General features: G+C 41.6%; 1 protein-coding gene across 1 annotated transcript; it reads right to left on the reverse strand.

Moving 5' to 3' along the window:
* Nucleotides 1-1,226: 1,226 nt before the first annotated feature.
* PLCXD3 (phosphatidylinositol specific phospholipase C X domain containing 3) lies at nt 1,227-87,466 on the reverse strand. Its single transcript, XM_084503984.1, has 3 exons — nt 87,284-87,466; nt 32,698-33,406; nt 1,227-1,481 (listed from the first exon to the last, which is right to left on the reverse strand). Exons 1-3 carry the CDS (start codon nt 87,384-87,386, stop codon nt 1,325-1,327), a joined length of 969 nt encoding a protein of 322 aa, XP_084360110.1. The 5' UTR covers nt 87,387-87,466; the 3' UTR covers nt 1,227-1,324.
* Nucleotides 87,467-134,705: the final 47,239 nt, after the last annotated feature.

Consider the following 134,705-nt stretch of genomic DNA (forward strand, 5'->3'; position numbering starts at 1 on the left):
TGATGGATCTAGGACATACGATTGATGGTATCCAATTTGGTGTCATACACTTGCAATGTTTTTATTTTATAATTCACTGAATTTTCCATATAATTGAGTTTTATATGCTTCATTAAAAGTAGGGTGAGAGAGGTTCTGCTACTAGAACAGTGCCATTCAGTAGACTTTCAATTTTGTGTTATGCTGTATTATTTCCTGCAAACAATGTAGGGACTATAGCATAATGTTTTTAGCCAGATACTGAACTACTACACTCTTTAGTACAGCAGTTTTTCACTGATTAAACTGGCACTGGTTTTGTTTTTTGTAATCAGCAGAGGAGCGTTGTGTTTACAGCTGCCCTAAAGAGAAGCTCAGACTGCACCTACATTTTTAAAGAGTAGATTTAAACCTACAGAAAGCCTATTTTGGCTACGGGACAAAACCCTGCCCACCTTATAGTACACACAGTTTACTGATCCCATGCTCATTCCACAATAAACACAGGAAATCTCCCTATTAAATTCAGTGGATGTTGGATCAGACTTCTACATGAGATTAGTCCTGGGAAGGAGTGGTGCTCCAAGCTGGCCTAACTTTGCTTCTGCTAAAGCCATGGAAAATACACACTGGCAGCGTACAGAGTTAGTACAGAGTTAGGCCAGCACTATGTAACTGCTGACTTTACCTAGGGCAAAAACACCGGAAAACCCCATTTCAAGAATGAAAAGCAAGCAAGATTTAGTCTGTGCTTTGTGCAAGCTACATAATGCATCATGTTTACTGTCCACTAACTATGAGTGCGTTGGAGACATGACTTTGTATTTACTTCACAAAGGCATTTAAATCTGTAGCTCACTGATAAATAGAATCCATTAAATCACCTAACAGATGAAGTGTAGCGGCTTAAAATTTTAGGGACAGATATACTGTCCTTAGTCCTCTGGTGTATTGTTCACACCTTCGGGAATCCTGCTGTGGGCAGACAAAGGGAAACACACATCCCACTGCACTGAAAGCACATTTCTTGGCACTGTTCATAACCACAGAAGACACATGAATCACATTTGGTACCTCATGGAAAACATGTAAATGGCCTTCTTTTATCAAACACTGTAAACATGGTTAGCTTTGCTCTTCACATGAAACACAAATGTAAAAAATGATCATAATTGATTAAAACACTTCCCTTATGCCCACCCACTAAAGCCCTAAACACCTCAGAGGGTGTTATAGGAAGATCAACGTTTTACAAGATAATTCTTTTAAAATGCAATCTTTTTTTTTTTTTTTTCTTTTTCTTTTTCATTTTAAATAATGCAACAACAAACATATTAGAACACTATCAGGTAGTGTCATCTTCACCTTCATCCAGGGCATAGTTGAGCTTTATGACTGTGCTGATAAAGTCACCGAGTTCTACAAAATCTGCAGTGATAATATTCACACCACTTTCTCCTGGTTTCTGAGTTCGGACCCACTGCATCATTGCGGGAAGAGCCCTAAGGAGAAAACAGGAACAATAATTACTCATAAAGCAGTGAGAGAAATATAGGATTTACTAGCAGTGACTCCCGTTGATCTTACTTTGTTTCTAAGCGAAGCACATGAGAAAGGACAAGTGTTACTGCTCAGGCTTTTTGGGAACCCTACTTTTTATTCTCTGTGGAAATATTATGTTGATTTTATTCAACTTCTCAGTAGAAAAGAATAAATGCAAGGTTATACAGGCTCACAGTGATTACTGATCTTGCCTAGGGGTACAGGAATGGACCGGACACCTTTTCAGTATCATATGGCCATATGACTCCACGGGAATTGTTTATGGAAAAAGAAGCAACAGAGGACTCAAGACACATGCAAAGTACATTTGACATGTTCAAGGAAATACTGAAAATATTATATTTGGGGACACAAAACAACCATGGTTTTTATAGTATAAGTACAGCATATCCTCAATACTCTTTCTTTCCTAGTACTAGTATCCCTGTCATAATTATATTTTGTCATATACAAGTGATTAATAACTGAAATAAGAAGCACTACAGTCATATTCAGTCTTTTTAAAAATAGCATATCTTTATTATGTGAGACCCCTAGTGCTGGGACACTGGGGTATAAAAGATGTCTCCCTAACCGGGTTGGTGAATATAAAGAAATCTTTCTGATATCATGAAAATATAAACTGGTGATCACTAGAAATGTATATGGGAAAACAAAGGACTCCCTAAGTCAATAAACAAGATCCAACGTTCAGAAGACAGAAGTTAACAAGTTCAAACAAAATATGGTACAGATTTTTCAAAACAAAAGTGTAATTGACCATTGGAACTATTAACAGACACGGATTTTACTTGTCGCTGGCCAGAATCAGTCTTAAAAAAAAATAAAAAAAAGGAAAGGTTACAATTACCTATGATTTTGCAGGTGAATGCACAACATAAAGGTTTAACTTCTGCAAAACATCTGTTCGTATGCTTAAATACATTGTAAGACATATGTCTAGGACCAGTAAAGCATTTTATTTCACACACTGATTCATTACAACTGAAGCACAGGCATATATATGCACCAGCCCATAAAACTGAGCTTAAGCAATCTACTGTAAAAAAAAAAATAATAAAAAAAAATTGGTATCTTTAGATTTATGCAATCCTGGAAAGTTGCACTCACTGGACAGTAACAGATGCAGGTGTGGTGTTATGTATTTTGCAGTGCCTGGGCTATTTGAAAACTCAGGACATCAGAAACTTAGGATCTCAGTAAAATGGCTGGGACCACAAAACCAATCAAGTCTTCCTCCTTGGAGATCTTCAAAACAACCTGCTCTAGATGGCCTTGAGCTGGGGGACTGGACCACACAACCTCTAGAGGCACCTTACAACTTCAATCATTCTGTGATTCTGTGAAACAGCTACCCAGAGCAGCTGAAAATCCACCTCATCTTCACAACATTGCTGAACACTGAGGGAAGACATGAGGCTGTACATCTAAGACGGCAGCATGTTGCCTTTGTCTTTGATATGTGCCTGCTGTAGCTCAAAGAATTGCAGGTTTAAAGGTGAACTGAGAGAGTACAGGCAGGCACAGATTTTTTTTTACTTCTGCATATGCTGATACCTTTGACATATTAGTCTTCCTTGAGGCATAAGTACCTTCTTTTGGTGTCCTTTATTTGTTCTGAATCTGCTTCTGATATGTAATTCGGCCTTGAGACCATTGCGCTTCCTGTCTACACACTCAGTCACATACCCTGAAATACTTTTTAATTTTTCCTACTGTGTTGTTATTAATTCAGTCTTTAATAGACAGTCATGTTCCTTTAAATAGTGTTTTATTTTAAACTCAGTTTGCCCTGCCATTTCATCTCCAAATAGGATTGGTTGTAAAAATGGGTTGTTTACATTTTACTGATATTTCAAATAAAACTCAGTTGCACGACCCTTTGTCCATACATGATTTGTTAGATAAAGTCACAGAAATCTTTTGTTCAAGAGACTGACAAGTGTTCAAAGGTAAGTCAAAAAGTGAATCAGATTATCCAATAAAAACCTTATTTGCATAGTAAAGCCAAAGAACACATCGTGGAAAAACATATACCTGAACAAAAGATTTTACTGACCTTAAGGATTTGGTCTATGCAACTCTGCTTGTGACAGAAATTCACAGAAAAACACATACATTTTCCCATCTTCCTCCCACAGTGCCATCTTGAAAATGGATCTAGATCACTGACTGTAAGAAACCACGCGTTGCTCAGCTGCAGTACAAATACATGCTCACAGTAATTATTAGAATAAGCTTGCTTTAACATTCCTCAGGGTGTCTTTGTGATAGCAGCACAAACCTTGTTCACCCTTCCTTGTAATTTCCAGTCTCTGCATGCCTCAAACTAGTAATTGTTCTCATTAAGGGTTTTAGTAAGAGGAACACAAACCATGCTGCGTGGCAGCCACCTACATGATTGCGCTCACAGAAACCCAGTGTGTACCATGGTCTTAATGGAAATTCTTGCAATCTTGATAAAAATGATTTTGTGCATAAGGATATGCAAGCCTCTCAGCCTGCAGACCAACCTTGACAGCACCACTCTGTGTTAAGCAGAACCTGGCTCTCTTATGATTCTTATGGAAGCTGTTGCTGTCCGCATTTCAGAGTCTCACTGGGGATCTGTCAACAAAGGTTCTGATCCTGACCCTGTAAGGGCTGGGAACAGTCCAGCCACATCAGCATGGGCTGCAATTGTAGATACTCAAGGTTAGCTATCTCTGCTTCTCGGCAAAAATAATTCCACTAACTGCAGTGGTCTTGGCACACTCTAATTACATCCACACCTGCACTGCACTAGTGCAAATAGTTCTTATAATAATCAAACAGGTTAATGCTGGTAGCAGTGCCAGTGATGTCAATGTTGAAACTACAGGGAGGACAGGCCCCAACTCTCCTTACAGTACAGGGCAATTCTTATTCTCTTCACCCTCCCATACCTCAGCTGCCTTTGCTGCAAAGGATGCAGTGGGAGCTTCAGAAGTTAATCATAGAATCACAGAATAACCCAAGTTGGAAGGGACCTGGAAGGATCACTGATTCCCACTCCTGGCTCTACATAGTACCACCAAAAAATCAGACTATATGTCTGAGAGCGTTGTCCAAATGCTTCTTGACCTCCAGCAACTCGGTGCTGTGACCACTGCCCTGCGGTGCCCGACGACCCTCTGGGTGCAGAACCTTCCCCTCACGCCCAGCCTGACCCTCCTCTGTTGACCTGAAACCAGATGGATGGTGATCAACCAGATGGATGACCTTGAGATAAAAAGAAACGAAGTTTGTTAAGCAAGACCTTCTCCTCATAACAACTCCATGCTGTTCCCTCAGGTCCTGTCGCTGTCCCCAGAGAGCAGAGCTCAGCGCCTGCCCCTCCGCTCCCCTCATGAGGGAGCTGCAGGCCGCCATGAGGCCTCCCCTCAGCCTGCTCTGCTCTGGGCTGAGCAAACGAAGGGGCCTCAGCCTCTCCTCATACGTCTTGTCCTTCAGACCCTTCATCTTCTCCATAGCCCTCCTTTGGACACCTTCTAATAGCTTTATGCCCTTCTTATATTGTGGTGCTCCAAACTGCACACAGTGAGGCTGGAGGTGAGGCCACACCAGCACAGCACAGAAGGACAATCCCTTCCCTTGACTGGCTAGCAATGCTGTGTTTGATCACCCCAGGGTATGGTTGGCCCTCCTGGCTGCCAGGGCACAATACTGGCTCACATTCAACTTGCTATCAACCAAGACAGATCCCTTTTCATGGGGATGCTCTCTAGCATCCCATCCCTCACTCTGTACACATAGCCAGGGTTGCCACATTCCAGGTGCAGAATAAGGTACTTGCTCTTGTTAAACTGCACATTGTTGGTGATCGCCCAGTCCTCTCATTTGTTATGATCTCTCTGAAAGGCCTCTGCACCCTCAAGGGAGTCAACAGCTCCTCCCAGTTTAGTACCATATGCAAACTCACTCAGTATACTTTCAAGTCCTGCATCCAAGTCAGTCATGAAAAGATTGAAGAGAACTGGACCCAAAATGGAGCCCTGTGGAACCCTACTGGTGACTGTCCACTGGTACAATGTAACCCCATTTACCAGAACCCTGTGAGTCCAACCCATCAGCCAATTGTTCGCCCACTGCATTATCTATTTGTCTAGCTGTATGCTGGGCATTTTATCCAGAGGGACTCTGTGAGAAACAGTATTGAAAACTGCTGAAATGCAAAAAGATTACATCAACTGGCTTCTCTTGGTCGCAGAATCACAGAATCATTAAGGAAATCGTTAAGGTAGGAAAGACTTTCAAGATCATCTGGTCCAACTGTCCCCTTACCACCAATATCACCTGCTAAACCATGTCACCAGGCACCACGTCCAACCTTTCCTTAAATACCCCCAAGAACGCTACCTCCCTGGGCAACCCATTCCAATGCCTAACTGCTCTTTCTGAGAAGAAATGTCTCCTCATTTCCAATCTGAATCTCTCCTGGTGCAATTTGAGGCCATTCCCTCTAGTCCCACTAGTTACCTGTGAGAAGAGGCCAAGCCCCAGCTCCCAACACATTTCCTTCAGGTACCTGTAGAGAGCAATAAGGTCTCCCGTGAGCCTCCTCTTCTCCAGACTAAACAATCACAGTTTTCTTAGTTGCTCCTCACAGGACTTGTATTCCAGGCCCTTCACCAGCTTCGTAGCCCTTCTCTGGACACATTCCAGGGCCTCAATGTCCCTCAATGACCAGTCACCAGCTGGATTTCACTCCATTTACCACCACTCTCTGGGCCTGGAGGTCCAGCCAATTTTTAACCCAGCAAAGAGTGTACCTGTCTAAGCCACGGGCTGTCAGCTTCTCAGGGAGAATACTGCGAGAGGCCATGTCAAAGGCCTTGCAGAAGTCTAGGTAGACTACATCAACAGCCTTTCCCTCATCCACCGGGTGAGTCCCCCAGTCACAGAAGGAGATGATGTTGGCCAGGCAGGACTTGCCTTTCATGAACCCTTGCTGATGGGGCCTCATCCCCTGGCTGTCCTACCTATGCTGTGTGACTGCATTCAAGATGACCTGTTCCATCACCTTCCCTGGTGCTGAAGTCAGGCTGACTTCCCTGCAGTTCCCTGAATCCTCCTTACAGCCCTTCTTATAAATGGGTGTCACATTAGATGTAGAGCTTAGTGATATGGTTTAGTGGAGGACTTGTTAGTGTTAGGTCAGAGGTTGGACTCAATGATCTTGAGGTCTCTTCCAACCTAGAAATTCTGTGATTCTGTGATTAAAAAGTCTTCAGTCATCTGGGACCTCTCCAGTTGACCATGATAGCTGATAGATGATCAAAAGTGGCTCAGCAATCACATCCAACAGCTCCCTCATCATCCTTGGGTGAATCCCATCTGGCCCCATGGATTTGTGACAGTCCAGATGGAGCAGCAGGTCTCTAACTGTTTCCACCTGAAACCAGATGGATGGTGATCAACCAGATGGATGACCTTGACATAAAATAAATGAAGTTTGTTAAGCAAGACCTTCCCCTCATAAACCCATGTGTTGTGGGACCTCAGCCCTGTGAATAAATGCTCCAAAGCGCACACAGGATGGAAAGTCATACATTAGCATGTTACAAACTAAGAGCTGGGTAGCAGGAAAACCTGAATATGCAGAATGCTGTCAGCCCTTTAAAACATATGTAAGACTTTTCTGTCCCACAGCTGTGAAACTCAGCCCTCAATGGCAGAGTAAGAAGTTTCAGAAGGAAGAGTATCTAACTTCTAGGGTTGCAAAAGCCACTGTAGAAGTCTGAACCATGGACACAAAAGGGTGCTGCTTGCCTTAGCCTCAAACCACACAGAAGGAAGGCACAGTGGTCTGCAAAGCCTTAGAGAGGAGCATCCACCTTTTGTTGCAGTAACTCATGCAATGCTTTCACAGCACCGCAGATCCACCAACCTCTGTGTGGGCTGGCCAGACAGGGCGCTCCTGCAGGCCCACACAGCGCTGCCCCACCAACCAGCACCTGGGGTTGACTCCTTCGTCCTGTCCCCTGGCACTGGGGCAGGGCTGGTGGTACCAGCAGTGTGGAAAAGCAAACCATAGGATGGGGAATTGAGCCACCATGGGAAGGCTGCTCCGAGGAAGGGACTGGCACTTTACCCAGCTCTGACTGTGCACAGCAATCTCCAATCTTTGAAAAAAAAAAAAAATCTTCTGTCCTAAGGAAGTATGTAGGATACATCATTTATTTGCACTCAGAGCCTGCTGCCCTCACATTGCTGAAGCAGAAGAACAGGGCACTGAAGTGACATGGACAGCCATGACATGTAAAAGCCTCTCCACACGGCCAGTGTGACCCACCCCACTGCCATGCTCCGCAGCAGTCTCCTGCGGCCACCCAGATAAGCTGGTTGGTGCATGTGGAAGGGGGACTGTGGAGGAGATGGGTGTAATAGGGACATACACACACTGGGCAATGCCATGTCCTACAGAGACATTTGTGGCTGCATTTCTTCTGAGTCCAAAGCTTTTCTCTCTAGATTGACCTTCACTGGGTCTGTCAGACACATCAATCATTTGGGCATGCCTTCGGTATCGAGATGACTTACATCAGTGCCGTGGAAACATGCCCTACATCACTGTCTCAGGCTTTTTTTGTTGTTGTTGTTTGAGAAGCCATGTACTTTCTCATATACTGTTGCTAGAGTGATTTTTATTTACAACTCAGTAAAATCTAGTCTCAGCTTTGACAGTTACTTTATTACCTCTATTTTCCCTGTTCTGCTTGCTTGCTCTTATAAACAGAAATGCGTGCAGGTGTTTTTTGTGGTTTTGTTTTGTTTTTAAGTTTTGCACTTCTTTGAGGAACCATTTTCTGATGTGCTAGAGAACTTACCTAAGAAACTCTGCCCTAAACTACAAGACATGCTTGGCCCTTTTCAAAGCTATTTAACGTTCAGGACGACTTCTTTATTTTCCTCGATCTGTCAAATATCTCAGGTGGACTCCAATGGAATTAAACTTTGTTTGGAAAATAATAATATATTCAAGTAGCTTCAGTTCAAGCAGCAAAGCTGAGAGGTGCATTATACGCTTTCAGAAAGAAGATATGACCTAACTAATTGCATTAAAATTCTCTTTTGAAAAAATTTGCTGTTAGGCTATTTTAGCTCATAAAGAGATTATTTTTTTTTAATGTCTGAGTCATCACAGCCTGACAACATGACAGAACATTAACAGCAGCAGTGCTCCACAACAGGACCTCCCATAGTGAAACAGCCACTCCTCTCTGGAGAGCTTTCAAGGGAGGAGGAGGAGGAAGAGAAGTAACTCTGCAAGCACAAAACAGAAGGGGTGTTCACTGTTTAATGAGAATTTGAGCACTAAATGGCAGACAACAGGTTTTCTTTTAGAGTGTAAAGAGACACTACAACCTAATCCAGAAAGGGAAATGGGTCTCATTTCCAGAGCGCAGAGCTGTCTAGCATTAAATGCCCACTACCAGCAACACCAAAGAGAACTGAAGCAGGTCCACTTGCTTAGGGCAAAAGTTAAATACTCAGGGCACTTCCTCCCACTCCAGTGAACCACAAAGCCTTTTGCAAATAGGTGTTACTATTCGAGAAAAACAGCTCTCCTCTGCAGGAGCATGTGCTCATATGAGCCAGAATTAGAATGCTTACACTTTAACTTTTCCCACCCTTTCATCCAATTTTACTCATATTTGAAGAACACCGATTAATTCTGGAGCCGTAAGTCAGCACATGCTGACTTTTGCTTTTCAAGGATGCTGAGAATTCATCGCTCCAGTGGGAACAGTGGATGTCTCGTGTGTCTCTGAATCATAAAAATCATGACTGGAAAGAACCTTGAAAAGTCATTCAAGTTCATACAGCCCATCCTGAGGCAGGATCAGCTACACGAAGATCAACTATACAAACTACACCTGGCAAATGTTCAGTTTAATCAGTTCTTAGAAGCCTCCAGTGATTTCGCATATTCTACAACCTTCCTCTGAATTCAGAGCATTTCTACATAAATATCCATACACATTCTCACTAGCTTTAATGGGATGAGCCAAAAATAGATGCAACCAAAAATACTGGCACTATGGTGTGCTATTCAGAAATGTTCATCACGTCCACATACTGTTCCCACCGATGAGAAACTGTTCATCACTAAAGTTTCCCTGCAAAACACAAACCATTCCACAGTGCATCATTCAACTGTGATTTTCATTTATTTATTTATTTATTTGGTGGTAGAACTATTTTAAAAGGTTTATGTTTCTTTTTTATGCCAGCCATTTGTTTCTGTCCCCAGATCACAACTTACCATTCTCTCAGTTGTGTTAATAAACCTCCAGTGACAACAGGAAAGACAGCACATGGAAGTGTTCTGGATTAAGAGAAATAAATCAACCGTGTTCAGTCTTACCTTGTCCCAAATGGCCCCAGTCCACTGAAGAGAATTGATTTATATCAGGAGCTCATAAATGTTGAATTGGCACAACCAAGGAACAAATGAACTAGCCACGTACAAGCATGGACCAGCTGGGACAGAACTCCTTAAATCTGCTTCTTTAGTTCTCATGTCCTCTGGGCAGCAGCAGTGTGGTCATAAAATTGTCACTACCAAGGCTAGATTGACTAGAACTAAAAAATTTGGGCAACACTGGGTGAAATAAGTGAATTTTGTTATTCATAGGCTCAGAGAAACACAGGTGGGAACTCCTTTTCCAGGATCGTGAATGGACATGTTACACTGCCCACGAGCTGTCAGGTTGCAGGTACAACCTATGTTAACATCCAACAGCTCTGAATTTATTCTTCTGAAATGTTTATCTATAATTCAGTCATCTCCAATTGCTTTATACAGTTTAGAAGCACATCTAATCAGATGACACAGACTACCGTGCTGGGGCCAGATGAATATTTTAGTGTAATTGATCATAGCACTGTACTCTGCAGAGTCACAAGGGACCAGATGTCTATGCTCTTCTATTGAGCTGTTGTTGCTTTTCTGGATTTCATTTTAAAGGGGAGTCAGAAACGAGCTCAAAAGTGCCCTTTTCTGCCCTCCCTTCAAAAAAATTTCAGCTGTATTTATTGTACCTACACCTCTATGCTTGTATAAAAATGTAATGGGATATTTAATAGCAGCAAGTGATGGTTCTGGAGGTGATTAGTATTCAACATCCTATTTTCCTCATTATGTTTTTAGCCATTGCACCTTGAGCATTAACTAATACCATTAGGAACATATCAGCCAGTAAAGGCTTCAGCGGACCCCATATTCTCAGAGATCTCACTAATGAGGCAATGATAGAACTATGGCCACTCTCCTGGCCTACATGGTGGGGAACTGAAGTGGGAAAAAAGCAGAGCTAAAAGCTTTAACTTCTACCACACAAACTGAGGCATTTAGCTTTTATGACATGAGGCCTTGTAACACATGTACTTCTGGTACATGATAGTCCATGGATTAACTGGAAAAGTACTGTCTGTCCTGAGGATGCCTGATGCCTGGCTTTTCCAGTGATGGAGCAGATCAAGTCAGACAAGCTCTGTAACTGTTCTAATCTGTCGTCTCTTTGGAGATCACACGGGAGAGGAACATCTCCCACTTTCATTAACAGTGGTGTTAAGTCCTAAGCTGTGAAAACAGAGGGGAATAGAATTGCCATCATTTCCTAATCAACCTTTCAGCTGAGAGATCTGAGACCTGTTCAGATGCCATTCGCGCATTCAGATGCGCTTTTGTGGGTCAAAGAGAGAGAAGCCTGAACACCCATTTATCAAGTTCACCTGCTTTAGGCAGTTGTTTCATTCCAAATGGAAATCTGGCTGTTCAAGAAATGCTAAGAAAAACACAGCAATGACAGTAAGAGCAGACTATAGAAATTAAAACTGACCTTAGCCCATTGCCCATGAAACACAGAAGTTCTGTTTTACACAAGACAATGTTCTGCCACCCATCAAGGGATTAGCTACATATTTGCTTTTTGTTTTTTTCCTCTCATCTTCTAGTTCTTTAAAAAAGTTATAATTTATTTATAAACTCATTATACTTGTTTCACCGCATTAAAACCATTAAAACTGTGTGTTACAGTTGACCACAGAACGGGGACAGCTTGGTCACCTGTGTCACCTGTGTGTAATGATCTGTCAAGTGTTCTTTCTGCTTTGTGTCCCCAGATCTTTCACTGACATTTGTTGTCAGTCCCTGTGCTCCCTATCATGTCATGATCTGAGTTGTCAAGCACTTCCTGAGCCAAGCTAGTATTGTGTTTTTTTTTTTCTTTTTTCTTTTTTTTTTTTTCCTTCTAATTACATGAGTTACATGATTCCCATTGCAAGGAGTTAAACACATTACTATTGTCACACAGAATTATCTCCTTTTCACATTGCATAAACATTTCTATTTTACCGTTCTGCAGCACCCACCTACAGAGCTGATAGAACTGAACAGAAACAGTGCCAGCTGATTCTGAGTGCCACAAACACATAACCTTAGTGGTGCTGCATCATCAATGCCCCTTTCACTCTTTCTAAGCTGCAAGAAATACAGCTGATAAAATACTGATAAGCCTCATTTGTACAAATCCAAACAAGGAACTATGCCATTACAGAAACTTCCGTGAATAAATACCCCACAAAAAAAGCAGACCAGCATTGTCACCAATGGCAAATCACTATTCATCAAATGTGTTTATTCACCACTAAGCTGCTTTTTTGATACTTGTTTTTTTTCAGTCCAGGTCTCTTGCCCAGACTTAAAGCTAACAAAGCTCTACATAGTGGAAGAAGTCCTGTTACATGAAGTAAAGGCAAATGACTAGACCCAGGAGGCTCTGAGGTGTCTTCCAAAAAATGCTCATAAGTACATCTTCATCAGTGATGGTGGCTGGGGAATAATTTCTTACTACCTGGAACTTGTGGGTGAATATGTTAATTAAGATAAAGCCATCAGTACTGTTACAACTACAGTACATGACTATGTCTACTACAAATTCTGCCACTTACAAAGGCTACAACTTCCCTGCCTTTATCACACTTAACAATTAATCTCCTACCTTCTGAAGAAAGAAGGCTTGAGTTATTTTATGCTGTATTTATGCCATGTTTTGAACACCACCAAGGAAGAAGCCCCAGGCAGGCAGCAGGCTCGCCCTTCCTGCCTTCAGGCAACTCCAGCTACCCACAGTCTCCCGAAAATGTGTCCTGAACATGTTACCCACACTGCCCACGGCAGCCCCCAGCTCCCAGGCATCCACAGCAGCTTTCAGGTATGGTGCAGATCAGTCTCACTGCACTGATCTGACAAGTGCCTGAGGGGGTATAGCTGCAGGCTGCTACCATCTCCCTGCTTGTAAGGTGCTTTGTGTACACTACATATCCTTTTCTTCTTCTCCAAAGCATAGCACATATGTGTTCTGCCTTCTGCCAGCAGACAGCGAGGCATCAAGATGCTCTGCAAGTCCTGTGGTGGAACACTCAGCTGAAAGCTGAGAACAAGAATAAAATGGCCAGGGTCAACCAGACAGCTAGACAAAATCAAACACTGACATTAGAGCTACTGAAATTATAATGGACTAACTGGAATCTGAATCATGCTATGCTCGGAGACCCAGTGGTGGTATACAACGTGACTACCCAAGTGGAACTGCGAGCAAGAAGCCAGAACAGAGCAGAACATTGTGAGAAAGGATCCCGTACCATGGTCATGGGCTGACACAGACCTCGAGAGGTCAGTGCCACAAGGCACTTTTGTCACTGCAAAACTTCTCTCTCTTTAAAGCCTGCAAATTAGAAAATAATAATAATAATAAAGAAAAGAAAAAAAAAAAAAGAATCTCACTAAAAGTGAGTATATGTTTCAAAACTGCAATCTTAAAAAATCGTGTCTTCTGGGTGCCCAGCAACGGTCTGACAGAGTACAAAAACCCCCACCTTCTCCCCTTGCTAACAGCTCCCTTCCGGAATCAGAGCGATGCATTTTGCACTAAGCTCAAAAGTTTTCACAACAATTTTCCAACCTGTCATCAGGGGCTAACTACCATATTTTCTTATGGGTCTCATGACAGATGGCATTTTTCTTACAGCCCCATCTCCTGGAAATCACAGTACGTAACAATCCTTTTTTTCTAAATGAAAAAAATAAATGCTCTGATGTTATGGAAACAAGCCAGGAAAGAGGAAGCCTAAGTGAAAACAAATAATAAGATAACTGAAAAGACTTCAACTAGTTATTTTTAATACCTTGTTCATTTCTATTCAAAATTTCTTTTTTTTTTTTTTTTTAATTTGGCTGTTCTTATTAATAATTTGATATCCTAAATATTATAATCAAAATAGAAAAAAAAATAGATGTCATTTTGGCTTCAAAGGGATTTCTTATGCTTTAACATAAAGGACAGCTTCACAGAACAGTATAAAAGCGTCTGTAGTTAGTGCAGCTGCACTCAATATTCATATTCAAATAAACAAGCAATTACAAGCAAGAGAAACAAATGGTTTAATTCATCTTGAAATGAGGGAAGAAAGCATGTGTACATGCAAGAACAAATATGTAAAAAGCATTAGCTTCACTGACAGATGAAAGGACAAATTTTTCTAGCTTTGGCCATCTTCCTACCACACCGAGTGATGCCTCTACCACTTGTATGCCAAGGAGCTTAATGAAGGCACCTCACCACCATGGAAGGGCTCCATGTGCAGCAACCTGAGACATAATTGGGTTCTGCACTGTGTAAGGGAAAGGAACCCACAATTTGTGTCATCCGTATCTCCTCTCCTTGATTTTTGCTCCTCAACTTGACATCAATTGCCATCAGACTGTTTTCATTTCATGTCAGCTTATGCCTCCCACATCTTGCCCACACAACCAACCCTTTAACCAGTTTTTGGCAGTGATATAAAATAGGGCCAGCTATCTTGTGTATCAGTATCAGCTGCACTTCAAGCTCAAATTGTGGGGCACTACTAAACTCCATGATATGCAGTAAGGAACACAGGTTGCATAACTCAAATATTTAATGGCTCCAAGTGCTCTTGCACAACTCCCACAACATGCCCAGGAAGATTAAGAATTAAGAGAATTAAGGGACTGACTTCCTCTAAAGTGCAAAAAAGTGCAGGAGCTGCTTTTGGAGGTCCTAGCAACACATGTAGGAGCAGAGAGTACATAGAAAACAACTTATTGTGCAGTGATTTACAGCAAGGATAGGGGGTGATTACTGGTTTTAGTCTGCAACGAAGTTGTAGCCAGCACTGGACTACTCATGATCAAGGTTTCCTCCATCAGCCTTGACCAGGGGGTTCATTTTCTCTGAGAGTTGCCACCACGCGCTGCCTGGAACCTTTCAAAGAGCTCTCCTGCTGAGGGAATTGGTAGGGGACTCCAGGTATGGAGCTGCCCAGTTACTCCCCAACTCGTGATTTCACTTGCTTTTGATGGCTTAGCCCCTCCCTCGTTACAAAACTCAATTTCTTAAACAAGTAAAATTTGAAGGATGCAAGAAATAAAAGAGAAAGAACATGACAACAAATTAAAAAAAATTAAAATGTTGTGCACAGAAGAAACACCCTGAAATTAGACGTGGAGAACAATGAAAGACTACCAAAGCAGAAAAGAAAAGGGGATTTTTACTAATGTTTAGCCCTGCCCAGCAGCCTGCATGCAAAACACGTGAATTAGCAAAGTGATTTTGAACAAAAACTGCTTTTGAGTAACTAGAAAAATGAACAAAAAAGTATGCATCACCATCAGGGAAAACAGAGCAGCTAGATGGAAGGCAGGGTGTATTTAATAAACTTCTGGCTGCCAGCACCATCACTTTGCTGTATGACCTGTAACAGAACTTTGCACATTATTCATTGAACAGTTTCCACTGAAACAGATACAATAAATCCAACTTAATTAAATAGATAATATATAGATTTTTCAGTCTAATAAAGTAGCCCGTAAAACTAATGTTTTTTTACCCAACTCCCTGCAAATGCTTCAAAATTAAACTAAATCTCACCTATATTTGAACCTTTACTGTTGAATACAAAATAAAGCAATTTCCATTTCCTTTCAGATCAAACTGCTCTAAGTGATTCTAGTTTTTTTGTTTCATCAAGTAGATTTACAAGGAGTCTGCAGAAACAGAGCTGACAACCAGAGTACACAAAACTGCACACAGCTGTTTGCCATAGTACCTTGTTTGGTGTATTCCATAATACATTATTCAGAGATAGATACAATGTAGAATAATTCATACTGAATTCACTGTTGAAAAATGCTAAGAGAAAAACCACATTCAAATCCTTCCGACTCTGTTGTGTCCCCAGAGAAAGCCCCAGTGAAGAGCTTGTGGCATTCCCAGGAAGCTAATACCCGATTCTTCAGAGAAGGTGGAAATAAGCTTCATTTGTGAAACATCACTGAGTAGATCACAACGAAGCAATCCACCCAACAATGCTGAAATGGAAAACTGTGACATAAATCAATGCCTTTGAAAAAAGGCCTTTGAAAAACAGGCATTTTTCATCACTATTGCTGTCTGGACAACAAGAAGAACCAGAGAGTATAATATGAGCATCAGGCTTGCATATTCAAGTAATGGAAATTCAGAATAATTACAGCTCTGATTTGAATGATGTTGTGAAGAAAAAAATCAGGATGCAAGATGGTGGGGGACAAAATTATATAGGAGCATACACAATTTTTCAGTTAATTAAAAAAATTAAATGTCTAGCTAATGTTCAGCATATCCAATTAAACCTTGTTTTCTTGCTTTCTGCTCTTTTAAAATTTAAATCATTTTAAATGAGGTGTCTTTAAAGTTATTTTGAATTTGTCAAAGCACTTCAATATTTCTAAAACATTAAGCTGGAAAATATCAAGATGAAATGTTTTCCTACATATTTTCATCAAATACAATTACTTTTCAAGTGTGACCAAATTTCAAAAATCGCATCAGTGCTTCTTACAAATCTGTTTTTCTAGCAAGTTTCTGTTTGGCATCAACATTTCTCCCTAATGTACACATCCCTTCATCAGAGGTACCACCTTGTCTAATTCCTGCTGCCATTTCTTTTGACCTACAACCATCCTCTTATGTAGACCGGAGCTCCTCCACCTTTTCCTCCACCAAGCCTGTATGTCCAAAACTAGTTTCATCATTTTGTTTTGCAAGGTCCACATCAAACAGATACACATTTTCAAACCCATAGTACATTGCTATCATTGTTCCCAAGGTTTTCATCTAAACCATGCTTAAAAACTTCACATAATCAACAAACAAAATGAAGAACTGACATTCAGTACCAAGCTCTTGGTTAGGTCTTGGTTACGGGTTCAAGATGCCATGATCACTCTGGTATGGTCATGTCATTGTGCTGACGTCTGGGAAGCACCTGATTTGGGTTAGCAACTGTAACTCATCTTTTTTGGAGAGTGGTGAATGGTACACAGCGGCCTCGGGCCCAGCAGTGGTCACTGCACAGCAGTAACACAAAACGTCAGAGCAAAGGTCAGCCCAGCAGCCAGACCACAGGTTGTGCAGGTCTAGGATCTTCAAACATCAACTCTCTTTGCAACAGCTGTTTAATCTCACAAGAGCAGGAGACTGAGATGCTTAGTATCCTTTATACATTTTCTGGCTTCTTGCTCTGGCTTCTGGCCTCACATAGCAAAACCAACTTTGTTAATCATCATGATCCCAGAAGCAATATTCTCTAAATAGTATTCTGGGCATTCCTGTGAAGCATTTAGCAGGAGCAGATTTCCCTGTGCAAATCCTTGTTCCTTCTGGTTGTTTTTCAAGCAACCCAGTACTAACAAGCCCCAGACACTCACAGAATAAGCCCTGTGCTACACCAATTATAATTATGCCACACACAGTGTCCAGGACACAGGGCAGAATAGCCACTTCTCTTTCACGACAAGAAATTCTTGCTCTGGACGCAGCTGGGGGAGACATGCTCATGAGGCTCTTCCTGCCAGTATGCTCCCAATTCAGCAAGACTTGTCCCCCTACCACAGGCAGGTCTGGCTCTGACTTCCCAATAACCAGTGGGGCTGTGAATGAATACCGGAAGTATCTTGTTCATCCACTGAAACAGGTTGGGAGGAATCTGCTAACTAATTATCTCTCTCCTTTCAAGGGCTGATAAAGCTCATCTTATAAGCCGCCAGCTTTCTTACCTCCCATTTTTCCAAGAGGGTTGTAAAACTTCACTGCTCTGGTGGCAGGGAGCCCTTCTCTCACTTCCAGCCTAAATTTATTTAGTCAGTTTATCGCTGTTGCTCTTGTGAGAACACTGGCCTTTAGCCTAAACTGTTCTTTTCCCTCTTTGGTATTTATTCCCCTGTGATATTTATAGACAATAATCACATAGCCTCTCTGGCTTCATTGTGCTAGGATAAACAAGACAAGTGCTCTCCATGTCTTCAGCAATGAATTTCCTGATTAACCCAGTAGTCCCTCTCCGCACTTGTTCCAGGCTTAACCACCTCCCCAGAACAGGGATGCTTGGAATTGCACAGGGTATCCAAAAAGATATCCAACAGCACCTTGGGCAGCATCATCGCAGCCCTTCTGTGCACGCTGAAAATGCACTGGTGCGTACCAAGATGGTACCACTCTTTTTCCCAGATGCTTTCTACTGAGGGTGTCGCTTTAGTCAGCCACAGGTGATACTCCCCTAGCCACCGTGCCTGGCTTCCCCAGCTGATGAGATCCCACCTCACCAGAGCATGTTCCCATTGCCATCACCCTGCATTTTGTACCACTGAATTCCAGCTTGTTTCTAAATTCTGCAGGTCTTAAGGTGATCTAGTTCTTCCTGTATGTTACTCCTCAGGCTGCCTCTAGTATGATACTGGCCTCTTTCTTTGTGTTAACAGCAAACTGCAATAGCACTCTCCTTTGGGTGAACCAAGGGTCCTTCATGGAAACGTTAAAGACTACCATTCTCTTTAAGGAATGCTACCATTACTTCCTCTTCAGTCTGGTACTTCCAATCAGTTTAAATTCCATTTCTGATGCCTAAATTCTATTTTGGTTGATAATATCCTATATCAATCAAATAACCCTTACCAGCTACATCACTGAAATCCAGTAATCTACTTTTTCTGTAAAATTTCCATAACATTAGTTAAAAAAAATAATCAATATAGTTTGACACAATCCACCTATGGCAAAACCTCATCAAGATCTGCCCTACTTTCCTTTAATCTCTGTAACTTCAATTATCACTTCTTTCCAGTTAAGGTCGACTGTCTCACCTTCTCCTGAAAGCCTGTTGGAGCTCAGACCATCCCCCTATCATTGTAACGTAAGCAAATTTTACATTTGCTGCTCTCCACTCTAAGCCATTGTTTTCATAGATCTGTTTTAATATGGGCTATGCTTATGCATTTAGCAATTATGCCATTCCAGTTATGCCACTCTCCTCTTTGCTTGATTGTATCCAGTTCGTACAGCTTTTAAAAAATATCTACCTCAACACTATCTGGGGTCACAAAGAAGACTGCAGGAGGAACCCTGACAGTTCAGACAGTGGGATCTCAGGCTGCAGTTTGGCTTTGACATGTATCTTATCTTCCCAGGTTTCTGGCCTTACAGAGTAGGAATTTATCCAGCTGCACAGAGGTCTATCCCTAAGAGTCTGTGTACACCTAGAAACAGATCGTTCAGCACAGAAATCTTGCTAATACATTCAGGTCTTATTTTTCATATCATTTTTGTATTACATATTTTATATTAGATATGAAAATATGCAATATTGAAAAAATATGAAAAAATATTTTCATATTATATTTTTTATCTACAGGATAAAAATCTAACTTCCAAGCTCCACACTGAATAAATGAAGCAGAACTTAATATAAAGATAACCACTGTTAGTACAGTTATTTTAGCCAACTCAAGAGGGTCCATTTTTAATGCAGTGGTGCTACAGTTCATATACTGCACTGTGCTGCGGAATCCACTGGAAGGAATGAAATCCACTTACGTCAGTCTGGCAGGTATTTTTGCTGACCTTTGAGCCATGCTTTTTGCCATTTGTTATTGTCAGATTTTATAATAAAATGCTAACAGTCATCTTTTCTTATAATTCAACCTTATAGACAACGGTCTTGAAATGGCTCAGTGATGAAGCAATCACTGGCAACATAACATGATTGGCACCAAAATTCAGTTCTCTCAGAAAGTGAAGACATCGTCACTAGACTCTTCCACACTGCATATTACTGACTCTAGATTACATCTACCATCGTGCTGTCTACCTCAGTTTCAAATTATTTTAAATTTTAAAGTGCCAGCTGGGCCATCTCACTCAACTTTCTTATAGAAAAAATAAAAACAGGTTCTGACTTATTTTTCCTGGAAATAAATAAATAAATAAATAAATAAATAAAGGTCCTGGAAATATGACACAGAACATTACTCAGATGACAGACTCCCCCTGAAGAACTCTGTCCTTCTACTGTGTCTATTTCCATGCACACTGGGTGAATTATTGTTGTTAATAATACTGCTATTTTGCTTGGCCAGTTGTACCCACCATATACGTAATGGGTAAGACTGTAATTTCCAATAGCCGTGAGCAAAATTAAAATGGAGATTAGGAATGAGAAAAAAAATATGTTATTGTCTGTAGACTGTCACTTGATCAACAACGATAATCCAGGGAATGGTAAAGGCTAGGCACTTCAGTGCTAGACATCCTGTGTGATATTTCATAGATCGGGCTTGAAACCAAGAACTTCTACTCTGTGACAAAATCCAGCATTTCAAAATGTGATTCTATTTCAAATTAGAAAGCAAAGTGTTGGCCTTTCCCATCACATAAAGTTCAAAATCTATTTCTGAATACAAAAGTGAAAGCTGTGGATACAGCAACAGCATTAAATATTGCAATTAGCACTGTAACATAAACCTAAAGACAAGATGGAATTAATAGAAGTACAAAGTTGAAATGTTTTGACATAAACTGTTTTGCTAAAGTAGACTTCTCCCTGGAGAAAAACACTGAAAGATGCAGTCTTGAAAAAAAAGCGTAGACTAAGATATCTGCAGTTTTCAACAAAATGCTGCACCAATGGGAACAAATGGTTTTGTAATCGCTGGGTCAAAACAATTTAACATAAGCATGTACTTGCTGCCACGACTAACAAATCTAACAACTGTAGACCAAAACTTTAAAAAAGGAAATAAAATATTAACTAATATAGCACTGAAGTGATCTCAGCTTAGCTTTAAAAACTAAGTTTTGTGGGCTTTTTTTTCAAGTGCAAATGATGATTTGGAGAGTTCTTACTGGTTCTGATCTGCACTATAAATAGTCAGACATTGTGAGAAGTCTCATGCTTCCAGTAATACTGGTAACTTCTGAATTGATCTCATATTTTATTTAACAAATACTCCACACTGATGAACTAGGGTTGCTATACCACAAATGAAACAAGCCACATCACAGACCACCAGGGAAAAAGTAAACTAAAAAATGCATTATATAGCTTGTAAAAAGTGTAGCAAGGGATTTCAGAGGAGGCATCAACAATAAACTAAAATCCTTCTGGGGTGAAGCCAGGATAGATTTCAGCTGAGATATGCCACAGCAAAGAGGGCATTCCCTCATCCTTCGGGACATGAGTCATGCTGGATCACTCTGCTCCATCAGCAGAAGACCACACAGATCCATCACGTCAGTCACACAACCAGTGTGAGAGCCGCTGCGGAGGCTTGTGTGCCTCTTGTGAAATACACATCAAGCTGCACATGTACCAAAAAGCAGTCCCCTTCCTCCTACATACTTCCCAGGCCAGATGCTGCTGGTTGGCCTCAGGCCCTGCACCCCTCCAGCCAGCACTGACTCAGCTCTGGACAGCACAGCCTCTGTCCATGTGTCCCCATGGGCTGGCACCTTGTTGTGCATCAGTGGACATGTTATTTAAGGCACAACAAGAGCTCACAAGCATGGGCCTGGAAAAAAACACACACAACTCACTTAAAAAAAAAAAAAAAAAGCAAACAAAAAATGCAAACAAATGACAACAACAAAAACAGATAAATGAATAAAGCAATGATTTCCCTGCCAGCTGCTGTGAGTCTGCATCTCAGAAGAGGCGTACCCTGAGAAGAGCTGCTCAGTGCAGGAGCAGACAGCTGGGATGGTCAACCCTGGCTGTAAGACCGGTGGTGGCTGCAAGCAGGAGACAAGCCCAGAGGTTACTGAGAGGGAGTTACTGTAAGTGAGCCTGTGGTCAGTCCATACAGTGCATTTCCAGAGTTACCACCAAATAAAGGAAAGTCCTGCCTGAGATAGAAAATATTTTTCTAAGAAGCAACCTACCTGCAAATCTCATGAGAAATAGCTTACAAGAAAAACACCCAGATGCTCATCATATGATTTCCTATTTCCACAAATGCTCCTCAGACTGTAGCTCTCAAAGAAGAAAGCTTTCCACCAAGAAAGAAGAAGCTAACCAGTTGCATTTTCATCTTCTCTGTTTTATTGCAGCCAGACATGAATAGCATGACAAACTGTGTGAGGGAGAGAGGGAGCCAGCAGTAAGCACCACAAGGTGAAAGAGATCATTATCAACCAAATGCTTTCTGATCTGAGATTAACAGCAGGCTCAAAAGAACTTACTGAGCACAGCATTAAACAAGGGCGAGAGAGTGGCTCTCAGGGCACTTCATTTCTGATGCCTTTGCGATGACCTTGCCCATCCCTGCCAGGTGAGTCCTGTCCTGTCACTACCACAGAAGGATGTTCAGCAGAAGGGCTGAACAAAGCACAGACACTTGCCATGCCATGCAGTCATACTCTTCAAAGAAGCAGCACTGCACTGGCATAACACACATTTAGCTTAATGACCCGCAGGGGCACCCTATGGCTGCCTGAAACACCTCTGGGAGGACATGGAATCAGTTCTGAGCGGTGGCAGATGCCAGCCCCTAGGCACAGGGGCTAATGTGCCAAAGGACAACGTGTCCCCGAAAAGCTGATGGTGACCACAGGCCATGCTCACCCCATGCTCTCTGGGAAGGGCAGTGGGGAGTCAGGTTGCCATGTTCTCAGTTCCTTCCAAGAAGCTCGGGCAAGTAGCAACATAGGGCCAAGTCATAATGAATTAACTCTTGAAAAAAAGTCCTGCTAGTGCTCAAACCTTGGCAAACAAGGCACCAAATGCACTGACTAAAATGATCATTCCCCAGGTACTCGAACGATGAAGTACACTACTACCTGCATGACTTTTTTTTGTATTACAGCATTGTCTAGGAGCTCTAATTTCAACTGCTTTCACTGTAAAGGGGGAGAGAAGTCAGTTTCTGACTTCAGAGTTTGTAAATCCAAGTAGGGAGGAAATAAAGGTCCATGGCTGTCCCCCATCACTGGCCAGCAGCAAAATCAAGGAGCTATATCACCCAAGATCTGGATCAGTTCTTGATTTCCTACACAAAAGTGCTTGTTGGTACAACTGAGAGCATGATGGCACTACTTGAAAGATAAAGCTAAGCAAGTTTTAATATCCCACTATGAAAAGAATGATGGAAAATACTCCTTTGTGCTACAACTCAGAAAACAAAAAATGTCAGTGCAAAAGTGCCAGCATGTCACCATGGCTCTGACTTGAACCAGTCAGTCTTCTTCATGCCTTAATACTATTTTATGATCTAACACCTTCCGGATGACAGTTGCTTAGTTACAAAAATTCTCAGATCAACAGCTACAACATCCAAATCTTGCCAAAGGTCAGATCCCACTGCATGATCATTCAGTGTCTTAAAGACATGTCTTTTATTATTTTCCTTAGCATCTGAGATAAATTCTGAGACATTTTACTATAATAGCTTGTGCTCTGTTGAAGCAACAGTACGGCCTGGGACAGTATGTGTAACCTTGTCACTGTAACTATAGACATACTCTTATAATCTCCTATTACATGAACTTTGTATCTTAGCCACAAAAATAAAATGAAACTTTTGCCTAGAGTTGCAGAGAAATTGTTGTTTTGCCTAAGTTTTAGAGAAAAGGTTTGATAAACAGAGGATGAACATTTTCAAGCTTAGCCTCTGCAAGTTCTGGATCTTGGTATATCACCAAGACCTTCTGTCTGTCTGGCTTTCCTATTTGCCAAGTCCTTTTCCACTCCCCCTGTTCCAGCCACTTCATTTGTACCAATGTACTACCACATTGCCACAATCTCTTATTGCCTTCCCTGTATGTTTTGTGCCAACACATATGGCTATATATGTGGCACATGTGGCTATATAGCTAAAACACACATAGCCACATCTCTGTCTATATCCTGCATGTCTAATTACTCATTCAGTCTGTGAAGGCTGTCTGTTTGCAAGCATGGGTCAGCATTTAATAAAATTAATTTCAGGCTTGGAGTAACATCAAGAAAACTTAGACCAGTCTGGCAGTATACTTCACAGATGGGAGGCTCATCTTCCTCATTTACGGCTGTTTTCTGGTGAGACAAACACTTCATTCTTCCTCTACTAACCTCAAGGACAGTTCAGACATTTTAATAGTAAGTGCCAGTATCTTCTGTCGCTAGTGTTACTGCCAGAGATCAGTGTCTCTGCTCTCTTGACAGTACATGCTTTCAGACCATTTAGCTCCCATCCCTGCCTTCTTCCCTATCACAACAGACCATAAAAGTAGGACAGATAATGGATCCCAGGGGTTTCCACAGCTGAAGGTTCCTTAGCCTACCACCCAAGTCTGGAAACAGAAGCTGGAGATAGGCAAGTGACTTCTATAGTGAGTGTGTGGATGCATTCTCTCTAGATTACCCTTGAAAACACTCCTCTATGGCCTTGGAGCTTGCTGAGAATTGCCTTAATGCATCTTGAATGGTGCAATAGGATTTTAAGAGCTGATGGAAAGTTTTTGACAACTTGCCTTCCACATCCTACCACTCCAGAAACATATAGCAGATACAAGGGACTGCTCAAACTTCCAAAAATACCATGAATGCATCCAGAACTGCCCAGTGCTCTGCTTAAGAAGTGACCACAATCCCCCTATTGTTCTACTTACTTATACAATCTTGAAGGCAGTGCTTTGAAGTATGCAAGTGCTAATACAACACAAAGACATGAATGTTTTTATACCTACTGAGCTTTTATTCACTCTAGTTCATATTAAGAGTCTTTGTATTACAGAATTTCATTATCAGCTTGAAAGCCTCCTTTTGAGTAACCCTGGAAAGGTTTGTTTGTGTAAATCACTGTGTTCATTTTGTACCCTACAAACAAAGAGAAGGACCAACCTGTCAAGGAACTGTTCCCTTCACAATGAGGTACAAAGCAGACAAGCAGGGACAGACCCTGTACCAGCAAACACATTTTCCCCCAGGGTCAGTACTTGTTAGCATCTATTAGTTGTAGAATTTCCATAGTTATCTGAGTAATGTCAGAAAGATCAAAGAAAACCCAACTGACTTAATGAGCCATTTGCAATTTCACTAGAGCTGCCGTGCAGATTGAAGCATGAAGTCTTTGAGACAAGTAGATACTAGTGACAGCACACAGCAGCAGTGCTGGGAGAATGAGCATTTACTTTACATGCTGAAAAACACTTGCTGTTTTCTGTATACACGGGGTCAGACTGTACTTGGAGAGTGTGATGATAGCATCACATAAAATATCTTTATGAGCAGCCACCCAGCACACACCAGGACTGCAAACAGGTGTTCTGATGCCTAACAAGTTACAAGCAAGCCAAATCAAGGCAAAGACTCTGGGGAAAAACAAAAACACCCTCCAAGCCCCCAAAGCCCAGCCACCAATTATGTGGGTGGTCAAGCTGGTGACCACCATGTCACCTTCCTTTCTGGAATAAATCCCAGAGGCTACTCTGCACTCAGATCTACATTAGTATGTAATAAGGTTATTAAAAATCCCATGCTCTTGTATTTTGTGGTATTTTAATACTGTCCCAGGTTCGTGACCAGACAAACCCATCAGACAAAACCACCCAGCACCTCCCAAGGGATCATTATACTAAAATCCTTGCGTACACAGATGCTCCAGTGATGAAATGCCACTAAAACATCTGTCAGTAAAACCAGACAAATACACACAGATGATTATGGATTTTACTGTGGAGGACCATTGATGTGGCAGCAAGATGCTTCCGCTGACAGCAAGGTCTCATCATGCTGGTCTGTGTGCAAACCTAGAGACTGCTTTTTCTGAGGAAGGGCTAGAAAAGTAATTTGATGAATAGAAACACTAAGGATTTGGCTGCACTGCACAGAAAACTGATAAAGTCCATAGTAATGATAGTTTGTGCCTTCTGGAAAGTGAAGCAAAAAAAAAAAAAAAAAAAAAAAAGAGGAAGAGTTGCCTCCAAAGTCAAAAATAATGGCATAATGATGGCCTAGCATGCTAGCACTACAGACCTTAGTGAGGGACTGGGTCTGCTCTTGCCTCCTGGCAGTTTAAGAGCTCACACAGCCTCTGTGCCATGGGTTGCTGAGAACTAAAGCCAAACAGCTCATTTGAAATTGCTGCTGTCAGGCAGCCCATAACATCGACAGACATCAAGACTACAAGGAGGAAGTGCACTCACGCAATTAGCAAAATACAGTTGCCATTTCCAATATTTGTTTTTCTACATAATTTAAAAACATCAACAGTCAGTACCAAGTGTGGATCCAAAACAACAAACTCTCACTCTCCCAGCAACACAGAAACCCTCAAAAATTAAGCTGGATGAGATATGGCTTGGAGGAGGAATGCACTCTCTGTAGCTTCCCCCAAATCCTGCTTCTTGCAATTTCAGGGATTACTTTTCTTTTAATATCTACCTATTTGCTAGCTAAATCTGACCCTGCTTAGTTTATGACTGCACCCAGAGATGGCTTTTCTCCAGACAGCTTCTGTGCCCTACTTACCACTCCTGTTATTAATGCTGCCTACACTTTGCCCCTACTTCTTTGCCAAACATTCCCATTTGTAGGATATATATATATATATACATACATATATATATATATTTCACTTTGGTTGCTAAGGGGGAAGCTTTAGCATGGTGGGCAAGGATTTAGTCACATTTGAGCTGTAGGGAACATTATCCTTACAGATTAATTTGGAAATCAAGGGGGACAATAGGCTGTGTTTATCTTCCTTTCCTCAAAAGCTTTAAAAGTACCTCAAGATTCTTCCGTTCTCTAAACGAGATCTGTTATTCTTCAGTATCACTCAACCAGAGACAACAAAGAAAATATAATACTCGTCTCCAGTGTCATTTACCAGTCAGAGATAAAATTAGTAATTTCACTACAAATCAGAAAACAAACTACATTAATATAAGGAACAGCTCTACACGCATCAAAAGGTTGTTTCACAACTGTCTTTCAGATGTACTAAAGGCAGCTGCCTCACTGTGAAGTTAATTCAATAAGCAAAGGGAATGTAATTCATTTGGTACATACTGTTTGCTAATCAAAGAGTACTTCTTGGCACGTAAACTGTGCATGACAGAATGTTAAGCCTGAAAACATATTGTTAGTCCTCCAAGTTTTCATCAAATCCAAGAACGTAACGTACGTGCATGCAAGTGAGTCTCCTCATTCAAGTAACAAAGATAAAAGCTGTGTAATGAAGCTCTGTAATGGTGATCTGTGGTCCTGGGGAGAGCTCACAAGAAACAGCTTTTCCTCCTGTATTGGTGCAGGATAGAAAGCTTGATGACTCTTTCATTTGTCTTTCTTTCAAATTATTATCCCACCGAGTATCAAGTGTTATGACAACAGCCACACCTATGAGCAAAGGTAGTCAGTAAAAAAACAGAATCACAAAAAGGTTTGGATTAAGGGAGTTTAACAACCATCTAATTCTAACACCCCTGCCACGGGCAGGGACACCTCCTACTAGATGAGGTTGCTCAATGTCTTAAGCACTTCCAGGGATGGAGCATCCACAGATTCTCTGGGAAACCTGAGCCTCAACACCCTCATAGGAAATAACTTCCTCCTTCCAAATATCTAATCTAAATCTACCCTTTTTAAGTTTAAAGCCATTCCCCCTTGTCCTATCACTACACTTCCTGACAAAGAGTCCCTCCCCAGCTTTCCTGTAGGCCCCTTTAGGTATTGGCAGGCCACTGTGAGGTGTCCCTGGAGCCTTCTGTTCTCCAGGCTGAACAACCCCAGCTCCCTCGGCCTGTCTTTGTAGGAGAGGTGCTCCAGTCCTCTGGTCAATCTTGTGGCCCTCCTCTGGACTCGTTCTAATTCATCCATGTCCTTCTTATGTTGGGGGCACCAGAGCAGGGTGCAGGACTCCAGGTGGGGCTTCACAAGATCAGAGCAGAGGGGCACAATCCCCTCCCTCGCCCTGCTGAGCACAGTGCTTTCGATGCAGCCCAGGACACTGTTGGCCTTCTGGGCTGCCAGTGCACATTGCTGGCTCATGTCAAGCTTCTCATCAACTAACATCCCCAGGTCCTTTTCCTCGTGGCTGCCCTCAATTAATTCTCTGCCCAGTCTGTATTGGTGCTTGAGATTGCCCTGGCCCAGATGCAGGACCTCAAACACTGTGCAGCAGGGAACAGGGTCAGGAACGTTCTGGAAAGGCATGAGCAACACCACCTCAGGAGACTGCAACACTGCAGTTAGAGCAGGTGGGCCTACACCACAAGTAGCCACACCGAAGAGCTGCCAACCTGACCGGTTTGTTGGCTACAGAGGAATATTCCACCATGTTCCTTCATGCGACATGAGCTGCAAAGCAACAGAAAGGAGCATGGTTCGCTGCACGGTGTCTGCGTGCAGTTTTCCTCGGCTGACAGATGCTGCAGCTGACAGAAACCACATCCTCCCTCTCAAACCATTGTTCTTGCAATCTTAAATAATCTCATCAGTAACAAACAATTTCAGAGATGAAAATCTGATATGTCTTATTGTATCCACAAGGATCTGAACTTTGTTCTGTTCTCAGAATTAAGTAGATAAGTTAGTGACAGTGACCACTGTTAAGATGAGGGGGAAAAATAGGCAAACAAAGGTTTTATTTGAAAATGCTGAAAAGGAACATTTTTAAAATATAGCATTTCATTTAGGTAAAAAAAGATATATTTATATATATATATATATAAAAATATATATATATGCATATGTATATATATATATGAAAAATTCAGCCTTATTCCATATTTACATCGCAAATTCAATGCTCCAAAATTCAATGTGGGAAAAAACCTCTCCAGGTACAGTTACAAAACTGTGTCCAAAAGCAACACGCTGCAAAGCTCTTTGTCAGCATTTATTAAAAAGCAGAAAGTAGCATAAAAATCTATACATGTTTGCAGTGACTGCCAGATAGCACATGGGCGATCTACCTGGCCACAATAATGGGATCTGACATGTGTACTCATTCTGAAAAGGACAGAATAATGTTTCCACAAATAATCATTAGATGGTTCAAAGCAGCAAACACAGTGCAGCTGGAACATACACCCTGACTCCTTTAGTATGGATTACATACTTTTAAGTTACTGATATATTAATGCAGATTGGAGAGAATTCTGTAAATTCCACTAATTGCATTCCACCTTTAATTGCTCATGTATTTATTTTTAACAGGATCATCATCACATTAAGGAGCAGTTTTGAGTATACTTGATGTTTACTTTCAAAGAAGTTAACTCAATACACAAGCTCTGTTTCTGTGTAGTTTAACACATATTTCAAGCCTGTGCCTTCATGCATCGTATGCTTTTTTTTTTTTTAATAACTACTAGGATTTCAATTTCCATACCAGCTCTGGAAATGATTTTCAAACTCTGTTTCTTTTGTGATGGTTAAAAGAGCTATGCAAAGAAGAAAAAAAGTATCCATGAAGTAGATACGATTACACACTTACGGCTCAAGTGAAAATCTCAGTTGCAATTTGGAAAAAACAACACTGCCAGGTATTTCTGCCCAATTACTTACTAACATTTCAAATGGTTTAGTTGTAATCTCAAAATGCGCTGTGGACAAGAGCATACCAAGAGTTCAAACACAAATCATTCAGAGCTTAGACAAACATATCCAGAAACCATTTGAACCTTTTATTTTTACAAACAGCTTCAAGGAAACACTTTATGAGCCAGAGGAGAAAGAAAGGTTTTTAGCTGGCTATTCTATTAATGTATCAAGTTTTAAGATGAACCTGGTCGTTTCTCAGTTGTGCTACTTCATGTTCTAAAGAACACTCGGAAAGATGTTTATCAGAGAAAAGAAATTCCTGAACAATGTGGTGAGTGTTTAACAGTAAAACCCACTGGCAAAGTGGGATTTCAGTTGTAAGAAGTGCTCTTCAGATTCACCAGTTAGAGAAACACACAACCCAAAGGAGTCTATAAAAGCATTCATGAAGGATATACAAACACCTGCAAATACAGTCACACAAGCATTTGTGAATCATATTCAACTGCCTATAAAACCATTTGTGTCACCACTTTGTCTTTTCAGGTAACATGTGTCCCTGTTTTCCTAGTTAACAGTCACTTGGGAAAGCTGCCATGAAAACAGTTCAATCCTTCTCAAAAGTGAGGCATGTTTTCTTCTCAGGGTGTCTTCATAGTGTCATAGACACTGCGCCACTCATCACAGAAAAGAGGACCGTGCTCCCAGTAGACGTTCCTGGTACAGGCACATCCAGCCAGATAGCAGAACATTAGCAGGCCATTCATCCCCATTATATATTTTTCCTTTCTGTATCTTTTTTTTTTTTTTTTTTTTTTTTCTTTTGTTAAGGGAAAAAAAGAAGCTCTTGTGCTTTGGCATTAAATTTCAGGTTTCCTAGCAAGTTGTCAAGAACATAGTCGCACATATATGCCTTTAAGCTGAAAATTGGCTGTGATTTATCAAAGTCAGAACAGTATAAATAATGCAAGTCTTGCACAGACGTTTTGCAATGTAACAACCAATGGCCTGCCAACACAGCGTTCCAAATACACAACCTCTACAGTGGTCTCCAGAGTTTCTTTCCTCAAAAAATTCTGTATGATAATCAAAGGGCTGTTAGAAGGCAAATGCACCCTAATGGTGTCTTGACAGCTGATATAGCATATGATCATATGCAGAAAGAAGTTATGCATCCTTAAGGTGTATAAGGATAGTAAAGGATGCAAAATTCTGCACTGTCAAGACTTTGCTGACAAGCCAAAATGAAAGAAAAATGATTTACTCAGTACCTGAGGCCTGGTGCATAAAACAGACTTAAATAAACTCAGTGCAGCCTAAACTTAAATATTGTATTCAGTTCTGAGCTCCACAATATAAAAATGGCGTTAAGATACTTGAAGGCATGCCCTCCAGAGGAGGGAAACAAAGCTAGTAACAGGGCCCTCACTATCCATGAAGAACTGGTTGGTGACCTGCTACGGCACTTAGATGTGCACAAGTCGATGGGGCCAGATGGGATACACCCAAGGGTACTGAGAGAACTGGCAGAGGAGCTGGCCAAGCCACTATCCATCATTTATCAGCAGTCCTGGCTATCTGGGGAGGTCCCAGTTGACTGGCGGCTAGCAAATGTGACGCCCATCTACAAGAAGGGCCGGAGGACTGACCCAGGAAACTACAGGCCTGTCAGTTTGACCTCAGTACCAGGGAAGCTCATGGAGCAGATCCTCCTGAGAGTCATCACGCAGCACTTGCAGGGCAAGCAGGCGATCAGGCCCAGTCAGCATGGGTTTATGAAAGGCAGGTCATGCTTGACAAACCTCATCTCCTTCTATGACAAAGTGACGCGCTGGGTGGATTCGGCTGAATATGAGCCAGCAGTGTGCTCAGGTGGCCAAGAAGGCCAACGGCATCCTGGCTTGTATCAGGAATAGTGTGACCAGCAGGGCTAGGGAGGTGATCGTCCCCCTGTACTCAGCTCTGGTGAGGCCGCACCTCGAGTACTGTGTTCAGTTTTGGGCCCCTCGCTACAAGAAGGACATCGAGGTGCTTGAGCGGGTGCAGAGAAGGGCGACAAAGCTGGTGAGGGGCCTGGAGAACAAGTCCTACGAGGAGCGGCTGAGGGAGCTGGGCTTGTTCAGCCTGGAGAAGAGGAGGCTCAGGGGCGACCTTATCGCTCTCTATAGGTACCTCAAGGGAGGCTGTAGCGAGGTGGGGGTTGGTCTGTTCTCCCACGTGCCTGGTGACAGGACGAGGGGGAATGGGCTTAAGTTGAGCCAGGGGAGTTTTAGGTTAGATGTTAGGAAGAACTTCTTTACTGAAAGGGTTGTGAGGCATTGGAACAGGCTGCCCAGGGAAGTGGTGGAGTCACCATCCCTGGAAGTCTTCAAAAGACGTTTAGATGTAGAGCTTAGGGAAATGGTTTAGTGGGGACTGCTAGCGTTAGGTCAGAGGTTGGACTCGATGATCTTGAGGTCTCTTCCAACCTAGAAATTCTGTGATTCTGTGATTCTGTGAGGGCTGGAAGGCATGTCCTGTGAGGAGAGGCTGAGGACACTTGGGTTGTCCAGTCTGGAGAACAGGAAGCTCAGAGGTGGCCTCATTGCTCTCTGCAGCTCCCTAAGGAGGAGAAGCACAGAGGGAGGTGCCGGTCTCTGCTGCCTGGGAACTGATCACAGGACAGAGGGAAATAGCACAAAGCAGCACCAGGGGAGGTTCAGACTGGACATGAGGAGAAAGTTCTTTACTGTGAAGGTGGTCAAACATTGGAAAAGGCTTCCCAGGGAAGTGGTCATTACCCTCAAGTTCTTCTCAGTGTTCAAGAGGCATTTGGATAATGTCCTCAATAAAATGCTTTAACTTTTGGTTAGCCCTGAAGTGGTCAGGCAGAGGGACTAGATGGTATTTGTAGTTCCCTGGCAACTGAACTATTCTGTTCAGACAAATTTGTCCACATCCAGTGAGAAAATCTGAGTGAAGATGATCAGTGCCTATGGTGAGAAACCACATTCAAGAAAACAAAACATCTGCATTCAGGTAAAAAATAAACGTCAAGCCAATCCATAATATTTCATGATGATTTAGTGCCAGATTTTCTTTTGAGATACAAAAGCTTCTCCTTAAACACATTTCACTAAATACATTAGGATTATGCCCAAGTTCTGACTCTTAGTCACAGCAGCATTGTAAAAACAGATCTGCTGGAGTTTCTTGAAAGGAAATTAGAAAATGCAGCATTTCTGACACACATTCAGCACCGTCAGCCCACGTCACCCACCAGGAACTTACCTTTCTGTGATTGTTTCTCTGAGACCACTAGCAACCCCTTTCACCACTGTACTAGCCTTTGGTGTCAGCACTACTTGAGAAATAAAAAAGGAGCCCTTCTTTCTTCTTTCAGTGATTGATGCCTGCAGGAACTGAATCAGTTTTTCCGGATCTGTTGTGTTTGCCCATGGAGCTGGCATCATCTGGCCTGGCCAAAGAAATGGTACCTCGAGAGCCACTGGGCTGTGATAAAAAACCAGCACTTGGTGTTCCTTTTCCCACAGGTACTGGAGGCTTACTTCATGGGCAAATATAGCAGGACACATTTTGTTTCCATACGTGTCCTTGAGCATTTGGACAAGCTTTTCATGATGATATTTCTGCATCCCATAGAAATGATTGAAGTCCAAGAAGACCACTTCTTTTGGGTGGTCAGCAAGAAATGCATTGATCTCTTCCAGGCCCTCCTTGACTTTGGCACTGAATAAGCCATGAGCAAAGTAGAGTTCGTTGTCTGGGTCTCTTGGCTTGGTGGAAATCCTAAGATCAAAATACCGTATGCCTGCCCCCAGCTGGCTGGTGAAGTTCATGGTCTGTGTAGCCAACCACTTCCTCATCAGCTTTTTAGCCACAGTCCCAAAAACAGACACAAAATTCTGGACCGTTTCTGGCTGTTCAGGCCCAACCGGAGAGGCTTCATCAATGTAGAAGCTAAAGGAGTCATGAGACCCTAAAAACACAACAAAGGAAAACAATCAATATTGGATTTACATGTTAGAAGGCATTAGTGATTCTTTCTTAATGAATGTAATTTTGTGATCTGTACCAGCACTTGACAACAAACTCCTCCCCTGTCCTTTTTCTCAATACACTACCTTTGTCTGGCAGCATTTACCCACCAGAGCTTCACAGAACATGAGTGAAAGGCAGCACCTGCTTCACAGCTTATCTGGGCTCTCCCTCACTCTTATAGCTCTTACTTACGCCTTTTATCCCACTTAACTCGGAGGGCTCTGAACGTCAAAACAAACCTGATGTAATTCCAGCAAAGTCAGACACGTAACAAATCCCTAGAGCCAACAAGAAGATGAGAATCTGGCCCTCCACACTGAATCATGCACTGTCTAGTTTACAGAACTAAAGAAAAAAAAATGCACTTTTATTTGAGTTGAAAAATGCCAAGGACACCTAACCTTTCTGACCTTTATTTCAAGTCTCATCTGGTCATCTGTAAGGTTACTAAATGCTGTTTTCCTTCGTAAATATACCTCTAAAATTCTTTGATTTCCCTTGTTATATAAATAAAACAGAGCTAAGGAAGGTATTGTGTTTCTCTGCTAAAACAGGGGAACTTCACTGTGTACCCTGGACAAAAACAGAACAACTATTTAACATACCTATGTAAAGGGGTTGCCATTTTCTACAGCATAAGGTAGTTGCACACAAAAATACCTAAGACAATTTGTTCTGCAAAATTCTCTTTGTGTCAAGGTATGTCCATTAAAAAAAACTATGCACTTATTTTAACATGCCTTTAGATCTTTACATGAATGAAGCTGATAATGCTGATGTTTTGGACACCTGCAAAAATGACAGTTCTCCATAAGGGACTCTGCCTTGCTTTATGGAGGGATAAGCTCACCCTACAAGATGGTATCATCCTTGTCTACTACCAGCTTTCTGCAATCTATACAGACTGTCTGACCAGCCTCTCTGTCCCAGTGGTGGGGAAAGCTGCTGCTCAGAGTCACTGCAGCACGGAGAGGAGGTCTGCTCCTCCACCTGCGCCACACCACTTGCAGAACTCCTCCAGGGTCAGCAGGACTTGCATCTCTAAAATGGACTGCAGAGCTAAGCACTCAGAGACCCAACTCCAAGCATCAAAATGAGTTCAGAGAACAAGTCATGTCTTCTGCTATTGATGCTTTTTTAGGTGCTTTTCAAAATCACTTTCCAAGGCACTCATGCTGTGGCAAATAAGTATCACATTAGAGAAATCCTGCTAGTCAGTCATTTCTGATGGCAATGCTATTTTAACTGAGCTGGAGCAAACCCTATAAACTGAAGTGACAGCTGTAAAATTTTCTTCTTTAACAATAAATGGAGTCATGACAAATCATCTTAAACTCTGGCTTGAATTTGGCTTTGTTTAATCTGAGAAACGTCTTAAAATTTTGTACACCCCTGCTTTCCACAGTTGTCTCTTTGAACTGCATTTTACTAATATTAGATAAGTTTTTCATTTTGATGAAGATTTCTACTGCTATGTGTTGAAGCAATACCATATTCTTCACATCATCTGATTAGATCACGGACTATCTCGTTACACACTGATATCCCAGGGGGCCAGATCTGCATACAGAATTTTAACGGTAAAACAAATGATTAGAGCAGTGACTTATGTTTCAACAGTGTTACAGTGAAAAATCAATGAGATACATTAAACATTCTGCTCAATGTAACCTGCACTAATCTAGAAATCAAAGTAAATCCAGTCCTGTTTAAAACAAAGCGTAGTTATTGATATTATCAAGGATGGATTTTGCAAACTCTTACTTTGTCCACTGAAGTCCCTTTGATTTCAGTAGGATTTATGTCAGAATAGGTATATATGTATAAACAAGAATAACTGATTGCAGCAGTGGGCCCCAAATGGTACTAAGATTAATTGAACCATTTGCCCTTTATTGTCAGTTCTATAGTCCCTGGGAAGCTGCAGTTGCAGAAGAGGCAGCTAAGCTTGACCACCACAGCCAATATGCAATGTATACTGTGCCAAGTGCTACTTAAATATACTGAAGTCAAGAGAGGCAGCACAGTTCTCAAGGCAGAAAACTAAGGTGAAAAACTTGACAGCTGGCAGCTACCAGCTATCGCTAACGCAGAACATGGGGTGGGAGGGCAGAGGGGAACATCATAGACAGAAGCTACTGACCATTACAAGCAGGATAGACTACATTTTTTTCTTCTTAATTAAGGGCCTCATGCACATGTATGAATCTAAAATCTGGGTAAAATTTCACATTGGGTGGATGGTACAGAGAAGAGGACACAGGACACTGAGAAAGTCCATGTCTTGTAACTAGAACAGGAAGGACCCACTAAATTTCACAAAGAAAAAAATAAAGCTTAATTAAACTTGGTTTACAACAAAAGGAACTGACGTGAGCTCTTCCAAAGTATGTAAAGGTTCCTCCTGACTGAAAGAAAAACAGCAAATGTTTTTCTCTTTCCACATGTTTAAGTAGTTTGATCAGGTCATTTAAATATTTATTCTCATCATGCACTCATCTGTATTCCTTCTGCCTTCATCCTGCACTCCTGTCTTAACCAGCTTGCTCACCTAACTCTAGGAAATTCAAAATCCTTACACCTGGCAGAGCAAATTAGTGTATGACCTTTTGTATTCACATGTCCCAAATCACTGTGTTCCTGGTAACGAGAGGATCCTGTATGGATATACACTTGTTTTTAGCAAGCATCTTTCTTTCCAATCTTGCTTTGATACACAGGGACACTCTTGTACTATTTTGCCACTGGGAAGAGGACTTGTTGGTTCTCTGTATAGCCAGATCTCTGCTCCTATAAAGAAAGGATGCAGGGTTGTCCTATTTTTGGCTGGGATTAAGTCAATTGTCCTCATAGAGGCTGGTATGTTGTATGATGTTGTGCTTTGTGATGAAAACAGTGGTGACAACATGCCAATGTTTCAGCTGCTGTTAAGCAGTGCTCACACAGCCCAGGACGTTTCAGCCCCTTGTGCTGCTCTGCCAGCGAGGGGTTGGGGGTGCACCAGGAGCTGGGAGGGGACAGGGCCAGGACAGCTGGCCTGGGCTGCCCAAAGGGATGTCCCACACCGTGTGGTGCTGTGCTCAGCAATAAAAGCTGGGGTAACGAAGGAGGAAGGGGGGACATTTGGAGTGATGGCATTTGTCTGCCCCAGAAACCATCACAGGTCATGAGCCCTGCTGTCCTGCAGGGGATGAACACCTCCTGCTGATGGGAAGCAGTGAGAGGGTTCCTTGGTTTGCTCTGCCTGAACACACGGCCTTTGCTTTACCTGGTGACCTGGCCTTGTCTCAAATTACTGTCTGAGTAATTGCAACTGGCCAGTTTAGTTTTGCTGGATGACGGTGCATGTATTTTAAGTGTCTCTTGATAATTGTTTCTAAGGTTGAGAGATGAGAAATGAAGTCTTTATATCTCTGGGAAGTGTGGAGATAAGCAGACACAGAATAACTGAGGCTGGACGGGAGCTCCAGAAGTCATCTGTTCCAACCCCTGCTCATTTGCTTCATAAGTTTTCTTGTCCTGCATTATGAGGTCTCCTGCCCTGTTCAGTAGCGGACCAGCATTTGCCTTGCTTTCTTTTCCTGCTGGAGCTTTCTTTAACAGCAGGAGCTCCCTGTTGCCTTTCACACCCCTTACAGATTTTTTGAATTTAGACGTCAGCTAAACACTTCTCAGACATTCAAGGGTAAAATATGCAGTATCACTTGGACTGCAAGAGAACAGCTGCTTGTACTCTTACTATGGAGAATGGTCTCCTGTTTTCTTTAGTGAATTCCCTTAATAGGACAATTGGGAATATAAAACCCACAGTTGCTCAGCTATGGACATATTTATGGCTCCCCTGGAGGGCTAACCCCCCATTTAAAAAATAATTGGGCTCAGTACTGAAAAAATCCCTCAGGGAGAATGTGTTTCAGTTCAGAATTGTTTCTTTAATCCCACCAGAGATTTACAGAGAGGCACAGCAAAGCTACTATTTTCAGTGGCTGAGCCTTAAGACATCATTCATAAAGAGGGCAGGCACAGCTGAACTTCGCTCTTCCCTCCCCTTGCCTCACTGGGAGCTCTGGCCATCCCTCTTAACAACCGCCTGGCAAATGGCACATAAAATAGAGGTACTGATTCACACAGCGCTGCCCGACACGCCCCTGACAGCAGCAATCACGTTCTGAAGATGCACAAGCCACAGCAAAACCCCAAACAGGAGCACACTTTGCCCTCCTCACCTTCTCCCACAGATTTCAAACTCCTGCCTCTGCAGTGGGAGTTACCCAGTGATTGCCAGAAGTACAGCCTTTTACTGTTGCTTTGGGTGTCATTAGAAGCTTTACCTGCTGTTGTTTCCTATATTTAGGAGATGACATCCCTTGGTGACTATTGCTGAAGCATCACATGCCGATGCAGTCTAACCTTTTGGAAAACATCCTTGCCAAGAGGGCTCTACAGAGACTGACACCAGATCACAACGTTTCTCGGATGCTGCAGAGGACAGCAAGGACAGATTCCCTGACATCTGGTACCAAAGGCAACCGAAGCACATGTGCTCCCCATTTCATTTGGTCTGTTATCGCCATCTTGTTTGTCCTAAAAAAAAACAGTCATACAAGGACAAAAAGCTCTTTGAATCTTTACTTAACAACATTGTTATCAAGGAATAGCAAAGTCTTCATGCATGAACACTAGGCTTGCTGCAGCTTAATATTGTGTTTCAGCTTCTTTTTAAGACAGCTGAGCACTCACTGCCCTCCTAGCCAAAGCCACAGCACATCTCAGGAAATCAAAACGTGCTGCCAAGGGCAATGGAACTCAGGCTTCATAAAACCTTTAGTATTTAAACTGCTTGGGTGACACAAACTTAGTTTGGTAAAAAGACTGCCCAAGACAGCAACACAAAAGCAACTGGGGAGAAAAAGAACACACCATATATTGTGCAGTGGCCCAACCTCCCCAGAGGTAGCTGTGTGGCTTATCAGCTCTTCTTCTGATGTTCATCAACAGTTGTGAGCCCATAACTCCATCTGAAGGTCTTGGGGCTTATAGTACTCATGTAATGCAAAAATCCAGGTAACAGACGAGTCATGGTCAGAGCATGAGTACACATACAGCTTACTCTGGTTAAATAAGCCCAGGTGCTGAACTGTTACACTGGATACATTAGGATACCATGCAATGCATGCAGTCAGCCCTCTGCTACCCATGGTACCTCAGCCCAACCTCAAAAACCCTGTCAAAACTGCATGAGAAATAACTGGGCTCTCCAAGCACCATGCTGCTGTTCCAAGAAAACTAGATGCACAGACAGCCCTGTGCAAGTCGATTTGGATTTGGAAAACAGCTCAGAAGTGCCGTCCCATAGTGGGACCAGGAAGCTTCCCCCAGACCTTTGTCTTCTTCTGTACCTGCATCAAGAAGCCTGCAGAGGTGGAACTGGCCACCTCTCAGGTCTCACCCACTCAAGCCCACGGTCATGACCATACCAGCCACGAGCAGGATCACACCTAGCTTTTGGCTTTCTGAAGGTTCAGGAAAACTTAAGGGAAAGTCAAAGCAGTCAGCTCTCTTCCCAGAGTCCCAGTAAGCCAAAGAGCCTCATATTCTTTTACCTTGGAATTAGCACTGAAATCCCTTCTTAAGTCAGACTTTTCTCTAAAAGAGAACAGTATCTTTTAATAGGTAACAATATATTGTGTTTAGTCAAGTGAATTGCCTGATCTGAAAATAAGAAAAAAATATTCTACAAGCCCACATTTTGCAGGTTGTGAGCTAGCCCATACATAAATCAAACTGAATAGCCCCATCCCAAGTGGTGAAAACAGAAGAGCTGTTTTATTTTTTGTACATAAAGCCTTAAAGTTTCTATTGAGTGAGACAAACTAAAATGAAGATATTTTAAAATAAAGCCACTAAACTTGAAATGTCTATGAGAAAACATGAATACAAATCAATCCACTTCTTAAAAATCAAATCTTCCCCCAGGTCACACAGCACAAACAACCTGATACACAGACAGTCAAATCTCTCAAAGCCAACAGTTGCAACCTGTGAAGTAAGCATTTTAATTCTTCCAAAGTATAACTACAGGGATGAATTAACCTTGGTTTTCACTGGGAGATTACAGATAAAGTCCAAGTCCAGAGCCCAATTCTAGGAACACTCAGCTGTCTGAATGCTTTTAATTACGAGTGCAAATGTCTGCAGGAAAGAGCCCCATTTTCCTCTAGCTTCTTTCAGAATAATAGAATTCCAAATTGCTTTGGAGTTTCAAGTCACACCAGCTAAATTGAAGTCCTTGAATATCTGGGAGCAAGAAGAGGAATGCAGTGACAAAGGAGAAAATGTATTCTGGTCGTGCTTGAGAATGTAAGCAAAAAGGTGACAGGAGTGACAGAGAATGAAGCTGTTAAAGCAACACTTGTTAGATTACTATTTACTTCGCAAGATTTTAGATGCTCTTGCAAATACAGCACAATCACAATTTCCCCATCTGAAATCTACTCCACAGTCTGCCCACATCCTCTGTGCCAGTTTTATCAGCCCCAGCAACTCTTCTCTTCCTTCTCTTGAAGCTAATATCCCCTTCTGCCTTGAAGACCTCATGGATAATGTGGGAAAAGGAAAGGAAGAGTTTGCTCCCATCCTTCCTGGAAGTGGTAGCCTTCCCCTCACCCATCATCCTCCTGCTGGAGAGAAAGGTAGATTTTCCCTCTTAAACCAGAGAAGGCCTGGACCCCCACCCGAACTGCACAAAACCCTAATGAAAACAAACAAACAGAAACCACAAACAACAAACAAACAAAAACCAAACTTGAAAAGCCACGTTTTGCCAACCTTTGGGTTTAATACTACTTAATACTACTGCCATGGGTGGGCCCTGCATAGCTCAACGAACGCATCTCAGATGGAGGGAGCACTTTAATCCACATTGAGCAGCACAGCACACCTACAACAGACAGCAGCTACCGTACCAATAGCCACGGCCTAGGGCTCCACGTGGAAAAGTATAAAACATTTATAGCCCAGCACAAAGCAAATGAGCAAATGTTTTTGGTGTCCCTGCCTGTGGCATGGGGGTTGGAACTAGATGATCTTTGAGGTCCCTTCCAACTCAAGCCTTTCTATGATTCAATTACTTTATACATAATACAGAATAGAGTTTTATCCTTCAGAGAATCACAACATAGTTGAGATTGGAAGAGACCTTTGGAGCTCATCTGGTCCAACTGCCCTTCTCCTGTGTCTAAAGAGAAGGAAGTGAAACACAGAAGGATATTTTGACAGACAGCTACAAATCATTGAAGACTGCTTAAAAAGACTTGTCTGCATCAGCTTCTTCGCTAGGGAGAATAATGAACTATTAGTCCCTCAGTCCAGAGACAGCATCCCATGTCTATTGACCAACTTTCAGATCAGGAATGGCTCCCTGCTTCTGTTCTCCCTATGCACAAATCAAATTTTCATGCACAAGAAATGATTTTAGCAACTATTTACTCTTGTTCCTCTAGCGTCTCTTCATCAAGCATGAAATACTCCTGAGCTCATGCTTTGTTGTGTGCTTTTGAACATGGCTACAATTGCCTCCGAGGGGAGCCTTTGTTGACACTGCCTGCAATCTCCAAGTCCTGCTCTTTACCCTCTCCGAGAGACATTACCATTTGAATGCTTTTTTACGTGACAGCTTGTGGTCTGTGGCAGTGCCTGCGCTGGGTAAGTGTTTCTGATTGCTCGACTAAGCCAAGGTGTTCCTCTTAGGAAAGAGGCAGTACTGAGTGAGGATCCAACTTCTAAGATCAAAGAGCACAGAAGGTGGAGAAGGATCTTCTTTGCTTTAAAGCCGAAGATAACTGGAAATTATCACTTTGGCTAAAAACCTGGTTAGGTTAATGATTACTCAATTCATGCTAGTACGTCTGGTGTACATAAAATGTACCCACATTCAGTCCCCTACAGCTCCCTCTTGTAAAAACAGGGATCAACTCCCGTTTTCCTTAGAACACATCAGTTAATATCACATCACAAATTCTCAATGCGCTGTTAAAAAGTGAGAAAATAAGAAAAAGCAACCTGTAATTACATTTCTAGCTCTCCAAACAGTATGAGCACGTGTCACAACTATGGATACCACAAGGAAAGCTCTGCTAAGGAAACTATTCTTTAACGGAAAATCAGCACATGCTGCCCTTCTGAGAGCATGTTTCCCCTCTTGCTCTATAACTTCCTCACTGTCCTGTAATTATTTGTGTGGGAGGAGGTGTTTAAATGTTTTCTGAGACACTGAAGTGTAAATAGCCTCCCACCTCTTCCCAGTCGAACCACCTCCAGCCGGATTTCAGTGTGGACTTCAAGCAGACAGCACACAGAGAAGACAGAATGATGGAGCAGTGCTCAAATGCCAGGGGCTTTCTGAGAGCACCAGATTACTGTACTCAGAAAGTCCACCATTAAGGGAATTATTAGTTTCATCGCAGATCAGTTCTGAACAAGCTAGTGTTCCCTCAGACAAATGTAACATTAACATCAGAGGAAGCCTGAAAAGGGACTGCAGGATCAGGCCATAGCGCAGAGCAGAGTAGGCTTGCTCTCAGGTTTAATCAGCTCAGCGGACACCTCGCACCACGGCACAGCGGCAGCATGGCAAGCTGCCTGTGGCAGCTCTGCTCACAGCCTCTTTCCATCTCTCTTGCCCCGAGAGCCGTCCCCAGCTGCTCTGCAAAACACAAGGTAGGTTACCAGAGTTCCTGCAGACACCTGAATTCAAACAGCACAGGGAACATTTTTGTACTATATATGTAGAAATGTAAATGATCATACCAAGGATTGAAAGAATCAGTCGGTGTTCCTTTCCCACTCTTTTTCTAAATGTGATCTTATAAACCTCTTAGCTGAACACAGAAGAAAAGGTGGAGGAGGAAGGCAGTGATATTGCCTTCATGTATGCCAAATGCAGAAACACTGTTTCATCATTGTGCACTGCACCAAAAATTTTAAAAGGTGTAGGAATTACTTTAAACTTTTAAAATCAGCCCTACAGTAAGAAACTAGAAAAGCCATTCTTATTTATTCAAATGAAATTGTAAGGATGACTTCAAGATGTTTAGCAGGCAGACACAGAGCATAATTTTTAATAGAAGAAGGCTTGTTTCACCTATCAAGCTAACACCTAGCAGGATTCATGGAACAAGAGCTTCAGCTCAAACTTAAAAAAAGCTCATAAAGCAACTCCTCTTTCTGGCACAGCAAGAGTAGCTACTGATTTTTTTTTTTTCTTTTTAAGGAATCTTTACATCAAGTCTGACCATGCACCTAAAACATATAGTCTATGATGGTAAGTTACTATTTCAACACCAGAGCAGACACAGCTGTATGGCTTGAAAGCTGTGGGTCAAGCACTGTGATAGGTAGACTGCTGTGGCTTTATTCATGAATTTAACTGCATATATGAAGATTGAATAGTATATTTTGTATCAAATTAATGACTATCACATACATCCTTGAATATTACGGACAGCTATAACCTGAAGACAGCTTAGGTATCTACATGTAATTACCTGGAAATAAAATCCCTGGGGGGCAAAGCCCTAGCTACACAAATGAGATCCACAAATGAGGATTCTTTCAAGTTTTTGCTTCTTTGGGAACAGAACAGACTAATCTACAGTGATACCTTTTCTTTCTGCTCTGCAAGCTCACTGCTGGTTGTACAGATCCGTCTGAGATCTCTATCACAACTGACATTTTAGTTAGACACTAGTCTTAGAATTACCCTATTAGCTATTTTCCTCTTAACTCAAGGAATAGCATATGAATGTGAGCATTTCAGAGTACAAAAGGTGTATCTCATTCTAAGCATAAAATTAATGTGCCAGGAATAGTTCAGGGCGTATTTTATTCCAGCACCAGCTCAGTCTGGCTGAGTGTGTCATCAGCATCCAAGTCATATCTCCTGGGGCAATCAGCAACACTTGCATTGCAAGCCAGTAGCTTTGGGACTGGCAAGAAGCTGTGATGACCCCAGGCAGCTCTGCTGAGAATGTGAAATGGCATCTCCTCACAGTGAATGCCTTCCGATCGTAATTCTTGTTCATAACCCTAATGCTACCACTGACAGGACAGCCTTCAAGGGCAGCATGCAGCTGAGGAGGCTTATAAAAATGAGAACAGGCTGCTGTTGATCTGTTCATATCTCTCCCTCTCCATGCACACAGGAGCATAAAGCGCTACTTATTATGTATAGCCACAAGTAATGCAATGTTCACACCCGAAAATAGGATCAAATCAGACCACCTCTGCTTCTTGTGCTTTTATTTATTTGATTTCTTTCCATGAAAAACAGCCTTTAATACTCTTGGTAAGAAGACAAATATCCCTTGAAATAATTGCTTCTGATTACACAGACTTTTGCCAGTTACTGTATCTTTTCAGCACTAGAGAGCATTTTGGATTCTTGATTTTGCATTTCCCTCATTTCTTGCCTCTCCCCTCTTCTTTGATGTAATTTTCTCCCTCCCCTCTGGCATATACAGTATAGCCCTTTCCTAACTCATGGCTGCATTGACAGCATGTATTAGCCTCACTGTTGTTGCTATTTCATTGTGATCTTTTTTTTATTATTATTATTTTTATTTTTTCCTTTTTAAACAAGTGTAATATTTTCTATTAAATCTGAATAACACTGGTGAACAACTGTAGCAATCCTGTAACTGACAAAAATTACTTGCATGGCATGCGTGGCTTCTGCATTACCCATTATTTTAGGGCCAAGAAAATGAAAACTGGGAGGTGTGGCTGGATAAAATGAGATTGCATTGCAAAGTTTGTGAAAGAATGATGCCTTAAACAAGTTTTCCGTGACTTCAAAGATCTCTGCAATAAATACAATGCGGTCTGAGATGCATCTCCAAAAGAACTTTAAAGGCAAGATCTTTCCGTGGTATCTAGAAGCACCAAACTCTGCTGCAAGGACACCTGTGAAGCAAAGTATAGGATTCCTCCTACACTTTAATGAGAGCACGGCCAGCTAGTGCATCAGCACTCCAGGATGGGCTGTCCTAGGGGTGGTACTGGTAGAGTTTTCTATTACCATGCAAGAAATCCAAGGTAGGTTCATTTTCATTTTCTCAGTCACTGAGCTTGAAAAGCTGGGACAAATCTGAGCAGTTAATCTGATTCTTGCGAGAGAAAGATGGAAAAGCGAGTGGGAGAAATATTATTCCCTATTCTGAGTCAGTTCACAAAAGCTTTCACACAAAAACCCTCTCTAAAGATCACTTTTAGCAAGCTGTCCATATAATATTAGCTGACCAACCATGTCATGACTCAGACATAATGAAAAGTTGCAAAGAACTGCAAAGGAATGGGAGGAAGAGGGAAGCACGTAAGTTGTTATATATTGACTGTTCCCCCTGCCCTGCCCACTTCCTTATCCTTTGTTTGCCTCATACCTTCACATTAGAGGTTCTTCTATTTTTGTGTATTGCCTGGTACATTTGACAAACTGCTGCAAACAAAGCTCCCACAGCCTTGGTGCTGTACATGAAATACCTCCTGAGGATGGGTGCTCTAAAAGAAAGTCTCTCTTACACAAGGTCTCCTCAACTATAAGCAAAGCCACTGTAATGTTTGGCTTCATGTTTAGTAGAAGGGAAATAACTAAATACTTCCCTTGGGCCTGAAATGTGAATGAAAAACACTGTATCTTTTCCAAAGCATTTTTTTTTTTCCCTGCAAAGCTCCAGAAAAACGGTCCTAAGCGTTTGGAGCCAGAGCTTTATTAAGGCACCTGTTAAACATGTACAAGTGGGGTCCTTCTCAGATGTGTGTGTCTCCTGCCATCACTTTCCTTTGATGGAACTAAACAGGGCACAAGAGAATGGGCAGCTGAAGAAGTGTCACCAGGAGGAAGCACGCTGGCTCGCTTTGCTGGCTGCAAACACCGTCACACCACCAAGTTACCACACCATGGTGTCACCAGCCTTCTTAAACCCCATGTCGGAGGTCTGCAAATGCAGGACAGCTCTGCTTTAGTATCTACAGCTTGTTTTACCAAATTGCTCTCTGTGAAAATTCTGCAGAGTTAAAAAAAAAAAAAAGCTTTCTATGAAGTTCCTCTTTCCACATAACCAGTCTCTGACTTTTACATCCAACTGCAGAGCAAGGAAAGTAACCTCACCCAAAGACTTTGCATTTGAAAGTTCAAAACTTTCACAAGACATCCATTCTAAGACGTCATGAACCATCAGATACCGATAAACTCTGATCTTGCATGTCCTCTTAGCATCCAGTGCTACTCTCACATTTTACCATTTTCTTGTACTGTTCAGTTTCTCCTGGAAGATCTCCACAGCCACATGTACTTACTATAAACCATCTTTCCTAGGAGATAACGAAGAAAAATGTGTCTGGCTGCACAGTGTGTGAAGAAAAGCAATCATGACACCTGTAAAACACTGAACAAATAAAAGAGAAAACCCATTTGCAATCAGATGACACCCAGCCTTGAATACAGTGGGCAAAGAGGCTTTATAGAGGAAAAGAGTGGAAAGATGCACATCGTTGGAAAAGGAGAATCCATTAAAAAAATAAATAAATGTATTTGGTCAGTACTTGTACTGGGTCTAGCTGGGATGGAGCTCACCAGAGCAGCCCACAGAGTGCTGTGCTCTGCACCTGTAGCTAGAACAGCCCTAATAACACTCAGCAATAAGAGCTAAGAAAGGGGAAGAAGGGGAGGGGGGATCTCGTTGTGAAGACATCTGTCCTCCCAAACAACTGCTACATGTATGGAGGCCCTGCTCAACGGGACATGGCCAAACATCACTTGCTGATGGCAAGTAGAGAATTTACTTTTCCTTCTCTGTGCTTCCACATAGCCTTTGCTTGTTTTTTCCCCTCTTCCTTTTCCCTTCAGTTAAATTATCCTTACCTCAACCCTTATATTTTTTTCCATTCTTCTCCCCCCTCTTTTTTTGAGGAGTGAGGGAGTGGTTGTGGTGGGGTTTGGCTGCCATCACAGTACTGAAGGGAATAGCAAGCAAAAGTGATCTGCTTTTTAACTCCTTGACCATCAGATATGAACATGAGATATGACAGGAGACCTTTCTGGAGCCAAACAGAGAGGTTTAAAAACAAATCCTATCTGAGCCAGGTGCAAATACATCCATGTTCCAGTACTTCAGATTGGTTAAGGTAAGAGCATGGCTAAGGCAAGCACTGTCCAATTAGCCGTGCTGTGACAGGGCAGTGTCCTCTTCCAGAAGCTATACCTCTCGACAAATGTATGGGATAATCTGCCACCCCTTCTTCACCACAGGGTCACAGCCTGGCATTTGAACAAAGTTAAGCCCCAAAACATGAGGTTTCAAAATTTTTCATTTTTTTAACTGTAAGTCTGAAAAAATATCCCTATCCATGCCACTAATTTCATTTTTGTCCTTTCAGACCAGGAGATATCGTAAAAGAACAAATGAGAAAATGCAGCAAAACACCAGAGACCTAAAGTCAGGTCTCAATCTCAACAAATATGCCAGAAACAGGACTCAATTTGATGCTATTTCAGCTTGTAGATCAAATAAAAAAAAATCACATTGTATTACAGGTAAGCATCACCCAGAGCTACTGCTGAAGCAGTCTTAGCTAGGACTATAAAATGAGTCTATCAGCTACATCATCCGGTGCATATCCACTCTGGTCCAGGGACATAAAGAGACTAATAATTTCATTTTGCAAACAGAATGGCAAAAAGTAAAGACACACAGAATACAGAGGAATCAAACTGTCAATGCCTGCCTTTTACTCATCTCTTTTACCATCACTGAGCAGGCAATTTAAAGCCCTGCACAATCAATCAACCTGGAGTGCTGCCAAACACGCCATGCCCAGCAATCCAATTTCAGATCTTCTTGCATTATTTGTTGCAAACTGTATCCCTACTTGATTCAATACAGCAATCAAACAAGCCACTATACAACACAGTGGACAATAATAAATGAATGAAGCAAGTTACAAAATAACTGTTCCATTTCCTAAATTTCCAGTCCGTACCAGATTCCCAGTTGGTATTTATCAGTATAACTCTAATGACCCATTATGCCAATTTAGACTGCTGCAAATCTGGCTGTTAGCGTTCACCATTTAGCATCAAGAAGTCAATGAAAAAGCACGGGCAGCATTATTGATTAACCGAATGAACAGTCAGCTGATCTGCACTTTGTCCAGGCGCTGATTACATCTAATTTACACTGGATATGTTCATGTCTTTAAAAACAGTAATTAGTTTAGCTGTTTTATACTAACACTACATAAATAAAACATTTCATATTAATTTCCTAACATGTAATTGGAGTCTGTCCTCATCCTCCTAACTCATCTCAGCTGTTTTCATCCTCCTGGTTCAAAAGTTAACATTGATACTATAGAATTAGTAAGTGTATGTCAAGGTGCTTTCAAAGCATCAGAACTCTCAGTTCTGATGCTCTCAGTCTTGAATGTACCCAAAAGAATCAAATTTTCTCAGAACATTGCTTTGACAACAGTCCACTCCAGTGACTGCATTTTGGCCTTAACATGACATTCCTCAGCTTAGAAGTCAAAGCATTCTTTGTTATCTGCAATAATCCCAAAGCTGTTGATACTAGTAAAGGTGATGGTGCTGGTAAAGCTGACACTTACAATACAGTGATGATTCCAGCACAAATTCTTTCATGCTTCCTTTGAATTCTTATATAACTTCTGTGTCACACTTCTCTCCTGTAGCAACTGGTATGTGGTTGGGCCAAGATGGCCCTTGTTACTCAAGCATGAGCATCACATGGCAAACTGCCTTCACATCCTCCTTCCCTTCGCTCCCTACCTTTATGCCATCCTGAATATTTATTTCTGGGTGTTTGCAAGGACTTGCTCCGGATGGTCCATTTCTAACCCATTTATTGAAAAGACAAGAGTGGCTTGTGTGAAAAGAGACCTTTTCCTTTTTGCTCTAAACCATTACATTATTACTTAATAAATCGGCACTGGCAGACAGCACCTCAGTTCTGCAGTCCCGCTCCACAACCAAACATAATAGCATCTGTTCCACACTGCTATTATTGCCATTTTTCAAGGAGATTGTCAAAGCAGAGTCTATATCTGACTGCTTTTGTTGTTGTTGTTGTTATTTTTAATATCTGCCTTTCTCCCAGTTATAGACATATGTATTAATTCAGGAATTTAATGAATTTTGAGTAACAGATAAAATCCTTGTTACTTCTTTCAGGAGTAGCTGTACTGCGTAAACAAAATGGACAACAATATCCAGCAAGCCACTTGCAAGTATCTAAAAATGGATCAAGTTGGACAGAGACCTGGATCTTCATACTTAACCTTATTTAAAGAGTTTTTGTAAGAACCTTGGCCACTCTGTTAAGGAGTGAAGCTGGGTAGCTGAAGCTGAAGCTGGGGAGCATGTGGGGACAGAGCTCCTGTGATCCCCTGTCCCTCCAACATGCAGCTGTGACCCAGAGAGCTTCATAACTGCCTGGGAGACACATTCAGTGCTTTGGTGGAAGTGTCTTCATCACTCAGCTTTCCTTTCTGTAAAACAGAGGATATTAGTACTTTCTCCTCCATTACAATTCTCCTAATAAACATACTGCATAAAAACGAGGTGTCACTGAATTTTCAGTTGAGGCAGTGCCTAGATCAAGTTGGCATTCAGTCAGTGGCTGAACAATACCAACAATGCTCATCACCATCCATGGGGATATTCCTCTCATTCACGAGAAGGGCCAGCTTGACACACTGCCTCCCTGCACCCTGCAAACCCACTGGCAGCCAGGGAGCAGGACAGTGCCACCACCAGCTCTGTAGGCTGGGCACGGCCACCACAGCACTGTCCTCCTCTTCAACCTGGTATCTTGTCACCACCAAGCTGACAGGTCCCACCTACCACAAAAGAAGACTTTCATCAGTGGTTGGGTCTAGTAGACTGTGCTGTGATCATAACTGCAATACACTCACCCTTGTGTACAGTGAAAATGTTTAGTATTATAAGAAGAAAGTATTAAAATAATTACACAGCAAATTATTTCTCACCTATGACAAACACCTAGTCCATAATCTCCTATTGCTAACAACTGCTCTGACATATAAACAAAGAATAAATGTCTTAACAGAGTGTGTGTTTTGAAATCTAAACATATTCATTAAAAATTAAAAACTGCAGGAAGTTCCTAATTCTGTTCATCTTCTGGCAATCAGCCATTTTGTACATCATGTCACTGACATACTTTTAATTAGCTCTAATTCACACATTATAATCACTGTCTAGAAAATTTGTGACGTACTTGTTATGAAGCAGATCTGCATCTTTATCAACACACAGTTGTTTTAATGTTACAGAATCACTAATGCAACAGAAAAGAGCTCTTCCTATACCAAGAATTCAGATCCATGACATCCCTGTCTTTCCATTAAGAACTCTCTTACCCTCTGGTTTTTGAAAGGCACTTCCACCCTGGTAGTTACAAGTATTAAAACCCCTTTTCACTGAACACAACACAGAAATGGGGAAGAAATCGTTCTTTTGCTACAGTGACTAGTATTTTTTTTAAATATATTTCAACTAATCCACTTCAGTTCTTTTGAAAACCCATATACTTGTACCTTTCTGTTCCCCAAACCCTTTGAAACTCTGGCTCTGGCTATTGCTGGGACTTGGTGACATCTAGGCTTTTTTGAGCAAGATGCACACTTTAAAAGCTTGGCAGTGCTTCATTGTTATTGAAGAGGAAGTTTGAAATTGAAATTTAAGATCTCCACCCTTTATAATAGTGAGGTAGCAGTTGGTGTTGCTAATGTTCAGATCTCATTACTGTACAGTTCTTCAGCATCCACAGTTCATTTCAGCAGCATATTTCCTAGCACTATTCCAGGCAGGTTTAACACAGCCCAGTTACCAGTGCAAGGTTTTTATGAATTTGCTGGGTCTACTGAGTGAAACATAATTTCCCTTAAGAAGAAAAAACAACAAACAAAAGCAACAACAAAAAAAGGAGATGCAGGTGAATGAAAGCCAAAGGAATAATCAGGACAAAGCCTTGAGAAGAAAAGCTTTTGAATTTACAAGCTATTTAGTCTGAGAAGAGATTGGAAATACAACAGCTATTTTATTTGCTGCAATGCACTTCAAGCATAGGTGTCTCTCACTCCAAGTTCCTAGCCATCCAAAAAAAACAACAACCAAAAACAAAGAAAAAGAGTTGTACCCAATCCCCAGGCAAAAGATGTATTCTACCTTTTACCTTATTCCACTAACACATCTCTCTCGGTGAAGAGATAAAAACCCACATTAATCCACATGAAACACTGCTTTCTTGTTCCACGAGTGAGTCTCCTCTGAAGAAGTCCAGAAACAAGACAGTTCAATTATTTGCATGCAGAAACCAGATTTCATGGCACTGGTTGACTTTCAGCAGTCAAGCAGACACAAAGAGGCACACATGGGCATTGCGCTCTGGACAGCAAATGGATGACAGCTCAAGGATGACAAGGCAAGCATGAAGGCAGGTGCCAGGCACATTTTTGTATATGACTGCACAAAAACGTCCATGAAAAGGAAGAGGAGACAGAGCAATCAACCTGCTCTGAAATCCATTCCTAGCCTGCTGCATGCTCCATTAGTGATTGTGCTAGGGTAAGTCTGCTGTACATCACCCAAGAAGCTTTCTTGTCTGGTGCAGCAAGCAGTTTTAACTGCGGCAGAATCCATCCCTCAGTGTAGGAGGAAAATGAGTAGTGAGCAGAGCAGTCCCCACCCTCATGCCACCAGTGAAAAGTTTTGCCAGTATGTGACCTTTTGTTTGCTATCAAATCATCTCCCTAGCAGTCAAATCATATGTTTGTCTATTCATCAGCTCCTCTGAACATTCAAACCACCTGTTCACAGACACAAAGGCTGTTTGGATCCTTCCTGCCCTCTATTGTGGCAGTACAATAACGAAGCCAGAGAGCTCCCAGCTGGGTGCCAGCCGTGGAGAAACACTGCACAGCCAGAGGGGAAAGAGATGTCGGCAGAGCACACTTACACAGGGAGAAAATTAGAGTCTGGAAACTAAGCAAAAAGTCATCCCTTTTCTTGTGAGTGTCATAAAAGAAAGATGCTCAGAATAATTACTACAATAGCGTTGTTAAAATGTTAATTTGTACAGTACTCTGGGGAGTATGCAGTGCTGATTGACACTTTGGCTGGAAAAGGAACCTTACTTAGCAATCTCTATTTGCTGAATTAAAGCACTAATAGAGGCAGTTTGATAAAAATGATGTCACCCTATTTGAAACCAAGCCAAAGGATAGAAACATACTTGAAGGAGTGAAGTTGTAAAGTGGTATTTAGGCAGAGAAGATTCCCAGGATCTTGGTGGATTCAAATCCTCCTTACCAAAAAATAAGTGTTAGAAATCTCTACTTGATTCTAGAAGTACAATTGTCCCCAGCTGAACATATGGTGCTTGTAGGAACAGCAATGTTTTGGATATTTAATCACATGGATGAACATCCACTTTCTGTTCTATGTTTATTACCTCAGCCTCCCAACTCAACTGTAGCCACTTAAAATTAATCCTCTAATCTAAGCTGGTCATCTAAATTCCTGCAGAGACAGAGGAAGAGAGGGAGACCTGTGGTGGCTGCTCATCCTTGTCCAGATTCAGGTGTCTAATATATTTCAGAGTGATTCTCCTGTGGAGGTGGTCCTTTTCTCTCCTCTTTTGATGAAACAAACAGCTCAATTCAAGCAGCTAAAGTTAGGTGAATCCCAGCATACATACCTCAGGTATTAATGAATGCATCTAAGGGAAGAGAAATATTATCTCTCTATTATTAATGGGCAAGGCATGGTCTTGAGAGGGTGGAAATCATATTTTAAAAGAATTTAAAGACCTACTATGTGGAACTGAAGCTTAAAGTCTAAAACTGTGACTCTGAAAACCCTTTTGTATGCCTTGCTCATGTGCCACAGTCTCCTTACCATGGTATTTCCCAAGCCACAACAGTTGCCCACAACCAAGTCAGTCTCAAAGCTGAAAAGCTGAGTGCCCAAAAAGCATATAAACCCTGTTTGGGCCCAGAAACGTAAGGTGTCATTGCTCTAAATCACATCCAAGACAACATAAGACAGACCTGAAGGGGATGAGTACAGACACCAGGCCACATAGTCCAGAGAAAGGACTGTGGTTACAGCCTGAGGTGTGCTTGCTGGGGGTGGTGGTGGTGTGACAGCTGTTGGGAGCATAAGAAGTCTGGAAATCCAGGCCCACGATATTTCAAATTGAGCACCAGAAACGTTTCTGTTTGTTTTTAAACATACTCTCCCATATTCAGCCATACCTCCATTTCTTTTCTGTCTCATTGAGATACAATTGTAGCAGCAACAGCTGTACTGGGATAGCTGCAAAAAGTCCTCATCATGCTTGGGCATGGCTGCCTTGCTCTAGGTACCTGTTACAGACACTTTTTCAGAGACTTCACAGACAGCCTGCATCTCTGCAAGGATCTAACCCTCTAAGAATAAAAAGAAATGCATGAATTAGAAAATAACAATCCAAAGAGGAGAGCTGAAAGAATCACTAAGGTAATTATGAACAGCATATAAAAAGGTCACAGCTCATCAATTGTTTTCCAAGTGCTTGATAATTTTGCATCATGGTGGAGCTTACTTTTAGGAAATGATGGGAGTTAGACTCCCATTCTGAAACAGTATTTCCGACCCCATCCCAGAAATACAGAGAAGTCTAAAAGAAAAGGTGATGGTGCTTGTGGGAAATGCTGACTGTCATTCAAGAGAAGGGACCACCGCTACTGAAAATGGCAACAATCAGCCCTCCACTGCAGCCAGGACTCAGGTCAGGTGAGGTGAGCTGGGACTCTGAAGCCAACGATGAGCACTCTGTGTTTGATACCACAGGCAAGGGGGTCTGGACAAGACAAGAGAAAGGAGAGCCTGCAAGATCACTCCTGCAGAAACATCTGTGGGAAATTGAACTGCTCTGTCTGTGCATGAAAGCAGTAAGGTATGAAGCTTTATGCGGCCCAAAGAGAACCAAAATAGATGCTTACCAGAGCACTCACCAGAAGCTACGGGACAGGAATCCTGCAGTGAGAAACAGCATACCATCCCGTAATACTCTGTGTCTCACACAAAGTGTGTCACACAAAGTGGAGACAAACTAAAAAACTGCACGAGCAACCTTAATTCAAGTATTTGCTGATTTTGAAGGTTTGATTCTCCTGACCACTTTCTGGTCTTTCCTACCTGCACTGTACACCATCATTTGAACAGAAAAGTAATGTTTTTGACAATTCTCTTCCTTCCCACAGTATCAAAACCACCAGATTTTTTTAAAGCATTGTTCCTCCATATCCTCCATACCTCTGCTGCCGTCATGCAGGACAAAGTCATAATTACAACAACAGCAAAACTCTTGTTATTCTCCCCCAGCCTACTGCATAAGGACGGTGCCCAGACAACCAACTGCTGGAGTGCCAAGGAAAAGCAGCCTCTGGGGTAGTCCCAGCCCAGCCCAACCCTGGCCAGACTCCGCTGAATATGCAGGCAGTGCCAGTTTCATGCTTCACAGGTTGAGCTACTCAGGCTGTGTTTATTCTTAGGCGGCACTAGCATTAGATTAGTGTCAGGATGTATTTTTGTACTTAAATTGAAGTCCATTGCTTCCATTCCAGGCTTGGAGAAAGGCTTCTATACCTGAAACTTTATGTAATCTTTTTTATTATAGCCACTGGTCCTCAAAAGATATAACTGTTGCTACATGTCTAGGTCTTGATATTTGTAGGCTATCACAGCCATAAGGAAACTACTGAAATATAGGGAGACGCTGAATTTGTCATCTGAATGGAGATTGCTTAAGATGAAGAAAAATGAGGCCACATTATCATGTAGTTCTCAAATTTACACAGAAACACACTGTCCTTAGAAGAAAACTACCCTCACTCCTTTAAGTATTCCTCATTTTTAGTTACCATGCTATACTGTGCAACTAGGTAGAGAACTGCAAAGGCACTGAGAAACCATCTCGTGCACTCAGCTATTCAACTCACCAGGAAACAACCAAAACAAGAAATGCATTCCAACAGACTAAAAGAAAACACCCCAGAAACAAACAAACAACAACAAAAAAAAAACAACAAGCACCATAGAGCAAACCCTAAAATGCTGCCAAAATAATTTGGTAACAGACAAAACAAGAAAAATATGAAATCTCATTAACATGATGAAAACACCCACTGCCAGCTACAAATTGACCTGGGAACCCTGTGAAAACATCAAGAAAAATAACAGTGACATCAGGTTGGACAACCTTGGACACAAATTTGTAGCAAAATCCTTAATAGGACTTTATTTCTTGCACGGCAGGAGGCTAATAAAAACCCAGACCTCTTAAACTTTTTAATAATTTTCTGAACCTTAAATCTCTTCATTAAGCTAATCCCATTAACTTCTGATCAACAGGTAACAAACTCGGCTGCCAGCTCCTAATGGTACAGGAAACTGCATTTGGCAATCCACGGCTGTAATTTAACTTTTCGTCAGCCAAGTACATAACTATTAATCTCAGACTGTTCCAATATCTAAAGCTCTGTCATTAAGAGCATAAAGACACCCCAGAAGCTGTGTTAACCATCTTGCCATAGAAGTGGCACTTGCAAAAAGGCAAAGCCAGACTCCTGATTTCTCCTTTTGATGTGCTATACGTACCTGGGGAAAACACACACATAACAGGCAGCTTATCGTCCAAGAGAGAGGTAGGATGCTTATACACAAAAAGGATTAGGCACAGGCAAATGTGCCTGTATTTTGCCTACATGCTTCTTTCCACCTGCATGGTGCTTGAAACCAAGATTATTTTTTTTTTAATTTTGTTGAATAAATAAAAGAAAGGTTGGCTCAATCTGGTGCTTTCTGCAGGCTACATCGCCTGACTATTGTCAAACGCAGTTTAATGTTTTCAAGTATAGTGCCTGCACATCTTTTGTTTTTTTGAAGTCTGTCAGCAAAGGGCTGGACACAAACAGGGCTCCCTGTTCCCAACCCCAGTTATGCTCAGTGGCACGTTCCCTCTTACACATGTGCTCCCTACCCCTTCCGCCTCTCCTAAATGTCTGTTAACAGCAAAGAAACAAGAAAACAGGAGGCTATAACCAATGCCAGGCACATGTCAGCTGAAGGCTATTATAACATTTTTCCCACAAATCTATCGGTTATTTCCTAATAATGGCTTATTTGTGCATTTTTATTTGAACGGACAATAGCTCGTGTCACAAATGGTGCACAAAACTGACAGAGAACAACAAGGTTTCTTAGCATGCCTGTACTCCCACTGCACATGGTGGGACGTCCAACAGGCTTTGTTTTTGCAGAAAACATACTGCTAGAGTACAATGGCTGAAGTGAAAGGTCAATCTGACCTTCACTTTGACAGGTTTTAAACATTAAAGGTTAACACACACAAAAGACCTTAGCTCCGTCTTCAAGACTCCTTTTCAAACACTCTTTTGTGTACAGAAACAATGTTTCTGCATGGGTACAAGTGAGACTTAAAATGATATTTTAGCTGGCTTCAGATAAATCAATGCAGGCCTCTCTGAGGATGGTCACATTGATTTCAGCAGCTTAGACAGCAAGTCTGATGGAAGCCAACTTTAAAGAGGAACATAGTGTCTGTGTGCTGTGCTCCTGGAGCAGGCTAGAAACCAACCGTGGCATGGAAGAGCAGAGGGAGTCCGTGACAGTCCATCCCATCCCATCCCATCCCATCCCATCCCATCCCATCCCATCCCAACTCATCCCATCCCAGCAGGGGCTCCAGCCAGGACAGCAGCACCACAAGGGGACTCACAACAGCCACCTTAGGGAATGGGTGGCCTCAGCTCCCACAGGCTGGCACGAATGGTCTCCCTGGGGGTGCACCAAGGCCTTGTTTTTCTTGAGGAAGGGTCATCTTTTTGTTACGGATGCCATGATTGTTTATGAGGAGGAACTGCCACTGTTAAAAGACTGAGTTGTACTCAAGGACTAGATGGGTCTCGGGACGGGTACTGTTTATCAACAACTGTTGTTGATATCTTTATCAACAACATACGCAGTGGGATTGAGTGAACCCTCAGCAAGTTTGCAATAACACCAAGCTGAGTGGTGCAGTCGATACATCAGAAGGAAGGGAAAGCACCCAGAGGGACCTGGACAAGCTGGAGAATTGGGCCCACGTGAACCTAATGAGGTTCAACAAGTCCAAGTGCAAGGTGGTGCACCTGGGTCAGGGCAATCCCAGACATGAGCACAGACTGGCAGAAGAACGCACTGAGAGCAGCCCTGCAGAGAAGGACCTGGGGGCTCTGGTGGAGAAAAAGCTCGACACGAGCCAGCAGTGTGTGCCTGCAGCCCAGAAGGCCAACTGCGTCCTGGGCTGCACCAACAGAGGGGTGGGCAGCAGGTGGAGGGAGGGGATTGTGCCCCTCTGCTCTGCCCTGGTGAGGCCCCACGTGGAGTGCTGCGTCCTGGGCTGGGGCCCCCAGCACAAGAAGGATGTGGGGCTATTGGAGAGGGTCCAGAGGAAGGCCACGAAAATGACCAGAAGGCTGGAGCACCTCTCCTACGAGGACAAGCTGAGAGAGCTGGGGATTTTCAGACTGGAGAAGAGAAGGCTCTGGGGAGACCTCATTGTGGCATTTCAATACTTAAAGGGGGTTAATAAAAAAGATGAACAACTTTTTGCTTAGGCAAATAGTGATAGGAGAAGGGGGAATGGTTTTATCTAAAAGAGGGGAGATTTAGATGAGATGTTAAAAGGAAATTCTTCACTTACAAGGGTGGTGAGGCAATGGAAAAGTTGCCTAGAGAAGTTGCAGACACCCCATTGCCCTGGCTTTGGATAGAATAGAGAGTTATTTTTTTTCCTAGTATCTGGCATGGTGCTGTGGTTTGTATTTATGATGAGAACAATGCTGATAGCACACCAACGCGTTAGCTGTTGAGCAGTGCTCACAAAGAGCCCAGGATGTTTCAGCCCCTCATGCTGCCCTGCCAGTGATGAGGGGCTGGGGGTGTACCAAGAGCTGGAGGGGACAGGGCCAGGACAGCTGGCCTGGGCTGCCCAAAGGGATGTCCTACACCATGTGGTGCTGTGCTCAGCAATTATATGAGGTGGCTGGCAGGGAGGAGTGGGGGGGACTGCTGCCTGGGGACAGGTTGGGCATGGGGTGGTGTGCATCGCTTGCTTTGTACATATCATTATTATTACGATCATCATTATTATTTTTTTTTTTTCCTTTTCTGTCCTGTTAAACCATCTTTATCTAAACCCATGAGCTTTTACCATTTTCTACAATTCTCTTCCCCATCTCACTGGTGAGCAAATGGCTGTGTGGTGCTGAGCTGTCCGAGGGGTTAAAGCACAGCACCCATCCCTGGAGGTGTTCAAGGCCAGGCTGGATGGGGCTTTGGGCAACCTGTTCTGGTTGGAGGTGTGCCTGCCCATGGGCAGGGGCATGGGAACTGGGTGATCTTTCAGGTCCCTTCCAACCCAAACCACTCTGTGACTCTGTGGACATCAACTGGATTTCAAGACCTGAGTGGAACCACACAATTTACTGTTTAAAGGCAGACTGTGCAGCTCTGTCACACTGACACTTCTGTATCTGCATCTCATGCTGCAGAGTTCCTGCATTTCTCCTGCTGACTGTCCTCCCCAGAAATACATGCATCTAAAGGAAAGGAGACGATCTGTTTTCAGACACTGGTGGAAATTTAATTCCACAAGTACAAAGAAATTGTGAATAGAACATTTTTATCTAGGTAACACTTGTGAGCCAGAATACAGACAAGGACATATTGCAAACTGCAGGCTCCATAAATAAATAACTTAAATAAACAAATAAATAAATATCCTGTGCTAAAATAAAAGAAGCACTACTTAATTACTTCACTGATTTCTTTCCCGGCAAAAGCATCTAAGTAAATAAAATACTCCTGTGTAGAGATTTCTTATAGGTCTAGCTTTGGCCAGGTTGACAAATAAAACTACCATACGCCTCAAAACCTGGGAGGTAAATGGTTATCTCATTAAAGTGCAGCACATTAACTTGCAGCCATCAGCTCTGCTGCATGCTGTGCTGTGAATAAATTAAATGTGAATTCAGAAGAATTCTGGCTGGCTGTGTCTGACAAGCTTTATTACTGTGCATACACCAGCAATCACTTACCCAGTTTTGCAGGAAAAAAAAAAAAAAAAAAAACACATTAAGAAGGCAAAAAGCAAAAGGGTCCAAGTTTGTCTTTGGCAGTGGAGCAGCTAAACTCCCGATGCCAGAGATAGCCTCACATGAATGTTTCAATAGCAAATACACAAACAGCACTGAACTTTTGGCTAACCACCAACTAAATAGGTATTTCAATGACCTACCATTAGGAGTTTCTCCTTGGGGCTGTACCTACTGCATGGCTATTGTTTATGCAAACACAGCCCACTCAAAAGGAAACAATATGACCACCAACTACTTCGGGTTTTGGCTCAGTCATGCACATATCACAGTAGCAGTCACTGAATAATGCACATTCCTGGGGCAGAAGTATATTTCCTCATCTTCTTCAGTTCTCTGCTACTATTGCTCAGAGTGAGATTAGCTCCTTTATTCTAGTAGCATACAGAGGCTATCAGGTGTTCATATTTAATCTGTTTCAAATGAAGCAACATTTGGCTAAGACACAGAGGGATTAAAATTTCTTTTCCACTATACTTTAATAAATTCCATCCCATTAATGAAGAATCAGGACTTGTGACCACTGTTCTATATTTCTGAATATGGACATACAACAGGAATATATGAACTTCAATTAGGTGAAACAGACAATCAAAATATGAATGAGGACAGAAGCAAGATAAACATCACCCTAGCTGGCTCAGGCCTTCCCAGCCATAAGCACAAATGCAGGCATTCAAGACTGATGCCAAAGTGGGTCGGTGATCAATACAAGGAAGCAACTCATAAATATGCATCAACAAGATTTAGGTCTATGCATGTGGAATATTATTATTCAGATGGCCTCAATATTAATTTATTCATATTTGATCTGCTCCATGAGCTCTTGAAGACCTCGTGGCAAGATGAGCTCAACGCAAGAGGCATCACATGATGATAGTCAAAGAATTGTAAAAGCAGAATTTGGTCCACTGGCATCACCACAAATAGAAGCAGGCAAACCCATTTTCTTCTATTAAACCTAACATCTTGGCCCCTGGTACAGTACTATTCTGTAGCTCTGTGTCTATTTAAATGGGCAGCCATATCAGGTCGTATAACGTAGGAAAGTCTCTGGGAGAAAAACACATTGAGTTCTAATTAGTTCAGATTGATGGGGAATTAAAAATTAACCTTTTATTCATCAATATTTCAAAGCACTATCAGGTTGCATTCAGTAGCGAACGTCCTTAGCATGCATCCAGGAGTGTCCTACAGAGCAATCACAGTGGATCTGTGGAGGATGACACACGTTTATAGCTGAAGGTAGAAGGACAGAGTTTACCTCAAGCCTTTTTCTCACACTGTTCCAAAACCAGCGCACATTTCACTGCCACAAGTTTAATTCTACATCTTGTATTCCATACTTTGGAAAGTTTTCTTACTTCTATTGAACCCTGACAAACAAGGTCCCCGTGACCATTTTGTTCTGCCTAGAGATTTAAAACCTTTATTTCAAAAGCGGCATCACAGTGAACTTTAAGACTTCTCCTTCGGTCCAGCTGACAGTATGTGCATTTACAGAGATAACACTGATTTCTGCTTGCTCTTGCAAGGGAAAAACACAATCAACTTACCATTTTTGGACTTATAACTTAGTTCACATTTTTCATAATATTGCCTCTGGACTGGTGACTGCTCTCTCCACAGCTATCACTGTTTCTGAAGCCTTTCAAAGTCATCAGAACAACGTTATAACTGGATACTAACTGTGGCATTGAGTAATGTGGTTAATCTGACCACATCAGCTTCAAATTCCAATCTCATTGCAGCAGCTCTCTGAATTGCTTTTAACTTTTACTCCAGACTCTCACCATGACTCTTCTTCTTGAGAAGGGAGATGAAAAATCTGTCTGTCCAGAGAAAGTCATTACTGATCCTTGGCAATGATGACTCCTGGCAAAAAATGACTGTCTTGCTAATGGTTCTTAACTGCTGTATCAAACACAAATATTGAGCAGCCAGAGAGTGCAGGGGGAAAAGGAGGGCAGAGAGAAAATATCAAAAATCACAACTCAAAGAGAAAATGAAAAAACAAAACAAAACAAAAACAAACAAGCAGGATGAGACAATGCAGTAAAACAGATCATCTATAGCAGAAGAGACCAGACAAGAACAGAAGAAAAGGCTGTGGTAGATGACAGAAATAGAAACAGTCATAATAACCTTGCCTGCAGTGCAGGAGATTTTCAGCAGAGCCAAAGAAATGTAGAGGAGGTTTAGGAATTTGTTGTTTTGCTTCAAGATTACCCATGGCTTAGTCTATAGGCAAAACATGTGTGTTCCAGGGATGCTGCTTTGCGAAGTTGCTCTTAATAGTAAGCCTCAAAGGAGGAGACTCCATGCTGCTGTCCACACACAGACAGAGCTGTGGAAAGGCATAAGTTAGATAGGCTCTGGGGTAGACAGATGGCACTTGACCTATGTCCCTAAGTCCTTGAATTTCAGAACCTAAGAGGATGTATCAGCACAGAGTTATCTGCAGGAAACGTACTCTCAGGACAGGGTTATTGAGCTCCATAGTGATCTTACAAAGACGCAAGATCCAAGTATGGGTCTGCTGCAATTGCCCTGCAACAAAAGGGTGAACGGCAGTATTCACACCAAGAGGAGCTCTGGCATTAAACCACCCTGCACCAAAACACAAATCACACTTGCAGTTTGCTTTCTTCCAGCATTTTCTTCCAGACAAATCAGCTAGATCATATACAAATGTGAGAGAAAAAAATAAACTGAGATAAAGGAAATAATTATAATTTATATCATAAATACCTGTGAGATGCCCAGACATTACAGTAGCACGTCTGTGCAAAGCTCTGGTAATTGAACTTAACTTTTCCTGGGTACCTTCATTTACAAGCAGTGAAGGTATGAACTTCATAGCAGATAAAACAACTTGTTTTGGCACATACACTTTTTTTCTTCATCAAACAGCACAGCAATCATTACTATGAAGCAACTTACATGGGTTCTTCTCTGAGAGTTTCCAGACAGGTTCTTGTCTGAGCAAGATGGGTGTTGCTGCTCAGCTGCTTCTGCATCACCCATGTGCTCAACGGTGCAACACATGGAAAACGGGAACAGAGAATCAGGGAAGGTTGCAATATTTTCTCTGAAAACAGGATCGTTAGTAGCAAATGCTCAAGAGCTGAGCGAAATTGTAAGAAAAGACTTTCCTAAGAGTTCTCCTAGCTCATTCATCTCTTCTATCATTCAATTCATCCCATACTTTGTAAAGCTGGCAAAATAAATTCTAATTTCATCTCTTATAAAACATTTAACAGGCAGCTGTCCCCTGAATGACCAAAGAGAACAACATATGTGCACACATAAAAACAGGCGTACCCATGTATCTAGTTGGAGTCAATGCAGTGATTAATGTATGTCCAAATACAAAGTATCCATTAACCAACTGATTTTTCTAGCATCACCTGAAATGTAGTTCTTTAACCTTTGAAAGGGGAACATAGTTTCCTGGAAAGGAAAAGTTTTGCTGTGACTTCAGATCCATCTGAATTTGGCTCAAGACAGCTTTTCAGTTCTGGACACCTCGGCTCTCAATCACCCATCAGAACAGCCAGGGCACACCAAGTGTGATCCTTGACCCTGTTCTTTTTTTCTGAAGAATTTAGGAGCTTACCATGCAACATCATCATGCATCACCTGTGCAGATCTTAAAGATGCTAAGCTGTGCGCAGTCTCTGCCCAGGACATCATACAACCTAAAACAGGGACAAAAGATGGGCAAGCAAAAGAGCTTAAAGGAGGAAAAGGACAACGTTGCATAGCACTACTGGTGGAAACCATGATCAGGGAGAAAATTCACTTTTCCAGTCCTTTTCCATGCTCGTGTTGGTTTTGCATAGTTATTCCCGGTGCATAAAGAGAAGCACAGCTACTCCAGGGCCACCCGCACGTCCTCTACCTGTAGGGCTGTTCTAACGAGCCTCTGGATCTCAGAAGCAGCACTGTGCTGCCTTCCAGTACACCTTTCATCATGCAACTGCACAAATCCAACAAGCCTCCAAAATAATGTGTCTCTGAACTCCTCACTGCAGCATGTGAGGTCTGTGCCCAAGCACGGTGCAGAGGAAGCCCAGGCTCTCTTTAATCTTCCCATCCTTTGAGCATTCACAGCAGGGAGAGGAAAACGTTGGACCTACCTGCCCTGGGAGGCCATTTCTAACAATGGGTTTCAAAGAACAAATTTCCAGAATTTAAGAAAGGAACATGGGTTGCTAAAGTGCCTCTGGAGGAAAGGAGAGCCAGCAGCCTTGAAGTCCTGATAGAGTCATACTACTGCTCTCACTCAGGTTCAAGGCCATAGGTTTGTTACAAAGCCCTGTGTTCAGCTGGTTACAATATCTGATCAGGAGAATTCAGTCTTTTGTTTTTTTTTAATAACTACCTCTCAAATCCCTTGCACAGCTGGTGTCCCACACAGAGCTACGGATACTAAATATTGCCAGCTCCAATGTACAAATCAAGTAGCAATGATCTTTTGAGTAGAAAAGTCGTACTGCATTTTTACATCTTTACCCTGATGAACTAGACACAGACGGTAACTACCTGAGAAGACCACCACAGATGAAATCCTGTCTAAGCAGGTGGATGAAAAAAACACTGATGCATGAATTATGTATATATGAAAAAGTGTGCAGGACTTTTTGAATGGCAGTCTAAAGAGCTACCCTGCAACTCGTAGAACAACCTTTATAAGGCCATGATGGATCCTCACAAGCAGCTGTTGTTACATACTAATCCCATTCCTCTCCAGCAATTCAAGAATTTGTGGTAAAATCTGGATGCCCAGACAGAGGCACACAAGCATCCTAGCCTGGAGTAGGGAAGGGAATCATGAACTTGGACACACTATGATGTTGCTTTTAAAATGCCTTGAGAAAACAAAATGCTTGCTGCCCTCGGGGGAGCTGATGGGTTTGCTAGAGGTTTGAATGGGTCAGCCTAGGGCAAGATGTACGTGCACCTCATCACTGGACTAAGTCCAGCTTCTTGAGAGCAACATTTGGTGAATTCCAGGTGCACCTGAAAATCCTTATTTAAGCTTTTACCAATTCCCATGAAAGTGAACTCATACACCGTATTTCAGCAAGAGCCAGGAAAAAAAAATAAATCCCAGTTTGGCAGGTATGCACTTGTCACTGTTATGTACTGAAAAAAATATTGCCTTCTATAAATCACCACCTGACATTAAGCACCTGGAAGCCTGAAAACAGGTATCATCTGTTTCCTGGGAGTCTGGTGCTCATGTCATAAACAAGGAATTAAAAATGTTTTTATCTATACTACCTTCACTTTTTGCTGATCACCTGCCAAAAAGGTCCACTGCCTTTGTGTGGCACATCTAACAACCTTCTGCAGCCCAGCTGCTTATGTTTCCAGTCCTTACACTTAACAGACCTAGAAGTTTAACTTACTCTCCCTATTATGTAGCTTAGTCCACATTCTACTTTGAAAGAGTGAATTTAGCTGTGACTAATAATACTGTCTGCATTTTGCAGCCTATTTATCAGTCAGATTCATCAATCTGCTCTCCTGTGAACAGTCCTTAGAGCACACAGTGGTGAGTAAACTCCTTCATATTACTTTCACACACATAATTGCTTTTCATAAAAATAGCTAGATGAGTGCTCAGGAAAGTTCACTGGGTCACTTCATTCAAGATATACCTTCTCATATTTTTAATTCAGCATATACCAATCTTTTTTCATCTTGCTGAACCAAGACCACAGCCACATTGTACCCTATTCACATTCTGACCTTCTGTCTTTTGAGCACAGGAGTAAGCTTCTAGAATCTGAGCGTTATAAAATATCTTGAGAGCAAGAGCCCTACCCAAGCAACTGTGATACCAGATGGATTATACTTCACCCAGAAAAACTAAAAATGTAAGTTAAAGCAATGGAAAACACATTGTTTTCAGGTCTGCCCCAAAACATCCAGCCACAATCTACCCCAAAACAGTCTATGTTTATAAATTAATTCTAAACTATCCATATTTGGGATCTTAATTATTGCAGGAAAAAAAAAATCCAAAGAAAAATCCCTACCAAACATTTTTTCCTGCCCAAAAAAAGGAGGAAAAGAAAAGCAACTACCTAACAAAAATACTACAGAATAATAGTTTGATTTTTAAAAGATTGAGGATAAAATTTTCATAAATAATGTTGAAAGACAATAAGATTAAAAAAAAAAATCTATCAACCAATGGGATTAACTGTCTGTTGTGTGAGTCAATTGAGTAAGTCTAACGGGTATGAAGGAAGCAATAAAGTGAGAAAAAATCTGTTTGTAATAAAATGTTGAATCCATGATTAAACTCCCCTGATTAACTGTGCTACAACTCTCACTCCTTGTTCAATCTGGAGAGCAAAAAACTGCATCAGCCCACATATTCTCTGCACAGTGTTCAGAAGAGTATTTTCAGAAATCGCTGCCTGTTTCTGGCTTCTAAAAAAAGAAAACAAACTTTTGCTCCTTAAAGACTCAAGACAACTCAGTTCTTCAGGGCACATACAAGTAAATCATTTCATTAGTCATTCAGGTACAATTCCTACTGAATACAATTCCTACTGGGGGAAACAGCAGAAGTGGTATTACAGTGAAACATTCTTTCATTACCTTGTCAGGAGCATCCTCTGCCTTTTGCAGGCTTTTTTGTTTGTTTTTGCTTTTAAAATAAATAAATAAATAACAGTAAGTGATAATGGTTTTGTTTCTAACAGATATCTCATAATTCTCTGCAAGTGGTGGTATTAGCTCATTTTCATATCTTGAAGATAACAGAAAAATGATTATTTTTGTAACATCACTGATCCTAAACTAAGGAGATGTGTTGTCCACTTCATGAAATATTTCCTGTTACTTAAAAATAAGTAAGTAATTCTGATTTAAGTGTGTGATTCCATTGATCTAAGCTTACATATCTTACTGTTCAAGAATGCCTACAGTATATTATTTTGGAGGAAAGTAATCTTACACAGTTGGTTCACAAAACAAACATCCGAGGGAATTAGCAGACCACAATCGCAGATTCACAGCAAATCCAAACAGAATTCAATATAGGTTATTCAACAAAGACAGCCATCAACAACTAACTACAGAAGAGAAGTGGACTGAAAACACTGGAATGTATGTAGTATGTAGAAATGTATGTAGTTCTCAGGTACGTACAGCTCCTCTTGGCACTCTCAAGAGTTTCCATTCTTCAAGTCCTGATTCTGATCCAGGTCCACACTCACAGAAGACTACTATGTGTGACAAGTGTGTTTGTTGTTGTTGCTGTTTTTTAAATCTCGATTGCAAATGTCACAGAAAAGGAAGCTTTCAACTAAAAATTTGTTCCATTTTCAAAAACCTTTAAAATAGGAGGTTAATCTGGAGTGTTTCAGTGGAGTACTGTACTCTGTACAGGGCATTCAGCTCCCTGCAAATTAGTCCTTTATAAGAAATGTCCTATTTGTAAAGCAACCCAGAAGTTCGAAAACACTCGAATCCAGAGAAAGTCACAGTATAAAGAGTTATTTCAACCTCAGAGGTGTTCTGAACAGAACTAGTTGAACTTTTTCATTATCTTGAAAAAACACGCCTCTTAACCTAGCACCACCACAAGGTTTAGAAGATGCACAAGCATTTCAGTGAAATAAAAGTAAGCTTGCAAGAATATACACGGGAAGTAGCAGATCTTCTTGCCTCTGTTCTTGCCCTTCCCTAGGAGTCTGCAAACACAGTCACTGCTGGACAGCAAGATAAGAAGGAGATGCTAGTACATCTATCTACATGGTGCTGTAAACAATGTCTTGGTTTGAAATATTTCTTTATGTTTGATGTATCTGGCCATTACTGAGTTCATGCAGTTAAGTTGGTTCATAACTGTATTATAACTTATTTTAAATCAGAAAATGAATATTTTTCTACCCTAAATAAAGCATTCCTTTTCTCTTGTCTTTTTTCAACTGCTAAACTGTTAATGAAAAAAGGTATCTTACTTCCCAAGGGTTTTTTTTTTCCCCGACAACATGGAACTTACTGGAAAAGAGATGACAGTCTTCAGGGATTTCAGATCAGGATCTCTACAGACTTCTAAGGCCATGATAGATAATGATTACTCAGGTTGCACTGTTAGGTAGCACACAAGAAATCAGTTCAGGACACAGAATTATTGCATTTGATAGACTCTACAGCAACCCTGAAACCTCAAGGTTTTTTTTGTTGTTTTTTTGTTTGTTTGTTTGTTTTTTGTTTGTTTTGTTTTGTTTTTGTTTTTGTTTTTTTTTCTGGAAAGAACTCTAATCTTGCTTTAACAGATTTCATTTCTCAATCCATCAGTTGTGCTAGCAGCCTCATTGGTAAAAGAACACTGTTTAATTCCAAGCTGAATATATGTGGAGTAGAAATGACATTTATATTTCACTTCTTGACTACCCCCAGAGCATGCTGTGATAGTTATGTTCCTACAGGAGAGCCATCCTGCAAAAACATTGCTCATATTCTTTAATCAGACCCAGAAACATTTTCATACTCTGTAGGAAGAAGTAGTTCCATCAAAAATATGAATCTCACAGGGTCTCTAACACTAATCTTCTTCATGGTCTTGATGCAGCAAATGGCCTCCTCTGGAATTCATCATTTCTAATATCATAATAAAACGTCATTAAAAGCTGTAAAGGGGCAGCTCATGCAATAATTTACAGGACATCATTTTCAACTGAACCCTCAGGATACCAGGGCTGAAACGCAAGGAAGCAGCAAGGATTTGGTCCTCTCCTCCACCACCAGCTTCCCTCTCCTCCCTGTGGCTGAGCAATTCCTCACCACTTGCTCTTCTTGAGGCTTTGAAACTCCACTGCAAGAGATTACACAGTGACACACAGCTTAAGCAACCACAGCACTGTGTTATGAAGCAAAGCACAGTAAGAAATGCATTTATTCATAGAGAATGGCACTGCCACACATGTGAACCTCAACTACTTTTTGAAAAGCATGATGTCTTTACACAGGTAAAAAGGGGACTATTTAGGGATGGAAGAGCTGTTTAGATAGTATGGACAGATGAACAGATACGGTGGTAATCTCCTGGGGTTTGTTTTCTTTCTTTCTTTTCTTTGGAGATTCAGGATTCAGGACCTGGTCAGGAAACGAGTACCATTCTCCAGAAAAGAACAGGGTAATTTGATATCATAGGCATCACACCATTATAATATACTCACTTAGGAACTGTAAGAATAGATAAAAAAAATAGTGTCTGTTTGTATATATCTACACACACACACACCTCTATACATACACACTTAAAAATAATTCCTGTTAGATTTAATATATGAAATGAACTTCAGACAGGAAGACACCACTTGTTTCTTCCAACATCGTCTAACCTCTGTTTTGCCTTCACCTAATGGAAGTGATTCTGCGTCACAGAACATGACTAGCACCCTGGAACCACACACGGAGGAATCACATTTTCTCCCTGCCTGGATTGGATCTCTCAGAGTGTTCTCCATGTGATTAGGGCTTAAGTGCTGGCACAGCAGTAAAGGGCAGTGTAGGCAGTAGCCAAAAACAATGCCTTGGACTGCCTAGGTTAAGAATGATGAGAAGCAATCTACAGGCAGTATGACAGCCAGGAATTAACTCTCGTACAGTGTTTGGTAAGGTGTTGCTCATGGCTTAGGGACAGCTAACCTACAAGTACTACTACACCTTGTAAAGAAGCAGTGCATTTAATTGTTGGTGCCTCTCCCTGCATCTGCCCAGTTTTCAGTTCTGCTAAGACAGAATACACCTTGGTTCCTGCAGAACATTAAGGATTTAATTCTCATGTGAATTATAGCAATGGGCAATGGCTAGTTAAGGCTCAACTGTGGTTCTCCATCCTCCATGGTTCTCATCCTACTGGAGAGCTTATTCAAGCAAAAAGAAAAACCAAACAACAACAACAAAGAGAAAGAAAAAAACCTCCCCCCCCCCCCCCCCCACACACACACACAACTCAGTGGCAAAAGAGTTCAAAATTTGCTTCTTGATGAGGAGTGATTTCTCCATAATTATTAGGTTGTAATTCAATTGGCTAGGCTCTGCCATACACAAAAACGTCTAGAGAGAGGCTCCAAGGTCACAGATCTTGGCTCTTTACCAGACAGAGCTACTCAGCACAAAACTTCACTGAAAAGGCGCATCACTTTGACAGAGTCTGATGCCCCCTGCAGAGCAGAACTCATAGAGCAGGTCAAGCCACGTAAGAGAATTCAATCTTCCAATACACACCCAGGCTTTTTATACAGCATGGCAAGAACACCTTCCCAAGGCACTAGCAGCATTAATTTTTATACAGCATCAGTTAGAGCAACTCCCACACAGTTTGCACTAGCAGCCCTCTGAATGTAGAGTACCCCCTCCAGTCTTGTCCCTGATGAACAAGGATAAATAATATGAATTGCTATTCTTTAAATTACTTTTACAGAATATATATATATATATATATATATATATATATATATATATATATATATATTGCCAGAAGGTGATCTCAGTTTGGAAGAAATCAATGAGACTTACTGTGTTGCTGATGCCCAGTGCTCGCTGCAGTCCATCTGACATTACCCCCATGCAGTGTAGCTTTTCTAAGAAGCCTGAAAGCCAAAGCTATTGGAAGAGAACTGAGATACGAAGATAGCTAGAGGTGATGGTGAAGTCATACCAAGCTGCAGCCACAACAAGATTGTGTAAGCTTGATACTGCAGAAGCCCTCTAGTTTTTATATATGGATTATTGTGATTTACAGCTCATTACTTCAACTGAGTTTGGTTTGCAAACACCATATTTTAACTCATGTTTTCTGAAGATGAGTAAAGGATGGGAAAAGTCTGTTTCTGGTGTCAGGCAGGGCACCTACCTGGTAGTATGTAAATTCCTGTGTAATAGCAGGGAAGACTTTGTGAGCCAAGTTTAAAGGAGTTCAGGGGGATCATACCTCATTTCTTTTTTTCCTGAATAATGTAGTATGTTAATCCACCAACAACGTATTTTCCTGTCATTATTACCTCTTACTCATCTCAGTGCTATTTTCAGAGTTGTATCTGGGTACTATCCTTACAATGTTACTTTACTCCCTCTCCTTGCACTCAGGCATGGTTAAGGGTTTTGTCACTTCACTTTCAGCTTCTATTTCTGCATATATTTTTAGTAACGACAAACACAATACTGCATTTGCAGCAGCAGCATACAGGCATCTCCACCATAAACACAACACTTCAGAATACGCAGCTGAGACCTGCAATGGCAATTTCTTCCCTGTTGCCTCATGTGTTAAAATCACAGCCATCATTCCCCTACAGATCTCTTCCAGAATTACTACGTAAGTCCCTCTTCTGCCCAGTAACTTTAAAATAATTCTGTAGTCCAGCCCCAACCTATTAGTTTATTTTTATCCAATTGAAGTTCATTTCACTGTGGTGCAGTATGGGGTAATGTTTTCCTCTTTCAACTGTTATTAGCCCTGTATTTCAGTAATGAGCCTGTTCTCATCTAGCTCATTAATGAAAAACATTAAATGAAACAATATCCAGACATTTTAGTAGCGAAAAAACAGCTCTGCCCAGAACTTAATGTCACCAAGTTTGTGCTGTCTTCATCTGAATGCCTTTCAAACTGACTGGATACAAGCACTGCTACCAAGCTATACAGATATAGAACACAACAGTAAAAGGGTTTTAAACTATGGGTGGTTTTCTTTCCCCCTAAAGCCATCAATCAGTTCCACCCTCAAAACATACTTCAAACTTACTCTGAAATCAATACAAATTCACTGTCGAGATGCATGTGGCAACAAAAACAGCCCTACTGGCAAACATCATTTTTGGCCCTCACCAGTTCCATATACTGATTTAAACTTGGCAGCTATAAAGACATCTTCCCTCGATATCTTTCACTTTAAATATTCTAGCTTGGCACTCAAGGAATATTTGAATACTGCAAAAATAACTCAGTCTCTGTGCCAAATCTTCAGAATAGAGCCTCATCCTGCTAGGAACACACATTTCTGTATGGTTTAACACTCATTTTACTTTAACTTCTCTACAGCAAGCATTGTTGCTTTATTTATTTATTTTTGCACGAAGGATCTGTGCTGCAACAGTATACAGGAAGTTCTTTCCGAATAGAGATCCTGAGGGTAAAATTTAAAGGATAGGGATATCACAACAATATGTATTTTCAGAACATACTTAAGAATGACAGAAATAAATCAGTCTTCTCAGATCCCACATACGATCTCAGCATCTGCTGAAGTGGCTGGTATATCCTCTTTGTTTAGCAGTAAAGTATCATTTTGGTTATTGCAAGTTTTGCTTATTTTCCCAATAACACTGTAATGCCTGTGCCCCCTCTTTCTGAGGGTATGTTTTCCTTTGCTTTTGCTCAAGTATTAGAAGCAAAATCAGTCGGCAAACCACTCCTGGGTTGCACTCCAGATGCTTTCTGAAACAATGCTTTGAAAAGATGGAGATGAATCTGGCAGCATTCACTTTCTAATCTGTGTGGAAGCCCCTGGGTTTAGGAGCAGACTGGGACTCAGCATTCTCAGAAATTCAGTTTCTTTATCATGCTTCAGTGAAAGAGCATGACGATATCCTAGGCTGATACAACAAATTTAACAAGTGAACACAGCAGCAGCCTACCTTCTCTCTGTTATAATCCCCTTCTCTTTGTGAATCTGTGAGAGATGGTAACAGGTATTTACAGTTGTCTTACACAACCACATACGCAGCATCAGTGAGATACACAAGGAGAGTGCAAACGACCTCCCTGGGTTATTCCATCTTCTGCAGTGCTCAAGAAGTCACCCAGATGCATCTCTGCTGACTGAGGGGTAACAAAAACATTATTTTGAAATAACCTAAATTGCTTGTACTCATCCCTCCAGCCCACAGGATATTTATTCCCCTTTCAACTTACTATATTGTCTTCTGTCTCTTGCACGGTTTTGGATGAACAGGTGAAACTACTCGTGCCTCCTCCAAGCTTTCAGACAGCGCAAGAGGAGGCTTCTGAGTGCTCCCACTCCTCAGCAATAGCATATACCAAAGACTATAGTGATGCACAATTTCCTCAACTATTTCCATTTCAGAAAACAAACCCCACACTCAGAAGCTTTGCATGAGGGACTGAGGACCGTGGATAAAACAAACCAGTTATGATTCAGCTGGGGAGAAGGAAAGAAGTGCTGCTGGACAGCCCTGTGAAACATTCAGCAGAACAGGTAGTGGGGGTGCATCACTCCCACAGGCAGTAGGCACGACCATGGCTGACTGGCCAGCTCCTTCTCTCCAGAACTTGCAAACCTGCTATTTAGCTGACATTACTGTAATGCTTTCTTTGGTTTTCAAATGAGGTGAGGAACCTTGGCTTTGTTGGTTCCCCTTCTAGCCTCCCTATGATTGCTTGCCTTGGACTGTTCTTCCTCTTCAGAGACCCCCAAGGCTGTGCAACCTATTGCTCTGTGTGCCATCATGCCCTTTGATGACCAGTGAACTTGTGACACTCTCCTGCAAGAAACACTTCCTTTCCTCACTGACGTAATGAAGGTCTCAGGAGAGACCTTATTGCTCTCTACGACTGCCTGAAAGGAAGGTGTGGGAAGCTGGGGGTCAGCCTCTTCTCAGAGGTAACTAGTGATAGGACTAGAGGGAATGGCCTCAAGTTGCACCAGGCTGGAAATAGGAGACATTTCTTCTCAGAAAGAGAAGTCAGGCACTGGAACAGATTGCCCAGGGCGGTGGTGGAGTCACTGTCCCTGGGAGTGTTCAAGAAAAGGTTGGATGTGGTGCTTAGGGACATGGTTTAGTGGGTGACAGTGGTGGTAGGGGAATGGTTGGACCAGATGGCCTTGGAGGGCTTCTCCAACTTTAACGATTCTATGAAGCACAAACCACACAAGTCTCATGTACAAGACATCACCTTCTAATGTGATGTCTGTAATGAGATGCTTTGGATACCCCTTTGTCCTCTATAATAGCTGTAATTCATTCTCAGAGCAGAATACGTCCATTCTGAATTACACTACTCTTCAGGAAACAGCATGGCTCAAAGGCTAAATCACTACATCAAGTTCTGTGAAATTTGGGTTCGCTTCCCATCTTGCTTCAGCTCCCCACTTTAAACAACCCATTTAACTTTCTGTCTCTGTGAAGCATAGAAAAAGTCCTGCCGTAACACAGGATATGAACCCTTCACAATCTGTCTTCAGTACTGAGGCTGCAGAGATGCGTAAGTGACAGGCACACTGTTCAAGTTCTGTTTCTTTTAGACAAGTTTTAAGTACATGTCAGACCATAAGTCCCCTTTACCAAATCTGATCTCACACCTTGCTCTGGAAGCATCAGTAAAAGCGAGAAGTGAGACACCGGTCCTTGCTGAGCCACACCAAGTATCTGTGTTCTTACACACTGATAGAGAGATGTTGCCTTAGTCTGCTGCACACTTTGGTTGTGCTAATATCAAAGCCATCCAGCCCAGTAATATGCACCGTGACATCTGAAGGATCTCCACTGCTCTTCTCAGCACCAGTCGAGACATCAAAATTCTAAAAATCCTTAGCTTCGATACACAAATCCACATGCTGTTTCTGACAGCTGTTCTTCTCCCCTTGCACCCCAAAACTTAAATATTTAAACTACTTAGTTTCAAATTATCCCACACCAAGTGCTATCACACAACAATCCCATCAAGATCAGAGATCAGACAGAGATCAAAGCAAAAGGATTGATTTTCTGGAGGAAGGTGCTCAAAAGAAAAAAATAAACATCCTGGTGTTTCAAGGCTTCAGAAAACAGACTGATACTGCTATCATGAAACAACCATATACTGCCTCAGATACACCATGGACATTTTAAAGCCCTTTCTTGGAAAATATTTTCTGTTTCTGTGTGTATCTCAACCCCTCTGTACTCACTACATTTGGACTGGAGACAAAACCAGAAGTTATAACCTCGACCTGTCCCAAGAGTTATCTGGACTTAGATAAATGAACACCTGAAAAGCCCTGAGAAGGCTTTGAAAATAAACTAGCTTGTTTTGAAATACTGCTGCCTAAATGTTAACATGTTATTATAAGTAAACATTGAAGCACTTGAAAGCCTCATGTATTTTCTTACAGTAAAACAGGGCAAGTCTGTGAAAGGCCAATTGGCTTCACTCACCATTATGTTGCAGACCAAATCCAAAGTATAGTTAGTGATATTTCAGCAACACATTGTCTCAAACAAGGATTACATTACCTGTGACTTGCTTCTCTTCTGTACATTCCTTAACCCACTACAACAACAAACCAAAGGCCTGATCCAGCACCATTAGTCATTGCAGGGCATCTGCCAGTTGACTTTAACAGTGCAGTAGGTAAGATCCCAAATCCTCCTTTTCTGTTCTAGTTTTTCCTTAATTTATATTTAGGTCATAATGAAAGACAATGAATTTCGGGATAAGGCTAAGTTGTAAAACTTCTGAAATTCTCCAGCACTTTGAAGACAGATTATTTTTCCTTTCATGTAGCTATTTAATAATGGTTCAGTTGGAGACTGGAAGCAACGTAAGCTGGTACTCATCCCTCTGACAAATAAGTTGCATTGGGTATTTTAACAGGGTCGTATTGAAGTCCGTCACCTAATCAGCATTGCTTTCTTAAGCCGCTTAGAGCTCATCAAGAGCTAACCAGAAGAGACTCTGATCCCTACCACATAGCTAAATACACCACGCAAGGTAAAAATACAGAGTAATTGCTCCGATTTAGTGACATTTTGGACAGTTCTGAACTTATGACACATAGTGCATGGCAGTGGGAAACCAGGCCCAGCAGCAGCAGAGTGATTTCAAAATTTGTCCTAGCAGCTGGTAAATTCTATTATCCAATCAAATATCCAATACCAAAACAAACTTGCCTGTGAAATAGGTTGAACTCCAGTAATAAGCTTACTTTGAGTATAAGATTTGCTTCCCTCCCTCCACACAGCCTTTCCTGGTTTACTCATGCATTGGTGGAAGCTTTGAAAATGCATTAATTTGCTTCCTAGATTAGCACAGTGTTCACGATTTATTATTCAAGTTTGAGAGACATGATTGCTGGATTTCCCCCCCCCCCCCACAATTATTTTTAAAGGATTATGTGTTAGAAATATGTGCCTCCATACTTCCACTTGCTTTACATATCCTCTAACAAAGCATCAGTTTGTTAGCTTCAGTTCATACCGCACACTTAATAAAATAATAGATGAAAGAAAGCTCAATGCAAAACAGTTTGCATTTACCTTCCCTGCTTCTGTGTTCCAAGAACAGATACTTTTGTAGACAACAGTAATTTTGAAAGGAAAGAGCATTATCTCCCACTTGACTCAGAAGTTGCTTTCAATGCACTAAGTTTGTTTGTTTATCAGCACTTCTGAGTGCTATTCAAAATATGAAAGCACTTATTATTAAAAGCTTAAAATGACAACAAAACACCACCACCACCTCCCTCTGATAAAATTCAAGCTATTTCACACTGACAAAGGTGTTTTGAAGATTAAGAAACCTTATCTCTTGGCACATCTGGGGAAGCAATGCCAAAGAAAGATAAAATCCAGATCTGAACATTGTAGCGGTGGCCTATTGTTGCCTGCAGACTTGAGAAGCAGGCTAGACTGGACAAATACTACCACAAATGTTAGCCCCTCTAGGGTAAGCAGCACACTGCATGAGATTCAGAAAGATGCTTTCCTCCTCCAAAGCTGGGGAATGTTGTAAGCAGCCAGAAGCTGCTGAGCATTGGTGGAACAATGAGGACAATTTCCAGGCTCCCCCCTCCAGGTCTGCAGCAGTCAGAGATTCACAGGCTCCAGGAGACCACGAACAAGACCTCCATCACTGTCACACAGCCACGCTCAGCTGTGAAGAGCTCAGGTTGTATCTGCTGCTCCCAGGACACCTTCTGTTGCTATTTCCAGCATCTATTTACTGTCAAAAACCTGAGCAATTGCAGAGGCAACGAACCAAACTTCTCTCCATCCCCTCTTGTCCTAGCTAAGCTCTCCCATCACTGATCTGTAGTGTCACAAAGCCTTGTGTCCTCTCCTCATGATCTTGCAAACCCTGCATTCTCCAATGGCCAAGGGGAATAGGGAAAGACTGACTGAACCTTACTCATGGTCTAATGGATTGAAAGCTATTTGGGAAAAAAAAAATCCATCAAGGATTACAAAACATAATAATCTGTATGACACCTTTTGCTCCAAGAAATGCTCAGGCCAGAGGAGCAATGGACACAGGCCACAGAAGATGGCAAAGTCAGTACCCTAAGCCAACCACACATTTGATCTCATTCAGCAGAGCAGTTCTTAGCCTTGTCTTACACATGGCCACATAACCCCAGCTCATTTTAATCCTCGTTAAGTCTATTTGTCTGTATAACAACAGGACACTCCTGCCACACTTTGGAAGACACTTTCCAAATCCAGAGATCATTCCTGGTTCTGTAAAGGATGCAGTCTCAAAGCAAACCAGTAATTCCGAGGTGTAGACAGTACACTTCCCAACAGCTAGGGACTTCAATCATAGGACGAACCAGACAAGTCTTTTAGTGACTTGTTCCAGTCACTGCAAAGCAGGGGGACCCAACCAGACCAAATGCAGAATGGGTCAAAACCAAACCACGTCTCCTCATTACCACTACCACGCCGTCCTGAGCTCTCAAACAATTCAGTGTCTGTTTTTATCAGTTCATACTCATGCTATTTCCATCCAGAAGAGGCTGCATCACTAACAGCCGCTTCATTAAAACTGACCTTAGAAAAATACCCAGCGTTCTCCATATTATACACTGTGATTGCCAAAGTGTTTCCTGCTTCTTACACACTAGAAACAACAGCATTCAACTGCACATGCACTGTTCATGTCCTTCACAGTGTCCCTTGGCTTGTTTCCCCTGTAAGACAGCTACATCCAAAAAGTACTGAGGCTGGCTTGATTTGTACTTATTTACTGTCAACTTATAAAATATGTTTTTCAAAACACTCACTAGGCACATGTCCTAAATAACACTTAGCTGACGGCATGAGTCCAACTCCCTCTTGCAGCAAAAGCCTGCACTACTAGATAAGCTCTGAAGCATGGGCTGGAAGGTCAAAATACATGCACTTCTTCCCAGCACAGACAGGACTCATTTGAGACAACCTCTCCTACTGGAAAGGGTAAAGGCTGTCAATTTTGCATCATAAGTAGGGTAAGCCAGAACTCCAATTGGGCTATACTTTACAGATTAAAGTTAATCAAAACTAAGCATCTCCATGGCACTGCAAAAGCCTCCATTTCAGCTCTAGAAATGATGAGACAAATAGGAGAAAGTTGTACTACAAAGAAAGAAAGAAAAAACAAAAAACACAACACACCAGAAAACACTGCCTGAAATGGAAAATTCTGGATTTGTGTTCACATACTTAAATGGCCTAAATAATATTTAAGTGCATGCTCATTTGACCAAGAAATATGCTGCTGACTCCTGCATTGTACTCAGAGGCCTGTTACACACAGGCAGTGAGCAAAGCCACCTCCAGTGCACTTCTGTGGATAGGAGGTTTTGGGGATCCAATGATGCAACCCCCAAACATGCTGTTCAGTGCAGCTGGATACAGAGATGAATGCATGCCACATCTGCTATTTAATGTCCAAGTCAGATCTTCGTCTCTAGGAGAACTTTCAGTCAGCACCCTCTTCCCCCTTTTTGTGGATAACAGGAATTTCTGATAATGAATAGCCTCATCCAGCCCCAGCTCACCCCAGTGCACTGACTAATGATTCACAAATAGAAAAAAAAAAAAAAAAAAAAAAAAAAAACCTTCTCCTATAAAACTGTTTAGGAGTGAGTGTATTGTTCCACATCCCATGGAGCATAACACGAGTAGTCTTCCTGAGATTAATAGCTCTAGTCTACACTGGAAGACACCGCAGAGATTTTTGACAGCTTTTGTAAGATCATACAGCACCTTCACAGATAATAAAAGCTAAAACTTCTCCATATCTTCTTTACATTCTAATGGCAGACACCAAAGGGAAACATCAGAAGACAATTCCAGTCATTCTCTGGTTAGCACATCTTCTGAACATGTCATTTGGCTTCGGCATGACCATGCACACACATTCGCAATTCATTTTTGAGGAATGAATTGAGGAATATTCCTCAACATGTATATTCCAGAAGTACTTAGTAAACACAAACTAAAACATTTTGAGGCAGTAAACCAACAGCCTGATTGCATAATGCTCTACACTACTCACATATTAAATGCTCTCACTTCAGTCCCAGTTTAGCAATCTGTCATGATTTTGGCTGGGATAGAGTTAATTTGCTTCACAGAGGCTTGCATGATGCTATGTTTTGGATTTAGCATGAAAACCCTGGTGCTAACACACTGATGTGTTAGTTATTGCCAGTGTTTGCATAGAGCCTAGGGCATTTCAGCTCCTCTTGTCGCCCTGCCAGCGAGGGGCTGGGGGTGCACCAGGAGCTGGGAGGGGACAGAGCCAGGACAGCTGGCCTGGGCTGGCCAAAGGGATGTCACACACTGTGTGGTGCCGTGCTCAGCAATAACAGCTGGTGTAACGAAGGAGAAAGGGGGGACGTTCAGAGTGATGGCATTTGTCTGCCCAAGAAACCATTACAGGTGATGAGCCCTGCTGTCCTGGAGGGGCTGAACACCTCCTGCTGATGGCAAGCAGCGAGTGGGTTCCTTGGTTTGCTCTGCTTTACCTGGTAAGCTGCCCTTGTTTCGACCCATGAGTTCTCACACTTTTACCTCTTCAATTCTCTCCTTAATTGCACCCAGGTAGAGTGAGTGAGCAGCCTTGCGGTACTGAGCTGCCTGTCAGGTTAAGCCACAACATAACCTTTTGTAGTTAAAAAAGCAAGTTGCATGGCTGCCAAACTATAAGTACTTGCCAAATGCTTAATAAGATTTAAAGGGAAAAAAAAATGAGAAAACAAAAAACACTAATACATTGTGGATGAGAGCACCACAACAAAGAAAAGAAGAAAGTACACTACTCATCTCACTGTGCTTCATTTTGTTAAAAAAAGCAGCTGTAGAAGTTATTTAAAGGTCAGGTTAGCTCAATGCCCTTTATCCCGGCTTTTTCAAATCACTAGCAAAAATTATAATCCAGTAAACTTCCTGGATAGTTTTCACCTTTGTAGCAGTAGTTCATCATACATTCCCAATCACCTGAGACAACCCAAGTGTCACAGACAGAGGGGAGCCAAGTCTGGAACCATAGCTAAGGGCGTCTGTTGTTTCCTTCCCTCCTTTTCTCTTATTCCAGGTATTCTGGAATACTTTGTTTCATAGTTGAAACACTCAGATGAAGCATTTAATCGCCGGGTATGCAAGCTAAACAGATGAAAGAATAGATGAAGAAAAGATCAAACATTATTTAATAGGAACAGGGACATTTTAAAAGGCAGCAAAGCATTTGAAAAACATTTTGGTGATTTGTTTTAGATCATGGTGGAAACCATGACACAGTTTTATTCTAGACAGGAAAAAACAGAATCTGTACTTCCAAAAGAAGAGAACAGAATATATTACATCTCACCCCAAGAGAAACACCTTTTAAGTTGATATGACATTCTGGTACATTAGGAACACTACAAAAAAGATCCTTTCAGAACACTTGGGCTTGAGCTGATGAAAGACTAAGCACCCTCAGCTCCCATTGGAGCTGGCAGCACTCAGCACCTTTCAGCAGGGTATCTACCAGGCATCCATCTTCTAGGGAAAAAAAGATCCTCAGCTTTGCTTCATGCATTTTGGATGGATGACAATTTGGGGAGGGGCTACTATTGTTATAAACTGCAATTCTGTATTTTTACAGTCAAAAGTAGAAAAAAACACAACCACATAACATTGTTTCAGAGCTCCAGATTACCCAACCACTTTCAGCACAAACTATCTCTTTGCTACCTTCCTATACTGAATAAAGAAACCGAACCCTTACTACAAAGGTGTGAAATATGACCTCAGTTGGTCTAGCCATGCAAACATAAGCAGCACAGTTTTCCATCACAAGCATATATACATGAAAATAAGCACACAAACTATTCATCACTGAAATCCCCCTAGAGGAAACCACTAGTGATTCCAATTTCTGGCAGGCTACTTGAAAAGGGAAAATAATGCATTTGTTTACATTGATTTATGCCTACCCTAGCATTTCAGTACTTCCATATAGTTATCAGTTGATAATATAGAGCTGTTGAGAATAGTGAAAAAAGATTAAACCAACATATGCTACTGTAGGTCACACAGAAAACATCCAAAGTTGTAAAAGTTTAAATTAAAAACCACACTTTCAGATTTTGAATCTTCTTTCTCCCAAACTATATTATTTGCAATGTCCCATGGACTGTAAGGACTACACAAGCAGATATGCTCACAAACTAAGCACCCGTAACTTACACCTACTTTGAAGGAACAAGATCATAAAAAATCACAGAATAGCCTGAGTTGGAAGGGACCCACAAGGATCACCAAGTCCAACTTCTGGCTACACACAGGACCACCAAAAACAAAACCATACATCTGAGAGCATTGTCCAAACACTTCTTGAACTCCGACAGCTCGGTGCTGTAATGACCACTGCCCTGGGGAGCCTGTCCCAGTGCCTGACCACCCTCTGGGTGCAGAACCTTTCCCTAACCCCCAGCCTGACCCTCTCCTGTCCCAGCTCCATGCCGTTCCCTCGGGTCCTGTCGCTGTCCAGCAGAGCTCAGCGCCTGCCCCTCCACTCCCCTCGTGAGGGAGCTGCAGGCTGCCATGAGGCCTCCCCTCAGCCTGCTCTGCTCTGTGATGAACAAACCAAGGGACCTCAGCTTTCCCCCCTACATCTTGCCCTCTCAACCCTTCACCATCTTTGTAGCCCTCCTCTGGACACTACTAGTTTTATGCCCTTCTTATATTGTGGTGCCCCAAACTGCACACAGTGAGGCTGGAGGTGAGGCCACACCAGCACAGCACAGAAGGACAATCCCCTCCACTGACCGGCTAGCAGTGCTGGGTTTAATCACCCCAGGGTATGGTTGGCCCTCCTGGCTGCCAGGGCACAATACTGGCTCACATTCAACTATCAACCAAAATCAGATCCCTTTCTGTGGGGTTTCTCTCCAGCCTCTCATCCCTCACTCTATACACATAGCCAGGGTTGCCACAATCCAGGTGCAGAATAAGGCACTTGCTCTTGTTAAACTGCACATTGTTGGTGATCGCCCAGTCCTCTCATTTGTTATGATCTCTCTGAAAGGCCTCTGCACGCTCAAGGGAGTCAACAGCTCCTCCCAGTTTAGTACCATCTGCAAACCTACTCAGTATACCTTCAAGTCCTGGATCCAAGTCAGTCATAAAAACATAGAAGAGAACTAGACCCAAAATGGAGCCCTGTGGAACCCCACTGGTGACTGTCCACCAGCCTTATGTAACCCCATTTACTAGAACCCTGTGAGCCCAACCCATCAGCTAATCACTTGCCCATCACATTATGCCTTTGTCTATCTGTATGCTGGAAATGTGCTCCAGAAGGATTCTGTACAGTACTGAAAGCTTTGTCGAATAGATATGTATGGGTAAAAATCCTATTCTCCCTGTTCTGATCTTTGAAGAGACTGCTGTTTAACAGTTCTGTTATTTGCTAACATTTTAGTTAGATATTGATTATAGATATATTAGAAATAGATATTGATTTTTAATAAATACTTTTTGGATTTAGTAACGTAGTTAATCTCTATCTGCAGAGCAGTAGAAGACATTACAGTTTTTCTTTAAATACAATAAGCCCACTATAAGGGCTAAACCCTCTACTTAAAGCTACATTTTCATTACTTGGTCTGCTTTGCACCTACGTTTTTAATTATTTGCATGTTTGAGTATGTCTGAGCATATGCAAAGCAGTATCGTCTCATATGAAAGATACAGAACAAGTTGTAATGCAGTAAGAACTGCAGAAACTTACCAACTATAAAACATTTGCAGAGTTAAAAATTTTTAGAAGTGCAGTTCTGATACACAGACAGAAGAGGAAGTTAGTTTTCAGCCAAGAGATGAAATGAAACAGAAATTCAGTGAGGTGGAAAGAAAGGAATAATTCCAGATGGCAGTGCAGCCTTTTCCTCTGCTGCACCTGCCAACATAGTGGAATGCTAGGAGGGTCAGAGAAGAAGCCAGCTCTGCAGGAACTAAGGCAGAGGAGACTGCTTTATTAAATAAGAAACTCCTGCTGGGAAACCGAGAAAAAGCAGTTTCAAACTACTTCTTGTATTAGATGGGCAGGTAACTTAAGGGCCTGAATTACCCATTTTCCGTGGCAGTAAGAGGAACCATACAGCCTCATTCTCTGCATACTAGAAACACATCATGGCAGAGTGAATTAATGGTGAATTCTACAAGAAACTGTGACACAGAAATATTTCTGAACAGACTGGTAATAACCTATTAGCATGTCGAAGGCCAGTGAGAGGTTTTCATCATACAGTAAGTGATGAAAAAAAGCTCATTATCAAGAAAATAGCTACCAAAGGGAAAGAAAAAAGTCAGGAATGTCAGTTACGATGATCTTCATTTTCAGACCAGAAAATAAAGTGTGAAGTACTTATTTCAGGTAGAAGAACACTGAAAAAGAAGAGAGGGTGCACTGGAAAGAGTTCTTCTAGACTTTGATGTCTAGGCCAAAAGCTAAGTGAGCAACTTGCATTATAAACTTATTTAGAAGGTTACCTGCATTATTAGTTCCCAGTTCTAAGCAGAAGTAATTTTGTACAGACCCTGGAAAGGGAAGAATAGGTACTCTGTTGACCACTAGTGGACAGATAAGGATGAAACAGGTCCCAGACACTTCCCAAATACATTACTCTAAGGTAATCCAATGTATTGGCTCTTCGGGCTCAAAATTACAGAGCTCCCTAGTAACACTTAAAAAGTGAAAATGTCGCGTATGTATGTAACCGACAAGGAAGTATTTTTAGCCCTTTTAAAGATGAAAGAAGTTCCCCATGGGGCTGAAAATGAGAATTGTCCGCCCAAGAAGTAATCACTCAAACATCTGCAAGATATTAAAATGAAAGACAGGAATTTAAAGTATCATTAGGAAAAGAGCTGCTATATTACTTCAGCAGTGCTGTCATTCACAAATGGCTAAAATATTGCAGTTACAACATGCATGCTTTCCCCAGGTCTCCTGGCACTATCTCCCGTACCTTAATACACTTACTAAAAATCTTCAACACTGACAGACATCGTCCCTTCTTATAACATGATTCTTTGTAAGGTCTTGCTTTTTCTTTTCAAAGCATGATGATGGTAGGAGAGTAGGGAATACAAATTTCAAGTCTCTGAGCCTCTTTCTAAATTTGGGTAGCACAAAAAAAAAATTCCACCTGCCAAAAGCTCCTTCTCATTTAAAATGAGCCAACTTTAGCTCTACTGTGTCTAGTAATTGCTTTCTGGCCAATGAACAAAGAACTTTATAGGTCAAAATAGAAAAAAAAAATCCCATCTGAGAAACAAAAGACGTTCTTCAGATCCTGTGCATTCCTCCTAAGGAAGTAACATTGAGAAAATTCTGCTGCCAAGCTGGTATCACTGTGAAAATAATTTTCACTGAGAATTTCATTGCTCACAGAGAATCCTGAGGCAAAAAGAGCACATGCTGAGGCCAAAGGTTTCATCTACTCAAAGACAGCACAAAAAACATAAGAAACAAATGCTTGAAGAGTCCCAGCTCTCAAAATGAGGCACTCAAGAGGTATTTTGGGCCTTAAATTCATTCAGAAGATTTTATCTGCACTACTTGAACAATAGACACATCCCTAGCACACATCAGAATTGCTCATAAAGCTGATCTTAGGCAAGCACCAATTTTGGTGGAAGGAATAGCTACTTGGGGAAGGAAAACACTTTTTTCCCCACTGTAAATTATTCTTAAAGAGTTTCTCAGAAGCTTGGAATATCAGCACTAGGGGAAAAGGTAACATATTAGAAATGATTTGTATAAAAACTTCAGACTCATAAAACTACATACATATTTCCAGACTGTCAATAAGATAAAGTTAATTGATCACTAAGTGGGTCAATTCATAAGGAGATGCTGCCTACTGACGTCTATTTTACTGCATTGCACATAGCTCATGTCCTCAACCTGGATTAAGAAGTGAGCATTACTACAGCAGAGCAGACTCAATACTTTGCCTTCTAACCTCAGTTTGGGGGCCTAAAGATTTCAGTTCTATAAACCTGCATTATCTACAGAAAGCTATTTCTTACCCTGGTAAAATAGGCACAGGCATTCAACAATGCTACACCTTACTGACGACCATAAAACACCCCCGCAGCCAACCAAGCAGCAACCCACAATCCTTCACCTTTTCCTTAACCACACTATTAGTCTTCAGCCAGGCAGATCTTTTAACATACGAGGGAGTTTACAAGCACTAGGAGACACACACCTAAGGCTGAATATATTCCTTCATTGTTCTAATTGTCATAGCAATAGAAGATTAAATATGCATGGTATTATTTCCTGGTAGCTAAGAGATTTTGTTGTTTCTACGTAGCGCATACCATTAGTTGTTACTGGTATCCTTCATTTGAGAAAAATCTGCCATTTGCAGTACAAGAGAGCACAGGTACTGCCAGCAGAACCAAAGGAAACACTATGGTATATGGTACCATCCTCACTCAAATGGAAAAGTTTGACAGATAAAGTTGGTGTTAGGGATCTCTGCATACTCTATCAGACTCTTCATCTCACAAAAAATTCTTGGCCTGAGTTGCAGAGAGTGAAATGAGTGAATGGATTTACTGGGATACTGACAAAATCCAACACTATAGAAGCCTAAGTGTTAATGAACAGTATATATTTGTGCCTGCATAAGCTTAACTGACCATTAAAAAAACAACAACAACAGATTATGTGTGATCTATCGTGTTTTTAAACATAGTATGAGCACTACCTTCAACAGAATTGTTCAAATACTATCATGAGAAAATGCTACATTTTTGGTGTTTCACTTCTGCAACAGCATGCATGCTAGTGCAAACAGTGTATCACCTCAATTCCAGGTAGTCCCTCTAAATAATAAGAACTTTACCAATGACTTTTAATAAAACAACATTTTTCCCTAATATACCAGGACATCATCCGTATTGGATCCATTTGGAATCCATACATCCATTTGGAAAATTCATTCTAATATTTTCAAGCTAATACTAGGTTTTCTTGACATTAGCATTGGACTGTTACTCAGGCTCCTGAACTGAATTCTATCTGGCTGGATTAAGTTCAAAGTCAGTATTCCTTCTACTGCAAGTAAAATTTATATCCTGCTCAAAAAAAAAAACACGAACAACAACAACAAAAAAATTACTGCTTACTTCTTTGAGTATGGAAAATAAAATAAAAATAAATGCAGAGAAAATGCTATTTATAAGACATAGCAATAATTCTATGACTGCGTTAAGACAGTAATTGGAAAGTTGAAAAAATTAGTTTCCAAAAATAGTTAAAAATTCGTGTTAAAACTATAAACCTGGCATAATAGATTTCTGCTTCTGCACACTCCTTACATTACCTACTTGGGTAGCAGTACTTTTGTTAATAGCTATAACACACATATAGCATTAATGTTTGGCTGAGGTCATATAGGAAAAAACCTGCAAACAAACATGATTAATGTCTACAGTATTATTTGTTCTTGACTGATTAAATCAATGCCAGGTTTGCCTTTGCACTAACATTGCGTATTTCCATGCATCATATGTTGAACATGATAGTAAATCTACTTTCAGAAGATACTACTACTTCAACTGCACTGATACCCACAGAGCCTGTGTTGCATGCTCTGATACCGACAAATTTGTGAGCTGTACTTCTCCACTCCCCAGACAGCTCTTTTTTTTTTCAAAGATAGCATTTTAAAAGCGAAATGGACAAACAAGTGAGGTTTATGCCAATTTCTGTCAACAGAAGGGCAAACTTCAAAGGTCTTCACCATATGCCACATAAGTAATAGAAGTTTTGAAGCTGATTTCACAAAAGACAAGATTGCACACATCACTGTTACAAGAAAACCCTTCTGTCAATATGAGGGGTCACTGTCTGCACTTAAAGGCTGCAGAACCTGCCCACTGCTTAATGGTGTGCTGGCATTAACTGGCACTTAGAATCTGCAGGAGGTTATTTTTTAAGAAACAATTCAGACATGTTAATAAAACGTCTGAAAGCCTGTATTATTTACTGCCTAAGCTGCACCAAAGCTCTGAGATAGGTCTACTGTGAAAACCTGCCTTGTATTTTGCAAAAAGACTATGAAAAAGTAACTGTGAGCACTTGGTGAGAGATGCCCCAGTAAAGCCTCAGTGAAGGAAACCAGTTAAAGTTGATGCACTTCTAAAGCAATTTCACACAAGTAAGTTTGATCGTGATCTCAAAACCAAGAAAAAGACTAGAACAATATACTTAAGTTGTAAAGACCCAACGAATGCAAACCACCTCACCCCTCATCACAGCCAGTATTCTGTAAGAATATCCTACAGCCTATGGGTTGTGGAAGAATTATTAACACCAAAGGGTTTTTATAGCTCCAGCAGGGCTTGACATATGTCAAGTTATAGTTACAGATGCTGGTTTCCTATGCTGAGGAGGAGCAGGTTTTTACACCATACATTCAACATACAATCAAGCAATAAATAAATAAATAAAATCTTGTAGAAGTAAAAATGCTACCCATAGCCTGCATAAACTGTGAGGGACTACGAGGTGCATGAAGTGTTTTAAAACAGCACACCTGCATTTGAACAGAGCAACTACTGAGGACACGCTTGAGTAAAAATGCCGCTACGATTCTACAGACTTCAAATACTAAGACCCTCTTTGACCAGCGTTACAAAATGCAAGCAGCTGCTACACAAAACTTGCAAGAAGTGGGCATTTCTCCTAAGGGGGTTGTTATGAGACACCTCAGCACCCCTGCAGCCCTGTTCCTGAGGGGATCGTGGAGGGGACGGGGTGCTGGAGAAGAGGTTTGGCAGGTGGGGTGCCCCTCACCAGTGCCGCCCCAGCCCCGTGGCGCTCTGGACTGCGACGATTGCTCTGCCTGGGTGCAGCCGCGGCTCTCATCTTCCTCAGGGAAAGGATGCGAAAGTCCAGGAGGGGAAGAGAGAGAGAGAGAGACAGAGTTCACAGCCGGTACGCCGCGATGCCGCTGGAACTGCGGCCGGGATGGAGCCCGGACAGCAACACCGCATGCTTTTTTTTTTTCTTTTTTTTTTTTTTTTTTTTTTTTTAAATTCTTTTTCCTGATGTTTTCAGCTGTAGCCGGGCTCCGAGGCCCAGACCCCGCGATGTCCCGGGCGAGGGGCCAGCCGCCGCCGGGCCACCGCGTCCCTCGTCCATCTCCCCCACCAGCCCCGGGGGCGGCTGAGGGGCAGGGAACCCTCGGGGCGGCCCTTACCTGGGATGGCCAGGTTGGTGAGCGGCGTGCCGTGGATGGTGTCGGGCAGGGCTGCCATCCAGTCGGCGAAACGCAGCTCGTTCTTGCCTTGAGACGAAGCCATGCCGCCGCCGTGCCCCTGCCGCTCTCCCACCGCCAGCCGCTCGCTCGCTCGTTTCAGCTCAGCCCAGCCCAGCCCAAGCCCAGCCCGGCCCGGCCCGGCTCGGCTCCGCCCGCCCGGCACCGCCCCGCTCCTCGCCGCCTCTCCCCCGCGGGGCCACCGCCCTCTCACCCCCCGCCGGGCTCCGCTCGGCCCCCGCTGCCGCCGCCCCCCGGGGGGCTGCCGGGCTCCGCCGTTTACCCCCCGGAGCCACCCGGGCGCTGCGAGCTTGGCCTGCTCCTGGGAGGGGGCTCCGGGGGAGGTCGGCTGCCTCCTCTGCCTCAGGGCGAGCAGTGGGGTCGATGACAGCCCCCTGAGCTCGGCAGGGGGTGGGTTAAATAAATGCCTGCTGTGCTGGGACAGGTGGCCCCCCAGGGGTCTCTCAGCCCATGACTGGCTCAGGTTGCTCCTCATATAAACTCTGTGCAGTGGGTTGCGTTAAAAAACATCGTTCCTCACCTGAACCCTCTTCAATGATATGTTTTTTTTTAGGGTCTGTGATTTTGTAGTGGCTATTGAAGATGGTGTAAAGTAGTATCATCCACTATCATTCCCAACCAAACTTTATTTCGAGAGGCAGCTTCTTAAAGGTTGGCATTGGCAAAGCAATTTTATTTCTGCCTTTGGATCAATGAATTAGTGAAGCTGATAAAGCTCAGTGACCATCTTGAGCTGTTACAGCAATCCTGATCTTTTGACCTCAATGTGACCACTTATGTTGTATTAAAGTAGCTAGTAGGTGATATGTATGTGGAGTTCTGGAGATGTTCACCTGGTGGATCTGCCATAAACAATGCCTGAAGAGATACACAAGCAATGCTCGCTTTGCCCTGAAGTCCTAGGAGAGCCAGCTCTGGTCCTGTAGTTTGTGTTCTTCCTCAACATTTTCACTAGCGGCTGGCTTTGGAAGTAAGCATGGAAGGAGCAATTATTAATAACCATTATTTCTTTTTCAGTGCAAGTTTGAAAAACAAAACAAACAAAAAAACCTCTTCCTTCAAGCACAATACAAAAGAAGGATTTCTTGAAAAATGACTGAATATTTCTGAGGTATTCAAAAAAAGGAAAATTGCTGACTCACTTATTGCAATAGAAACAGCTCTTAAGGTGGGATCCGTGTGCAGAAATGTGAACAGATGGTTGACCTTGTGAGAGACATTGGATTGCAATTGGTAGTACATGAAAAAAGGGATGGAGTAAACAGTCATGGTGACAGGTTTAATTTTTGCAGTGTTAGTTCCCTGAATACTAGTATGCTAATCTGCCCCTTCCAAAATCACTGGTATTAGTAAACATGGGGAAAAAAAAAAATAAAAAAAATCCAGATTTTGAATATGAAGGCATAAAACCCACTAAGGACATGGAAAAGGAAGATGCTGCCTTACTTAATTTTCAAAAGATGGTAAGAAATAATAGTCAAAAATTATAAATTTCCAAAGAGCATTCAAGTGAGGAGTAATGAATATTTTTATTAACATGATTGGAACAAATCAGTTTAAGTGGCAACATTAGTAGTGGATTGCACTGTTTACCTGGAAAACGGCTGCTGAATTTTTATCCACTCCACTATGTGTTGTATCTTTTCTGACACAAAACTGATGTATATTGCTTTTTGAAAGGTTAAACATGTTATTAATAACTACTGTTGATCTCTTTCAGTCTCTAAAGCTTTGGGTCTAACTAAGAGCAAAATAAAACAAATACATGAAAGTCCTGTCATTTTTTGATGTATTATTTTTTATAATAATGCCAGAACTATCTGATATCATTCCAGGTCTCTCAGGAATGCTTTCTACTTTACTGGAGAACTGTAAGTGTCCCTCTTTGTAATAGCTAGAAATTTGTGGGCCTTTGCTTCCACAGGTAATTGGAGCTTTTGTATCTGATTTTATTTTATTTTATTTTATTTTATTTTATTTTATTTTATTTTATTTTATTTTATTTTATTTTATTTTATTTTATTTTATTTTATTTTATTTTATTTTATTTTATTTTTATTTTTATTTGTTTTGTATTTGTTTCAGCATGCAAAGCAGGATATCTTAAAAGTCTGGATTTTCAAACCATGTATACCCTGCTTTCTAAAAACCAGTCCCCCCCTAGTATGTCTCACACTAACCATGTTGAAGAGGTTTGCCTCTGTTTGCAATGTACTGTAACTGCTAAGATAGGAGACTTGTAATCTGTCACTGATTCCCTATGAACTTCTGAGAAAGCACACATAAGTAATTTAGAGGGAAGTGGTGCAGGAGAGGAAGCTCCAATGGGACAGAAGGTAGGAAATACTTCTCTAGCAACTTGAGAAAACACTTATGTGGAATTTTTTACTTAAAACATAAAGATAGCTTTCTCTTGAGCACTTCAGTGATCTGTAAGTTCAGAATAACAAAACATCCATGTTTGGGAAGAGGTTAATTAAAAAAACAAAAACAAAAACAAAACAAAAACAAACAAAAAAAAAAAAAAAAACAACAAAAAACAACAAAAAAAAAAACAGAGCAAATGCCTCTCTTGGTTGAAGAGCAGCTTACTTTGGTTTGGCCTAAACCTATTTTATGGATTTTAACGGATTTAGAATCACAGATTCATTAAGGCTGGAAAAGACCTCCAAGATGATCTGGTCCAACCATCCCCCTACCACCAATATCACCTGCTAAACCACGTCCCTAAGCACCACATCCAGCCTTTCCTTAAACACCCCCAGGGACGGTGACTCTACCACCTCCCTGGGCAACCTGTTCCAAGGCCTGACTACTCTTTCTGAGAAGAAATGTCTCCTCATTTCCAACCTGAACCTGAGGCCGTTCTCTCTAGTCCTATCACTAGTTATCTGTGAGAAGAGGCTGACCCCCAGCTCCCCCCACCTTCCTTTCAGGTAGTTGTAGAGATCAATAAGGTCTCCCCTGAGCATCCTCTTCTCCAGACTAAACAACCCCAGTTCCCTCAGCCGCTCCTCACAGGACTTGTGCTCCAGGCCCTTCACCAGCTTTGTAGCCCTTTTCTGGACATGCTCCAAGGCCTTGATGTCCTTCTTGTAGCAAGGGGCCCAAAACTTAACACAGTACTTGAGGTGTGGCCTCACTGGAACAGAGTACAGGGGGCCGATCACCTCCCTGGTCCTGCTGGCTGCACTATTCCTGATACAAGCCAGGATGACATTGGTTTTCTTGGCCACCTGGGCACACTGCCAGCTCATGTTCAGGTGAGCATTACTAAAACCTCCAGAGCCTTCTCCTTTGCACAGCTTTCCAGCAATTCTGTCCCAAGCCTGTTGTGCTGCATGGGGTTGTTGTGGCCAAAGTGCAGGATCTGACACTTAGCCATGTTGAACCTCATCCCATTGGCCTCTGCCCATTGACCCAACCTGGCCAGGTCCCTCTGCAGGGCCTTCCTACCCTCCAGAAGGTCAACACTTCCTACCAGCTTGGTGTCTTCTGAAAACTTACTGTGTGCACTCAATTCCCTCATCCAAGTCATCAATAAAGATATTAAAGAGGATGGGGCCCAACACTGACCCCTGGGGAACATCACTGGTGACTGGTCACCAGCTGGATTTCACTCCATTCACCACCACTCTCTGGGTCCAGCCACCCAGCCAGTTTTTAAGACAGCCAAGAGTGTACCTGTCCAAGCCATGGGCTGACAGCTTCTCCAGGAGAACACTGGGGGAGGCCATGTCAAAGACCTTGCTGAAATCTAGGTAGACTATGTCAACAACCTCATCCACCAGGCAGGTCACCCGGTCATAGAAGGAGATGAGGTTGGTCAGGAAGGACTTGCCTTTCATGTACCCATGCTGACTGGGCCTGATCCCCTGATTGTCCCACACATGCTATGTGATTGTACTCAGGATGACCTGTTCCATCACCTTCTCTGGCACTGAGGTCAAGCTGACTTGACTGCAGTTCCCTGCATCCTCCTTACAACCTTTCTTATAAAGGGGTGTCATGTTGGCTAGTCTCCAGTCATCTGGGACCTCTCCAGTTGACCATGACTGCTGATAGATGATGGAAAGCAGCCCAACCATGGGCTTGGATTGATTGCATCTGGCCCCATGGGCTTATGGCAGTCCAGGTGAAGCAGCAACTCTGTTTCCACCTGAACTGTGAGGGGTTTATTCTGCTCCCTGTCCCAGACTTCCAGGTCAGGAGGATGAGTACCCCGAAGATAACTGATCTGACTATTAAAGAGAGATGTAAAGAAGGCATTGGGAATCTCAGTCTTTTCCTTATCCTCAGTAGTCATGTTCCCTACTGCATCCAGAAAGGATGAAGATCCTCTTTGGCTCTCCCCTTACTGTTAATATATTTGTAAAAAGAATTTTTGTTATCTTAAAACATTTTTTGTTATCTTAAAGAAAATTTAAACTGTGGCAGCAAGTAAAACAAAGCCAGAGTTTCCATACAATCTTTTGTTCCTATTTAAAATATATATATATATTAATATATATATTAATATATAAAATATTATATATATATTTTAATTAATATATTTATATTTAATATAATTAATATATTATTTTATTTTATTATATTTTAATTAATATATTTAATATAATTAATATATTAATATATTTATATTTAATATAATTAATAGATATTATATTTAATTTAATTATATAAAAATATACATATATATATATTTTTTAATTGCATCTTTGTTCAAATTACCTAATCCCTACACACAGCAAGTCTGGAGTGTTAAAGGAAGCAAATTCCAGGAATTAAATACTTTAAAAGTTTAAGAGGGACCAGATACAATGAAAATGAAAGGCAATGCACAGATAGTGAAAAATACCATCTTCACTCTTTTATTCGCAACTTTGTTGAGCTCACTGAAGACGCCATGAAGAGAAGGAGAATTGAAATTGTACTATTTGTTCATGGCATATTGTGTTCTCTCCAGTCTGCAACTATAACCGCATTGATGAACAGTGACACCTCTGCTTCTCTGGAACAGGAAAACACAGTAATTTAGCCAGTAGGAATGTTACTTCAGCACTCAAAATTAATTTCATTGTTAAAAAAAAAAGTTTTCCATTGTTTTCATTCTCTTAAAAATTAGCATTTTAATGGTAAACATTCATTGTTAAATTCTGTCATTTTAACAGTCAGATGCTTTGTCTTTTCGCATGTCCTTGGCATCTATTTTAATCATGTGAATAACAAAAGAGTAGTAATAGGATCTTTTTCTCTAAATAGCATAAAGTACATTCTACTCTGAAAGGTAAAAGAAAAAAAATGGCTTAGCGAGACATTGTCTCCCTGTAGTTTTCCTGTTACATGTGATTTATTTAGAGGCTACTATAAATCTGTTGTTAAAGAATTCACAATGAGGCTCTGCACAGAAGAACTGATATTCTTTAGATATTTGAAGTTTTGCAGTAGATCCTGCTTCTGAGGTTTGGTCTCTTCCTCCTTCTTTGCCCATTTCTATGAATAGAAGTTTTTCAGAATACATCCTGGCCACAACCCCACATTAGCAGCTCTCATGTCTTTAAATGATGCCATCAGTCACAACTGGACAGCAAAATCCTTCCAGTTGTTTGCAGCTGAATTTCTACTTATCTTCTTGTTACCTCCACAAACACTGAAACCATGCTATTCTCAGCATTGTTAGTCCTCACGGCTAACAGGAATAAATAGACATTTTTATCCTGAAAACAAGCAAAACCCTAAAGAATCAGAGGTTGGTTGAAGGACATGATTTTTAAAATGACCATATGGATTAATACAAGAAGTGACAAGTATTTTTGTCATTTCAGACTTCATCTGGATACTTCAACAATCTCAGATTGCCTTCATTAAGCAATCTTTATTTGGCAGTACTCATCCTGGCAAAACAGCTTACAAAATTCATGAGTAAATATAAAATGAAGGCTTGTAAAATTAGGGTAAATAGTCTATTTTTCATTTTATAGGAAAGAATATTTGTGTTTCTGTCTTTTTTTTTTTTTTTTTTAAGGAAAAAAAAAAAAAGTATTTTACTGTGCACTCTGATTTGTTATTCTCTGCTAAGAAGAACTGAACATCCTTCCTGTTACTGGTGTTGAATCTGAGCAGAAGTCATTGTAGTTGTACTAGGCAGCTGATGAAAAGGATTCTATGTTATTCCCATTTGTCATAGTGAACTACAGGCACTACGAATGAAACGGGTGAATCTAAAGATCCAACTTGCATTTATAGTAGCATACTTTACAACCGAAGTAGAAACTTCACTATAATATACAGGTGACCCAAGAAAATATGCATGTCTTAATGAAAAACAACAAACAAACAAACTAAACCGAAACAAACAAACAAAAAACACAGGTCCAAAATGTATACTCCATCTACTGTTAACCCAGAATAAAATAATTAACATGTATGGAAAGACAGTTTGTTATAATTAACCAACTCTCAAAAGTTGTGATAAAGTGGCTGAAAGGTGAATTATAATACAAATGTCCAGCATGCAGGTGGAAATCAATTTCACCATAGCTACCCCTCTATGAACATTACGTGTATATCTAAGGTTTCTGGAAGAGAGTGTTTTGTTTTGTTTCTTCTCGTTTCTAAGATTGTCATGCAGAGTTATTTATTGTTTAGAAAAGGCTATATAAAACAAGAAAATGACTAAAAGGTACAGAACATTGTACTTGTGATGAAATGAAACATGTTCAGTAATCACCTACAGCATGTTTTATCAAAGAAGTTTGTTTAAAAATACAGCTATGGTAACTACTCTTTTATTTGGTTAAAAACAAACAAGGTTGGTAATATTGGCATAATTGCAAAGACTGTAGTGGCATTACTGATTTTGGTGATGGCAAATCATGATAAACCCTATTTTCTGCACAGTAGCATAAGATCACAGAAAAAAATATATATACTCAACTTCAGTACAGGGAGGGATTGGAGAGAGGTGTTTTTGTTTGTTTGTTTGTTTGTTTGTTTTTAATCCAAACAGGCCTGACAATGTTTCAAAATACCCTACAGAAGCTCAGGAACATTTTGCCATTAATAAGTGTCTCTGTGATTTTGAAGGCCCCATGTTTAACTCAGTGAAAACCTTTCACAGCAGGCTGAATTACAGCATATTAACTTCAGCTCATTGTCAGGAATGAAAACTGAGATTTAACAAAACCAGAGCTAACTGAACTAGTTTAAAGGTGGAGGTATCACAGACAATGCAGAAGTAAGTCCCAGTGCTAATCATAAAATACGTAGCCACCCAGCATAGTGTTGAGATGGTCATAGGAGACTTCTTCAACAGGAAAATGTCTACCTTTGGTTAAAAAGTAGAGTTGAAAGCCCCCAGTCAGTATCTTCTCCTCCAATTTCTTCCTCCCTCCTCCCAAGTTTTAAGTTTTCCAGCAGCACGTATGAAAAAAAAGTTTTCAAGGCAGTCAGACAGACAATGAAGCTACCTAGTTTTGTCAGAAAACCCACCCCTTTGTATGAATATATTTTTTGGCTAGTCTAATTAAAATGTGCACTGAAAAGTGATATGATACTGGACAATATATTCCAGAAGAATTCAGAGTATCTAGATACTGAGATCTTACTTTAGGAGGCTGTAGCTAGCAGAGACAAATAAGGAACTTCCATGGCAGGGTAAAAACTGTTAAAAATGCAAGACAGAACCAAGTCAAGAAAAAGAAATTGTCAATATTTATTAAGTTATCCCATGGTAATATGAAAAGACAAGCCCACACACAGAAAAATCAGTGAATGTAGCAGGAAAAAAATGGTTGAGATTACCCAAAGTGGATAATCTTCCACTTGTGTAATCTTCCACCCTGAAGCATCTGCAGGATTTTACAGTGGACCATCAGAAATAGAAGATGCAATCATTCTGTGTGTGTCAGCCATTTAGGATGAAGTTCAGACCTCCCTGACAGGGTATTTAGCTACCAAGGGAAAAGAGGAAAATAGTTTTTTTTATTTGTTAAAGTATGGAAAACAAGTTTTATAAAAAACGAGTCTCAAATTCTACAGAGCTTTCATCACAATCAAGATATTCTGAATGATATCTTGTAATTGATCTTGGCTGTGAATGAAGAGCACATGCACTTCTGTGTAGTTCCCATTTCTTTGCTGTAGGATTATTTTTAAAAGAGCAAACATCAGTCAAGCCATTCATGTTCTGTAGTAAATGTTATTTAAAGGAGGCTAAAAGAAATGGGAACTGAATTAAGTGAGAAAACTGCAAAAGTGAATAAATATAGAATGGCTCCTTAAGCGATTAATATTAAGCAATAATAAGCAAATTATTTTTATTTCTTTGCCTGTTGGAAAAATAAACCAAAATCAGTGAAGAAAATGAAATTCTCTGCTGGATTCAGTAGGATTTGGATTCCCTGGATGGAGAACCAGTGTCAGTTGGTTAATTGCTGATGCTTCTACAGTGCTTATATCCAAAGCCACTAGGGATGAGAAGTCTCTTCTATTTTTAAACAAAAACCATGATGGATGACACAGAGTGTTCCCAACAGGAGCTGCAGAGTGTTAACAGTGGTCACTTCCACTTTTGGCAACTGGAACTATGTTTCATGAAAGATGCATTTCAGCGTCCTGGACAAGGCTTCCTAAACAGGCTCTTGCTGTTTGCATAGTAATGAAGCATTGGGCAGCGGTGTTGAAAATGGTCAGCAGGAGTAATGAGATTTTAGCACACTTCTGGAATCAGTAGGGTAGCCACATTTTATGGGCTGCAGTCAGTGCATGCTGTGGGAATGAGAAGTAATGTTCCTTTCTAATTAGACACACCCCGTGATCAGTATGAACAAAATACTCATACTGTCTTGGTATTTGCAGGCCAGGTAGTACAGAATGCAGGGCAGAGTCTCAGCTCCAGAGAAATGCATGATTCATCTGTCTTCTCTAGAGGAAGAGGTAGGCATGGATGCCAAAGAAATAAAGATGACAACTAATTCTGGGGAGTCGGCATTTCTGTAGCATGCCAGGCTCTGCCGTGTGTTAGTAAGGAATGTTATACAGTCATTGCTCAAAGGTAGTATCCTATACAACAACAAAGAACCTTTCTCCTGAAACCAGGAATATTTGTTTTTCCAGCCCAGGAGAATGAGGTCAGAAGGAAAGAGGGAAAGAAGAAGAGAATCAAAAAGTAGCTGGTCATGGAGAGAGAAAGTAACTGCTCAAGGAAATGGAGAATGCTGAAATCCAAAGGTGATTCCTGATAACGACATGCCTGCAGATTACCACAGGGTTCAATGTTGTCAGCAAACCAGAGGCTGCAAAAAAATCTGTCAGATGCTATGTCCTGACCAAATCCCCAGGAAGGCAGACTCCACGAGTATCTGTTGGCAGAGGAGTTTCATCAGCAGATGGCAGGGTTTTAGCTGTCTGCTGGGTGATGAAACACCTTGAAACCTATGTGCAGATCATAGGTCATCAAGATCCTAAACACCTTGTTCTACATATCTTCCAAAATCAGCGAAAGGAGGAGAACTATAAGCTTGGAGGATGAATGTCTTTTATAAAGCACAAAGGCTTGGAAGACAGCAAGCACAGCTTGTCTCAGCCAAATGCCCTGTAGCTAACAGCTGGGCACAAGAAAAACGCACACCTGGAAATCTCATCTAACCTGCCTGTGGGGCTAATTGTTTGCAGCCAAGTAACAAAGCAATGGAGACGTCAACAGGCCAAACTAAACATGCTATTGAACCCAGGCTAATTAAAGGAAGGGCTTGACTCACATCAGCCCTGGAGAGAAATATAGTGCAAGATTGCTCTTCAGATCTTGCAAGGTCTTTAAGAATGGAAGGAACCACACAATATAGCCTGCAAAACTCAATGTGATAGTGGTTGAATTAAACATATAAAAGTAATCAATAGAACAATTGAAACAATGCAATGAAAATACATAATTAGAAGGGGAACATGGAATCACAGCTTTGGATCCAGGCTGGCGAGTACGCAGAGGAACTTGATGTTTGCATAACAGTTGTATGACAGTATGGTTTCTCTTACTGCCTAATAAAGGACCGTGTCTGGGGGTCAAGCAAGGCTGCTTGGTAAGGCAGGGCTGGCTGTGAACTGAAAGAGTGACAGGGGCCAGTGGACCACAGCAGCATCCCACACACCCTTGTAAAAGAAGCATGTAAGAGAAGTTGCACTGTAATTCTAGTTTTCTCACAGGGGCTCATGTAGTCCTTGACATGTCTGCATGGGAAGCCAGCTATGTAATTCTGCTGAGCACTGGAGAAACAGAGATAGCTCCAGTGATTAGAGACCACATTTCCTTCAAAGAGCATCTGTCCCTCTGCCTCCTGGCTCCTCCCAATACCCGCGGACTCATCTCTGCTTTGAATTGCTTCCTCACCCTTGACCTGTGCAGCAAATTAAATTATGCACCTAACACCTTAATTGCTTGATAGCACTGTACCTAATGAACAATTCCAGAAGGACACAAGTGTTTCTAGCTAAAGCTTGGAAATCAGGCATCGGTTTCCAAAGTAATTTTCTGTCCACAGGATCGAGCCCTAATTACTGTGCATCATGACTTGCTACCAGAGTGAAAAGATGTTAAAAACAGTTTCATTAAATGCAGTGTAGCTCTGGATTATAAAGATAATTAAGTTTGCAAAAGTAATGATCCATATGACGCTGGGCGAATAAAAGATAAGAAGAATTCGTAGTAAATATACAAACCCCTTAGGATTAGAACTATTTTTTTTCTCAATATAAAGTCACATATTTTAGCTGCTGGGCTGTAAAATATTTGGCTAATTCCGTTAGAAAAAAAATGGGGTTAAAGAATTCGTCAGAGACTTCTCTACATGTAACCTGCAAGCACCATAAACCAGCAAGCTGGAGGGAGAGGTTATGGCCCACTATGGTAACTCGCTGTGCCCGAGTCCCACTGTCCTGGGGAGCACAGTGAGGTCCACCTGGCGGCACAGCCCTCAGTGAAGGATCACGCCAGTGAATTTCATTTTCAGTCTCACTCCTACAATGAAATAAAGCCCCAGCATTTCACAGGGCTCTGGGCAGCTCATTTCCTTGACCTACTCGCCTGAACGCAAGGTACAACTGCTTTATCTTAAAATATGTCTGATCCTTTTTTTTTTTTTTTTTTTCCAGATACCCGGTCTTCTCATTACAGTTTTTCAAGGCAATAGGGAAAATCAGCCCTTTGCTGCTATCAGTGTTCCATGGTATTTCCATGAATGGGCTGCATCCAACACACGTTTTTGTACATGCCAAGCAGGCTAGAGCAGCGCAGGGCTGTAACGTGCAGTATCTGCTTTTCCTCATGTCGACTCCAGACCCGTGGAGATTATGGGGCTCACACAGGCAAGACAACAAAAAGTGAAAGAATTCAAGTTCCCAAAGCCATGCTGGCTACAATAATTTGCACACAGGTGTAAAACTTTACTGAAATACATTTTGTGTCTGCACAAAGTGATGATTTCCAATTTCTACTGCTGTGGAAAGCTGAAACTTAATCTGGGTTGTGCTCCTGCTGTTTTCACACCTAGGAGAAGATCCTGGGAAGTTTTCACCTGGTAATTATGGCTTCACAAAGCCCTCTTACCTGAGAATGAAATTAAAATAACCTCAGATGGCAAGTGGCAAGAGATGGCTGGGCATTTAGGTGTCAGTGGCTCAGAAGCAGAGCCTGGGCCTGGAAAGCCCCATGAATGGCTCAGTGTTGTCCACAGCAGCCATGAGGACAGCCACCAGCACTAGCATGGGCACGGGCAAGTGAAGGGGATGCAGATGGACTTGGAGAAGAGGCTGAAGCTGCAGGGAGAGAGCCCTGTACTTGGATTCATCTTTGGACAAACTAAAAGGTCTTTCTGCACAGGGACAGAACATAACAAAGGGTTTATTTAGTTTAATTTAATTTTTAATTTGAAAAGAATTTATTTAGTTTAATTAGTTTCATTTAAAGTGATAGGTTGAATCTAACGATTTTTAAGTGGTCTATTATTTTAACAATATGATTTCTGTGTTAAAGTATGGTGAGGTGTAGCTCTGTCTAAATCAACAGACTGATGCCTGTATATGTATATAAGCTTCTCAAAATCAGACAATACATATTTATGAATGGAAGAAAGAGTACATTGATTCACAGTGTAAGTATGTTGTTGAAAATCTCTGTGTGGAAGTGATGCAGCACATTCATCAGCATCTACATGGTGAGGATAGACTAATAATGTTTCCTTGCTGTTACGTTGAGCATATGCCATCTGAAAAGCAGGAGTGTTGATGTGTTATTCTACCAGCCATATGAAGTGAAAATGCCAGCAAAACTTGGGCCCATTTTTAGAATTTCATTTTTGGAAGAGTTTTCCATTGCTGAAAGAGAACCAGCAGCGGGAGGTTTGTGAATGTTCAGAGTGATAAGCAGCTTGAATGGCACACAGATGGAGAAGATGCAGTGGGTAAAATCCTCTCCCCTTTGAAGTCAATGGGAGGTTTGGCTCCAAACATGAGGGAGCCAGCCTTCACCGGCACTGTTTTGGCTTTCCCTGAGATGTAGCAAGAGCTTTGCAACTCACATTGTTGGCTAAACAGCCACAGTGTTGTGGAAGAAAAAGGAAAATTGGGAACTACTGTTTTCTTTTTTTTTTTTTTTTCCATTGCAAACAAGAACCAGAACCATGCACTTACCTACTGCATCTCTCCTCTTCCCTGATAACAAACTGGGGATCCCAGGTCAAAAATTTTCTTGACCTGTGTGGAGACAGACATCCTTAACCCCACAAACCAAAGGCATTCCAAAAAGCAAGTGCTTTGAAATGGTATTCCCTCCAGAAAAAGCAAAGTAATTTTGAGCAAAGTGCATGCACACTTTCATGGGTGCACACAAAAGTCCATCTGGGATGTGGTGTGTCACCACTCCGACTCTCTTCTCTGGTACTTCTCATTGCAATATTTTCTGGAAATTGTCTTTATTGGAAGAAGCTCTTTGAGCAACTTTAAGGAAGTTAGAGCAGTTCAGCTGAGAGTGGGTTGAAGTGCCAGCTCTTTTCTGATGCACAGAGAGGGGCTGTAGGACAATGAGGAAGAATAATTAAGAAAATTGTGAGAGCAAAGGATTTCAGTAGCTGAGTGTGTGCCAGCCGTGGATAAATGGCTTGCTGACCAAGGAATAATACCTTTGGAGAAAAAAAAAAAAAAAGTCTTCACAAAAGTACACTGGAATAATCAGAACATCCTTTTACTGTGCATCCAGTGCTTGAAAAAAAAGGAAGTCTTGCTAGATATAGAAGGAACTTCTGGCACTTCATGTACACATAATTCACAAAGAAAATATTTAAAAGTATAAGTATGAAAAGGCAATGAATATCTGCTAAAACTGCCTCTGTCTCTGAGAGATAAGAGGGCAGGAGAAAGGAGAAAGAACAGTAATTTCTTTTAAATTCTCCTTTTAATCCATTTACAGCACAGCACTGACAAAAAAACATGCAATTATGAGGCAGACACACCAGCAGCATTGCACGCTACCCTGACCAGAAGTGCCTCACTGCTTCTTTCCTTTACCACTCCTTGCTGTTCACCCCTTGCCCTACAATAATTTCTCTAATACAGTAGTAAATTCTTCAGCTCAGGTGCTTTTTTTATTTTTTCATTGACGTGCTAATAGCGACATCTCCTCATTAATGCCATGCAAATTCATATCCCGAGTGAATAATTAACACAGCAGTATTCCAGTGGTTAAAACGTGCCTGTGAAATTCAGGGTGGGTTTTTGCTTTGGTGTTTCTGCTGCTCTCCTCTGTGGGTCTGAAGTCCCCTTTGGTGGGGAGATCTGCGAGACGGAGGGGTCTCTAAAATATTCATGACGGGGGATAAATATCCTTGTTGGTGTTCTGTCTGGTAAAGCTTGGTGAGCTAAGATACTTACCTCAAAAGTTAGGAGGAGTGCCTAGGGACTGGGATAGGTTTTTGCTTTATTGGCTTTATAAATCAAAAACTTTGTTTCCAACACCACCCAACCCCATACATGTATATGCTGTGCTGATGAGTGACTTATGGATTTTGCAAAGGATAAAAGAGAGTAAACCTGTTTGAAGGAAGGAAGGAAGGAAGGAAGGAAGGAAGGAAGGAAGGAAGGAAGGAAGGAAGGAAGGAAGGAAGGAAGGAAGGAAGGAAGGAAGGAAGGAAGGAAGGAAGGAAGGAAAGATAAAGAAAGGTCAGAAGCTACGAAGCCCATTGCAAAGCCATGTCACAGGGGAGCAGCTATCTGTACCTGCTTTCACTGTGGGGAGAGAACAGCTCAGAAAGAGCTGATGCCTGATGCCTTCCTGAGCAGCCACCTCATTTGCACCCCTTCCCAGTCCCGTCAAGGAGAAAGAAGCCTTGAGAAAGCTGAGGGAGACTGGAAAATATGTTCACAGGATCTTTGCTCTTCCCCAAATACATTTTCTCCGCTACCTCTGTATCAAGCATTTTATTAAGGCCAGCTGAAGTGTGCATCTGCGATTCTCCACGGAGAGGGATGAAATAGATGTGCCTGGATTTTGTTTCTTTTACGGTCTTGAAGGAAAAATGAACTTCTCAAGTCCAATCTTCACTTTTGCAATCAAGCTTCTGGTAGCAAAATTTTCATGTTTTTCCCTGAAACTCCATAAACATTAGGGTGAGCAGAAGGTGCTGTTCTGTGAGTTTAAAACCTCCAGAAAGTTTATGGCATTTTTATGCCCTAAATCCAGATTGTGTCTAATTATTCTCCTTCATCACACAATGTGCTGTAACCTCGTGCTTCCAGCCACCACCTCCAGAAGACACAAAACACAGCACTTGTTCCTCGGGCAGGCTGCTGCAGATGCACATTAGGTAGCTTCCCTCTCACTTTGGTTAAATTAAAGCAATATTTTAAACATCCTGGGGATGGGTTTCGCTCTCCTCTCTCGTGATGAGGCCTGAAGGGGAAGCAGGAGATGCTCCCATCTCCTTGGCAACTGAGCCAGGTGTGCTCGGTGCCACCAGCGTGTCCCCGCAGCTGTCTCCAAGCAACAAAGCCACCACGATGCCAGTGAGGATGGGGATGGGGATGACATGAGCTCCCAGCCCCAACGCCTGCTCCGGCATCGAGCAGGAGGCAAGACCGAGCAAACACGAGGTTGTCAGAGAAATGGAAATCGATCGAGCAACCCAGGCATTTCCATTCGGCCTGCCAGGCACTGGGTATGTGAAGAATAATCTATTTTAACACAAGCAGCACTCAGGGGGCAGATGTAGATGTATTTTGCTGAGACTTTTCCTTAGCATGCCAACGTGGGGCTGCTACACCTGCTGTCCCAGAGCTGGCTCGGTGGGGAAAATGGAGCAATGGCATAGCAAAAAATATTTACAGTAATAACTCAGTGTTACACTAGTTGCCACAATTTGCCAAAATTTTCATTTGCCATCTCAAAACTAATTCCTCTTTGAAGTAAAGAGACTCACATATACAATGGTTATTGTGTCAGCAAACACTGAGTTTCTAAATAACAAGAAGGTACTAAGGCTTGCCAAATGTAAGCGTGATAGATAGCATTGTTCTCCTAAAATAAATAAATAAATAAAATACTGTTTTAGTTAAGGTGAAATTTACTTAGAAAACTGAGATTTCAGAGGAAAAAGCTGCAGTTTATGCATCAGTTTGAGCCAATGCATTTTAGGTGCAGAGCTAACACCTGAACACCTGCAGGTTACAAAAACCAAGCAAACACTCCCTCAAGTCAACATTTCACACCTGTCCCTAAATTGCTCTTACTGGAAATCCATAAAACCCCCTAAAATACCAATATTCAATCCACTGCTGAAAATATAGTGGTGTTTGCTGCCCAGAAACATTGGTTGGGAGACAGGAAGGACACATGGAAGATGGCTAGGCTGCCCCTACTTTGTGGAAGGGTCAGGCTCTGAACCTCTGCGTGGGTGCACTGAGCCTCTGGAGGCAAGTTGCCTTGTGCTGCTCCTCTTGGTAGCATCACAGAATCACAGAGCAGTTTGGGTTGGAAGGGCCCTTAAAGCTCATATAATTCCAACCCCTCTGCCATGGGCAGGAACACTTCCCACCAGACCAGGTTGCCCAAAGCCCCATCCAGCCTGGCTTTGAACACCTCCAGGGATGGGGAATCCACAGCTTCTTATTTTTGTCCTGATTTTAAAAGTTATCTTTTGTACAGCTTCCCTAGGAGAGCTACCACTTAAAACTTTTTATGACAAGCTGCTGAAATTATCATCAGTGGCAGCTGTTCCTTAATTTAAAAAGAACATAAAATTGTTGATATATATCAACAGTTGTTTCCCACTGAAGTGATAAATACTTGCAGTGGTAAAAGCCTGGATTTATGCTAAATATTGAATAACAAATAAATAAATTAGAATTTGTTACTTGATGCCAGCTATACACTCCTGTTGATGCTGCTGTTTTAGCTCAGGTCTCACTGTGATTTTAAATATTAAAACAAACAAACAAAAATGCAGTTTATCTTTAAGAGCAAAAAGTACCAAAATCAGGCATTTCCCTGTTTTAACCAAGCATAATCGAACTTTTGCAGCCTTCAGAGGCTCAAGAAATGCTATCTGGCCCTATTACAGCAAAATAGCTAAGAATGTGTCTAATTTCTTTTATGAGTTACAAAAGATCTTCAACCACGTGAAGAGTATCACCAAATCCATGAGACTAATTGCATGCCTAATGCTAACAAAAGGCTCAAATATCTTCTTTAATTGAGGATCCAAATTCAAATACACTTTCATGGCCTGCACTTGTCTGCTGCCATTTGCAGTGAGGCATGCTGCCTCTCAGCATGAAGTGGCTTAATCGGAGAAACTGATCCTCTGTGCAACATGAGGAAATGCTGCCTCTCCACCTCTCCTATTAACGGCTCAGAGCTTGGGGTCCTTCTGGAGTCACAGAGAGACTGAGGCTGGAAGAGAGCTCTGGAGGCCATCTGCAGGGTGGCTGGACCAGGTGGCCTCTAGAGGCCCCTTCCAAACACAGTCACTCTGAAAAGCTAAAACTTTGAAACTTCTTGCGCATGTAAATATACTGAAGCAAATAACATTTTTCTTCTATCAAACTGCTGCAAAAGGAGAACCAGACCTGTGGAAAATACAAACCCATTCCTATTGTTTTAATGCTCACCTGCTTATTTGCATATGTATTTTAATATGAAGCTTGAAAGAACCCCAATGGAAATAACCCTGTGTAAGCTTTCCTGGAATTGCAGATTTTATGCCTGAAAGAGTAAAAAACAAAAAATGTTTCAAATCACACAAACTATTTTTGGCTTTGGTGCCCCTTCCTTATAGAACTGTTTAAAGACTAAGCTAGAAGTACTAAAAGTTTTATTGTTTGTCGGCAGACTATCCTTTTATTAGCCCTTATGTCTAATGTGCACTTGTTTGCTTCTGGCAAGCTCTCCTTAAGTGGCATAACTTCATTCAGGTTTGTTGTTTAAATTAAAGGAAACAGTCTGCGATCGTTAGAGAGAAGCTCCCAAACAAACCTAATGTCCACCAGACAGCCTTTTCTTCTTGCAACTCCTTAAGAGTTGGCCCAAAGGGGAGAGGATGAGAGGCCAAGAGAGGTGCACATCCTACACCCTCTCCTGTTATTGGAACATTGGAACAGAAAGGCCAGGGTGGATGATGGCAGAAAAATCCTCTCCCTCTGCGGGAGGCCCAGACTCTGCATGCTCATTACAAAAAAAAAAAAAAAAAAAAAAAAAAAGTGAATAACAAGGGGTTCACAATGTGAAGGTCAGATTTGTGTCGTGGTTCTGCTCGAGTGGGCAGCCGAGCTCCACCACAGCCGCTCTCTCACTCCCCCTCCTCAAAGAGGAATGGGGAGAAAATATGTGAAAAGGGCTCAAGGATTGAGATAAGGACGAGAAAATCACGCAATAATTATTGTAACGGGCAAAACAGACTCGGCATAAGGAGATAGTAAGATTTATTGCCTACAACTAACAAGCGAGAGAAGTGAGAAAACAAAGGAAAAAAAAAAAACAAAAGCACCTTCCCCCCCCATCCACCCTCTTCCACCTCCTCCCCCCCGAGCGGCGCAGGGGAACGGGGAATGGGGGTTATGGTCAGTCTACAGCACTTCTTCTCTGCCGCTCCTTCTCGGTCACTCTCGTCCCCTGTGCTGTGGGGTCCCACCCACGGGATGCAGTCCTTGATGAACTGATCCGGCGTGGGCTTCCCACAGGCAGCAGCTCTTCCAGAACTGCTCCAGATATGGGTCCGTACCACGGGGTCCATCCCTCAGGAGAAAACTGCTCCAACCTGGCTCCCCTACGGGCAGCAGCTCCTGCCAGGTCACCTGCTCCTGCGTGGTCTCCTCTCCATGGGCTACAGGTCCGGCCCGGAATCTGCTCCAGCAGGGGTCTTCCACAGGCGGCAGCCTCCGTCGGTGCAGGGCCACCTGCTCCACCGTGGTCTCCTCCACAGGCTGCAGCGTGGAACCCTGCTCCACCGTGGTACTCCATGGGCTGCAGGGGGACATCCTGCTTCACCATGGTCCTCACCACAGGCCGCAGGGGACTTCTGCTCCGGCGCCTGGAGCACCTCTCCCCCTCCTTCTACACTGACCTTGGTGCAAGGCTGTTCTCTCACTCCCTTGACTCTCCCGGCTGCTGTGTGGCGCAGCGTTTTTTCCCTGTCTTAAATATGCTCCCACAGAGGCGCAAAACAACATCGCTTATTGGCTCGGATCTGGAAAACAATGGGGCCCTTCCCAAACATGGGGCAGCTTCTAGATCTTTCTCACAGAAACCACCCCTATGGCTCCCTGCTACCAAAACCTTGCCACGTAAACCCACTACAATTTGTAAGTGTGAGAGGGTTTTAGCCTGACCCTCTGGGACACTCAGTGTTGGAGGCTAGGGAATTTTCACCTTCCATCTTGCTGGGAGCACAGAAATTATGGAGTGACTTCCTACATCTTGGGGAAAAAAACACTGAACTGACCATACCTCTCTGCCCTCTGAAGCAGCTCATTGTTGGAATTTTTATATCCTGAATTCAGCACTTTCCTCTTTTCCTTCCTTTCTTATTGCTATAGGAATTGAGAATTATCTCTAAAATACCTACACTTTATATTTATGAAATGGGCTTCCAGTCCTGGTACACCTCTTTCAGCAGCAGCTCAGTACATCATAGCTGGGATTTTGTGAATGTATCTATATATATTGTTGTTTTTTTTGTTTTGTTTTGTTTCTCCATCTCCCTTTGAGCAGTGTGATAGATTTGAAGATTTCTTTAAATGGCATATATGTTCTTTCCCCCAAATTTTTCTTTGGCCTATGTGAGTTGAAAAAAATGCCTTAAAATAAGCCTGCAGAGTTTGAGAAGAGGTTTCTGTCTGGCTGGTGAAGTAGTCCTCTGTGCCTGCAATCCATAGCACAAGCACATACATTAGCTCTCGAGGTGCCAATTCCCCATCGACAGGCAAAACCCATCTGTGAGAAGCTCCTGCTTCTTTCCTCGCTCCCTAACAGACTCATTTCTCAAGAATAAAATCCTCCAGCGAGGCTCTAACCAGGCGCACGATGGCTCCGTTTAAAATTTCCCTAAACAGCACTATGATATTATTAATCCCTGCCTCCTCTCTGATCCCAGACCACTAACAGCTGTCACGAACACAGCAAACCAGGCTGTTTGTCTGTGCCTCAGCACATGCAGGAATCATTTTCTGTTTGATTCTTCAGTCAGATCTGCAGGCTTTCCGTCGGATGCCACTTTTATTTTCAACCCACACAAGTCAGTAAAATTGTCATTTTTTAAAAGCAAATATTGTACCTTCCCAGTTACATTCTCATTTAAAAAGTAAATCAATAGAGTTTGTAACTGATAACCAGATTATGATTGCTTTTAAGATTCTGGTATCTCTCCCACAAGATAATCTGACAGCATCTGACAGCACAATAAAATATATCTATTTATTATGAGGAACACTCATATATTCAATAGGCCTGTTTTAAGAGAGACCGTAAATGAGATTTAGGATTTTAAACAGCCTGGATGACTTTCCTGCCTCTTAAATTCCATCTGCTTAGTTTTCATAACTGTCCTTCTTCCTGAAAAGAGTTTTAAAGAATTATTTTATGCATGTATGAACATATACATGCATACACACATACATACATACACGTGTCCCTGCCCATATAACAAAGCAAAAAACTTCTTTTCTTGTTTATTTCACAGAATCTAAAAGGAGGTGAGACACTTTGCAGAGATCATCAGAAGAATCAAAGAATAACAGAATCGTTAAGGTTGGAAAAGCCCTCCAAGATCATCTGGTCCAACCATCCCCCTACCACCACTATCACCCACTAAACCATGTCCTTAAGCTCCCTGCCCAACCTTCCTTAAACACCCCCAGGGATGGTGACTCCACCATCTCCCTGGGCAACCCCAAGATGCTCATGATGGAGGAGAAGCCGGCCAGATCATGGCCATGGTTTATGGGCAGCATTTGCCTTGCAGTCATCACAGCCTCTTGTGGGAACGAAAAGGAAACTCAGGGAGGGGCGTTCCCCATGCTGGTAATGCAAAACGTAATTTAAACTGCAATTAAAAATTTTTGATCTGAATTACAAATTACCCTTTTTGATAATTTGAAAAGATTAAGTTCAGTGGTTAAAATCTCAGTGTGATGGATGTGGAAGTGTGGTGAGGAAGAAATTGGGGTGAGACCAGAACTATGCTGTGCCCACAGGCACCCTGAGGAGAAGGAAGTTCTCTGCAAGCCATGCAGCCGTATGGCTCCCCTCTGCCTCCCAAAAAGCAAGAACCAGCTGTCCCAGCCTCTGGCTGAGCAGCCCCAGCACCATCACCCACAAGGAAGTTGAAGAAGCTCATGTGCTGGTTGATAGCTGCCTCGATCTGCCTTGACAGAGGCCAGCTTTTCTATTCCTTTTTCCATTTTTCTCTATGTTGCTACATGCACCAAAATAAAATAAAATAAAATAAAAAAGCAGCCAAAAGCAAGCTTGAGTGCCATTACCAACATATAAGCAATTAGGCAGCAGATGCTTGTGCGCACCTAGATGTGATATTTACGTATGCCAGCATAAAAACATAAAGCAGATGAAGCAAATATTACCCGTGTTGCCAGATACAAATCCGTTCAGCATCCTCAGTCCAAAGGATCCCATGTTGTGACTGTTGCATGCCCATCGCTCTGGGAATCTGGACACAGGATGAAGAAAGGACACCCTGGCTCTTCCAAAACTCAGATACATATTATTTCACTATGTTTTTCAGTTTGTGAATTCGTAAGTGCTGTCAGATGAAATAAAATAGTTGCACGCAGCCTTCTACTAATGCAGCTGTAATGACAGCTTAAAAAGCTTAAATTCCTGTTACTCACACATAAACAAACCCCGACAGTGATGTTAATTTTCAGTTTAAACTGATTTTTAAGAAATATTTAGGGCTTCTGAGATTACCATTCAAACCAATCACTGGATTTGCAGCAAGCACCAGATTCTGGGCTGCCAAACCCAAAGGAAAATTCCAAGAAGCAGCACGTTACTGCCCAACACACAGGCATTGCCCAAAGTCTCAGCTTTCACCCAGGTCTGCTGCACCCTCCAGTAGGGTCAGGAGGCTCTCGGGGGGCTGTGGCTTTGTCTACCCACCTGCACACAGCCTTGGTGGGGCCACTGATCTGGTGGACATGCATGACACTATGACATGGACTACACCAAGGCTCACAGCACAGCTGGAAAGGAAGGTGGGAATCACAGCTGGGAACCAGGTTGGGCTGTCCCCATCAGCATCTGCTTGAATTATTTAGGTGCTTATTGCCACAGCAGGAGAACAAGAGAGCAGGTTTGTGCAACTAGAATTCAAAAGTTGGCCTTTGACACTAAAACCCTGTATGTTGTATGGATGTTTCTGCTTGTCTTAAATCTAAGGTTTGCTAGGGAGATTTTTGTCATTGTAGGAATTAAATCTGAAGTGCAATATTTTTGTAACTTTAGTGCTGCCACATGTCTTCATGGAGTGGTAAGTGATGTCTCCTGATGTAGTGGTAACCTTGTATCTGTGACAACCTTCTGCCATGGCCATGGAGAGGTGCAGTCAGGGCATCCGTAATGACACCAACATGGTCAGTCCCTGAGCTCCCTGGCACAGACAAACAAACAGGGCCACCACACAGTGTCAAACAGTGCCACTGCTCAGCATGGCACAGCAAACACTCATGCATTCACCTGCTGAACTGGACAGAAAGTTGTGCTGCTTTAAGTGTCTAAAGACAGGAGAAAAACACAGTTGAAACAGCAACAAGTTTCCTGTCTTTTCATTTCCTCCCCTACATTTTAGCCTGTTTATGTGACTGCAGATATTACTATAGACACCTAATCAAAACCAGGTCAATCCCATTACACTCAGAGCAGTGCTTTAATGCCAGAAAAGGCCAGGAAGCCGTCCTTCTGGAAGCAGGAGATTTCCCTGGAGTGAGAGACAGCTTTAATGCACCGGACCCCCTGACCCTGCAGTTAAGCCACTTACATCTGACTCCCGGCTACAGAACAACTGGCCGGAGAACACTCTCTGTTGGTAAAAACTTCTATCTGTGTGTGTTAAGTCAATCCCAATGCTGTTCCCCATCCTAAGTGGTGTTAAAACTCAGGGGAAGGAAAATGCAACACCCCTGTTGGTGCATCCTCTCCAGCACTGCCAGATCTGGGGCTGCAGCCCTTCCTGCTGGCGTTGGAGTGTCTGATGTCTCCTAATGCTCAAATGATGCTAGGCTGACTCAAAAGCCTGAGCCGCAAAGTTTTCTCAGGATAAATTGATGTAAAACACCATATCAACACCACAGAAGAAGACTTCATTCATGTTGTCACACATTTTAATCTTGTTCTCTTTCTATTTTCCTGAAGAAAAAAATGATTCATATCGTGAAAGCTATAATGATGTGAATTTTCAACTATTATAGTTCTTTCACTAAATTTCGTAGTTTTGGTAACACAAGGACATGTACAATGTCTTCACAAGATTAAATAAGACTGAATAACTGTGTTAAGCTACATAACCACTTACAATCAAATAGCTGCTTCCATAAATGTAAGCAGTGTATGCCCTGTCTCTAAGAAACTTTGTATTTGTCAAAGCAACATTTAGATGGAAATTGGAAGGCAGCTAAATTACATGCAGTAGAATTTAAGAGCAGTTTTATTTGTTAAATTGCCTTGAATTTGCTGGACACAAAAGAAGAAAAATAAGCCTATTAAATCATATTCTACATTAAAAACTGATTTATTAAGAAATACACTGAACTGAACAGATTGTTCCTGGTGATGATGTCCTTCAAGATTTTAGAACCAATACATTTTCCTTCTACACTTCATTTTTATTCATAAACAGAAAAAAAAAAAAAAAAAAAAAAAAAAAAAAAAAAAAAAAAAAAAAAAAGCTCGTCTACTTTTTCTGCTCCCAGCTGACTTTCATTTTTGTGGGAAATCATCTTTGGTAGATCTATTTGAGGGAAATCATATAGTCTTTGCAGATACAAAATGGGCATTTTCAACCAAAAGTTGGTTCATTGCTTCAGACATTTTTTTCCAGATGTATAACCAGTGATATTATTTCAGGATTTTGACATCTTTTGAAAATTTGACAGCAGACATGCACTGCTTGGCATTATTTTGCTTGGGGGAAGTCGGGTTTGTTTTTCATTTGGTGCAGCAGAGATGTAAGCATATAGCATATGCTGAAAAAGAAGATAGGTGAGCAAGAATTCAAGAATCAAGGGTACCAACTCCTCTTGTATTGTGTCTGGCTACAGGAATGGTCAAAATGTTTAAATGGTAGCCAATTTAGACCTTAACTTTTCATGATACCAAATTCAAAGTTAAAATACCAAACTGTTCTTCTTTTTAAGAGTGTATTTTTCCTTGCTGAGGCTCATGCAGTGGTTTCATAACAAAAAGGCCACCTTCTCCAACAAATTTGCAGAAATGATCTATATTGTTGAAATCCTTTTCTATCATTGTAAATGTCCGTGCTACAGAAAGGTAAAAAATTAGTGTATTGGTTCCAGTTAGAATAACTCTTAACATTGCCTACTCCAGCTCTTTTTTGGGGGGCTAAATGACTTGTGCAAAACAACATGGATAAATGAGAAATGTAAGAGTTTAGAACCATATAACGATTTTCCCTGATCTTAATGTGAGCCTGTTCTTGGCACTCTGGGACTGCCTAGGGCATCCTTCTGCTTCGATAAGGAGGAGAACTTGGCTCAGCTCTCTACACTTCTCTCTTCCACCAAAATAAGCTATATCCCTCCTCATGGAGACATAAGGCAAGTTATACTAGTACAACAGACATTGCCAGTTCAGACTATTATCCATAAAGCATTTTAATCATAAAAGTTATTAGAAATAAACACTTCATACCTGTACTCTTGACACAGTCTAGATGAGACTCTAATCCTTTGGTAGGAACCATGGCCAAATTCCTGAGATAATCCAATACTCAATCTCTTTTTGAAATTAACGGGAGTTTACCATGTCATCTGAACTCTTCAGAGTCCTTTAAAGATTTTGACCTTGCCAGTGAAGCACTGAAGAACACACACACACATCTACCTCTATGTATCTATGTATCTATCTGTCTATCTGCCTATCTATCCCTATACCTGTATCTACATCTATATCATCTATATATCTATATCTATCATCTACATCTATATCATTTCATAGAATCATAGAATATCCTGAGTTGGAAGGGACCCTTAAGGATCATCAAGTCCAACTCTTGACACCGCACAGGTCTACCCAAAAGTTCAGACCGTGTGACTAAGTGCACAGTCCAATCTCTTCTTAAATTCAGACAGGCTCGGTGCAGTGACCACTTCCCTGGGATCACATTTATATCTATATCATCTATATCTCTATAAGAGTGTACTATCAGGTTATAAATGTGGTGTTATCAAGTGACTATTCCCACTCTTCTTACCCACTGGGAATGAACTATATGATTTTTTAAAATAATGAACATGAATTCAGAAGGCCAATGCATGAGTGGCTGTTGCAATCCATTATAATTCTTTTCCCTTTTTGCATGGTGTTACATTTTTCAACATATTACTATACTGTCAGACTGTATTCTTAAGCAAAAAACATACTTAACATACCACACATAAATATACTGCATACAACCTGATGTGCTGAACAGTTATGTGCTCTTTTTAACACTGTTATCTGTGCTCAAACTGCAGCAATGACAGGGCTTTACCACCCTCATTGCAAGCAGTTATTATCCTGTCTTTTCCCTTTAGTTTTATCTTAGCCAATTTTACTTCTGCAAGTTACAGCTTTTCCATCGTCAAATTAGTTCTCTTGCTATTAAGTAACTTCTATTTAAGACGGTGAAGAGCCCACTGCAGATAACTGTGTGTGGCACTCTTATTAGGTTAACCCCTCTGCAGCAGGAAGACTGAGATCAGACATTGGCCCTTTTCAGTCCAAATGTCATTTCCAAGAATAATTTCCCCTCGTTGCTTAGCAACTTCTCTTAATCTTGCCTTTCTCTCGTTCATATCAATATCCAGCCCCTCGGCCACATCACTAAGCCAAGGCACGCTTCCTCCAGCCTGCTGTTCACGGTGTCCTGGTAATAACAGTCAGAAACTCACTGGGACCCATTTTCACTGTGTTTCTCCACAGTATAGTTGCTTTTATGGTCGGTTTGCCCAAGGAACAGACAAGGCATAAGATGTGCAGGCAATAGCACACCAGGGCACAGGGATGTCAGAGGAGTAACAACAATCAGGTGTTTGCATGTCCATTCCCCGGGTGAAAGCACCTGCAGGCTATCACTCAAAGTATAAAGCATGGTCATAATTTATTGACGTGTAACTTTATATCTACTAAGTAATTTGGGGCCCTTGTTTGTTTATTCTCTTTTGTGCACAATTCTTTCCCTTTCTCTCCTATGTTGCTTACAGCCATGCCTTACAGACTGTGCTGAAATATCACTATTTGCTTACAAAATAATAATTGGCCCAAGCTTTCCTTGTACACCCAGGTGCATCTCAGAATTCAATGAAAGCAACATCACATTAACTACAAGACAATTGCCCTGTGTGTATGTTAAGAGCAGTTAGACAAGTCCCTTCCTTTGAAGAAAGCATTTTCTCTGAAGGGCATTTTGCAGTCATCAGCCAAATACAAGGTCTGAGAATCGTAGAATCATTTAGGTTAGAAAATACCTCTAAGACTGTCAAGTCCAACCATTAACCTAGTGCTGCCAAGTCCATCACTAACCACGTCTCTAAGCACCACATCTACACAACAATTAAATAACTTCAGGAGTGGTGACTCAACCACTTCCACCATTTCTCATCCTCATGGTTTATTCACTGGTGAACTACAAGGACAAAATATCACTATAGCCTCATATGGTATGATTTTTAACTCTGCTGGCATCCCTGTGTTTGCTTAGGCATAAATAACAAAGATGTGCTCTGCAGTTTTTGTGTGGGAACCCCACTGGCACCTTATGTTTCTCAAGCTGTAGGAAAGAATTGTGACCTTCTCATCCTCAGCCATGCCAATGAAGAAATTTCAGCTGAGATCTTTAACAGTTTTAAAATCTCCTTCACTCTACAAAGCTAGGCAGATAGCAATGTTGGCCAAGGTCAAATGACCCTTTCAATAAACAATCAAATTAAATGTTAAAATAAAGTCCCTTCAAGTTTGCGGTGATATCCAGGACTTTTTGCAAGTCTGGATAAAAGCCACATACCCCTCTATTCATAATCACGTGCAGTCCAGATTGGAGAATGCTAGTAAAAAATTAGAAACAGAAACAGTTTTTAACTCAGCTGGAGGCATCAAATGGTTACCAGGCTGTCAGCAAGTCAGCTGCCAAGAAACCTGCCGATGGAGAAACAATATTCAGCTAAATGGGGTGTAACCTGCTAGTCACCCCTGTGGTATGAAACATCAACCAAGAGATGTTCTTTAAGACAGCTATTATCAATACTGAGATTATGAACCATTCCCCTTGGAGGTTCCAAATCACTGTGTGAAGGAAGACTTTAGTAATTGGCACAAGAACAACATAACAGTGCATATTGTCTCTCTTAAGGAGAAAAGTACAAGTCCTGTCTTTTTACTTGAATTGCAGGAATTGGATAGAATTATGAAGACATACAGAAAACCACTGCTAATAATGATACACGCTGGGACCAATATTATATCTAACTAAACTAAACAGATCAGAAGAAAAAAACTTGTCTCATTTTTTTTTGGTCCCCATTAGTGAGACAGGACAGGAAGAAAATAATGGAGACACATTAATAGTTTTACTAAAGTGAAGCAGGTTTTTTTTTTGCAGAGACTGACGCAGGAGGATTATTATTATTTATTTTTTTTGAAAGACTGGGTGATCAGTATCTCCTGTGTTGCAGCAATAATTATTGTGAATGAAGGCAAGGAGAGCAGTAAAGAACGTATTACTTCAGAAAATATATGGGAGTATGCAAAGGAGACAAATGTAACACAGACACTAACCCAGCAAATCATGAACAAATTGACCTACAATGACAGAAAATGTGAAAAGAAGTAGTATCACAATTGCTGGAACTTGCAGTAAGAAGCAATAAGAATTGGAAATTTCTCATTTACAAGAAGACATTTAATATAATTGGCATTATAGAAACCTAGTGGGAGGATTTTCATGCCTGGAATGTTAAAAACATTGCTTATAACCTGGTTAAGCGGGATAAAGCAGGTAAGAGAATTACACCAAGAATTATACCATGTGTCACAGGTTTGGTTGCTCACCTTAGGGACTTGAAACTACAGAGAGTAAATATAATAACGAAGAGAAGAACGGGCGGCAGCTTGAAATCTGGGTATACCACCTACGAGTTGGTTTGCTTTTTTTAGGTCTTTTTTTTTTCGTGCTTGACGCATATGGATAGTTTGAACATCGATTAGAAGAGTATATACGTAGAGGATAAAACTGTTATCTTAGCCAGCTTGCTATTCTGACATTCAGGTCTTTGACTCAAATGCTGTCTGGCACGCTGGTGGATCTTGTCCTCCTCTGTTCACCCCTTCAGAGTGCTAACTGGTGTTTTTATTTTTATTTCTAACTTTCTGTAAATTTTCATAAAATGTACTTCAGCATTAAAAGATCGTTGAACAAAGTTGTTTTTATTCTCCCTATAATTTCATTATTTACATTCCTGCCTATAAGTCTTTCAAAGTCTGAAACTTTTACCTGTTCCAGTTCTTTTGAATCTTGTAATGTAAGATCTTTGGGTTAGTGTCAGTACTGGTCTTTTCTTGTATATGAGGAAAGTTTTAGGCAACTTCATCTGAAAGGAAAAAAAAAACAGGTCAAAGTGAAGGAATAAGAACAAACATTTAGTTCTTTAAGAAAAGTTTTAGATGGTCAAAAAAACTAGAATCAAGACCAAACTTCTTTGAGGAAAAGTTCCTATTGGATAAATGAAGACAAAAAGATTTATAATAAAGAAACAAGGAGAAATGGGCAAAATGAACATAATGTCTAGCTCAGAATATAGGAAAGTGTAACAAGAAAAGTTAACAATGTTAGATAAAAATCCGTGGCAGGCAGGGTAAAGAACTAAGTAATTTCCATCTACATATCTACATGTTTTAAGAGGAGGAAAAAAAAAAAAAAAAGGCAAGCAAGATGGGTACCCTTTTATCAAACTATAAAAAACTATATCTCATTAGTAACATCCTTTCTACAATCATTTACTGCTCTGTATCTGGAAAAAAGGCAAGATGAAGCACTAGATAAATTAATTTCACAACAATGATAAAAGGATTCCCAGGCCAGCAATAACCAAGGAGGCACATCAAGCTACACATAGGGGATAAACACTTGATACAATGGGGCCTGTTAACTTCTTCACAAGTCATGGAATCAGTTTACTGAGGAAGATTCTAGACTGTTGATTTTCTATATAAAATAAAATTCAGGAGAGGCCAGAGAAAATACCTGGTGACTGTAAAAGCTGCAACATTGTCCACACTTCAGCAGGAGCAAACAGGATGACAGATGGTGGGTTAATTTGATAGCAATCTCAGGCAAAATAGTGGGAAATCAAATAATCAATTGTAGGAGATTCAGCCCACAGAAAATGAGCCATCTTACATCTGCCATAGCAACATATTTGCCACTGTTGCTCTTTATTCTGCCCCAAAAGTGAAGGTTTTTGCTCTGCAGACAACAAGATCCAACTTAACTCAAAGGTTAAAACCTTCTTGGCCTTACCCGCACCTTTCTGCCTTTTCCATGCTTCTTAACTTCTTCCTTCCTCTTTCCAGAGCCAACACTCCTCAGCTGTTGATGGTGAAACTTGTATATTGAATCTTCATTGGCTGCATAGAGTCTATCTAATTTATCATAGGAGTACAACTGATAAAGAATTAGAGGAAGACAATAATTAACTTGAGTCAATGTGATTTTCTGTAAAACAAGTCTTGCCAGACAACTGATTTAATTTATTGAGTGGATAAAGGTAACTGGCTTGAAGTCTTGAACATTAGCAATGTGTGTTTGACTTTGTTCTATAGAAATTTATGACTGAAAAATGAGTGGACTAAAATATTTTCAAAGCACTTGAACTGTCTAATGAGATGGAATATTTCTTGCAAGATAATAGAGAAGAATGTTCCCTGAATTTTGAAAAAAAGCATTGTTAGTTATCGTTTCTTGAACACCAGTGCACAGTGGTTTGCTTATAACCTAAGCAATGAGCAAAAGCATGAAACAAGCTCAATTATACCTAAAGCTTGCATGGCAGCAGAATTAAATGAGGTACATGCACTTGAGAAAACAAGTCAGACAAACAGAAAACAAAACAAAACAAAAACAAGCCATCAAAACAAAAACAAAACAGGAAAAAAAAAAAAAAAAAAACAACAACAAAAAAAAAAAAAAAAAAAAAAAAAAAAAAAAAAAAAAAACAGAAAACCTCTTATGAGGAGAGGACTGGAAGAACTTCCATGGTTCATCAAATTCAGCACATCACAATTTTGACAAATAAACATGACCCAGAGATGTTCCTGGGCCGTCTTATAAAGGTCTTGAAGAATAACATAGCTTGGAAGGGTTTAGTTGGCCTCAGGTGCACCCTCCTACTGAAAGGAGGTCAGAATATGTGGCCCAGGGCTTTCTCTATCCCTTTGTTTTCTTGAAAATCTCCAAGAAAGCCACATACATGTAGCCTTCCTGGGCAACCTTCTCCTCTCTGGACTGTCCCATGGGAAAAAAGTTTTCCCTTTACATCTAATATGAGCTTCTCCTCTTTCAGCTTAGACCCACCTCTCTCATCCTGCTGCCTTGCACACCTGTGGAAATCCTAGCTTTGTTTTCTTGGTGACCTGCTATTAAGTAGGGGAAGGCTGCTCTGAAGTGCCCACAAAGCCTCTCCTTCTCCAGGCTGAAGCAGCCCATTTGCATGGTAGGTGCTCTACCCCTGAACATCCCATTGGCCCTTCACTGGACTCAGTCCACCTAATCCACCTCTTACTCAGGTTTATTTGTACAATAAAAGGCTACAAAGGTCTCCCATTGATTTTCTAGCAGAGATTTGTAATTAAAATAGACTCTGCTGATGGTAGGAGGAGGTAAATTTTTGTTCATTTTTTGCATTGACTTGTAATAGCTCCATTGGCCAAGTAATATCAACAAGATGCTCAGTGTTCCCATTTCAGGCTGCAAACAGTGTTATCTGCATCTTGAAATAGAGATTTTTAATAATGTAAAAGACTAAGCTGCCACTGATCAGGGATTAAGACAATTTTGACTGGATTTGATTCCCACAGCATCTTCTGGACTAGGACCTAAACTTATCAAGCTTTCACAGAGGAATGGAAAAGCTCTGCTTTCTCATTTGAGAAGTCAGTCAAACTGTCCAAGTATTGCCAGAAAAGAAAAGCCACCAACAGCAAAACTGCCTGTGAATATTCATTTAAGATTTTACATGATTTTCCCCTGTTTACAAGGAGGTCTCTTTGTATTTGTTTATGTGAACATTTTGTTCAATGAATTCACCCTGTGATCTGGCATGGAAAGTTGTTTTGAATTCCCAAACCTTTGGCCTGGCAACTCACACCCAAATGCCATGCAACGTTTGTTTTAAATTAAAACAGCTAAAGATCATTTGTTTTGAAGGCTAGTTGCTCTTCAAAGCAGTTATTTTAAAAATGCATCAAACAGTAAATCAACCGGTAAACCAAATCTCACCCTATTTCTGGTCAACAGAAAATTAAAACATTTGTTGTTCGAGTTATATGTGATATAAGTCAGATCTAAGTCAGATGTGCAAATCTAAGTCAGAAATGCAAATGTCTCTCTCTTTCCCCTACTTCACCTCTACTTTTTATACCTAGCCCAAAACACTGTTCCCCATCTGAGTAGTTTTTAAAAAATTTGCTTCAGTTGAAAATAATTAATTATCATCACCATCTTTAATTTTCTCAGTGTTGAAAGCAACAGAAACATTAAAATGGAGATGTTATATTTGCAGAATACGTCCTCTAAAATGAGTATCAGATTCATCCACAATGAATAAACCATCACAGATGCTGTGCACATTGTGCTCAGAGAAAGCAGTTTTCTTCCTGTTAAAAGGGGCTTTATTAACTAATTATGCAGTAATAATCAGAACATGCTGATCCTGGGGATTAATGACCAGAAGGGTTTGATTGTTTCTCTGCACACCTTGGCCCATTAGCTCCCAGCAAGCCCCCAGTTATTCATCCTCAGGAAATTGCATTGTTCTTATTGGCATATTAAACTGCATATGAGAGCAGAGCCTTCAGGTTTATGGATAGCTTAATTTTATTGGCTAATGTAGAAATAGTTAGTGTGTACAGCAAAGAGAATGAATGTCATGTATATCAAATTAATTGGGAATAAACCCTGAACATGCTATTTACTTTATAATCACAATAGATTTTCCTGTAGTAACGTGACCAATTTTAATTCATAGTGCTGTACTTGCTACCTGCAACACCATTTTCACAGTCTTTTTTTTTTTTTTCTCAGAGGTATTTGCATGATCTTACACTTTCAGAGGTCACTGATTTCAAAACAGTAATAGCCATTATTTACAAAATTACAAAAACTTTGAAGAAGGGAGGGAAAAAACGTGGCTGAATTTTCTTGCTGCCAGCAGGGCTGGCTTTAAGGAGCGAGCCTCACTGATGACAATGAGATCTGGGACCCCAAATATCGGGAGAGGTGGAACAGCCAGTCCTGGCAGCAAGCAGACATCTTCTCTAAGGGAGACAGCCGTGAGGAAAGGGCAAATCCTCTTTCCTACCAAATATGTTCTTCCTTCAACATCATTTTCCACAACATAAAATGTAATAGAAGTGCTTTATTAAATCCTAGCTAGACTAAGTAATTTCTTACCATATGATTTTCTAAGACAAAATAAAAGCAGCCGAACATCTCCCTGTGCCTGAGACTCATTGGTTAGGCTGCTACACATAAAGCTCAATCTGAAAGCTTTGTTTTGCCTGAGTGCTTGCTGTTTTGCCTGAGTGCTTGCTGTGGGTAGCCTGACATGTCCTCCCCACCTCTGTCCTGACCATGCATGCCTGTGGTGGGCAGGTCTGGGCTCTCCTGAGCATCAGCAGAAGCCTATGAGGACACATGTCCTCCCATCCCACCAGCCTGAGCATGGCAGCAGGGCAATAAGCAGCATGAGGGGGGCAGTTCTTCAGCTTGGCAGCTTCTTCACCATCAGCAGCAAGCTGTTATTTGGGGTTTAACCAGGGCATGGATTGCTACTGACAACAGTGGCTTAGTCACACTTGTAGGCACAGCATGGAATATTGTGGTGACTTCTCGGACAAGCACAAGTGTGATATGTGCTCTGGATCCATGCCATTTTGTAGAAAAAGTGGCCTCATCGTTTAAGCAAGAAACAATATCAGTGACATCAAACATGCCAGTAAGAAAGCAAGGCTGAATGAAAAAAGTAATAATTATAGTGCTTCTACTTTTTAGTTCTGTGTAGGAATACAACGAGCAATTTTATGGTGACTTTCACCCAGTCTGCTCCAAGGGCTTTAATTAAACATATCTCGGATTATTTATTTGTCCATCATTTGTAATTAAAAAAATAAATAAATAAATCTCTGCTGTAGTTTGATTTTATCTAAGTAGGACCACAGAGTCAAAAACAAATGTAGTTTTTCCCTTCAACATAATATCCCAGTCTCTTACAATTATTCATTAACATAATCTTATCTTATCTGGACAAAAGATCAAAGCCCTATTTCAAGCCATCATTTTACAATGATGAGATGAGATAGCAAAGTCCAGAAAGAACTACAGATTTGGCAACAGGAGTCATGAGGCACAGTAAATCCTAAGGGCAAGACCCTTATCACAAGTCATGTCATCTTCTCCCTTGCTTGGCTCATTCCCTTATCCTACTGCAGGTTGTGAATACATATATATTGGAGTAGGTTAGGGTGAGTTTTTACTTTTATTTTTTTAATTATTATTTTTATATTTTTATTTATTTTTATTTTTAAATTAAACATGCATTAGTACCAATCTCTGGTCTTAAACAAGAATGTTCCATACGCTTCTGTATATTATTGCATTCAGGCACATGCTCAGCACACCCCCCTTCTTACTAAAGAGATACTCGACTGCAGATGCCCTGTGCATCTCAAGCTATAGACAAGCTGTCCCAGAAGCATTATTATCCCCGGAGGCTGGAGAAGTCCCTAAAGCAGAGCCCATCATTATTCTACCAGTGACTTTGTAGGTTATGATGAAGATTTTGAACTTTGTTCTGAATTTGAGGAGGATGACACAGTTAGCAGAGCACACTGTGAATTGCTTGCCTTGGCCATCATTGTTTAAGAGCATGTCGCTGCACGCTGCACAGTCTCTGGCTTCCTGTAGTGTTCGTATTAATACTGAGGAAAAAAGAGTTGTGAGAGTCTGTGCTGGACATGACAAGAATATGGATCAGTAGATATGTTTCCTTGCTTGAGAAAAAAGAAAGTTTGTGGAACTTTAACAACTTTCTGACCAAAACTAAACATGAAGCAATGCTATGCTCTATTTTGTTAGCCTGCTTTCAGCTGCTCAAAATCATAGTGAGACAGATTAAAGTACGAAGGTGATCCTCAAAGTGTTTCGTGATAATGGTACAAAAGTACTAAAGCTGTCCAACCTGGGTAAAACTTCTGTCTACTGCTCTTTGCCTATCAGTTCAAATTTTAGAAGCTCTGGGGTTTCTACAAAAAGAAGGAAAGGACAGCAAACTATCTCTATCTCTATAAAAGTGTGAGTGACACCTCACAAGCTCTCTGAGGCTGAGAAAAATAATAATAATAATAAATTAAAAAAAAAAAAAAAAAGTGAGAAAGAGATCCTGGTATGCTCACCATTGAACACAGCGATATAGCCAAAACTGTCTGTCTACCTAGGATCCGAAAAGTTGTATCTCTGTGCATGGAGGGCCACAACCCCTCATGTGAAATCTTTGACCCTCTCTAATGTTCAGTCCCACCAGAAGCCTCAAAAAATGGCTGTTCTCAGTGACTGCAGCCTGAGGACAGTGCAGCCTCTGAACTGGTGTTCACTAAACCACTAACAGCTTCTGGGTTGTTCTTGAGACAGTGGCTCTTATTTCCAGTAAGGCAAATTTTTAGGTGTTGATACCTCTGTCTAAGAAAACATCACTCTAATTTTGCCTTAGAAACAAGAAGAGAACACTTAAAAACATAACTGTCTGTTGGAATTATGAAGCACATAACCTGTGCATTACAGAGCTGTTGAAGAGTTTGATTTGTCCAACGCAGATATGCCCGGGAGAGAGATGATCTATGTACCTGCTGTAATAGTAACACCAAGAAGACAAGAGTTCTCAGCTGTGCTTAGGTGGAGTCTGAATGAGATTTCTGCAGGGATGTTGATTTCTCTGGCCTTTTTCTTTTTTCTGTTTTTAATATGGTCATCATAAAACAATAATGCAATGTGGGGCCACGTACAAAGTGCAGCTGAGTTTGACCTGACATGGTCAGAATTTGTATTATTTCATCAATTTATCAATGTGCTAATTTCTGGAGGTGGCAGCAGAATTGTCTTCTGCTGTGTTTTGAAATGATCAGTTGTATTTCCAACAAAGTACTATTTCAAGGCTCACAAGGAAAAGGCAGGTTATCTGAAGTGTCCTTTGCATAGTGGTAGTTCTCTTCATTTTGAGGTTTAATCATCCACCAAAGAAAAGGGACAAACTCCTGATCATCGCTAGATAGTCTTAGCATACAATATTAATTGTAGAATTAACCAAAATTATTTAAAAATTCATATGTGGGTCTCTCTAGATTTTGGCTGGAAGAAAATCGGTAGAGCTTCTAGAACTGTGTAAAGCTCAGAAGGTGAGTAAGGGCTCCTTTTGCTACCTGCTGGCGTACAACATTGGTAAGGACAAGTCATCTCTGTCACAGGGTAGGAATAACAAGAATGGATGGCAGGCATCTCCACCTTAGACGTATGAGGACACAAAGTCTGACAGGTGAAGGTGCTGACAACTGGAACAAAGCACCGAGAGACAGAGATGTTCAGCCATCACTCGGTCTCTCCAAATCGAGACTGTGCATCTTTCTGGAGTATAAATCTTAGATCAATGGGCCAGGGTGAAGCTTTATTGCACATGACATATGGGTCAGACTAAATAATTGGAGTTATCTTCCAGCCTTAATATCTATTAGTCAGCCAGTCAGAGCAGCACATGAAAGGAAGATTGTGTCTTCAAGTAAGAACCACAGGCAGGAACTGACTCTGCCTCTTCAGGGAACACGTTGCATTCAATTCATTAGGGCAGCCCCTAAGTGGTAGGGTCTTCTCTCCAGAAAACTTTGTTTCTCTTCATTCAGATTGCTTTTGTTATTTTATAATGAGACAAAGGACAGGAACAGTACAAGACTCTCTTTTGTAGATCATGATTTCATACCCTACATCTGAAATTGAAGTGTAGCATGAAATTTATTTTTTGTCCTAATATGAAATTGGATCAGGTAAAAGCAATTTCTGTACTCTTAGCAAGGAGAGGTCACTAAAAATGGGTGAAAAGGGCTCCATTCAGTTTTTTAAAAATAACCATATTTGTACCTAAGCTCACAATGATTTTATTACCATCTGATATAAGACGGGTGATATTGAATTACAGAAGAATCACCATATAAAAAAACAAAATTATGAGACTTTCCTTTTGCACTAATGCATTGTTCAACTCTTGGCTCCCTCTGACTCAACAAAAGGCACCAGGCTCTGTGCAGCTGCACTGAAAAGAGCTGCGGTAAAACACCATCCCTGTTTGCAACAACCAGGAGACTAGTTTCTTTCTTTCAATAACAGTGGTCTTGTAAGAGCTGCCATAAGATGCTTTTTGTAAAACAGCTCTGAGACCAAACTAGTCCTTCCTAATCCTCCAAAAGCCCCTCCTTACAATCAACATGAAACCATTAGCACACATCAGCTAGCAGAATTGGCAAGAAACAACGGTATCTCCATGTGCCCATGATGCCAGCAGCCCTTTACATGGGGAACACACCCTCTCTCAAAGAGCTGCTCTCTTCTCTACATTTTACATTGCCTTGCAAAGTACCTAGAAATACTGCGGAAGCACTGTGTCTTGAGTAAATAAACCAACAGTCCCAATTTGTGATTAGTATAAGGCAGAATGACAAAATATAATGAAAAGTGAGTCTTTCCCCAGACTATAATGAATTGTTTCTGCTGTGGCATTGAAGAATGATTTGGCTTTGTGCAAGAATAATGCAGGCTGAATGGCAAACAGTGAGAGCTTTTATACACCAATAAATTGAAATTATCTAGGTGGAGGAAAAAGATATACACAGACACACATGTGCACACACAGTTTTGTCTGAGAAAACTATTCTTGAGCTATTCCTCTGCAGACACGATGGTTGAATGATCACATTTTCAAACCAGTATGCTGGTTCTTGGCTTCTCCTGCTCAGGCAGCCGTAGTGAAGGACAAGACTAGCCACAAGCAGCAGCTTAAGCAGGTGCAAGATGAGCTCCCAGATGGCAAAGATGCTATTATTTTGAGGAAGACTGTTACTATGGTTTCTGCAAAAATATTCCAGGTAGCACCAAAACTCTCTCATCCTGACAATGTCACAGCCGGTGGCCTCGCCATGGTGGCTTTTGGCTTCCAGCACGGCTGGGCTGGCAGTCCTGTGTTGAACTCCTCATGCTCTGCCATCCTGCAGGAGGGGTGGAGGGGCCCAGCTGCAGCCGGGCTGGGGCCTACCAGCCAAAGCAAGAGCAAGCGTATTGCTGGGCCCCTAAAACTACCAACTTGCTGCTCCTGAATGCAAAGCCACTGCTTTTAACATTATGGCTCTCTCTTCACTTGCCATGTTAGTTCATGAACACCTCATGTCCCTGCTGTGCCCAGGAAAGGCCTTGTGGACACCAAGGGCCTGCCCAGAGCCCCATAGCAAGGGCTCCCATGAGGAAACCTTACCAAGGAGGATCTGAGCCAGCTGCACTGGCCCCAGTGCCCCAAAGCACCAGCTATGGGCTCTCCTGAAGCAAAACTCTCTGAGCACCACCTTGATCATGAAATACTCCTGAGGATGCAGAGGGTAAATGTCGCCACAGGCAGAAGTGTGGTGGTCAGGGCTGTCACCTGCCAGAATATGGGCTTACTTCTTTCATTGACTCATCTTAAGTGGTATTCTAGCAAAAATATAAAATAAATAAATAAATAAATAAATAAATAAATAAATAAATGATAACAACCTGATTATTAGATATAATGGCATACACTGAAAGCCATTTGACTTTGGTGAAAGTGACTGCAGGTAGACAGTGAGACGGTTAAGAGCAGCAGGCCAGTCTCTGATGAAGCATCCTGAGGCAGCCAGCTGTGGAGACCACGGGCTAGAGGCAGTGGGATTTTTCTCTTGATGTATAGCATTGGTAAACAAAAACACCAGAAAGAAGGATTATTAAAGCCAAGGCATGCGTTAGCACCACAGCAAAAGGCACAAATCCCCATGAACAGCACCAGGCTGGAAATGAAAAGAAGGCTTCCAAACACTGGAGGCTCTGGAGCAGGCTCTCAGCCTGGGTGATGGGCAAGCTATGTGTCAAAATGGGCTCAGCAGGTTCAGGAAAGGGAAAACACAAAGTGACTGGGGGGAACAGACTTGATGACACAGGCAGGCTTGGATTCTCTTTGCCTATTTGTGGTCAGAAATGTTCAGTATGAAATTTACAGTTTTTCTTGGTGTTCTCACAGTGCTGATGCCAACTAACATCGATGAACAGTGTTTTCATCATTTCTGCAACTGTCAGAGTTTCATTCTCATCCTTGCATGGGACAAAATCTTGCCTCCACATCTTGTTATTTTTGCCACCAGAACTGTAGCCATGCAATATTAATAGGACATGAAACTCAAAAAAAGTTAAAGCCTAAATTAAAATATTTCCATAGTAAAATTTTCTTCTGCAACTACATTTTTCCCCATAAGAAGACATATTGCAGAATGGGCAGAATGTCTCATTACCTGTCTGGAGTACCTTGAAAACCCTTCAAATACTGCAGTGATGAGGATTCTGTAAAAAACAACAACTATAACAAAAACCCACCACAACTCTATAAACTCTATACAAGCATGAAGGAAGAAAATTAATGCCATGCTTCAGAGCCTCTGCAGAAACATGGTGTGAATTGGTGTGTCTAGTACCCTCTGAATTTGTTTCCTTATTACCTGTAAATCTGAATGGGATGCAGGAAATAATACTCTCTAATTCAGACCAGCGGGGAAAAGATTGTTCAATGTTATTAATATCATGTAGAAATAAACTACATCCTATTATTTCTGGTGTAAACTGGTCGAGCTTTGTAGACTCCAGTTTTTGTTTTGTTTTGCTTTGTTTTCAAGTTCTCCCATCACTCTCCCATCACTTCCCCCATTCCCCTTCCCTCGCATTGTGTAATATTTTTGCAGCCATATCTTTTGGAGACACTATAAGTCTCTCATAGCGCTAACATCACAGTCTGCTTCAGCATGGCATTGGTCACTACATGATTTTTGCTAAGCAAATGTTCACAAAACATCAGAGTTTTTAATACCATAACAAAACAGGTGTCGGTGTGAACAAGGAGTTGACATTCCTACTGATGTTTCTACATTTTATGAACATAGGTGCAGAGAGCACGTCTTCATGCATGACTTGCATGTGAGACCTGATCGTCATGAGTCTTAGGTGAGTCTGGAGAATAAACAAATAACACTGGGCTGCCTGCTCTGCTTGGGTGAGAAGTTTTTGCTTTATGTTTGTGACTCCAAGGCCTTGTGACAGTGAGGACACCAATCTTTCTCATCACAGGACAACTTTGCTGGATGTTCTCTCATCAGTAAAGAGAGGGAATTACATCTGAAGGGCTACAAGCATGCGTATCTTAGTTCACCTTTTAATGACAGACCATCCTCAAAAGTCAAGACATTCCTCTCATGGGGAATGAACCTGCAGGATTATAACAAACTGGGAAGACTGAGGACTGTGCAAAAATAGTCCTAATCATTCAGATCTATTTCATTTTGTAAATGGATGGTGACAGAACTGTTCTGACAAACCTCACCTGGAAAAGACAGGTTCTGCTTTTTTTTTTTTTAAGACACAAGGGCCCCCCTCACCTGTGGAAGTGCCGGGACTTCCCATTTCTATGGGAATCTAGTAAAGAAGCCTTCTTGTAAAGAAGCCTTAAAAGATGAATAGGCAGTGTGATAGGTGCGCTAGGCCCCAGTAGCTGGTGTTCAAGATGGCCCTATGCACAGCTAGGACTGTGGATAATTATTAGTCATGGTTATGAACTATTTAATGACCTACTGAGTTTCTTTAGTAAGGTATCCATGACTTGTATTAACTAACATCAGACAATGCTTACAATTAAAAGCATAATGTAAAGCATGGTTAATTATTCCAAGCTCTAGCTTCGAAACAAAAAATTCTTTCTTACTGAAAGACAAAAACTTTAGTAGGAAATATCATTCATAGGACAGCAAAGAGGGAGGAAGGGGAAGACAAAGTGGGGGAGGAGGTAGGAATGGAGAGGAAAGAAGGGGAAGGAAAGGAGATGAATGGGAGGAAAAGGGGCTGCACACTGCCAGTGCCACATGTGAAGCTGCACAGCTTTCCTGCCTGTGGAAGACTTTTCCGTGCAGAGCAGGCAAAGCACATGCATCAACAGCACAAGGAGTAAGAAAGGGACATCCTGCCTGATTTCTTCATGGTCCTAGAAGTTGTAGTGCTGCTGGCTGTAGGCCAGGTGTGGCTCTGCCTGTGTTGGTTTATTTATGGTGTTTTCAGAGGAGAAATTTGAACAGGCAACACACAAGGATACAAAAACAACCAGCATGCTTTTTCAGGGCAGGCCACCCTCTCAGATGATCTCACAACCCATTCTCATGGATAGCACTGATTCTCTGACAACTCACAATTGTTTCAGTGTGCACAACCCACTATTAAAATTGCTGTATATTTTTTCTTTATTTGCTGCTTTCTTTATTCGCCTCCACTTTAAGAATATTAAAGAAGACGATAGACAAATTCACACACACAGACACCATCCCCCAGATTTAGGCTCTGACATGAGTGTTGCACCCAGCAGGTACCATGACTGGCTGTGGGAGAAGGCTCACCTCCATAATACCATCTCAAAGACAACATTGCTAATGGCCAGAGGCATTACACAGTTAAACAAGCAGCTTTTCTGGAGACAGTTCCCACTCCGATTGTTATCTTTCTGCTACAAGCCCAAACAATATGAATGATGCTTTTTGCTTAGAGAAATGTTTTCTTTGAGGATCTTCATTTAAACAGAACTGTGTGATTTCATCTGTGAATGCTGGAGAAAAATCACACATCAGACAGATAGAGAAGGCTAACTATAGTCATCATAGGTAATACACCTTTCAGAAAAAATCACTCTGGACCAAAACCGCTGCAAAGCAGCATTGCACTTGTTTTCCAGATATTTGCAGGGCCAAGCACACAGCTACTCAGTACTCACAGGAATGCCAAGCTAGGGCGACTATCAGAATCCCAAGGTACAAGGCACCGAGTGCCCAGTGTAGAGGGACTACAGGACACCCACCCTTGTGCAGGATGCCAGCTGCCAGCCCCAGAGCACCTCTCCACAGCAACCTCAAAGCCCGCAATAATTATCCCAGATCCTTTCTCAGGAAGAGAATGAGATCAGGTATGTCACTCACACCACTGGCTCTCTGGTAACTGCACCTTATTGCACCATGGCAAAAACAAAAACCAACCACTGCATGGACCAACAAAGTAGCCCAGGATCATGCTACCACAGCAGGCATAAGCAGCCCTCAGTCTCCTGTCTGACTTTTTTTCACTGTCAAAGCAAACACCCCAGCAGCAAGGGCACATGTTGCCACTACTGGTTTCCACCACTGTCAGAGGGATGCCAGGGAAATGTGTCCTTCCCAGAATGCTGGAGCATGAAATGCAAGGTAACTGCAGTACAAATACAGCATAAGCAGATGAATTTGTTCTTTCTTCAAAAGCCCTTTGTATTTATTTTGATGCAGCCTCACAGCACCAACATCAACCTTTTCCTCCAAGGATTCCTCCAATCACCTGTTCCACCCCTCACATGGGGTCACAGAGCTCCTTCCTGCAGCAAGCACAAGCCTCCCCATTTCCATGACCAAGCAGGATTTTCAGAACTCCAGACATACAAAAACCATCTTCTAATTCACAGGAACAATTTATTCATAACCAATACGTAACCATTTGATCCTGTGCTAATGGTATCCTCCAACTCAAAGAACTCTTTCCTCTCCTCAGTATTTTCCACCCAGCATATATATTAAGAGGTATTACATCCCCTCTAACCTTTGTTCGACCTGGCTAAACAAGCTAAGCTCATCAGAGAAGACATTATAATTATTTTAAAATACAATTACCATTTCTGCTAACAAGAGAGAACAGAGAGACTACAAAGTCCAGGGGACTTCATAGTAACAATTACAACACAGAGATGCCTGCCTTAGAGGTTTTAGCTGGAGATGATCATTAATTTCCTGAATATGTATTCACCCGTGAGACACAGTCACTCAGCAATGGACAGGTCTCCCACTAAAGCTGAGGATAATCCACGTGATGTTTGACAATATCAAACCTGCACAGCATCCTGCCTGCCTCCCACCTGCAGAAGGTCAGCGTGCCCTGCCCCTGCAGGCACCCAGGATGGACAGCTTAAAGGCAGCATAAAAAACACCAAAATGGAAAAGAGCAGAAAAGAACAGAAGACTGCCCTGCCACCTTCCTTAGAGAGCTGCACTGAAAGGCAGAGGGAAACTGGAAATTCTTCCTCCCCATGCATTTGCTCAGATGGCTCTTTGCCCATTTTCTCACCTTCTCCAGGGGGGTCTCAGAAGGTGCCACTGGCTGTGACACAGACACCACCTGCACACGCTGTGGCAGGAGGCAGAAGAGTGGCTGCACTCAGGAGTGATCACCCGACAGGCTGGCACTGAATTGGCTTTCCACTGACATATGCTGTCAGACCAACCAGCTCCATTTCCAATCAACATGTTTTCAAGAAGAAAAAAATTACACACACACACACATATATATCATATTTTCCCTTCTCTTCTTTAATAAAAGTTGTGATTTGAAGACATTTACATTTTTTACACTGACATGTCAGAGGCTGAATGGCAAGTAAATGAACCAGGGAATTTTTGCTCCACGTTGTGGAAGAGCCCTGTCATTAAACTGGGAGTGCTCAATGAGATGAACAATCACTGCCTGAGGAAGAACAGCAGGAAAAAAAAAAAAAAAAAAAAAAAAGTCTCTGATTTTAATGACAGTCTTCTCCAAGAAGTCACTGTGCTTAATCCTGATGACTCCTACAGCATCTCTAAGCATCTAGGATTTGCATTATGTATATACACACATACATACATATATTGGTATGAAAGATGGCACCATTAATGCTAGAGGAAAATGGTTCTACTTGCACAGAGGAAGAAAGATGCTCTGGCCTTGTAGTCTACTAAAACTTGTAAAAGCTGTAGGAAATGACTGTAGCTGTACAGATATTTAACACTAGAACAAGGTCAAGTCACTAAATTACGAGGCTAATCCACTCCAACTGCCCTAGCTATTCCAGTCAGCAGCAAGGACTGAGTGAATTTACATAAAACTCACCCTCCCCTTCCTTTACTTCCTATGTAAGTGTTATTATTTTTCATTATTATATTTTTAAGCATGGGTAGCATCACAGGGTAACCAGAAGCCACACTGTGCACTCCAGAAATAAAAGGAAGCTCTTCCCTTGGTCATCCTCATGGGACTCCCACAACCACCAGAAGACCAGCAGCTGGGGGCAGACAACATGAGCCTGACTTGTGAAGGACCATCCCATGTGTGGATTGAGTTTACACTGCTCTTCAGATATGGGCAGGTTGCAGAAATCCCTTGCCACTGGATGTGAAGGCAGAGAGGTAAATGAAAAAGTAGTGTTTCGTGGAACATGTGTTTCTTCTATATGAACATGACTTTGGGCCTAGCACAGCGAGATTAGCAAATGTGAATGGAGTCATATTTGGGCAGCTCTTGCATCAAAATAACAAGGGTAGAAAACCCTCAATCTGAGCACTAAGCATTAGGTAGAGCAGGGCATGGTGAGCTGGGCTAGTGGTTAATTTGTATAAAGGGGAAAAACAAAACAAAGCAAACAAAACAACAACAAAAACAAACAAACAAACAAACAAACAAAACAACAGAGAGAGAGGGGGAAAAACCTCAGCACCAGCACCGTTTTTGTGAGTGGAAGTTGCTGTATATTGCAGATGTTACACAGCACAGCCTAATGTTTCCACATTTGGAAGACAAAGCTTAGCACAGTCAATCCACAACACCAGCAGAGACAAGACACTACTTCCTAGCACCTCCCAAAGCACAAATACTTGACCTGGGAACAATGAGGCTGGAGATGGAACCTGGCTATTTCTGCACTTGCTGCAGCTCACAGGTTGGAGATGGCAATCTGGGGCTGCTGCTTGACTCAGCCTCTCTTCACAGAGAAAGGGAGATGCTTAATGATAAATCAGAGAGTATTTTTCAGAGTGACTTTCTCCTCCTGTTCTTTTTTACAGTGCTGCTGGGAAGACGGACCAGTCCCCTCCACATCCATGCCACTTCCTGGGCTTAGCCTGCATACTTGCTATGGGGAGAGCACAGCACAAGCCTGGAGCAGGGCTGGGAGAAAAGGTGCAGCTGCACCCTGGTAAGGTGCCTGGTCCAGAAAGCCACCGGGAACACAGGGTTAGTCACATACACTCGTTTGCATGGCAGGTGCTTTTCCCTTTATTCAGGCTGATTTAAGCTTGATCTTTGCTCTGAAAACGCAATGAAGATCATTACTGCACAGTGTTGAGTAGCGCTTGAGGCAGGCTGCAGAAATGCAGGCACCAACAGCCTCCTTTGTTACAGCCTCAAAGACTCAGAAATTAAAACAAGCTCATTGCTACTTTGGTACATGGCTGAAGCAGGTAGGGACAGGATTAATTAGGGTAGATAATGCCACGAGGATAAAATCCTGACATAAGATAATGTCTCTTGGTGGTACATAAATGTCAAGACATTCATGGAAGACAAGTGTTGCAGCAAAACAAATGCTTACATTTTCATTACACCAAATGATGGATGAAGATGCAAATGTCACCATATGGCTGAAAGGTGCTGTGCAGATGAGCGGAGGTGGCTTGCTTGCAGCATGCTGCCCAAGCCACCATGCACAGGGCAGGGTCAGACCACAGGTGCTGGAAGAAGGGTAGGCTCTGCCCTTGGGGCTTGCCAGGGTCCTGGGGTTGCTGCCTGGAGAAGAAACTGCCTGCACAAAGCAGGTCTCTGAAGAGGCAGGAAGGATCAGACCCTTCCCTGAGCTCCAGTGCTAGAGCTTCTCAGGACGGAATACCAGGACTGGGATTTGGCCTTTTGTGCTGTGGGGTATGTCCCTGAAGTGCCTGTACTGGGTTTACATGGTCTGGGGAGCGGGGGGCAGCAGGAGTGGCCCCTGTCAGGAGAGCCCAGCAGCTGCCCCATGTTCGATAAGTGCCAGCTCCAGATGGCTCCAAAGGGACCCACTGCTGGCCAGAGCAAAGCCAGTTAAGTGATGTTGTTTGAACCTCTGTGAGAGCAGATTTAAGAAAAGTGAAAAAAAAAAAAAAAAAAACACAAAACACTACTGTGCAACAGCGGCTGTGAGAGAGTGGTGAGAACCAGCCCTGCAGCCCCCAAGGTCAGTGCAGCAGGAGGTGCTCCAGGCACACAACAGCAGTTCCCCTGTGGCCTGTGGAGAGGCCCCTGGTGGAGCAGGCTGTCCCCTGCAGCCCATGGGTCCCACATGGAGCAGATCTCCACGCTGCAGCCCCCCCATGGGTGGAGGAGCCCTGGTGGAGCAGGTGGATGTGGCCTGGAGGAGGCTGCAGCCCATGGAGAGCCCCCACAGGAGCAGGCCCCGGGCCGGAGCTGCAGCCCATGGAGAGGAGCCCATGCAGGAGGAGGGGGTCTGGGGGGAGCTGCTGCCCACCCGTGGGGGACCCGTGCTGGAGCAGTTTGCTCCTGGGGCATGGATGGACCCCGTGGTATGGACCCATGTGGGAGCAGGTCTTGAAGAGCTGCTGGCTGAGGGACCCCACGTGGAGCAGGGGCAGAGAGTGACCATGAAGGAGCAGCGGAGATGAAGCGTCAGGGACTGACCACAGCCCCCCTTTCCTGCTCTGCTTGCAGGGAGGAGGTAGAAGAGGATGGATGAGGGGAAGGTGGTTTTGCTTTGCTTTTAGTTCTTACTGTGCTAGCTTGTTAGTAATAGGCAATAAATTATATTAGCCTCCCTATGCAGAGCCTGTTTTGCCCATGACAATAACTGTTGAGTGATCTCCCTATCCTTATCTCAAGCCTTGAGCTCTTCCTATCATATTTTCTCCCCCCTTCCCTTCAAGGAGAAGGACTGAGAGAGCAGTTGTGGTGGAGCTCAACTGCCCAGCTGAGTAAAACCATCACAGTCTTCCTCATTGAATTAATCCTGACTCCACTGATGAGATTCCTTTTACCAAAGTCTTTCACATGATGGAGGTTTGGGCTCCAAGACGTACTGAGGACACAAACAATAATTAGTGACAGGATGCAACATGGACATAGAACGTCACTGTGAAGATAATATAACTTCAGATAATAATCAGCCTTTTTGCACCATTCAAATCCTACTCCAATTTCACGGCCATTTTTAGAATTCTCTAGCACTACACACAGCAGAGATAATACATTAAAAATGCAAATCACAGATGAATGATGAACTAAAATGAAGAACTAAAATTGTTTTCTAACAGGCAGCAGCAACTCTTTTCTTCCTTTTGCTTCACTTTTTTACTGCTGGCATTGAATGATACTTTGCATTTTGGGGTTTTTAATACAGGCTCTGGTTTCATCAGTGTGTGTGCTGTACCCAGTGGGACCACGGGTACCTGACACCACAGGAGCAACCCAGAGTACAGTGCCTCCAAATATTTTGGAGGATATTGCCATTCTAGTTTTCAGGAGCAGACAATTTAGGCAATAAATGGATGATTAAAAACATCAGCCAATAGTTTTCTTTTAAGAAATGACTGACTGGACTTGGAAAACACTGTAATTTAGATGTGTTGAAACAGATTATTGAACAAATTGGTCAAACTTTCTCTTTTTTATTACACATGAATTCCATTCCTTTAGCAAAACGCTTTTCTAGCAGTGCCCCACACCATGGGAAAACTGCAATTTAATGCATTTACTTTTAAAGTAGGTAATTTAACAGAAATGTTAAAGCAAGACAGAGCCAAACAGTTAAATTCCTTTCCTGCAAAGGACTAGAGGTCAATCTTCCTTACTGTCATCAATTTAGTCTTTAATGCATTTATTTCCTTAAGATATATATTTTTTAAATCAAATAAACCTTTAGATAGAAGAGTCTGTTTTTTGCAACTATTAGTGCTCCAAAAGACAAGTCTTTTCTACCCTTTCCATAGTCTCTGCAGAGGCTGCAGCAAGCACCCTCCTGCAGTGCCTGCATGTAAACATATCTGTGAGTTCAGGCAGAAAAGAGAAAAAAAAAAAAAAAAAAGAAAAGAAAAACAAAAGAAAAGAAAAGAAAAGAAAAGAAAAGAAAAGAAAAGAAAAGAAAAGAAAAGAAAAGAAAAGAAAAGAAAAGAAAAGAAAAGAAAAGAAAAGAAAAG

The sequence above is a fragment of the Aythya ferina genome (genome assembly GCF_964211825.1).
Source record: "Aythya ferina genome assembly, chromosome: Z".
NCBI lineage: Eukaryota > Metazoa > Chordata > Aves > Anseriformes > Anatidae > Aythya > Aythya ferina.

Coding starts and splice junctions, on each gene's coding strand:
- PLCXD3 (XM_084503984.1), bottom strand. CDS start 87,386: ATGGCTTCGTCTCAAGGCAAGAACGAGCTGCGTTTCGCCGACTGGATG. Junction 33,407..87,283: donor CACCAACCTGGCCATCCCAG/GTAAGGGCCGCC, acceptor TTGTGTTTTTAG/GGTCTCATGACTCCTTTAGC. Junction 1,482..32,697: donor AGAGAAACAATCACAGAAAG/GTAAGTTCCTGG, acceptor TTTTCTCCTTAG/GGCTCTTCCCGCAATGATGC.